This window comes from Rhinolophus sinicus, chromosome 1 (genome assembly GCF_057876585.1).
Source record: "Rhinolophus sinicus isolate RSI-liver-muscle chromosome 1, RSI-T2T, whole genome shotgun sequence".
NCBI classification, from domain to species: domain Eukaryota; kingdom Metazoa; phylum Chordata; class Mammalia; order Chiroptera; family Rhinolophidae; genus Rhinolophus; species Rhinolophus sinicus.
The window spans coordinates 22,420,338-22,564,516 of NC_142501.1; the positions used below are offsets into that span (position 1 = coordinate 22,420,338).

The 144,179-nt window shown below is 37.0% G+C and overlaps 2 long non-coding RNA genes across 2 annotated transcripts; both read right to left on the reverse strand.

Moving 5' to 3' along the window:
• Positions 1–18,991: 18,991 nt before the first annotated feature.
• On the reverse strand, positions 18,992–83,335 carry LOC109447596 (uncharacterized). The gene is made up of 8 exons (XR_002137390.3): positions 83,219–83,335; positions 82,512–82,624; positions 81,810–81,993; positions 80,647–80,774; positions 48,783–48,989; positions 28,962–29,160; positions 20,232–20,395; positions 18,992–20,131 (listed from the first exon to the last, which is right to left on the reverse strand). It is a non-coding gene; the product is annotated as an uncharacterized LOC109447596 (long non-coding RNA).
• Positions 83,336–83,918: 583 nt separating this feature from the next.
• Positions 83,919–112,387, reverse strand: LOC141570154 (uncharacterized). The gene is made up of 3 exons (XR_012494066.1): positions 112,309–112,387; positions 111,902–112,053; positions 83,919–84,063 (listed from the first exon to the last, which is right to left on the reverse strand). It is a non-coding gene; the product is annotated as an uncharacterized LOC141570154 (long non-coding RNA).
• Between the last annotated feature and the right edge of the window lie 31,792 nt (positions 112,388–144,179).

A 144,179-nucleotide genomic window follows, 5' to 3' on the forward strand; every position in this document is an offset into this window, starting at 1 on the left:
TATAAGAAGTATGATGCTAAATTAAGTTTAAAAATTATAGTATTTTTTCCATCAAGATAACCCTGGCTACGTAGATCCTTCTTCAGGAATCTCATCCGTAAGTAATTTCTTCTTCATTGGATTTTTTATGGCTGTCTGAAACCTGCTGCACATAGAACTCTCCTGTTTGCACTTAAGAAATACCAGATGCCCAGGCCAATTGAATCAAAATTTCTGAGGTTATGGTCTGGCATCAACGTTCTATAAAAGCCACCTTGAGAATCACTGACCATAGGTGTGGAACTTAGTATAACAATGTGTTTACTTGTTATTTATCTCCTTCACTAGACTTAAGGTATGCATGTTTGCATCCTCTGTGCTACGAGGCTTTATACATCATAGATCTTCAATAGGAAAAGTTGAAAAGCATTTCCATAAACAGAATTGTAGATAAACTTAATGAGTCCTGTGTCAATTACTGAGTTAGGCACTCAATACCTCATTTATTCCTCACCATCATCTTATCATGTGAGTCATATTATTATCCTCATTTTACTAATGAGAAAATGGGTGCTCGGAAAATTAAATAAAGCACCTGTGACATCCCACTAATCAGTGACAAAGTTAGGATTTGAACACAGATTTAATTGATTGCAAAGCACCAATGGTTAATCACTACTATCCTGAAAAAACAGCATGTATTACTGCTCTCTATGTTGGCTATTACCACAATGAAGCCTGAACAAGAGGGTAAGAAATTGATAAAACAAGACAGGAGAAAAATGTGTCCCTTTGGGACTGGAGTTTACTGGTGGCAGTGAGTGAAGACAAAAGTTTAGCTTGGACTGGAGCACACTGAGGCATAATCAGGGAATACTGGAGAGTCACTGTCACACAGGGTGTCAGGCGGGGTCTCTGCTCCCGCTCCCCACAAGAGAACGCAGGATATGGTGAGGCCAAAAAGGAACGCCCACAGAGCCATAAGTAGGGGAGTCATACCACTATATTCTCGCTGGCGGCTGGGTTGGAGAAACAGGAAGCAGGAGCCACACAATTCTCAACCCTCATTGCTCCGCTTGCAGGCTCAGCCACCATCTTCTTGCTAGCCCCCATTTTCTGCTAGCATAGCCACAGCAGTTATATTAGTGGCCAATGGCTCACTGGTTACAGTTGATAGCCAACTAGCCACAGCTGATGGCCATCCAATCTCAGTTGATGGCCATTTACTACCTGAGCCAGCACCTGTCTATGTGAGGCTGAGAGCCTGGAAACTGCTCTCTGGGGCTCTGTCCCCACAGTCACAACTTGTGTATTACTCATCTGTGAGCTAAAGCAATTCAGACTGACTCTCCAGAGTCAGGCTTCTCAAACCTCACCATGCATATGGATCTCTGGGGCTTTTATTGTGACACAGATTCTGATTCACTAGGTCAGGGCGGGGCCTGAGATTCTGTATGTCTAACAAGCTCCCAGGTGATGGCAAGTTATTGGTCCTCAGACCACATGAGTAGACAAGTTAGTGTAGACAACCTGTCTGCAAAGAACTTAACTGTCATGCAGGGTGTCATATGGGCTCTCAGCTCCTGCTCCCCACATAAGAATGCAGGACATGGTGAGGCCAAAAAGGAACACACACAGAGCCATAGATAGGGGAGTTACTGCGAACTGCAATCCATGCTTGCCATCCACTATCTTCTTGCTAGCTCCCATTTGCTGCTAGCAAAGCCACAGCAGTTACTTTAGTGGCCAATGGCTCACTGGTTACAGCTGATGGCCATCCAATCACAGTTGATGGCCATTTACTACCAGAGCCAGCACCTTTCCACGTGAGGCTGAGAGCCTGGAAACTGCACTCCTGGCTCTGTCCCCTCACTTACATTCTGAGCTTTCTTTACATTAGAGTGAAAATCTTTGAGAAGTAGCGAACTAAAGCATATGCTGAATTCAATTCATCAAACATTTTTGAGGGTCTCCTGTGTGCAGGGTCCTGAGATGCAATGAATGGGTGCTTGACACATAGTAGGTATGATGAATGTTGAGTACATTGTTGAGTGCATGAATGTCTGAGTAATGATTCATAAATTCCTGCTCCAAAGGTGCTCACAGTCTGGTGAGGAAAACAGTTAAGCAAAGGGACAGCTGCAGCACAGTCTGATATGTGTTATTAAAGAGATAAATACAGGGGGGAAAGTGGCATGAGGACATAGTGAAAAGTTTCCAGCTAAGGAATGCTATGGATCCCTTCTACTTAAAGATTCCAGGATCCGGCAGTGTGTCCAGCTATTTTTTATTAGCGGTGTCAACAGGAAGCATGTGGGGACAGAGCCCCAGAGAGTAGTTTACAGGCTCTCGGCCTCACGTGGAGGAGTGCTGGCTCGGGTAGTAGATGGCCGTCAGCTGTGGCTGATTGGCCGTCAGCTGTAGCCAGTTAGCCAATTAGCCGCTAATATAACGGCTGCGGCTACGGAGGAGAGGGGAGGAGAGTGAAAGAGAGTCGCTGGTGGGTTGCAGACAAAACGGACAGCAGGTCGCTCGTCCAGTGAACCCAGCCTCCAGTGAGACCGTAGTGGTATGACTCCCCTGCCTATGGCTCCGTGGGTGTTCCTTTTTGGCCTCACCATATCCTGCGTTCTTGTATGGGGAGCGGGAGCAGAGACCCCGGCAGGCCGCCCTGCATGACAAAGCATATGGTATCCAACACATGATACCAAGGAGCCCCAGGAAACCTAAGCATTGCCCTCAACTTCACTTCTCCTTCCCTACCTTCATTCAGTGGTTGCAAATTCCTGCCTAATATACCACCTAAATAGCTTTCTAACCTGTCCCCTGTGGTCTCCATCTCCATTGCTAGCCTAGGAGTTCTCGGTGAAGTCTCTCCTGGATTACTGCTTCAGCCTCCTAATGGGTCTCCCTGTCTCCAGCGTATCCTTTCCTTTCACCTCTACAACCAGAGAGATCTTCCTAAGAAGCAAAGCTGATGGCAATCTTCCCTGTCTCTGGATCGTAAATGGCTACCTATTGCATACAAAGATAAAATAGAGCCTCTTATTTGACATACACTCAGGTCTCTACTTGAACCCTTGTTTTTTTAGTTACCTTTTTTATAGCCTGTGCTTGGGATGTCTTGTCATGCTGGGTGATGTTTCCAAGCTTAACACATGCTGCTGCTTCATTGTGAATGGTCTCCATCCTCCCTCTACTTCTCTTCACTGGGTTTCCTCATTAGCATTCAAATCTCAGCTGAGATGTTACTTCCTTAACATGCCTTTCCTGCTTGCCAAGTCTGGGTAGAGGATGGTTAAATCCTCCAGTACAGCAGTTATTATACTACATCATAATTATTTTCCTTACTTGAGTCTGAGTATCTTGTGTTAAAGAGAAGTCAATGTCTTTCCAGTGTCTATTTCTAATGCCTGACCTAGTTCAGGTCTTGTCACTTAAAAGGAATTCCATGAATGTTTGTTGGTGGAGCCTTTTTAAGCAATCAACCAAAAACAAATATCCTCTCTCTTTGAGTAGGCATGCATGTGTGGGGACAGAGCCCCAGAGAGCAGTTTCCAGGCTCTCGGTCTCACATAGAAAGGTGCTGACTCAGCTAGTAAATGACCATCAACTGTGATCGAATGGCCATCAGCTGTGGCTAGTTGGCTGTCAGCTGTAACCACTGAGCCATTGGCCACTAAAATAACTTCCGTGGCTATCCTAGCAGAAAATGGGGGCTAGCAAGAAGATGGTGGCTGAGCCTGCAAGCGGCGCAGTGAGGGTTGTGGACAGTGTGGCTCCTGCTTCCTGTGTCTCCAACCCAGCAGCCAGTGTGAATATAGTGATTCCCCTATCTATGGCTCCATGGGTGTTCCTTTTTGGCCTTATCATATCCTTCATTCTTCTGTGGGGAGCGGGAGCATAATACCCTGCATGACAGCATGTGTGGGGACAATCACAGAGAATAGTTTCGAGGCTCTCGGCCTCACGTGGAAAGGTGCTGGCTAGGGTAGTAGTTGGCTATCAGCTGTGACTATTTGGCCATCAGCTGTAACTGGTTAGCCATGGTATAACTGCCATGGCTACGGTGGGGGGTTGGTTGGTTGGCAGAGAAGCAGACGGCGGATTGCAGATCATGTGGTTCCTGCTTCCTGTGTCTCCAATTATGTTATAAATTGGTGTTCTTTTTTGGCCTCACCATATCCTGCATTCAGGTGCGGGGAGTGGGACCAGAGACCCTGCATGACAGCATGAGATCTGATTAGAGAGGCTACTATAAGGAACTTTACACAAGTCGGAGATTGGAAGAATATTGTAAGTGGAGGTCTGTGGTGTCCCAGTAGATTAGGGACAATATCAATATAATCAATACTAACTGAATAAACTAGAGAAAATGAGCTTGGAACCAAAAAGCCCTCCTCTGGCTAGTCTAATCAATGTACACACTGTCCAAACCATCATTGAATCAGCCACCTGGAAATACCTGTCTCCCAAAGGATGAATTGGCAGCCAAAACTGAAGAAATTTTCCATCATCAGTGAGGTGTTTTTTGTTTTGTTTTGTTTTTTATAAAATCCTTTGTTCCAATGACAAGAATATAAAAGTACTGTGGGGACAGAACCCCAAAAAGCAGTTTCCAGGCTCTCAGCCTCACATAGACAGGTGCTGGCTCAGGTAGTAAATGGCCAACTGTGATTGCATGGCCATCAGCTGTGGCTAGTTGGCCGTCAGCTGTAACCAGTGAGCCATTGGCCACTAATATAACTACTATGGCTACGCTAGCAGAAAGGAGGGAGAGAAGAGGAGAAAGAATGGGGGCTAGCAAGAAGATGGCGGCTGGGCTGGCAAGTGTGGATGGCAGTTTGCGGACAGTGTGGATCCAGCCTCCAGTGAGAGTATAGTGCCGCCAGAGAGAATATAGTGGTATGACTCCCCTACCTATGGCTCCGTGGGTGTTCCTTTTTGGCCTCACCATATCCTGCGTTCTTGTATGGGGAGCGGGACCAGAGACCCCGCAGGCTTCCCCGCACGACAAATGGCGCAGCGAGCAGGGTCTCCCGCACGACAAGTACTATCATGCAGGAGACCCTGCTCGCTGCGCCATGTGTCATGCAGGGTGTCAGACGGGGTCTCTGGTCCCGCTCCCCACATAAGAATGCAGGACATGGTGGGGCCAAAAAGCAACACCCATGGAGCCACAGATAGGGGAGTCATACCACTATATTCTCGCTGGTGGCTGGGTTGGAGACACAGGAAGCAGGAGCCACACTATCCACAACCTGCTGTCCACTTCTCTCTGCCAACCAACCCCAATTGCTAACTGTAATCCACGCTTGTTAGCTTAGCCACCATCTTCTTGCCAGCCCCCATTTTTTCTGCTAGCATAGCCACAGCAGTTATATTAGTGGCCAATGGCTCACTGGTTACAGCTGATAGCCAACTAGCCACAGCTGATGGCCATCCAATCACAGTTGATGGCCATTTACTGCCTGAGCCAGCACCTTTCTATGTGAGGCTGAGAGCCTGGAAACTGCACTCCTGGCTCTGTCCCCACGAGTACATAATCTTCTATACAAATGACAAGAATATAGTGAGAATGCGATATGAAGTTCATATCTCATTATGCACTACACTTTAATTAGAGAGGATTCTATCTAAGTTAGTAATGTGAAAATTTTGTGTAGGAACTGCTACTTTTATCAGTAAAAATACTACACTGAAATAAAATTACAGAAAGGGAAATATCACACCTTTGTTTCTAAAGAATTTGCATTAAGCACAAAGAGAGGAAATAATGAGAAATGAAAGAAGTCTTTCATTTGTTATTCAGCCATTTCTGTGTTTGCCAAATTGTCAAATAATCCATTTAATCAATCAGAAAACTAAACAATGTGACAAACCTCAAGGTTGTTTGATATTACAGCTATGCAAAGTATTTCAACTATAGCATGAATCTATGTCACAATAGCAATTACTTAGTGACTCTTTTTTTCTATAACTTTGTTGATTTTACAATTTAGGTTTCAAATTAATTGCAGCTGCACTCCTGTTTGAATCTTGTGTATTTGATTTGAAAATGTTTACACAAATTCTTTCAACATCTGCTTTAATGAATCACACTTTTATAGGGTAACCACACCTACTAAAAAGGAACTCTTGCTATGTTTTAGCCAAAAATTCAATTATAATCTTCAAATCTTTCTTGGACTATGGTAAGATCAAGCTTTGGAGAGGATTTAAGGGTTTTGAGAAGAAACATGAAATATTCCTTTTTTTGGAGGGGGGGAAGTGAACAGGACTTTATTGGGGAACAGTGTGTACTTCCAAGACTTTTTCCAAGTCAAGTTGTTGTCCTTTCAATCTTAGTTTTGGAGGGTGCAGCTCAGCTCCAGGTCCAGTTGCCATTGTTAGTTGCAGGGGGCGCAGCCCACCATCTCTTGCGAGATTCGAGGAGTCAAACAGGCAACCTTGTGGTTGAGAGCCCGTGCTCCACCCAACTGAGCCATCTGGCACTGGCCCATGTGGGAATCGAACCGGCAGCCGTCTGCGTTAGGAGCATGGAGCTCCAACTGCCTGAGCCTTTGGGCTGGCCCCGAAACATGAAATATTCTGATAACATAAGCTAGGACAAGAAAATCATTTATTCTTCAATAAATGTTGAGTTCCTTTTATGTAATAGACCCATTGGTAAATGCTAGAGATAAATAGAGGCAAGACCAGAAGCAACCCTTTCTTTCATGAAGACTAAGTTATATTTTAGAATAAGAACATTAATTAATCACATAATGAATAGTTAATTACAAACTGAGTCAAATCTCTGGAAAAAAGAAACAAACTTTGCTGGGAATATGTAATGGTTGAACCTGATCTAGATTGGGAAACTGGGGAGGTGGCATATGGGAGGAGAGTCTGAAGGTTGAATAGATGTTCCTCCCTAAAAAGATGGGGGTGGCATGGTGAGCTAGGGGAGCCTTCCAGATGGAGGCAGCCAGGAGTGTAAACAGGTGGAAAAGTACAACATGTTGGAAGGACTGAGGGACACTAAGTTGAATACACAGACCAATGGGGATAGAGATGTAGGAGAGGTAGGCATATTTCAGATCCTATAGTACCTCTGTGGGCTTGGTGATGACATTGCCTTTTATTCTAACAACACTAAAAACTCCTTAAAAGACTTTAAGAAGGAGGGAAAGTTGATGTGTCAAACTTGAATTAAAGAGTTATGTCTGGCTGCACTTTAAAACTGGAAGCTCAGAAAGGGTGCAGAAATAATTGGAAATGCCAAGCTCTAGGTTATTGCTGTCATTCTAGTGTATTGACCTTGGGTAATGGCAGTGGAGATAGAAGTGAATGGATTCCATTGATATACATAAGAGATATAAATTGAAATTAGATTAGAAATGGGGTAAGAACTGTATCCAGGATTATTCTTGGATTTCTACTTTATGCTGAGATAGGAAACTATGGAGAAGGCCCCGGTTTAGGGCAGAACATAGCTAATTTATTATGAATGTTTTGCAACTGATATACCTTTGACACATCCTAGTGTAGCTGTCTAGACGTCTAGAAGATAGTTATATATGTGGATTTGGAACTCAGAAGAGACCAAGGAAGTAGTTATTGGAACCATAGGCCTCAAAAGGGTTACCTGGGTGAGAAGAGGAAAAGACCCAGGCCCAAATTTTGAGTAACGCCATATCAAATGTTTGGGCTGAGATGGAAATGCCAGCAAAAGAAATGGAGCTGTGGCCAGAGAGATAAAAAGAAAAATAGAAAATTGTTGTGTCATAGACGTCAACAGAAGAGCATATATATTTTTAACAGGGACTGATCAACAGGGTAGACTGCTGTGGAAAAGTCAGTAATGAGAACTGAAATAGTCCCTTAGATTCAGGTACCTGGAGGTTATTGGTGACCTTAACAAGAACTGTTTATGGCTATGAGTCATGGGTGATAAGCAAATTGGAGTGAACTGAGAGTAAGCAGGAGGTAAGAAAAAGATGATGGCTATAATTATAATAATAATAATATCAGCTTATGCATGTATAACATTTACTAGGTTATACAGGCACTATTTTAAGTCATAACTGATTTAACCCTTACTGCAACCTTATAAGACACGCCCTGTAAAAATAAAGTTTTACTGTTTCTCCATAAAGAGAGTGAACAACTTGTCCAAGGTCATACACAATGACAACTTTCTGAAAAAGTTTTGTGCATAAAGTAGAGGAGACACCTATTTGGAAAGTCACTGGAGGGGTTGACTTCTTCTTAACCCTTAGAAGGAAGCCCTTAGTTTGTGTATGCAAGGATAGGAAATATATTTTTAGCCCCTCAAAAAAATGGAGGTATGGCTCCTATTTGATACCTATCGGGAGAAATGGTGTTGCATCCCCCAATTATGGTTGAGGAGATACTGAGTCCTGCTCAGAGCTAGCCAAGAAGGACCAGAATGGGAAATGCTTTGTGTAAAAAGTTATCATCCTTTGCCTAAGAATTCCTGTTAATTTTACATCTGTGTGACAGTAGAAAGAATGACTTTGAATCTTTACCGAAGGTGTAGAAATCAGAGAATGGGAAAGTATTAGCTCTGTGTACTCTCGTTTTATGATTTTCAGGAAGTTACGGCTTTCCACCTCTGAAACCAGGATTATATTGTCACTTCTCTAGGAGGCCTTCTCTGATCTCCCAAAGGAACCCCACCTATATCCACTGAATCCTGGGCATCCCTTTTCATAACACTCATTCTGCTTTGATCACTTATTCAGTCTGTGTCTTTCCCCCATCCAGTAGCCCCCACTGAGGACTGTGCCTGCCTTATTGTTGGCAACATGTCCAGCCCTGGCACAGGGCTTGGCACATGAACCAGTGAATGAACTTCAAATCTCCACATTAAATTTAAAGTGAAAAAAAATTACATTTTTTGTTAATTCCCAACTTAATAACCCTCTAATACTACATCTCCAAAGTACTGTAGTTCATCAAAGTATTTCTGTTTATGTATTTCTTGAGCCAAACCTGAAAACAACCTGAAATGAGAAGAAAGGATGGAATTTATCCCTAAATGAGCAAATTGGGCTTCAAGAGAGTAATTGACCTTCTCATAGTCACACATCTAACAAGGGGCAGATTTGGGCCTTCTCACTGTAATTCTGCTGTCATGTTTACCACCTGTCATTAGACAATGTGCTCTATTCTGTTATCGAAAGCTTTTGCTGATTGCAAAAGGATGTTTGAGTCACTCTGACTCTCATTCTCCTTTACTCTTTTTTTTTTTTTTTTTTAAGATTTTATTGGGGAAGGGGAACAGGACTTTATTGGGGAACAGTGTGCACTTTCAGGACTTTTCTCCAAGTCAAGTTGTTGTCCTTTCAGTCTTAGTTGTGGAGGGCGCAGCTCAGCTCCAGATCCAGTTGCCATTGCTAGTTGCAGGGGGCACAGCCCACCATCCCTTGCGGGAGTCGAACCGGCAACCTTGTGGTTGAGAGGACATACTCCAACCAACTGAGCCATCCGGGAGCTCGGCGGCAGCTCAGCTCAAGGTGCCATGTTCAATTTTAGTTGCAGGGGGCGCTGCCCACCATCCCTTGTGGGAGTTGAGGAATTGAACTGGCAACCTTGTGGTTGAGAGCCCGTGCTACAACCAACAACTGAGCCATCCGGGAGGCAGCTCAGCTCAAGGTGCCATGTTCAATCTTAGTTGCAGGGGGCAGAACCCACCATCCCTTGCGGGACTCGAGGAGTTGAACTGGCAACCTTGTGGTTGAGAGCCCACTGGCCCATGTGGGAATCGATCCGGCAGCCTTTGGAGTTAGGAGGACGGAGCTCTAACCGCCTGAGCCACCGGGCCGGCCCCTCCTTTACTCTTGATGTCACTTGCCCTAGTAGAGTTAGGAGACAGACTTTCCTCAACCTCACTATCTATACAAGGAAGTGGGAAGGTCTAGAAAGCCTCCCCACAGGGGCCCAGTGACCCTTGACACTTTGCTTTCCTAATGGGAGGCAGGAAGCTCACTGTTCAGGTACTCAGAGGACATTTTGCCCTGATAGGACCATCCCTGCCTTTTCTAGCATAATTCTAACCTTTAGCAAGAATTATGGGGAAAAGATGGCAACAATGCACAGAAAGAAGCTGTGGTGGGGGGCAGTGATTGAGGGTTACAAGTTCTCCCTTTCCTTCAGCCATTAGAGGAAACAAGGAAATAAGGGGGGTGAAGGGGTGGTGTTGGGCACTCACTCCGATCTCAAATCTCTGAGGATAAGTAGGAGTGAAGGGATCCTATTGTATCACCATATACAAAACTTAGGAGGTGGGTCCGGAGCTGAGAGACATTATCTTAATAACTGGCATACCTAGCATGAGTCATGCCCTGGGTTTGAGGAATGACCTCGGGGATATAATGAGAATACTGTGAAAATCAGGCTGATGAATCACCAACTCTCAAACCCTGTTTCCAAATCTGAAAAAATTAATTGTGGACAATGACTTCCTGGTGAGATTGTTGAGAGGATTCATCAAGATGATGTTTGTAAAGGCCATGGTCTGAAATAGGCTATTAGTGTGTTATAGTTTTCTTAGTTCCTATGCACCTTGGTGAGGTAGGGGTTAGGGGGAATAGTACAGAAATGGAGTGAAAGGGGATGAGGCCAAAAATATCTTGAGAGGTTATTTTCTAGACTTGAGAGGGTATAGCTGCTGAGAGATATTGGGAGTCCAGCTGGCTTTAAAGATTTGGATTTGATAAAACTGAGGAAAATATTTACTAAAATTATTTTCTATGTTCTTGATAAAAAGGGACCATAACCAAGAAATACATATTTAAAGTAAAAAACAATTGCAAAATTATGTGTATTATTTGTGCAAAGCCTAGTTTCTTTCAGGTGAGTCTCACAACTTTCTGCCCTTGCATTTAAAATAAATTTGTGGGGTGGCTGGTTAGCTCAGTTGGTTAGAGCGTGGTGCTAAGAACACAAAGGTTGCCAGTTCGATCCCTGCATGGGCCACTGTGAGATGTGCCCTCCTTAAAAATAAATAAATAAATAAATAAATAAATAAATAAATAAATAAATAAATTTGTGCTCCTTAAACAAATGGATATATCCACATGTACACATCTACCCCCATACAACTATTAAATTGATTCATTCTAGTTCCCTTTAGAGGTCTCCTATCAATTTCAGTTATTTATTTTACCTGGGCTCTTACATTTTCTTCAGAGACATTAACAACACCTATCATAAATAACAGTGTATTCTCCATAAACAGTTTGGAATTTCAGACCTTACATTTAAAGTGGGTACCTGAGTTAAGGCATATATTCACATTTTAATGTTTTTTATTAGGACACAGTGTCCTATTTAAGCTATAATTGATTCATCCCTCAAGATCTGAAAATCATCCCTCAAGAGCTCTGTTAATTGTTCTTATTTACCATGGATGTTAACCACTGGTTGATCTTCATTCTTATAACAATTTAATTCATGAATAAGGTAAGAAAACCTTATCTGAAAAGAAATCTTTTGAAGGAATATACATGTGAGAGAAAAACATAAGACCCATTTTGAGAACTTCAATGGAAAGTCAAAATACCAAGTTTCTTACAGTGTACATTTCTCTACAGAGAGATGAGAGATTATGTGTGCTTGCTCATGAAGATAGATATCTTCAAAGGTGTATAGCTATTTCTAAATGTACGTGTTGGTTTGAATAGTAATTCCCACAAAGTCTCCAAGTGGCAATTTTGTGTTAGCTCCAGCGACATAGAAGACATTTTTCTTCTATGAAAAAAGACCAGCTATCTAATAGTCTTACTTGTATTCAAAGAAATGCAATAAATGCTATTAGTTTCTTAGTTGCCTTGTAATTTTATAAAATTCAGAGAGAAGAAAATGTGAAAGAGCCAGATTGTGCAAGAGAGACTAAGATGAACAACTGATTCTAGAACTAGTTAATACAGCAAGTGGAACAGGTAGTTCCACTTCAACGTTATATCCTACACACCATACATATATTTAATCTCTTGACATCAAGAGATACTGTTAGGGGCGTTTTGGCATTAATTTTAAAAGGAACAGGTAGGCACTGATAGTTAAGAGTTAGCATGGTGTACTCTGCTTTCTATTAGCTGATTCATGATTTTAAAACATTTTTAGGTGCTGACTTGAGAGTGAGCAGACCTGAGTCCCTCACTCCTAGCCAGCAGTAGAAACTTAGAACTTGATTTCCTCATATGTAGAATAAGGGAATTGGAAAATATAATTTTGGACTTCCTTCTATTTCTAAAATAATTTATTTTATCTTAGAAATCTAGAATCATATTTGAAAAGGTAAATCAAGATAGCACAACTTGACGCCTTTAGGAAGAATAAAGCAAAAGAACCAAGAGAGCAAGGGAATCTGATCAACTTTGTAGAAAAAACATAATACTGGAAAAAAATATCGGGCAAAATTTTTCTGACATTTACTTTCTGATAGGAATGTGGATTGGTATAACATGCCTGGAAACCAATTTGGTAACATATATAATGAGCCAGAAAAATGCCCATTAACTTTTGATTCAGTAATTCAACAACAAAGAATTTATCCAAAGGAAGAATTGGGATAAAAGTTGATGGACAAAGATACACATCACAGTACTCTTTGTAAGAGGGGAAACTGGAAGAGCAGAACTATCTATGTTACAAGAAGATAATGCTTAAAGCATGGTTAATTCAAATGGTGAGAAACACATTTCGTTGTCATTATAAATAATTCCAGTGTCTTGACACATAGATGCCAGGAAATGCTAGATAAGTATTACTTCATTCAACAAATATTTGAGTGTCTACTATGTGCAGACACGATTCTAGCCTTTGGGAATAAAGCAGTAAACAAGAGACAGAGCCATCTCCGGGAGCTTATGTTCCAGTGAGGAACGACAATCAATTTTTGATTTTCAGGTAAATATCTAGTATATCAGGTAGTTAAAGTGTTATGTATGGAGAAAAATGAATCAGGGTAAGTCTGGGGGAAAGGACTTAACTATCTTACAGAGGATAGTCAGGGCAGATCTCACTGATAAGGAGTTTCTTGAGCAGAGATCTGAGGGAATGAGAGGGTGAGACATGTAGATATCCAGGAAGAGTATTCTAGGTAGAGGGCTCTGAAATTTCAAAGCAATTTCAGAGGTTCTGAAACAGAAGCACATTTGGTGTATTCATGGAATACCGCAGTCAGTGAGGTTGGCCCAGATGAAATAGGGGTAGGAGATGAGGGACGAGAGATGGGGTGAATGCAGGCCACGTGGGGCCTTGTGGGTCACTGTAAGGACTCTGAACTTAATTAAGCAGAAATTAAGTCATCAATATTTAGTGAGCCCTCATTGTGTAACCTAATATTGGGTGACCAGTAGATTGTTTATATATTACTTGCTTAAATTTACTCCCAGAATATTTTTATGTCTCTTGGTTACAAAGTTCTTCTTTTCTTAATGCCCAGTTAAACACATGAAAGATAAAAAAGCTAATAAAATGGATAAATGAACTGTCAGGGCTAATATTGTTACCGTAAACCAACTAAATTATTTTATATTTGTCTTGATAAAGATTAACAGTGAAAAGAAAGGTAAGGAAGCCTGACATCAATGGCCTCCATCTCTGGCTTGTCCTATGTCTGGGAGCCTCTGTTAGGAAAGGCCATGAAGGGAGGAGCCTTCCAGGAGAATTATGAGAGATTTTCTCAACCCTCATCACACTCACCCTTTGACCATCAGTTTTTCAAATTTAAGGATAGTCTAATCCATAAGAACAGGGTCTGGGGCAGATCTGATTTCCAGAATTAACTTAGAGATGGAAAACATGACTCAGAGATGGAGCTCAGGACCAAGAGGGTCATGCTATTTGGTGCTCACTGAGGTTCTGGGCTCTGCTGTCCGGTGTGGACGCCACACTGATTGAGAGTGGCTGGCTAAACATCCCTCTCAGTCACGCCTTACATGTAGAGTGACTTTGGTGATACAGGTGGGCAAGTGAGAGTGTGGGAAAGCATGAGTCCATTTCCACTCGGGCAAAGACCACTCAGAGTACATGCCTACTTGGTGAGGTTCAAGTTGCGACTAAAAATATTAGGCTTTGCTATTTGAACCATGGATTCAGAGTGCCTGGGACCACCCAAAGAATGAGAGACGAATCCTGAACTCTTTATTTCACCTTCTTAGGAAGCCTCACAATTCCATAGTGTCACTTGGGATTGGAATGTGTGGCTTTTCTTAAACTGCCCAAACCCAGATCCGATGAATATTATCCTCCATTGGTTAAGGTATTGTTTTGGTGGTGGTATCTCCGATGAAGTGAAACTTCTGATAGCGACATTGGGGGGAAACACAGTGGGAAAAATTACTTTGCTGCATATTCTATTCTGTCACTCTTTTCTGATGTTGTGTCTCCTGCTTATGCCATGACCACTGGTGAGACAAAGTTTTACTCATTCACATGCTGAGTGAGATCACTTTTATTGCAGCATTCTGTTCCCCTGGCTAACACCTTTATATGAACTGTACATAAGACTACACTGTGAGGTCTTTTACCAACCAATAACTTTGGAAAGGCCAGTCAGTGTCTGGTGACATATTCAATATCCAGAGCTATTGGAAGAGGCTGAGCCCTTCTTGAAGATGACCATTTTTGCACAAGTTGCCTCATAATTACAGCAAGTTTTATAGTTTAAATACAACCATGGAAGAATAAAGGAGGGAGGAAACTGGGCAAATACATGGCCATCCTTGAAATCATGGGCCTGCTGGCAGCTTAGACTTATCCTATCTCACATGGGTGATAGCTAATTGCAGCCCATTGAGACTCAGCAGTAATTAATTAATCTAAGTAAGTGTGTCCATTAAAATCTACTATCTGTTTCTAATGGTACTTGTGAAGATATTTAAAAGTAAATATGTTCTCCAGGGTAGAATACTTTATATGCTAGAAAAATTTGCAAGAACCACTCATTCACTTGAGCTTTTCATAAATTCCTTGATAAATTAATTTTAAATCTTTTACTCTTACCTATGGAAATTTGGCTGGTGTTCTAAATCCTGACATGGATCTTTCCCTGATTCTAGGGACCTTTCCTTGCTCTGGATCCCTATAGTAATTTTGCATGTACCACTCATTACATTTTATCTGGAATGGCCTAGTAACATTAACTTTACAGGATTAAACTCTCCTCATTCTTCCAGTAGACCTTTAACTGTGTATGGTGTGTTTGCCCTACTTCCCTAACCACGTAATATATTTTTATGGTGATATAGCCTTTTACTTCTTCATTTCCCTTCCCGCGTCTTTCTCCTTCCTTCCTTTCCCTTTATTCACAAATATTTGAAAAGCTACACGGTATCAGGGACATTACTAGGATCTGGATATATAGGGGTAAGTATGGGGTTTAAAGAACAAATTTAATTACAATCAAGTAACTCTGGATGCAAATATGGTATCATTAATGTTCACTATGTTCTATTTTTTATAGTAAGACACATATTATTCTGTAATTTTTTAAAGTTTTAGTATTTGTGTATTTCCTAAGTCCTTTTCTTATCCACAATTATTCTATAGACTTTAGTGATAAAGTCAAATTATAATTCCTATATACTTATAAGTTAAACTAGCATCAAAGTTATAATTAAATTGACAAATTTCCCCAAGCATGTTGATATGTAAATTCAGGGAGAATATAGTTCTCTCTGCACTGCCAGGGAGCCATTTCTAAGGAAAAGACATCATTTATCTTACTGGGGCAGCCCAGACCTTTTCAGAACACAGGCTAAAATCCCATTGTGTGGAGGAAATGGAGAGGCAAAAGATAACAAAATAATTTTTATTAGAATTCTCATTGAAAAAAATACAGAAAACCAAGGAAAATAAGTATAGGTCAAAAGTCAATATTAAAACAGTTCAAGGAAAAATATGTATACAGAAAATAGTAAAAGCATTCATTGGTCAATTGTCAACATGAAAACAGCTCAAGTAAAAAAAAAAATAAACAATCCAACCGAGGTATTAAAGCCACATATAGAAAGGCAGTGTGACTAGACATTGTTGAAGTCTTTTCTCTCTCAAAGATGACATTTTTAGACTAACATCTGAAGGGATGGGAGGACATGAGACGGGGAGAGAAGGGAATGGGAGGGGAAAAGAGAGAGAGGAAGGGAGAAAAACTAACATTTAATGAGTTAAAAAAAAAAAAACGTGCTAAATAATTTGTTAGGTACTATATTCATTACTTCATTTAATCCTTACAACAACTTTGCAAGGTGTACTTCTCTCCATTTTAAACATAAAGAGGCTCACAGACTTTAAATGACTTGCCCCAAGTCACGAAGTTGGAGTGGCAGAGATTAGAACCCACCTCAACTCCAAAGCCCTCCTCCTTTCCTCTGACAATAGGAGTTTCTCAACTACACTATACTCGTGAGTGGAAAACAACGCTCAATGGATTTATGGACCTGAGGGGGTGTTGATTTAGCCCATCTAATGTATACCCTTTTTGGAGCTTGGGAGTAAAGCAATCTGGACCACATTTCCAAGAGGGCAAGTCTGATGTGACAATTTCTTCTTTGCTTCAGAAGAAAGACCACAACAGGAAAAAGAAGGCATAGGAGGACAGAATGCTGCCTACCAGACTGGGTGGGCTATTAATAGTTTTCCTAGAGCATGTTTGTCACTAGAAAATGGAGAAAAATGTATGATAAACAGACATGTGCAAACTCAAACGTGCATGTAAATCAATGATTACAAAGATGAATCAACTCTTGTAACCTAGATTCCCTAGCTGTCAAAATCTGAGGATAAAGAAACTCAAAGAAACACCAAGCATGTAGCCAAGCTATACACTAAATCATTTCTCCGTCACGTTCACAGCTCCACAGGCTAACATTTTCTATACTGATGGCCCCTTCTTAGTTGATGATTTTTCACAATGTATTTCATGGCTTCCATCCCTACATGAGACTTTATTACTATCACATAGGAATAAAAAGCCATAAAGCACTAGAGTGAATTTATCTTGGTCGGATGCAAAACTTATTTTCTTCACATGACTTCACAACCATTTCAAAGCTAACCAATCATTTCATGCTACATTAAGGAACATTTTAAACTACACATAAGTGACAGAAAGCACACTTAAATTGTGACATCACAAATTAACACGATGTTATCCTTCAACAACATTCTTAGCTACAAGGACCAGGAAACAAGACCAGGAGACACTCAGCAACACTCAACCATTGAATTCACCAAAAACAAAGGACACTGGGGAGAATTCCTGGAGAAAAGCTCATCACTTTGACATTGGACTTGGAAACACATGAGGAAAGACAGAAGACAGACAAATCACTGATACAAGCTGAAACCAGGGGATTTACTTCAAGCCTCTTATTTCAGCTTCTTTCCAGGAAGCTTTCTTACATGCCCACAGCCAGCTTTCAGGCTTTTCATTTTGGAGCAGGTGGGTAGGGGGGAATCTTAGCATCTGTTTGCACTAAATCAGTGTTAAGCATTCCACACCTAAATAACAGAAAAGTAAGGAAAAAAAAAAGAGAGACAGAGAAAACCCTACAGCATGCTAAGTGACCACAAGTGCTAACTGCTCATCTACAGGCATTCATGGAGGTTGACACCATCCCCCACCCCCTTCTCCTAGGGAAGAAAATATCTACCTCTGCCAGAAACAATACTGTGCACTAAATCCCTCCGTGATCTAAATAACTCAGGTCCAGAGCCCATGGACCTTCTTTATGCTGTATTAAAGTGAAACATTGTTCGTGGAATTATTAATACACTTCTAAGTGGCCACAACAAAACCCAATTCTCCAGGCCTACTGAAAACTCAATGCCATAAGGTCTCATGGATCTCTGGCCTTTCAAAAATAAACTTGGAGTGCCCATTTGCCAACTCCTGAAACAGTGTCCCAGACTATTGAGCACTGCCCTGTGCTTTTGAAAAAATACTGTATTATGCAAATTCAAATAAAAGAAACAGGAACTTGAGTTTCTCATTAGCAGTAAAGTCTAGGCAAGCTATTTCCACCTAGAGGTTACTATAATGAAATCTTGGTTTATGTGAATCACAGGGAGGAGACTGGAAATAGTTAAATGAAAGGAAGTGCATACATAAATTCAATTACCATGTATGAAACATGCAAATGATTTAAGCACTGCATCTGAAACTCTAGTTTATATTCATTAATCTCAGGTTGCACTTTTGAAGGAGAAAGACATGCTAATTGGGTCCAGATTAATGCACTCCCAAACCTCTCCAATTTGTTTTTAGGTGAGGGTTAAATGATATGTATTAAAATAAACACAGCTGCTCATCTGCCTCTATCTTCCACCTCCCCCACTCCACCCGTACCTCCACCTCCAGCTGCCTCACCTCCCCTACTTCATTCCACTACCAGCTGGCTCACCTCCTGCACAGCCTACCCGAGCCGGTCACCTCCAACCACACCTCTCTGTCTTTTAGGGAAGGAATTAAAAAGCCCTAACATTTTCCTTTTGAACATACATAGGAAGATAAACTTGCCTCTTAGTCTTTACAATACTTCCTCCTTCCCCACAAGCCATCAATCTCCAGAAAGAGAACAAGTTGGATATCAAATCCTGATGATGCTTAACTCATGCAAAGATGTGCACACATAGCCTAGCAATTTCATGGACAGCGGGTTCTTCCTACAAGCTTGGGCCTCAGTCCTTTGACCAATAAGTACTGAAGGGTAGTTTCAAACTGTCCTGGCACTTACTTTCTTGAAGCCAAAGTTGCTGCAGGTTGGCATGGCCATCTTGTGACTCATTTATGTGGGACACTAAAGAATTGAGAGAAAACTTGGGTTTCTGGGTTGCTGTTCTTCCTTGTGGCTCATTCAGCCAGCAGACTGGCATAGAGCAGAGGGCACCAAAGAGATCTTTTGAAAGGATCACCTTGTTTTCCCTCTCCCTCTCCCTCCTACCTGGCGAAATTATTCTTAAAATAACTTTCCTTCCTTCCTTCCTTCCTTCCTTCCTTCCTTCCTTCCTTCCTTCCTTCCTTCCTTCCTTTCCTTTCAGACATCAGTTTGGAAACTAAGAAATAACATGTTTTAGGGAGAATCTTATCTTGTGAATAATGAAGCTATCAAAATAGTAAAATATTCAATATTCTATTCTTGGTTTCTTGGACTGGCTCTTTGGAAAAATAAAATAAAGGAAGAGGAACTACAGACGATTGGGAATAGACTGAGGCAAAGAGGCAGGATGGAAGGGATCCTCTCTGTAAGAGCAGCCATGAAGGAGTTAAACCAGGCACAGAAAAAAAAAAAAAAGAAAAAAAAAGAGGCCTTCAAACTAATTTCACACTGAACGTGATGTTTAATTTGAATCATGCTCTTCCCAAAGGGAAAAGGTTAGTCTCATCACTGGGCTCATATCCTCCTCCTCTTTCTCCTTTCATACGAATTGAAAATTCAGATTGACCATTAATCATGATGTGACACATTCGTTTTTTCCTGGTCCAAAAATCAAATGAAAGCCTGGGACCACATCTGAGAACCCATTGGCCAGCCAATCCTCCCAACCTACGTGCACAACAGAGAGAAGACAAGAACAAGGGTGCATACGTACACAGAGACAGAAATTACTGGACGTGCACTCACAAGGATACACACAAATACATACAGCTATTAACAGTCATTGACTCAGAGAGCCCCTCCACCTAAATTGAATTTTGCTTATTTGCAAGTGTAAAATTAGTCATAGTAAATTACAACAGGGATGAGAGACTCATATCAAATCTGTCAACATCCTGACAAATGCTCTGAGCACTCTTTAGTTAGGAAAGACTCTTAGGGTAGTCGTGGCTCCTAAAAGAGAAAATGATTATACGCTAGCCAAACCCTAAGTACAAGCTAAAGATATTCACCTCATGAAGTCATTCCTCAACTAGCCCCTTGGCACTTGCTGGAATTATTCGCAGCACGAGCTCTACTTTCTCATTTTCTGCTGACTCCATGTGGGTAATTTCTTTCTCATGATTAAAAGTGAGCTTGGCAGATCCTTCAAAGCGTGGCTTCAGGTGTGGTGGGGTTCCGAGTGCATCCTTTGTCTAAGGCCGCTTGCTAGTAATTCATCGGTGGACGGGCAGGCCCGGGGAATATTCACACATCTAAAATGATTTTTTAAAAAAGGCAACCTTTATAGATATCTTTATATAAACATATTTTTATACTGAAACATGCAGCTGACAGATGAAATGAACTGTTTACCTTGGAAAAGAATAGGCAGGCTTTTCTCTTCCAAATAATCACTCCGGCCTTTCTGAATGTCATCCAAAAGCGATTCTGCTTCCTTGGACTTATCCAGCATCTGAGGCTGTGAGATAACCCTCGTCGCACTGGCCTCCTTCCCTGGCCCCTTCGTTATTAGCCTCCTGGTGGGTGAGATAGAATACAGTGAATGTAATAACCGTACTCCACACAACAGGCTCGCTCTCTCTTTTAAATTGAAAATCCCCTTATTACAAAACAAGGGGTGTTCTTTTTCTTCTACCTTTAAGTAGGACTGCCACATTCATTGCTTTTTACAAAAACGCAGCTGCTTTTTAAGCTACAGATAAATAGAATCTGCTAGGCGGTAATTCGACTCAGTCTGAATGCATTATTTTCTAAGACACTTTGGCGAAAGGCTTTTTATTATAAACTGGAATGAACAAGGAAAGTCCTTTTCTCTTCTAATTATGAATGTGTTTTGTTCCCTACTATTAACCTACAATGTCAGATTGATCTTCTTCTTTTTCTGCAGCCAGTTCAATAAATCAACATTTTTTTTCCCTAGAAAATTAGAGGGCTGATGATGAAGTCTTCATGAACTCCAATGACAAAAATAAAAATAGCACAACGGAGAAGCAAATACAAATACAGACAATGAAGTGGCCTTTTGATGTCCAAGGTGATGAATCCTGTTTTGACACTGAAAGTTAAGATAAAGGGGATTTCCTTGTTAACTTCATTTTAATGACTGAATTTTAATAAAAGTAAGGTTTTCTAGGCATTTTCATAAGCTTTATCTAACTACATGTATTCACCTAAGAGGGAAAAATATATAATAAATCCGTAACATTTCTAATAGGGTGCCCCAAACTATTGGGTTTGTTTACTCGTTCATGATGTGTAATAGCCAAGTAATTCTATCAGTCATCCCCTCATTTCTCTAAGCAATGCAATGAAGAATTAAAACAGAAGAGGAGACATTGTGAGAAAGCGCATTCAATGTGAATTTCTGCTGGCATGGCTTTAACTCCAAGCATAAACACTAAGAAAAATGGTGAGTTCCTAATAATATCAAAAGGCAGTCTAGAAACTCCATTAGCCTAGGTATTGCTTTAATTTTGATCCCAATGTTTATATTTCTGACTATAACAGTACAGTAGACCATGGCGGTTTTGCTCTATGTCTATATAAACATAGTGCCTTGTTAAGGGGAGGAAATCCCACAGTGGGGTTCCAATTAAGGAAAAATAAATACTGCTGCAACCCTGACAATACGTGGAGATTGCCAGTATATCACAGAAGCACAGGCAGGTGCCCCCTACTAAATCTACAGATTTAAAGCCGACGCTGTCATTTCCTTTCCTTCAGCCGTAATGGAAAGCAAAGTGTTGAAGATGAACTGTGTGTGGCAGATAGTTTCAGAGCAATTTATTCTTGTTTGTTTACATTATTTTGAGTTTATTTCCAATAAGGGTGGTAGTGGGAATCGAGGGGGCCTTGTGCAAAACATAGAGGAAGAACTATGTTCTGAGACCACATGCATATTCAAGAGACCTTAGATTGAGAGGAAGTGAGAGAAAGAGAGTGCTTAAAATCCTATTTCCATCTAAAGCCATGCTGCCTTTCCTATGTAGTCCTGTTTGAAATTTTTAAAAGGGGAGTATTTATTACAAGTGAGATGCTTCCAAATTTTCAGAACACACACTCTAGGAAGAGATATGTTTGCAGTGAGCGGTGGTGACAGAGCTTTTGAGATTCTACCACTTTGCTTAGATAGGAATCAATTTTCTGTCTTCTGATATGCCCGGGAACAAATGATGCCCCACCGGGTTGCTGGCCTCAGCATCAGAGACTAAGTGATGCTATGGCAACACAGGAAGCCAGTTTACCCGGAATAGATAGCCAAGCCCCTTCACTGAGAAACAGACTGAAGTAAACTAAGCATCACTATAAGAGTAAAAATCGAATCCTTATGCATCAATATCTCCATTGAGCTAAGGCCTCAATAATAAGCATGCTTTGGCAATTAAGAATGTTTATTCTTGTAATATTGATATGTGAGGCAAAGAGAAGAAAAAAAATTGTAGTTGTATATTTGAAGGAATTTAATTTCCTAGATACCCTGATTTAGAAACATGATTGTGGAGACAGAGTTCCAGAGAGCAGTTTCCAGGCTCTGGACCTCACGTGGAAAGGTGCTGGCCCGGGTAGTAGATGGCTGTCAGCTGTAATCAGATGGCCATCAGCTGTTACCGGTTAGCCATTAGCCACTGATATAACAGCCATGGCTATGCTAGGGCGTTGGCTGGTTGGCAGAGAAGCGGACTGTGGATTGCGGATCGTGTTGATTCTACTTCCTGTGTGTTGATTCTACTTCCTGTGTCTCGCCCAGCTGCCAGCGAGATGGGGATGCAGGAAAACCCCTCCTTGGGGTACTGGTGGATATTTGCTTCTGTGTCTCAACCAGCTGCCATTGAGAATATAGTGGTATGACTCCCTTATCTATGGCTCCGTGGGTGTTCCTTTTTGGCCTCACCATACTCTGTGTCCACCCGCTGAGAGCGGGAGTGGGACCAGAGACCCTGCATGACAATTATATTTATAGAAATAGGTTTTACTGGGCTACCCACAAAAATACCTTTGAACCCTTGTTTTCCTCAATCCATCTTTTACGCTGGTAAATTAACACAGACAAAAGACAGCACAGAATCTTCTGCCACTTGTATTATTGTTTACAGGTAATAAAAATTACCTTATAATATAAGCCACTAGCCAGAACGGCTTGGCTCTTATTAAACCTTCAAAATAATTAATAAGTAGCTCTCCTAAAAGAAACTCTGTGACAATGGAGAGAAGAATGGCTGTCCCACTGAAGAAGACACAGTGCGATAGTGCTTTAACAACTTGGATTTAATTTATTCTCTCTTTGAGAAAAGAAGAAGAAAGAGAAGCAAGGTAAGAAGGCAGGAAAAGGAGGTGATGGAGGATGAGGAGAAAGGAGGAAAGAGAAGGAAATGTCAAAAACCCATTGAGTACAACAAATAGAATTATTTTTTTCCTTTCCATGTTAAAATAAATTGCTTCACACCATGCCTCTGCCACTTACAAGCAAATCCAGTTTTAACCATTCTAAGCCTCATTCTCTGCCCTTATAAGTGGAGAAGAGTTGTGCCATCTTATCGGACTCCAGTGGAGATTAAATCAGGCCACTATGAGTTATCTGTGCTAAACCAGTAAATAGCAGTTACATCTAATAAGGAACAACTATTAATAGTCACAGCACTGCTAATTAGGCTTCTCCTGCCCCTTGTGCATCTCTACCTGGAACTTCCTGATTAGTTCTCCAACCAACCCCCAAACTCAAAGAACACCCAGCAAAACAAAATAACCCATTACAAATGGATCCCTGCACTGCCTCACTCCTTTCTTTCACCAGATTCAAATCACTTTACACTTGCAGTGGAAAGACTGAACATTGATTTTGTTTTACCTCCAGGACCTAAAGGGCAGGGAAGATGCTATAGCTTAGAAATGGGAAACAGGAGGCACTAAATGTGAAATAATCAGGGTCAGTTAGCTACGCCACTCTCTGTCTGAAAGGGTTCCAACTTACTGAGAGATGACATCCCCAGAGAGAAACTGGACTCCACTGGGTTTTGGAGTTGTCGCCTTCCAATCCCAAGCTCAAGTTAGCATGCATGCCTCACACATGGTTGCACCCATTCACTCAGACAAACACACACCTGCATTAACCTATGAGGTGTACTGCAGCTCCGGTCAAGGAACAGACCTGCTCTAGTCACCTCACCTGAGAGTCTTCACTCTTCCCCAACTGGTGATAAAAACACTACTGCATTGCAAATATTGGGGAAATCTGATGATGCAAAACTGCCAACTTGCCTCATATCTACTAAAAAAAATACCAGCTAACCATACCCAGGCTGTAAGGCGATGTCACTGGGGTTGTGACTCTATGGTCCACATGAATTGAATTGCAAGTGACAAAATAGCAACAACTTCAAAAACCACTGTGGTTGGTTGAAATTGGGGATGTGGGACCATGGATTTGGAGGGCCAACTGTACTCAGTTTCTTTTAAGAAAAAGATATACTGCTGTGAATTCAACAATGTCAGCTCTTCATCCTCTTTTTCTAAACCTATTTTCTGAATCGAGTTGTTTGAAATGATCTCATTTTTATAAAGCCCAATATATGATGATGATCAAACTTGACAATTACTGTACAAGCAAATAAGACTCCTAGAGGGGCAACTTCAAAGAGATTTCATCCTCCTGGTGGCTCTTTTCCCATAAACAGAGAGGCTCCGGAAAGAGGCTCCACACTCCACTGACCACAGGAACTTACAGCCAAGATTCTAATCGGTCCTGCAGAAGGCAGTGCAGAGGTGGTGAAATGGAAGCAACAGCACAGAGTGTGTGTTGAATGTGCTGTGTCCTACAAACAAGGAAACACTGGTATCTTCCCAGAATCACATTCAGCACAGAGATGCTCTAAATATGAAAAGTAAGACAAGCTTTTTAACTCCTTGTCAAGGCTTCCTGACATCCAGCACTTTGGTGAGGTCAAGAAATGTGTCTCCGGCTTCTGTTTTCTGTTCCCCTTCAGAGAACACGGTGAAGAATGGGGCCGTCCAGCTGCCTTTTAGCTCGTCACACTTGGCTGACTCCCGTCCTTACTAGGGAAGTGTGTCCAGGCGTTTGGACTCACAGAAGAAAAACCCAAACCAATTTAACACAAAAGAAATTCCCATATTTTGCCTCTTTCATATTCTACAAAGTGCCTGTGGTAGGGTTAAGTTGAAAACGTTTTATATAAAGAAGATTATTGAGACATAAGTCATACAGGTAAACACTGAGAGGTAAGACAGAGATGTTATCTAAAAGCTAATTTAATTCAATAAAGGCTTCTCTAAAGACAATAAACCTGCTAACCTTCCCATGCTAATATTTTGTTTTTGAAGGGACAGTAAGGGGTTGTAGATTCGTCGTGTGATCCTTTAGCAAAGTCTGAGAAGGTGAAAGAAAGAAAAGAAAAAAAAAGATTAGATGCATGGATTTCTGTGCTGAATGGATGCCAGAGTCAAGATGCAAAGAATAGATAAGTTAGAGATTTGAAGGAACTAAATTTGAAGCCAGCCAGTAAAACCGATTGAACCTTATTACCTCTAGTCACTGAGGAATTCCCGAGACAGTTGGATGCAATTTGAAAAGGTCAGAAAAATATTTCCTGCACAGCATTACTGCTTCATGGTTTAAGGGTGTACATTTGTGAGATGCCAGCTCTAATCATTTTTATTGACTTTGCTTTCCAGAGACAGACAGACAGTCTGGGTAGCAAGACCAGTAGATAAGAGAAAGGCAATCTTATAAATGAAAATCTCTCTTATTTTGTTCTTTCACTTGTGACTGTGAACAATCCCAAATCTCGCCCATTGGAGAAGAAATTACACCAACTTCAGCCAAAGAATGACAGAATAAAAATGAAATCAAGGAAAGTATCACCCTAATTCCAAAAATGCTATCTTCTTTTAAGAGCTATTTATTTAGCCTCTACTATATGCTAGGAATTGTGAAAGGTAAATGACCCTGCATGTTAACCCAAGTGTGGATATTTAAAACGAAACACCATAAAATACACCGGAGATCTTAATTTATTTCCTTTCAGGATGGTTTTATGAAAGAGGGAAATCCATAGGGAAGGGTGAAAATTAAGTGAAACATATAAATATATACTCAAGATAGTGTTTAAATGAAGACTCTATTGTGATTAGAGTCATTCCAAATATAAGAAAAAAAAAGATTGCCCTTTTTACTGTGACTTATATGCAGTAAGAACCTTTGTTAGCAAATCCATTTGTGGATTTTTTTTGTTTGTTTTTGGCATGCAATTAGAAGTCAAAGCTGACTTTTCAAAACAGAATGACCATGATCCATTCTAACCCTGCAAAGGTTTAATGAACATATGACTTTTCCATCTATGAGGAGTCATGTGTTTCCGAGGCAAACACAAGCCTGTTTACTCTTTTCTTGTTTGGTAGCAAGGCTGAAACTTTTTAATGGCCTTCAGACCCAACTGCATGTTTCTCATACAATGTTCAGTCTCCAGGAAGATGGCCTGGCAGTTTTCTAAAGCTTTCCAACCAGCAAGATGGCTTTTCCTATTGAAAGCCTTCATTCAGAGCAATCCCGCACACCGTGAAATTCGGGAATTTCAAATTGTACTTTGTCATCAAGGTCATGACTACCAGCAACACAAAAAGCCAATTATAGAATGGCTTTTATAATATCAGGTATCCAAAAGACAAGTGAAAACACCAGCTCATTAGATAGACATCTGAATACTTGGAAGTGACGGTAAAAGTATCTAGCTTGCGACTTGTTTTCTATCTTACCTGAATATTTGGCATTGGTTAGATATAGGCAATACAATTAAAATTTTCACCATGTGTAGCATCTTAGATTAAACAACATAAAAAGGTGTTTAAGGAAACTTTGTAATGGTGTAGAAGCTTCCAGTGAATCATACTTAAAACTCAAGCTTTTCCACATCTTCATCCATAGGCCCCATGTTGCTGGCAGAAAAAATATCTAATCTAAAAAGTCAACTTTTGATTTGCGCTCCCTAAGTTCTCATAAGAAAAAAATTTTGAATCTTTTACATAGCCATTAATATCATTAAAAAATGATAACAATAATCCTAAAAGGATTATTACGAGTAAAAATAATAATGATACGAAGTAGTGACCATTAGTTGAGCATTTACTAGGTGGGACGCCATGCAAATACATTATTTTATTTAATCCTCACAGCCAATTTAAATAAAGTAAATGTGATTTTTTTTTTCTCTTTCATAATTCCCACGAGGAGAATGAGGGTGAAGGAGGCCAAGAAACTCACCTAGATCAGAAAACTAGTAGGTAGTGATGTTGAACTCAGATGTAGGCTTTTCTGAATCTAGTCCCGATTATGTTATGTCAAAGCCACGTGCCTTTAACAATGTTCCATGAACACAGCAGGACCCAGAAGTACCACCCCTTTCAGATCACATAGCATTTCTGGAACTGTGCTGAACCAAATGTCACTGCTCATACAGATTGAGTCATACACACCAAACGTTTGCTGAACGTCCACCAAAAGCAGCCACCTTCTAGCGCTCTAGGCTAACAGTGGTTGATCGCTTTCCTGTCCTCATGGAATTTACTTCATGAGAGAATAATACACTCGTAGCAGCCTCCTTAATCAGATTGCATGGTTCACCTACACCTAATAAATTTGGAGTCTAATTGTATGTAAATTGCTTTTCTATTTGAATTATCTTTAAATTATGTTCAGAGAAGAGAAAGAAGAGGAAGTTTCTTTTTAGTTGGGGCTTCGTTAAGGTCAAGTGAATCCATCTCCAAACACAACATTAAAAGGGAAAATGTGTAGCTATTTTGTTATTGTCACAGGCAAAAATAAAATAAAATGGAAAGAAAATAATGATGGGTCATAAAGGTTTAGCATATAAACTACTATAGGTGCTGTCTTTCAGTAGAATGTACTAAACATAGCCAGGTTTCAACAAAATTGACAATCATGTATTCCAACCAATTTTACCAAATGTACCCCCAGCAATGATGCTTCCTATTTGTAGTGAGGCGATGACTGTACGTGTTGAAATGCTGGTTGGCAGTTCCCGCACACGTTGTCCAGGTACCTGTCTAAACTAGGAGAGCCTAGTTTACTTGTCAGACCCCTTTTCAGAAGGAGACCTTTCTTCTAGTCCTGAATGTCGGTGAATTCTCCTACTGACAAAGCTGCCTTGGAGCTCAAGGGGCATTAAAATGAGATAAGAGGAGAAATAACAGCATCTGGGCTGCACTTCTTGCAGAGTAAAGCACTGTTGAGGTCTGAAAGTGAGAGTATTTGAAAACTAGAAATGAAATTAGGTGCAGCTACTGAAAGGTGGAGAGAGGAATTGGTAAGGAGGAGGCTGGTGTATACAATGAATTTAGATCTGGAGTATGAATTCCCAGTGCTTCTGAATCCTCACTTTCTTAAGCACAGAACAGGGCAAAGAATGATGATGAGGAGTGTGAAATGGGGGCCTTTTCTTTGCACCCCTGAAATGCTTGGGAACAAAAAGAGTCCAATTCCTAACCAAGGGGAATAAGTAAAATATCCTCTAAAGTGATCTAAGATTTCATATTTCATATGGAGGAATTGGATTTTTAGCCTTGGTTATCTTCAAAAGAAGATGACTGAAAAAACATTTTTAAAACAGGTTAATTGGCTAACTTCTACATTTTTTGTGTTTTTTTTTTAATTGCAACTTACTCTCAAAACAAATTATAACCTCATAAAAAATTATCTGTGATAAAAAAAGCTGGAAGAAAACATCAAGTGAGCTTATTATATGAAGTTCCTCTTTTACTTGATTCTTCCTGTAAGCAGAAACTCAGCTTCAGGCATTAATATCATTAGGAATTAACTTTCTAGAAATGACGCTAAGGAACAATGACATACAATTAAAATAACAGTATTTATAGCAACAGAAGCAGTTAACACACCTCAGAAGCTGTAGAGAATGAAAATAGCAAAATAGGCTTTCCTTTCTCTTCTCTGGATCAAACATTGAAATTTAGCAATTTCTAAAAACCGATTATTAGATTATTATTTTAATTATTCTTCTAACATGTCAATGTCACAATGTTAAATGCTTTGTGTACCTGCCCAAGAGGATTTGGGTAGCGCAAGGACCCAAATGTTATCCCAGTCCATTTTCTTTGAATTACAGGAATCTCCAGAGCATATGTTTTTCCTACATTGGGAGACAGCATGGCTTAAATTTTCTGAATAATTTTCAAAATTAAATTTGAAAGTTTTCATGAGAGATGATCCTCCCTGGTGGGTGATATGAAGCATAACCTAAGGGGAAACATGAAAATAATTAGCATAAACATATTAGCATATAGATGCCTTTGAAATAATAAACAGCAGAAAACCAAAATGCTTATCCCCAAAAGAAAGTTATGAGAAAATATGAAATTAATGTACACTTCTCACATGACAACTCCAGCCTGAAAGCCAAATAGAATATTCTCGTTCAGTGAAGGATGGAATGACCAAGGAGATGGAGAAATTACCCCCAAACCAACTCTCCTTTGCTCATTATCACAGTATTAATATTCTCTATTTTCCCTTCACCTCCTCCGCCACCCCTATTCTCCTTTACAGGAAAACAAGTCTCTTCCTTTTACTTCGTCTAAGAGCTACTATCAAGTAGAAAGATCTAATATCCTTTTCTTATTGTTCCACATTAGCTAACTTTCTATCTTTCCCTAGATGGCACAAGAAACACTGGGCTTGGTAATTCAGTTGCCAAAAGGACTGAGAGCCTTGGTTGAAAAGTGGGACAGGGCTTAGTGTTTGTTAACAAGAACCATGAACATCATTGATTCTTTTTATATTTCAAATTGGTACAGCCTCTCCAGACAGTAAGCCAGCAGGTTGTGGCATGATTGGAAGAATAAGGTCTTGGGAGTCAACACTCATTAAAAAATCTGATTTGTGTAACCTCATATAAGTTCAATAACACAATTAGTTTCAGTTTTCTGTTCTACAAAATAGTGATGGTGTTTTCTACTTTTCTGGGTTGTTGTGACAATTAGTGGTTTTATATATATATATATATATATATATATATATATATACCATCTGGAATATGGTAGATGTTCAATAAAGGTAGCTCAATTCACCTTTTTCATGGCTTCAGTGAAAACTCCATAAATTTGGGAGTCTGGGATTTGGTAAGCCTGCTTTCCACCATCCCCCCACCCAACTTTGCATGGATGTGGATGAATATATGGTCCAAATATATTTATTAAGGAGAGATACCACAAAATATGATGTTTTGCTCTGGATCCATGGTGGCATGGATTAAAATGGCGGTAGTATAAATTGCACTGAAATTAATAAAGTCAAGAAAATAAAGATTCAATGGAAATATTTCATCTCATGAAGCCAAGAGCAGGGGGATAATTTTAACTTTGCAGCAACTAACAGAAAACCATGAAAATTTTATGTGATTCAAAGGAAGTAAGAATTTGCCAAACACACCTTAAATTATCTGACACAGGTGAATTCCTGAACAAGGCCCAAGTTAGAACATCAAAATACACTCAATGTCCCCATATCTGGACACCATCTACATTATTTTAGTTCTTTTAATATTTAGTTATTTTTAATGGCTGTCAGTACAGTATTTAGAACACTAAGAAGGGGTCGTTTGACAATAATACCATTTGATTTTCTCAATTTATCAGTTTTAAACTTTGCTTGATGCTAATTACTTAACAAACATTATGTGTTTTGCTCTCTTGGCATATAAAGTAGGAAAGGAAACATTCATTACAAAATACTGAATTCTATAGAGATTTGAAGCTCCAACTTTATTCTTTCTGTGGATCACAGGTCTTGAACCTATCCTTTAGTATCGAATACCTGCTTTTATGTCAAGAGTTACATTTCCAGTAAATAATGCCCATCAACTTCTTGAATGTTTATATTGCCTCATCAATACTTAGCACACTGCTTACACATAGTTATGAGATTGGGACATGGATGGTGACTAAGAAAGGAAAACCCTCATACGGATGCTTTGCATGACCACAAAATACTGGTCCTATGTTTTCCCTTTCCTGTTTAAACTTAACTCATTGACCATTGTCTTGAGACAGACATCATTTGCAGGTCATTCCTGCTGAATGCCCTTTAATCCTCTCATCCCTTTTATCTGCTAGGCCTAATAGAGACCTAATTTATTACCCTTTAGGGCTAGTTAAAAAAATGTTTAGAAGGACACACACAAGTAAATAAACCCAAAGCTAGTGTTTCTTTGGCTTTTGGAATTTGAAAATATTTTGATTGCCTGCATGCCTTCTGAGAATGATTCCTTCTGGCTATGAAGGGAAAGAGCCTGTTTCACAAATGAAATAAATACATATGTATACAAAAGGTATTCTCAACGCTCTACTGGTCGTTTGGTAAGGTAGAACATGTTCTCTTCTGCAATCCAAAAGGAATTTAAGACTCTATCAATTTGTTCCCATAAGGATACTCTTGACTTGTTACAGGACCTCGTTTTAATGCTAATGACATGCAGATGTTTTCAGAGTTGAAAATCACTGGAGGTGAGTAGCCAGGAAATGGGAGGCCTGTCTTCCTGCACACTCTGAAATCTTTCTTCTGTTTTGTTGATGTTCCCAAATCATACTTCGCGAAGTTTTTGCTTTCAGACCTTGGAGTCTCTTAGAGCTTGATAAAAATAAAAATAAACCTTTCAGGTCAACCTCCATTGGTTATTTTTAAAACTCAGTTGGTAGATTTTTCTTTCTTTGTTTTATATATGATCAAAATATTTTTTCTTTACTTCCACTGCCACAAAATAGTCAAAGTCACAAAAATTTACTTTGACACTAACATTACCTTGATTGAAAGCATAGATGAGAAAGAGTGTCTTCTACACACACACACACACACACACACACACACACACGCATTAGTATTTTTTCAAACATTCTCAATGATTGGAAAATAAGTCAACAAAAACAGCAATTTTATCTACCTCATATATAAGTCCTTCAAGGATGAAAATGGCATCTAAATTTGGGATATATTATATGAAGGGGATCAAAGTTTTGCCACCCCAATATATGCTTTTTGGGATATTGATTTTAAACTGGTTACTAAGTAACAAAAGACTTAGAATCTTTGACCTTCCCTGCCCCTTACCTGTTTAATTCAGAGAGAGAAAAACTGTTTAAAGGGAAGGGAGCGCCACCTTAGCATCATAATATTAACCAAATGTGGCAGACAGGGAGAAATCTAGTCAAAACCTGCTTGTGGACTTCCCTCTGTGTCCCATCGTTCCCCGGTGGCCAGCAAAAACACACTGCTTTTTCTGAATACCTGTGAGTAGCCTGCTGTCCCTTTGAAATCCCAGACCTGTGTCTCCCTCTCTTTTGTCCAGATGGCATATAAACCTCAACTGCCCAATGTGTTCTTGGGTCTCATATCTTATGGTAACCCCACATGTACATCCATAATAAATTTGGGGCATTTTCTCTTGTGAACCTGTCTCATGGTAATGAATTATTAGCCCCGCCAGAAGAACTTAGAAAGGTGGGAAGAAAGTTGTCTTTGGACCCTCACAGATAGAAAAACAACAATAGTTAACTGAAAATAATAATGATTGAGGCACATCTCTTTCAGTTCTACATAAATCATCCTCTTCCAGTTCCCACTTCCTCTTGTGTCTGCAATAACTAAGCACTCAGCACTGTACCCACAGAGAAGTCCTTCCTGTGATCTAGAATGTTTTGTCACCTGGTAAACTGTTGCTTAAATAAGAAACTGGCATATTCTCATTTCTTATCACATCCAAGGACACAAATAATCGGTACAAACCACGCCCCATCCATCTTTTCTTCAGCTCTAAAACTGTTAGACATTCTTATGTGAAATCATAGTGATGTTTTAGAGTTAGAAACATTAATGAGCAGGTTCGTTCTTCCCTAGGAAATTTTCCTCATCAAATTCCATGACCTGAGCCACCAAGATGTCCTTCAGCAGGTAAATGAATAAATAAGCTATGGTACAGCCAAACAATTGAATATTATTCAGTGCCAGAAAGAAATGTGCTATCAAGCCATGAAAAGACATGAAGGAACTTCAAATGAATATTATTAGGTGAAAGAAGCCAAGCTGAAAAGGCTACACACTGTTTGATTCCAACTATCTGACATTCTGGAAAAAGCAAAACTATGGACACAGAAAAAAGATCACTGGTTGCCAGGGGTGGAGTAGCAGGGAGGGATGAATAGGCAGAGCACAGAGGATTTTTAGGGCAGTGAAAACACTCTGTATGCTATTATAACGATGGATATATGTCATTATGCATTTGTCCAAACCCACAGAATGTACACCAAGCAGAGTGAGCCATCATGTCAACTATGGCCTTTGAGTGACTATGATGTGTCAGTGTAGGTTCATCCTTGGTAAAAAAAAAAAAAAAAAAAAAAAAAAGAAGAAAAGAAAAGAAAAGAAAATGTAACATTCTGGTGAATAATGTCGATAATGAGAGAAGATATGTAGATATGAGGTCAGGGGATATATGGAACATCGCTATATCTGCCTCTCAATTTTGTTGTAAATCGAAAACTGGTCTAAAAAATTCATAACCTGGTATATTGCTGGCCTTGCTGTATTACAATTCTGATGTAAAAGCAATTATTCCTAGTCCTATACCTGATCTACCTGCTCGCCTTTCTGTCCGCTGGAAGAAGAGCTTGGGCTCACCTGGAAGCTAAAGTCAGAGAAGCCTTTCCAAAGTTACTAACCGGAGGTGATAGGGGAAGAAACACAGGATAGCATTTCTACATTCCTTATGGCCAGGTTTACTAGCTGATTAGTTTAAAATAATTCTTTCCGAAATTTGTTCTCTGAAGGTAAGACATGCCTGCAGGTATTATTAAAAATTCCCTTCAATGCTAATCATTGCACAAATCTCCCATTTATCATTGTGAAGTACAATCTGAGAATCAGACTCTTAATCTTAGATGGATCCTATATTAGCAACATGATTTGTGTCCTCTGTGCTTGCAATGTCAACTATGGAGGGTTGTGGAAAGAAGAAAACATAAGGCACGTGACTTATATGCTATAAAATACTCTGTAAATATTGTTAGTGTTTTTTTGAGATGCAGTTAGAGTGATGATGATGATGATGATGATGGTGATGATGGTGATGATGATGACGATGGTGATGATGACGATGGTGATGATGATGATGGTGACTGTTAGATGAGAACCACTTGACTTCATAATATACAAAAGAGAAGATACAAGGAAACAGACAAGAGATAGTATGATGATAAAAGTCCAAGAGTATAATTTAAGGTAAACATGATTTTGTTTATCTAGTTCTGAATGGGAAAAATCATAGTCTCATCCAAAAGGTCTTGCACAAAACTGATTTATCCAATTTTCTTCCAATGTATTTGAATATGCTTAAAGGTAATAGATGTCTACGAATAGATACCATTTATTGAGGTTTGTTACCAGGTACTTAGTATTGCTAAGCATTTTGCATGAATTATCTCATTCAGTTAACAGGGGTGGGAATTGATATCCTACCATATTAGTTAATATCAAGATTACTTAACATACAAGTGCATACACTATAAATGGAATCAATAGGATTATGTAAGCCCAAAATTGTGGGATTTGAGTGGGATTTTATGGGAACTTATAAATTCAGAAGAAAGGATGCAGGAAGATTGATTTAGGCACCTGAACTGATTGAAGGAGGCATCACAGAAATGAACTGGTAAAATAATACTGTTGTGTGGATGGAAAATAGGAAAGATTTCACAGAAATGTACAGGTAATGAACATAAGTCCTAATTCCACTGAAGATACATTCCCTCTGGCTATGGAACACTGTTCTCCAGTACACAAATGCATCCCTGAAAACTGCCATTCTTCTGAAGATTTATCAGCCATTACATTCTACATACTGTCCATTCCCTGACTACCTATGTGTCTGGAGGTGATTTTCATTAATTTGCAGGACATTTAAAATTTAATTTTGGCTTCTCCATTTTTTTCTGGCACTCATGTGGGACAAAACCTATACCACTGTGGGAGGTCTGTGCTAAGGTACAGAAACGAATCTCAGCTTAAACTCAAATGGGCAAGCTTGTTTCTTGCTAAAAGTTCCATAATATATTTTGATTTCAAATTTAAATTTGAATCTAAATTAGAATTTGTGTCAATAAGAATGAAACTTGAGCAACCATGAGTAAGCCAAGGTAGAGGCTACAATACCAATTTTTTTCATTCAGCTTGACAGTATGCTTTGGGCTTATTAATACAGCCTTTTAACCAGCACAGAAACCTGAAGGATTTATTTACAGCATTTATCATCTAGTCTCTTCCTCTTTTCCCTTTTCCACAGAAGAGCAAGTAGGTACGCAATCAACGAAGAGAGTAATACAAAGTAGGAAAAGTAATTGCCTCTTCAGATTCCTGCTTCTTAGAGTAAAATGGGAGTAATTGTCTTTGCACCACCGGGTTGAACTGCATGGCATAGTTAAGAATAGCAGAGAACTAACAGATCATTGTTATGTGATGATTTTTGCTAATTGAAAGGGTGGATACATTTGTGAGATGACTTTTCAATCCCTGGAAACAACACATGAGACGTAGAAGAGCAGGCTAGCGGGTGTGAATTTTAGGCTCCATCACATTCAAGTATTTGTGCTTCAGATTCCCCATCCATAAAGGGGGGAGAATAACACCTCTCACACTAAAGGTTTTTGTGAGTGCTCAGAACAGTGCCTGGCAGATAGTAAACATTATATAAGCATTAGGCATGCTCATCATCATTATTCACAACTATATGTTCATGATTTAAGAGACAAAAGAAAAACTCCATGTTATGCTGGCTTTTGCACAAAGGGGAATTAAATACCATTTTATTATCTCAGTGGTAGTCAATTTATTCATTATCACATACAGCACGCTTTCTATGTGCCAAGCACTATTAAACAAGGCAAAAAAATTTACCTGTCCTTATAGAGTTTACATTCTAGCAGGATGACAGACAACAGACAAGTTTATAATATAATATCTGTAGTGATGAGTATGATGGAGAAAACTAAAGGAAGGTTGAGAAATGCAGAGTGACCTGTATTCTGTCCCCATATTCAGCTGTGATTGACAAAAAGGCTCACTGCAGGCCATGCTTTTCCTCTGAAAGGAATTCCCAAGCTGACATTCGAGGTAACTGTTTCACTGAAATCCCAAACATTTGGATGCAACAAAAATAATCCAGCATATGAGCGCATCCAGATAGACATATGTACACTGGTTTTCTGAAATGTAATGTGTATGTAATTTCCCGAATGGCTGGTTGTCACATCCATCTGGTCTTATTTCCATAGCACTTGAATGCACCACGAGGATATAAACCCTAAAAGCTAGAAAACAGAATTTAAATACCCAAACACATACGAGGTGTGTTTTCAAAAGCAGCAGACAAGCGAGTACTGTGGTAACTTCATTAACTTCTCAGCCACAGTTGAGAGTAGCTGAGACTAAGCATAAAGGCCACAGAACATAAAAGACATTCCACCGGCAGACCTCATTAAGTGGGCTTAAGACAAGCTTGACAAGCTAATGACAAAAATCTAATTTGGAATTTCTGGACATAAGCACCCTGAACAAGTCCAAATACACCAAAATTCTACCATGCATGTTATCTGAGCAGGCAACAACCCAGTGTCAATTAGGTCCATGTAGTTCATGACTCGAAGCCCAGGGATGATGATGGCCTATTCAACCACGTTGAATAGGAAATCACATTCCATGTGCTTTTGGGTTTGGGCCCTGGTCCTATTTAAATTGCACAGATGTCATAGGTTCCTAAATTAACAGTGGACTCCAGGGAGATGCTCATCAGGCTAAATACACTGAACAAAGGCAGTGCTAGAATGTAGATAACGTACTGCCCGGAAAGCCTTTTTGCTACTATCTTCCCTTTCTCTACAAGATCTTTCCTATTTCTACATTCTGTTAGCATCTATGGAGTCTAAGCCATGTTAGATTGTATTTATTTACATGCCATGTTAGAATTCCATAGTTGCTCTAGGTATGTGTATTTCCATTCCAACTACTTTGATGTCCCTTGAGTGGAAGAGCATTCACTTTCATGAAGTAATCGCACTTGGGAATGTCCCACACAGCGAGAACTATCTTACAAACATTGTCTATCCCCCTATCAATCTCATTATGGCCGACCCAAGTTTTTAGATAAGCAAGCTGAAGAGTCTAATAATTCGCTCCCCCCTGCTCCCGCCTTTAATGAGTGGAGAACCAATGATCTATACCCCGACCATCTGATTTCAAAGACCACATTTGTATTTCACTATATAATGTAGGGAGGAAGAAATGCTTGCTGAATGGATACATGAATGAATACAGGCATTACTTAACATCCTTAGAATTAAACGGGGGAAGAATTTGCCATTTGAGCTATACTGCTGTTGTTATAAAAGGTATATGATAAGAGAGTTTAAATCCTTGTAGGCATTGCATCTTGTACTTTCTACATCCTGTCAGTATTTTTTTGTAATAGCTCACAAATACAAGGTACTGTTAAACCAGTGAAATATTTTAACCCAATATAACAAATTATAAATGGGCTGAATGGCTTCCTTGGGTCATTTTCCCTCTCCTGTAACAAGCTCCTTATATGAAAGAAGAATAGATTTTTCTGAAATCTGGCTCCAGGTGTTAATTTCTTAAGAAATCCCTAGACATTCACCCAGGTTTAGACCTCTGGGCTTTTGTCCAGGCCTGAGAGAGACCTAGTCCCAGCGTTTCCAAATATGGCCCATCTCTTTTCCACAAAAGCCCTAGTAACCACAGTGGAAATGATAATGGGTAAATGCTGTGAACAATGCAATCAGTCAGAATATCTTAATAAATATTTGTTGAGGAGAAACACATTCTACTCCTCTTATGCAAACCTGAAGAATGTCCTGGATTTCATAATATACTCATTCTTGGGCCTTATATTTAAATGTAGTAATATTCACTTAGGACATTACTCTGTTTGTCAATGCTGCACAGAGAAACATCATTATTAGTTTCTTTTTTTCTAAGTAGTCTAGAAAAAAATTCCAAATATATTCTCCTAGCTTCATGTCTTCCCTGTCCCTTACTGTAGTAAAAGACATTAGGTAAGCCACTTAACATCTCTGCAAACCCCATTTACAAAGAAGAAAGTAATGTCACTTGCCCTATCATGTTGCTGTGAAGATTACATAAGATAATGTGTACAGAATTATTTTTGAGCTATGAAGTGTTATACAGCAGTATGAAATTCTTAGAAAAGAAGGAAACCAGAAGTTTACTTACCATATATCTTGAGAAGACAGGTGTTTAATTTTGTCATGTAAATGATATATGTACGTGTATGTACACACATGCACACATAAACACTTGGGGCAAAATGGGTACACACACACACAGACACACACACACACACTGGGAGGACTCTCAAATAACTTTGCTGCACAAAGTTTTAAGAGTTAATGAACACCACATTTAAAAAAAATGTCTCTGTTGTTTTTTGATGAAAAGCCACCGTATTATATAAAGTAATTATATCTATTATATATTAAGTGCCAACTTAATGATAGGCATTGGGTACATTATGAAATTTATTTATCATAATACTGCACACAGGTATTATTAACTCTTATAATGGGTAACCTGAGGCCCTAAAGAATTAAGAAAATGCCCCCAAGGTCACATTGCTGGCAAATGACAGAGGCAACATCTGCATTTAGGTCTGCCTGTCTGCAAGTCTGTGCAGCGTTTACCCATTCAAATCCCATTCATTTGAAATTTGCATTAATCGAGTGTAGCATGTTATACATTTTAGGGGCAAGTTCAAATGAATCCTATCCTTTGTGAAATGTTAGGTTTCCTTTGACCGGAATCTAAACTGATGAAAAATATACAACTTTTTCAAAATGATCAGAAGCTTTACACTTTTCAAAACGTGTTCAGAGGGTTTACAGCCCTCTGTAATACACAGTATCCTGTAATATAGGTTACTGAGAGTTATAACTGGAGTTAATGGCTGTGATTATTAATCAAGGAGTACCTAGAGAGCACCTACTGTGTGCACAACACTTCTCATATGAGGAAGCTCTGTGAAGGTAGAGGGAAAGGTTTAACAAATCAATAAAAGATATCCCTCAGGGAGCCTACAATCTATCCTCTTGAAAGAAACTGGCATACATGAAGTGAAACAAAGATTCAAATTAATCTTAGAATACATTAGCAGTACTCAGAAGTAATAAAACTGAATCAAAATTTTTTCAAAGGATTAACCCTCAGCCTTTAACTCTATCTGACCCGCTTCCCCCACATGCCAATTAGAGTTCAAAGAACAAATTCATATACTTCATTTATGGATCCATTGAACCTTGGGCATGGTGATAAATCCTTCATAAGTCAGAAAGATAGCTATATTTATTCTTAAAATTAACTAATTTGCACACTGAAGTTAAGTGATTTGCTTAAAGACAATTCATTGGAATGTCTGATAAAAATCCGTAACTCCATTTCACATTTCACATCACTGACTTGTTTTCCCATTTTAAGGTTTAGTGTGTAGAAATGCTCACGTGCCAACAAAGACTATTTTAAAAATTCTGACACAAACAAGTTCACATATCTACAGGGAGACCAAAAAAAAAAAAAAAAATCAATAAAATATTTAGAAAATCTCATGATGAGAAAAGAGTTCCCCAAACATTACTCTGAACAGAATAAATAGCGGAATTTTATAGGGAGGATTTTTCTTCTTTTATGTAGTCTCTGAAAACAGACTTACATTTACTTAACAGTTGTTTTAGTGAACCAAGCAATACAGAAAGTAAACACACCCAACATTCAAACTGGTTGGCTGAATCTAGTGTTTAAATTCAGCTCTTCGCTTAAGTGATTTTATGAATATATGTGTATACACCACACACACACACACACACACACACACACACACACACACATTTTGGTTCTGTAACAGTGAGCTGTTTCAGACTGTCCACAGAACATTCAGCAAGCTACCTATAGCCACTGGGAAATACAATTTTACAAGTTTTTAAAAATAAAGAAATTATAAGAACAAAGGAGTTTTACAGTAAGCATCTTTGAAAGGACTAATGTTAAAATGATAATCAAGGCAAGACAATTCTAAAGGTGACTTTTCCAAGCATATTATGAAATAATCATCATTATAACACACATGAATTTTATTTTTAAAATATTGAGATTGGCTTTATTCATTGGGCAGCAAATAGCAGTAATATGCTACAATTAGTATTAATACAGAAAATAGAACACAAATGGTCTAATTAGGACTTAATGTCCCTTTTATCTACTATGATTTAAACTATTCAAACACTTCATGTTTTCTTGGGCCAGTTAACAGTATTTAATATTTTTGTAGCTAGGATGTAAAAAAGTCATTTTCACAATTCCTTATTTTCAGTATTAGATCCTATTGTAATTTTGCTGGATCTAAAACTATCTTAAGGAACCCAAATAACACAAAACTTTGGGGATAGAAATTAGCATAATTTATAGAATTCAATTTTTGGTAATTATAATTCTCACTTAAACCTAAACTAAATATGCCAGACTATAATTATGTTCAAATTTGCATCATAAAAATTATCCCCATTTTGCTCATGGCATCTTAAAATATCTAATAAGAGATCTTAAACTTTTAAGTTTGAGTCAAGAGGCCTTACTTTCACAGCCTTTGGGAAGAAAAGACTTATGCATTAAGCACAGTTATTCAGTCTCTTGGGAAAGTGAAGATGGGCCCATTATTTCTTCACTACCGTGTTTTCCCGAAAATAAGACCTAGCCGGACCATGAGCTCTAATGCGTCTTTTGGAGCAAAAGTTAATATAAGACCCAGTATTATATTGTATTGTATTGTATTGTATTGTATTGTATTGTATTGTATTGTATTGTATTGTATTGTATTATATTATATTATATTATACCCGGTATTACATTATATTTATTATGTTATATATTATGTTACGTTATGTTATGTTATATAAAACCCTGTCTTATATTAAAATAAGACCAGGTCTTATATTAATTTTTGCTCCAAAAGATGCATTAGAGCTGATGGTCCGTCTAGGTCTTATTTTTGGGGAAACATGGTATATGATGTGAAGGATTTGTACTATAATCTTTGGGTATCCCTAAGTCACATTGCAATTAATGAGTGCTGAGTGAGACAGCAGATATAAAAGATTAATGCTTTCTTTGGAGAGTAACCTTAAGCAAAGCAGGTCATGCTTTAGGACAAAGGTAATGGGAACCAAAGACACAAAAGGCTGAAATGCTTTAAAGCTGGGTCCTTGTAAAGAAGCACTGCTTTGCTACCTATTTTTAAATGATAAAGATGAGACAATCTGAAGGCAATGAGAACTCATCTTTCAGCCCTTTGAGTTGTTAATTGATTCTAAAAAAATCCTATGATCAAATTTTTATTGTTATTCTTATTATTATTAGTTTGGGATGCAAAAAGAAAACATCCAGGAAATACTATTCAGTGTAAGGGGTCTGTTTAACTAAATTTTTTGCTACTTGATATCATTAAATTAGCCAGTTGATGTGAGTAAACTTGCAAAGTGGATTATTTATCTTCATCTTTGGGACAGTAGGTGGATATAATGTGGGATATATATTGGTCATGAAATAGATGAGTCTAGATGTGCAGGGCTGGCACATCGTCAAAGCACACGAGGTGTTTCTTACAAAAAAACATACGAATATATCTCCGGTTGAGTAAAATATTCACGTTAATACTGGAATAAGGCAGAAGAACTCTGGCTGACATCCCATCTGTTCTTATGAATTAAATTTAGAAATCATATGTAATATAGACATTTCTGTCTGAATATCATAAAACCCTGACATATCCAGGCTTTCATTAGAAAGCTCCACGATGTGACTTGAATAACAATCTGTCTTAGCTAATTAGTATTTTCAGTTTAGCATATTCACTTCCAGACATATTGCTGTTTGCACATGGTAATTTAGGTAAACAGATACCATCCACAGCTGCATCAATTAACACTGCTAATCAAAACTGAATTCAGGTAATTAGGCACATTTATGCAAAAAATGTATAATTTTGGAGAAAGCTAGATTCTTCAGTAATATGTCAATAAGTAAAAAATCTCCTTTTGCTTATGAAGATGAAGAATAAGGGGAGAGAAATCATCATTAATATATACATCATGCAGAGTGAAAATTCCTAAATTAAATCTCAAACTTTAATTGGCCTGTATTTTCAGAAATTGGATCATATTTTCATAAATGTTTTCCTCAATGTTTCCACATAGTAAAGTTGATTCACATCTGTCTAAGGGTTTAATCATCCTCAAGCGGGACTCAAATGGTTAATGAATTCTTAAGTATTTATATAATTAGAAGAGATGTTGGTCAAACTTGCTCTTCCATCTTGTCTAGCATCTCTTAGGGAAAACGCTCTCAGTGTGTCATGTTTTATTACACATTTTAATTTTCTCGGCTGCAAAGTACTTTCATTTGCAGTTAGACTCACAATAGTAATTTCTTATTTTCCTACAAATACTCATAAGTTTCCCTGATTCTATACAATGCCCTGTAGTTGCTTTTACATTTATTTCAAAATGAATACTGTGAATTATTTTTCATGTTTCCTACTAATATAAAGCAATCTGACACTTTTGATTAAATATTTTTATCAATGCATAACTAGTTTAAATGTTAAGTTATAAGTGACTAACTAGTGACTAACAATTCCGGGTGCGGAGAGATTGCGAGGCCTAGAGTTCAAGCTAAAGTAGAAGAAAATATTGGGCCATTTTTAAAAGCATTCTGATGTAGATATGGGAGTGTATCTATATTCGCATATCTACATCTGCATATCTATATCTATGTTTATCTATCTATCATCTATATTTTAACTTCTTTTGGTCGTCAGACTTTGAAGTTTAGATTTATTTCTTAGTGCAAACACCAGACCTTTATAATGAAGGGATGAGTCCAGTGTCCTAGCTTTATATTAATGGTAATAGTACCTTTCAAAACAATTTAACAAACATTTCCTCAGTATCCACCATGTATCGGGCACTCTTTTAGGCTGTGTGGGTAAATACAAAGATGGATTTAGACTTATCACACTCTCTGATACAAGCCCAGAGAGTCTACAGACCAAAAGAATCAACTTTCAAAAGGTGGACCCAGTCTCCAAGTGAGAATGTATCTATCAATTCCAAACTTTTGGAACCTCCTAGGCTAATTTTGCAGAGGTTTACTTTTTGTCTAACCTTGGTTAATTCTTTCATTCTCATAAAAGTCAGGAAATGGGAATGAAGATTATTTTGCTAAGTCGAATATCTTTTTTGCATGTTGCAGTAATTACATACAACTTGTAGGTTTATTTTTTACATTTATCAAAAAACATTTTTTCCACATATTCCTTAAACACATTTGTACAAACAATTGGACAATTCCCTATGGAATATAAATCTAACTCTGTGCTCATATCTAGTTTCAAAGCAGGAATCATAAAATATGGAGGCACATTTATCAGTGGGTTGTCAAACCACTCAACCAATGAAAAGTGTATGAGGTGAGATGGAGATACCTCTGATTTTGTCTCTGTGAAACAGATTTATGGATTTTAAATGACAGGGAGGTAAACACAAACATTTCAAAGACAATTTTTAAAAGATCCTAATGACTGGTTTTCAAAGACCTAAATGATAACTATTTGGAGAGGACAATTTCTAATGTCCATGAAATGAGCCAACTAAGTAAAGTTTACTGGCTGGATGTGCCAGTGAGTAATGTTTGACTTTCTAAATCGCATCTTCTCTTAGTCCCTCAGAAGTCAATCAGGGGAGAATTAATTCTTTCATTTTACTTCCTGCATTTTAGTAAATTGCTTTGTATAGAGAAAAGTGTTTTAATTCATCAAAAATCCTGTGCAAATAGTCCCCGAGTTTGAGCAAAGTGGAATGCTATGTACGTCACAATGATTTGTCTGATAAAGAAGGTCTTGAAATATGGCACCAGCTTCCAACCCAGGTGGGGCCACTGACTAGCTGTCTGACTTCTGGCAAATCACTCTATACCCTGAGTCTCACTTTCTGGTCCATAAGACGTGGCTCACAGAACCAACTCACAGGGTTGGAAAGAATACCTGAAACACAGGAGGTGCTCAATAAATACTAGTTGAAAGTGAACAAAGATCAATCAGCAATGGCTCCAGAAATACTAATGCTGAAGGCATTTAAGTCAAAGTTATCTTATAAAACAGTTCTCCAGATTCCAAAGTAATATGTAGAGGTGATGTGATCATTTTAATACAGTTAGCATGAAATGCCACACATCACTACATTACATTACGTAGGCTTCCAATTCAATTGAAGACTAATGCTAGGGAACCGGTCTTCACAATTAGCTGGAAAGATAACATCAGAGCATTTATTGTCTCAAGTATTTTTATTATTTGTCAAACAAATTACAAGAAATAATTCATTTGACCGATATTAACCAAACAATTTTATTCTAGAATTATTAGCTGTTAAAGAGAATAATATCTTGAGAAATTCATAGGGGACTACTTTTTGACTATTAATGATTTGTAAAACCCTAAAAATCCTTGAATTTGCCGGTTGTTATCTCTCTTTAGCTCAGCACAATAAAATTGCTCATGGTAGGCCTACTCTAAAATTTAGTGGAATTAAATTCAATTGTTGACTCACAAATAATATGCAATGAATAAAATGACACCACTGGTCACTTTTTAAGCAGCCTGCTTTTTTGAACAGAAGGACTCCAACTAAACTGTGTGGTCCATAAAAATATCAAACAGATTAAATTGGGCTTGTTAAAGGCAAAGAATGTTATTTCACAAATATAAGAGACAATGTCAGGTCTGGGACTGGATGGATTAGAGGATAGATTGCCAGAAACAAAGGTAACAAAGAAATGAAAATGTCTTCTAAGCACACTAAAGCAAAACAAATGATTGGATTTGGGATTTAACAAAATATAATCTTATTTGTCTTTGTTCTTTCACCAGTTCTTTTTTTCTAAACTAAGACAATATGAATTTCCCCTTCTTGAGCCAAGATTTTCTGTTATGGAAGTGATTGCTGATAATTAATAGCAATACAGAGAAGGATGTTATCAGTAGTTTGGCACATTAGCTTTTTATCCTTAGAGAATATTGTATTTACAATAAATTTTAATGCCAAAATTATTTTCATTTCTTTCTGGTAAAAGTAAATCAAATTAGAGAAAATTATTGAATTATATCTGAATAATTAATACTGCTTATTTTAGGGATTTAATTTAGCAGTAGTGTCTATTTTTGAGTGAAAATTATCTTTAATAAGACAACAAGTATTATCCAAGAACAACTGGATTTTTTTTTCAAGTTTGATAATTCAATGTACCAAAACTAAAGCTAATAATTTATACTGTCTCAGAACAACATATTTGTTTACAATTTGTAGTTAAACACTAGTCCCAAAATTAAAAATTAGGAAATTATCCTGATATCAAACAGATCTTAGTTAAATTAAACATATTATTAATCAATGCTGGAAGCTATTATCCAGCTCTCTGGACAATGTCGCTGTCACTTTGCTAGCTGAATAATCTGTCACTCTATCAAAAGTTTCTCATCTTTGACTTTCTTCATACGTCTGGAGTAGAAACCTATCTTTCAAAAGAATGTTAAAAGAGCACATGAAAAGCTTGTGCAAAAATAAACTCTAGTACCTCGGGCTTCTTAATTTTTATACTGTAATACCTTCGACTTTTCTACCTTGACACATTCAGCATGAATTCTTTGATGAAAAGAGAGAGAAATAAATTACACATGGAATGAAGAGAACCTTTATTATCATTTTAATAGCCCGCAGACACATAAAAGGCAGCTGTGTTCACTACATGGTGGGACCTAAATCTAAAAATATTCACCGACTTAGCAATAAAAAAATGTAATATGATATGAAAAATAGAAACCATTTTTTTGAAGCGATGTGAATATGCAACTTTTCGAGGCTTCAAGAAAATTTAATGAAGAAAAATAAAATGAAACCATTAAACGACTTTGTAAATAACTAGAGTTTGCTCTTCCTATGACATTTTTTAACTTAATGGAAATACTGAATATATCCATAAACTATCAGAGATCATAGGGAATGAAACACCAGCCATCAGAAATAATCAACTTTTACGAACAGCTTCATAAGCAATCGTACAAAACAGCTTTCCCCCACACACCATTTTTAGGAAAAGGCATACAGATTAAACCTGGATAAAATATGCAGCTTTGGTGGTTGGCATTGGATTGGAATGTTATTTATTTCTAACCTTTTTCAGGATATTCCTAGATTGCTTTCTATTGAGATCATGCATTTTCAGTGTGTGGAGATTGACTTCAGGCTCCCTGCTTTTGTTGGGTGGTGGTTTTGATGTTTTGAATGGGGGGAGGGAGTGATGCCTGGGACTCTTCCCACGTGCTCCCAATTATCTGTACATTATTCTATATTCTCTGCCACCGAGATGCTCTTGCCAGAGCTATGATCTTTCCAAAGCAGCATCCCATTCAGACGTGCACGAATGAAAATTAAAATAGGAGGGTTTTTTATTATTATTATTTGAATGACATACGACCTGTTCAATGTTTGCATTTAAATTGCCCAGAATAATTCAGCTCTGGCTTTTAATTTCAGAAGGGTTAATCACCCTAACAAAGGTCAATCAAACTTTAATCTTCAATAAAATTGCTACAGCCCCAATCACTTGCAGGACATTTATTACATTCCTATTTCCATGAGAAAGAATGCATTGCTTTCATTATGCACCACTAATCTTCTAACTCTTTACATTAGCACATTTTACCAAAAAATATTAATTCCTTTGAAACTCTGACAAGAGTTAATTTCTACACATATCAGGAGATAATCCTGTCTAAAAGAATGGGTGCATCAGCTGTGAACCACTTTACCCACCCGTTCTAATCCTCATAGACCTTTGCTACTCCAACTGAGTTCTTACAATAGCAAATCTCAATTACACAAAATATTATGGAGGTTTAGAGTAAAACAACATTATATTAATTTGGAACTTAATCTTCCCTATTGTCTGTGATTATGCCATTCATCTATGTGTTTCTGTCCATAATGTTTACTGCGTACAAAACTTATTGATTCAGAGGAAGCAAATGTTAAGCATATTTGAATAGCAGTAGGAAGACTTAAATTCATTAATTCATTCACTCGATAAATATATATTGAGTGCCTATTATGTGCCAGATACCAGGAGGGGAGAGAGATGCAAAGTCCAAGAATAAAAAAGGTCTCTGTCATGAAAATGAAATTCTTTTCTGCAAATGATGTCCAGAATATAATAAAATAATGATTTAAACCTTCACTTTCAGCTTGTCGTATCACCGTCATTAAATTTTAGAGAAGATTAAAGCAATGTAAGCAAAATTTAAGCAAAATTTCAATAAGCAGTTTTTAAAAAATTATCTGGATACTTAAAGGCTTAAATATTCATAACAGCTATATACAATGTCAGAGAGGTAGCAGATTGGTGGAGGGGGGTTACCACTTTGTGAGGGGTGTAAATGTCTAATTATTACATTGTTTTGTACACCTGAAACTAATACAAAAATAAAATTCATAATCCCATAAAATGATTCACTGTTTTTATAATTTGAGAATAGGAAATTTGATTGTCAAATTTTAAAATGAGTATACTCAGAATATCTAACCTCCCGTGGTTAGGAATAAAACCACGAGAAAGCTTAAATGGCCTTATTAAAAATATACATGCTGTGAATTAATTTGTTTCGAAAATGTTATTTCACGATGTTTAAAAACTGCTATTAACACAAAAGACAAACAGCAATGGGCAGAAAACAAATTACTGCTTTTTTTTTCCTATTATACAGTGGCCTGGATGACCATATAGGGAAAATAAAAGAACCTTACCGTATGTCTCCAATTACATAGAAAATTGATTGCCTTGGTATTATAGCTCTGGTGTGACACAGCATAAATAACCCAAACTTTGCCTTCTGCATATTTTTTGAGATGCCTTCCTCTCTCTGTACTCAGAGGAAACGCACAAGCGTATACACACAGGCACATGTCTCTCTCCACCCACCCCCCCATCAATATTCTCATTCATTCATTAGCAATATGTGATGACTATAATTGGGGAAACTCCCCAGAGCTTGGATATTCAATCAAGCAAAGCAAATCACAGTGAAAACAAAGTACAGGTATAACAATCAATGGCCAGAATGACACTGGGGAATAGCACATAATTTCAAGAAATACCGGTCTTCTTAAATGTTGTTAAAAGCCCCAATTACTGTGTTTAATTAAAATCAAGACTTCAGCCATCACTTCCCCTACTCTGAGCATTTCTTGAAACTAAAATAGAACCTCTATCTTTTCTATAACTATGCTTGCTTTTTTCACTCCTATAACTAGGTTGACACAATAGAATAAAGCAGAGCAATGGCTTTTACATTGTTGAGCAAAATAAACCCAACGCTACACAATATAAGTGTTCAACTGACATTTGTTACCAAATAGTTATTCTGAAACCTGATAAAGATTAGCTAGACACAACAGACAAAACATTGCTTTATATTTCATCTCGGAACCGAAAGCTACTCCATTATATTTCTGAATTTCCAGATTTGGAAAAAAAAAAAAAACTTTCAGAAAATATGCTTGAACAAGAAACATACAGATCTTTCTATAAATCATTTTGGTCACGAAACAAAAAAGAATCCACCAACCATCAAACAAAAACCTTAATAAGAAAACCCAGGATGTGGAATTATGAAAGAAACATACCTTTGGCCGAACAAGTTCACGATTTCTCATCTTGCCTTATACAGTTTTGCCGTTCCACCTTGAGCAAAAGTCGACTCCGTGTCCCTTGTGATCTTTGTGACAATGCCATCATATCATTGGCAAATTTTTTTTATTAAACTTTGCGAATGTAGTAGCAACTTTGTTAATTATGATATTAGCCAGCTGGTGGGTACAATCAGTCAACCGCTGTAAGGAAGCCAGACAAAAAGACATCTAATCATTGCAACCAGAGCAGATAAATTTTGTTCCTTTCTTATACGTGTCACGGATTCTATCCCTTCTGACCCTCTCCTCAGCCATCGACTGTCAAATTTAGATTCTTCAAGCTCCCAGCTTCCCTTTATCCCTGCCTTAGATCTGAAACTCCTGGTTATCAGGAAGACACGCGTCACCAGCTGTCTCAGAGCAGGAAAGCAATCAGGTGAATACTACTTATTATCTTGCATTGCTTTGTGAGCAGTGACAAGATTGATTTGGGACCAAGAATACATTCAGCTCTCAGACATGTAGTTCCTAGGGTCTGAGTTCAAACGGTAGGGTATGTGCAAAGTTGTAATAGGGAGGACTTCAATCCCGGTGCTACGGCTGTGGGATATTAAAAATTTAAGGAGACTTTAAAAAAAATCTATCAGAGTTCCTTTCTCAGATGCCTTTGCATTTTCTTTTCCACCTCTGTGCTCCCTTAGTAACGTACAAGGGCAGACTGTTACCCAAAGGAGCAAGCTTTATGGCTAAGTAGCCTTACATCAACCCACGGAAGTGATATTATGACATTATTAAGTTGTCTCCACCTATCCCTTTCTCAGCAAGAACAGTACTCTATAAATTCCAATTCTATAAATTCCAATTTCTGGAACGTATCCTCACATAAAAGTTCAAATCACATTTATACAGAATAATATGAGAAACTAATTTGGGCGTCTCAGTTAAGAATCGCTCAGACAACTTTGTATTGAGAGAAAGACATCCATCTTTACATCCTAAAACAAATTTTCCCTTCAAAAAAAAAAAAATCAGTCCATTGAAATCATATAAAAGTGTGTTATCTATCAATCAATCCATAGGTAGATACACACACATACATATGATCAATTTACTGAAACTTAAATCCATATCAGATAACATGCATAACATTCCTATAAAATGATATAATATTTCTGAAACATTCAGTTAATCAGTTAAAAGCTTGATCTGCATGGAAAGACATTAAATCAACAGATTATTTACTGACGAATATTTTTCCCCATTGAAACGTTTAAGCACCAGTGAAGTAAAAATTGAGCACTGCAGAGTTTAAAAAAGAGTAATATACAATATGATAATAAAGTTATATCCATCAGCAAATGAGTAGGTCTTTCTGGGGTGGAAGAGTTTAGGGAAAAGTTAAAATGCAATTTTGAAGTGCATTTTACATAAGAAATCTATATATTTGGCACCCTAACGGGACCCAAATGGTTATCTCTACCTGTGAAATTTGCAGTTATAGTTCAGTGTGTGAATACATCGTGGTATATACCCTAAATTCACATTTTATTTTCACATGAGGATGTTCCTGTAATGAGGGTCCCAAGTCCCTGCACTTGGTTTATTTAGCCTAACGTGAGAAAAACATAAACATGTTTAGATGCAATGTAAGACATGTAATAGGGTTAAGATGATTTAGGGATTCCCAAAACTATAGAGCAAAATACTTTCATCCTAGGAAGATAAAAAGGTTTCTTAAATCCCACCAGCACAGAGACGGGAGGGGAAAAATAGTTTCAAGAATTCTTAGAAATTATATATACACATATCGCGTGCTGAAAGTAAGATATTCTTTATCCTTTATGTCTTGGGCTAATAGTAGGGATTGAACCAGATTCCATAAAAGCAAAAGAAGAAAGAAGTTAGAAATGTTTGAGGACAAGAGTGCGTTGTAGCACAATGACAAACACAAAAAATCTTAGCTGTGACTCAGTAATGTTCTGCTGGAAAATGAGCTGTGTCCATCACATTCACAATCATAAACTAGGTGACAACCATGGGGCAAAACGCATAGTAGTTTCTCAAGAAATACATGTTGATGAAGAATGATACTTTTGTTGTATGCACCGGTCTCCTAAAATCCCAATTCACATACTTTTAAAATTAAATCATGCAATAAAAAAATCACGCTTTAGGCCTATGCTAATTACTATGTATTAATTACCATATAATCATTCAAACTACACCTTTAAAATACTGAAAAACAATTCATAACTAAAAATGACAAGAGTTCAAAAAAGACATTTACGATTACAAAATAAGTGTGTAAATCATGCTCACTATTTGCTCCTATAAAAATAATTCAAACTCAAAGTTAGAATGAATTTAAAAAGCTGTTTACTCTTGGACATAAGGACTTTTTTCCTAGGAAATTCAAAGAGAATATATTACTTACACAAAATTTTTCATTGTAGTAGTATCTAAAGAGAAAATGGAAACAAGCTAATAAGTCCTCAGTGAGGGAAATTATTAAATAAATTATAGCAATTACTCATATGCAGTCATTATGTGATAATGAGGATGATTGAGAAAAGCAACTTCTTATGACTATACTGAATGAAAAAAGCAGAATACAGAATTGTAGATATATTGTTTACTGAGTAATTACATTTGAACAAAGTTTGGAAGGGGAAATGCAAAATAGAAAATATGTGCTGTGGGATTAGAAAGTTCTTTTACAAAAGCATATCTTAGCGCCATTATAATTTTTAATTTCAAAAAACTTAGGAATAAAAGACCCCCATCTGTAAAATGGGAACAACACCAATAATAACACTATCTTCCTAAGAGGGTTTTGTATTAAACCTAATAATGCATATAAACCTTTCGCATGTTTCCTGACTTGCAGTAAATACTCATTATGTACCTTAGTTATTATCTTTACTATAATGACCAAATAAATAGTTCTGACATGTCTGTTTATACTAACTACATCTTTTACTTTTTCTATGAAACGTTACCCAAAAGTCACTGAATTAAACGAGCCAATATAGAACAAAGAAAACTCAGTATTTCGAACATAAAAGATAGGCACAGAAATATGGCCTAGATAATAAAATTGATTTACAAAATAAAACAACCAAAACAATCAACAGATACATGTGACTTCAGTTACAAATTATACTTTGCATAAGACTGATAATCCTTTATAATTTTATAAGACCTCTTAAAGAGACCTTATAAGGTCTTATAAAGAGAGCTCCAGTTTCAACTTGCCCATAAAGCAGGACTGCTGGAAACTGAAGCTGAGACAGGAGAAATTGACCTGGAAGAACTGACACCTTGAAGTAGCTCAGTGCTCTTCCTTTTATTTTCCTGCTGATTTCTGCTCCCAGTGGGCACAAATTCCAACTCAGAACAGAATCACCTAAGGCTGCTCTTTTTCTAGAACATGCATGCCAGTGCCACACATCACAATGGGTTGTTTATTATACGTATAAATACAAAGTATAGGTGTGGAATTTCGTAAAGGTGGAAGCAATCAGCAAGATCAAAGCATTCTAGGCTTGGAAACCATGTCCATGGAGAACCGCATGGAAGTACCCATTGTGGATCCATACAGACCACTAAGCCATACTCTGCTACAGATGCTTTAATAGATGTGCCACCAGTGGTCTTCCATTGGCTGTCGCAATAGCCCTTCCTAATCCTTCTGATCACTTGAGTGTGTTTCATTAAGTTTCACACATGTATTTATTTCATCTCTGCCTTTCAGCCTGCTGGATGTAAATTCAAATGCCTAAATTCCTGTCCTTGTTTTGCTGTGGTCTCTGGGGTCTGACATCCTGCTTCCATGCCATCCCTGACTCCCTGTTTACTAGCTCCTGCACTTTGGGCAAGTTATTAAACCTCTTTAAGACTCTGCTGGTAAAAAAACAACAACAGCTTGTAGTGCTATTGTAAAGATTAAACAATGCATGTGAGTTGCTCAGTGCGTAGTAGGTATCCAATCAATGCTCTGTCATTGCTGAAGTAGCTATAGAATCACTGGGAAGCAGCCCGGCCCAGCAGTCAGGAACCAGGGATCCAGAATCGATCTTCTTGGGTCAATTCAGATCCTCGCTTTCTCATTTAAATAATTAACAATAATGGTAGCAATAACTTCCTCATAAGAATTAAACGACGACTGTAACATACTTACCACATAGTAAATAATGTTTACAATTATTAGTATTACTCTGCCTACTATGCTAATTGCTTATTTGTTCCTCATGGCTTAACTATTAGATAGTAACAATAAGTCAGGACTTTGTGAAGACCTGAGAATACATGTTTGACAATAGATGGACAGGCATCCTCCTTGCTGTACTGCTTATAATAGCAAGAGACTGAGAATGATCTAAAAAGTCACCAAAGGTAACTGGTTAAATAAGGTGTTTTATATCCATAGTGTGTATTTTTTATCCATGTAGCCATAAAATGAATGACATAGAGACATGCAACTAATTCAATGACACATTTTAAGGGAAGGAAGAATGGTGCAGAACCATGTGTGTTATCATTTTGTTTAATAAGAATTTTGTATATAATATTTAGAGAAGCTCTCTGAAAAATACTCAAAAAACTGCCAAAAACGGTTTATCAGAGAACCTGAGGCTTGGGGGACAAGAGTAGAGGGAGAACTATTCTTCACAGTATTTTCTTTGCTATTGCATGACTTTATGTGATTTCATGTATATATATATTTTTTTCTTTAAAAACACTAACAAATATAACAACTTAACATTTTTTTCATTATCCCTACTTGAATGTGCTATTGCTTATATTATATTATATTTCAGTTTCTTTATAAGAAAGCCCAGACACCCTCTACTTTCCCATGCTAGTGGAGATGATTCACCATCTTATGTCCCCAGCTGATCCACAGGACACACTGCACTGTTTTTCTGCACCAAACATGACCTTGATACCTTCTGCTTCCAACTCTCATTGCAATGTTATTTTCAATTGCATTTGTTTCATGAGTTGATTTTCCTCACCCAACAAATGCCAAAATGTTGCTATTCCTACCTCATCTCCTTTCTCAAAGGATGTCTTCCTTAGAAAGGATTTAATTCGGCACATGAGAGACAAACTGTATTCTTAGATTCTGCACAATTCTAGAATCATTTCAAGGAAGGAGTCCTCTCTTCCTGTTCCAAATGTACAAATGTCGGTCCTCAGACAAGCAGTTCATTCTCAAGGCTAAGTTCCCTAGATGCCAGCAGGATGACCAAAGCCAAGGGCTTCTAATGGGCACAAGATATTACATAGCACACACTCCTAGTACATAATATAATAAATATGATACATTTTGAAGTGATAACCTTAAAGTTTGATGTGGGATTCAAACTTAAGATTTTCCTTATCTTTTCAAATATGCAAACTTTAGAACTCACTGCCAGTTGCAAATAATACCTAAACAAATGTCAATGGGTACCTTCATAGGAATTTTTCAAGTGTTACATTGTCTCCCTATTTGAAACAAATAGTCTTTTCTACTTTTAGAAGCTACAGCTACTGTTTCCCCGAAAATAAGACCTAGCCGGACAATTAGCTCTAAATGTGTCTTTTGGAGCAAAAATTAACGTAAGATCTGGTATTATTTTATATTATATTATATCATATTATATTATATTATATTATACCGGGTCTTATAGTAAAATAAGACAGGGTATTATATTATATTATATTATATTATATTATATTATATTATATCATATCATATTATACCCGGTCTTATAGTAAGTTAAGACAGGGTATTATATATATTATATTATATTATATTATATTATATTATATTATATTATATTATATTATGCCCAGTCTTATAGTAAAATAATACCAGGTCTTACATTAAGTTTTGCTCCAAAAGATGCATTAGAACTGATTGTCCGGCTAGGTCTTATTTTCAGGGAAACACGGCACCTGCCAGTCACAACTAGTATACATCAGAATGCTTGGCTTTACCATAGGTTGATCTTAGGCAACCTGTGGCTTCTGTTGCCTCGCCTGTAAAACAGCATTGAACTCACAGAGGAAAGATGATGATTAACTGGGTTAGCTAACATACTGCACACATGGCCAACACACGGGAGCACTTGGCAATGGGTGCTCTCATAAGCAGCAGCATCGCAGTCATCATTCTTAATTTTGAACACCATCAGGTGGTCGGTCAGTCGCAGCTCTAGGGTATAAAAAAATGCTGGTTCTTTCCACTTGTTAATTTTTCTTTTCCAGAGAAAATGCTATCCATGAAATGAATACAAGTTCACACAGCTACTGGTAATACTAATCCTATATACCAGCACTCCTCAAACTTTCATGAGCATGTAAATCACTTTGGGGTCTTGCGAAAATGCAGATTTTTGATTCAATAGGTCTGGGGTGGCACCTGGCTGACTCTCCACATTTCTAACAAGCTCTGAAGTGAGGCTTTTGTTGCTGGAAGTGGAGTTTCAAGCTTATACACCACCATGGACCTTAGAGGGTAAGAACAACATGCTTGTTCATGACACAATAAACATTAAACTACATGCTTATGTGAACAACTAAATTATAATTATTTTCTTCTCTCTATTATGCTTACCTTGCTGAATTGCACTTACTTTTCTCAGTCCTAAAATAAAATGCAAGTACACAATGAAAGTACAACTACAATTTCCTCTCTATCTTAAGTCTTGGTGGATACAAAAGCAAGGGGGGAAAAAGAAATCCAATTATATCATTCATAATATAAGGGTCACATTTATGAAGACTTTTTAAGTGAAAAGGCAAAGATTTTAGCCTTGAGATATTTTAAAAGACTGGTAACTGCTTTTCTTTTTCTTTTTTCCCCCTCTCCTTTTATAACACAAGCATCTAGTCATAGTTCATAGTCATCCTGTTTGGCTCAACAACAAAATAGGGTATTAACAAAATCCTTTTTCTGTGATCTGTGTATTTCTCATGTGTAACTAAATATTCATATCTGTTTCTAAAACAACTACTTAAAGCTAACCGGTTTAATCATTAAGAATATTGTTACCCTCAGTAAGCTAATACGTATATCCTAACTCTTAACAATTCTGGAAGTATTTGTTAAGCTTCCATTATTATTTCTATTGCTATGAGCTAATTCCTTTGATTTATTTGAGGATAACTGGTGAAAAAAAATAATAGAATTTGAATATAGCAAAATAATACTCTAAATTCTAAAACCCAGCAGCCAGGCAAAAGCTTACTAGACGCTATATGGTCCAACTCAGTTTTGTTTTGTTTTTCAGGCTTCATTTGTTTATTTTTTTACTGGATTCAAGGTAAGAAAATATTTACAACACCACCACGTACCAAACACACACTCAAAATATTTTTGGGAAAAAAAATGTATTCATCAAACGACACTTACTATGTGCAATGAATGCACTTTGATATTCTTTCTCTTACCTTTTTCTTTTGTTTGTTTTTTTAACGCTGATTATGATCTACTAAGTGGATTTCATCATCCACTAATGGGTCATTCAGACTTTTGAGTTTGAAAATAACAGCTTTGGGTAACTTTTGGGAGCTGACGCTGGTTTGATGGAAGTTTGTGGATGCAAGAGGTGTTTAAGAATTGAAGCTAAGTCTTGACAGTCATAGACCAAAGGCATGGTCAGAGAGCCCATAAAGGTTAATAGTTAGGAACCATATCTCCACCAAGACACACAATATAAATGATTTCTCTCCTCCCTTCTCTTAGGATAATATAAGAAAATTACCTTTCACATTTAGGTAGAATAATGGAGTTCAAGTGAATTACTCAATTACTATTAGGAGGTAATAAGCAAGCAAGTTAAGAATGATTATGAGGCCCACCCCACCCCCTTCTCTCCCCCTGCTCTCAGTGGGAGCCCTGCTCAACCACCTACAGGAATGGAGCATGAGGAGGGGTATTCTCGCAAGTCTTCCCTCCAACCCCCTCTTCCCCCCACTCCCCACCCCCGCAAAAAAATGATTATGGCTCAGAATTGATGAGCACAGGGAACTGTGCAGGTAGCAATTCAGCATATTTTAAATAAACTCTAATATGGTAAGCTGCACTGACCTAGGAGTTAGTTATATTAGTGAACCAAACAGGCATTATTCTAACTTAAACCAGAACTTTTAAGGACTTGAAAATCACAAAAAAACCATGGAAATAAAATGAGATTTGGGTTTATGCTGTGGATGCAAGCATAAACCTATCATGAGGCAAAATCGTACCTTTCAGAAGTTCAAGCAGCACAGAATCATTCGAGACTAAGGGTATAGGCATTTTTGTTGCCATTTTATAGAAGGGGCATAGCGATCAGGTAGGTATATGAGATAAGAAACTAAAGCAAAGTCAGGGAACCTAAATGAAGTGCATCGAAACTACATACCGTGTTTTCCCCAAAATAAGACCCAACCAGAAAATAAGCCCTAGCATGATTTTTCAGGATGACATCCCCTGAACATAAGCCCCAGTGCGTCTTTTGGAGCAAACCTTAATATAAACCCGGTCTTATTTTCGGGGAAACACGGTATCTTAGCTTGTCTGTTTGTTAGGTCTTTTCTTTGCAATTGCAACATTAACAAACAAACAAACAGAAAGCACATCCCAGTGGTAGCAAGACACACAGACGGCTTGGAGGGGACTAATGCCATCTTTAGTGGGTCTCAGAGTAGTTGTGCCTGAAGGAGGATTGAATAACCTTTCATATTTCCTTCCTGCACAGTTATTCTCGGATTCCATATGGGAAGTACAAAAATAGTGAAAACAATCTCCCCAGTTCAGAGTAGGGTACATGCGGGTGCCTTTGAGAGATGCTTTTGAGTGAAAAGAAAGTTAGTTGGATATTTTCACAGCAGCAATATTTTACAGTTATGAATAAGGATCAAACTCCTTACATATTTTATCTCTAAAGGTTTTTAAGAAAAATGTTTATTCTGACAATTCACTGATAGTTATTAATATATTTAGTGTCTATATGTTGGCACAAAGATATGTTTAATAGACTAGAAGGTCATATCACAGTATTCCTCCCCTTAAAGAAAGACCTTTCCAGAACTCTCTCAAAGGCCTCTGGCTCTTATAAGACATCAGTGTTTTGCTCAGTGGAAATTATTCTGACAGCTTTGACATTACATTATCATCACAAGATCATGGTACACTTCAAGATAAACCGGGATTCATGGGGAATTAAAAATAAAAAGAATTAATACAGGTCTCCAAAATACCAGATTAGACTATCAAAGGTTACTCAGATAAAAACTTGATATTTCCCAGGTGAATTAATCAAAACTTTATATGCTTCCATGTGGGTAAAGCAAACAATTCATGCTGTTCTCTCAACATCCCTCTACTCCTACCTCGCACAGGAACCTACACACTTCAATTTAAAGACTTGTTTAAAAAGAAATGATGTTATTTTAGCATCTTATGACCCAGAATGATTTCTCCATATGGATTAGTTCTGATTCTAACTGATTTTCTTGGCAATTCAGTCTTCCTCACTCCCATCAAAAAGAGGAATATTGTCCAGCAGTATCTCAATCGTTCTATGGTAAATTTTTCTAAGCAGGTTGTATACCTTTTGCTCTGATATGGCCTATTAATAAGATATTAAGCTACCATATAACTTACTAAATTGCAAAGGCTGATCCTTCCTATTTTCTCTGCAACTCTGATCCTACAAAGCACATACACATTCACACTCATACACACAGATTTAAATACTTTCAAGTGTGGGGGTCCCTCACAGAGTAACATAATTAGATTGCTTTGCGATTGTTTTTCAAGAAAGTTTACTATCACCGAAAAAAAAAAAAGTCCAAAATAAAAAGTTTGTACCTGAGTTTTAAATAGCAATTTTTATTTGCTTGTATAGTCATCCATTTATTTTAAGAGCAGCATCTAGAATGGGAGTTTGGAAGACTATGCGTTAAGAGGAAAGATGAAACAGATGCAATACACAGTTAAGATCAAAGAGCCCCATCAATTCATTCTGAGTCAAAATCCAGCTGAGCCTCAGAACCCTGTCTGCATAATAAGAAAGGTTGACTAAAACATAAGGATTAAACAGATGAGCTGTCTCCTGTGGAGGCGTGGGAGAGAAGCCCCACTGAGACACTTGTAAAGACACTTTGGAAGTGCACACCTGCTCCTCCATAGTCAAACCTACAGGAGACGAGTCTGGCCAAAGACGTGCCACTAATGTACTAAATTGCTAGTTTTAAGAGAATGGAATATATGTCCAATGGACGTCTTTTTTATTTGTCACGATGTTTTCAGTCCAAGAAAATGACAAGTTAATAAATCACCTCCTTTTTTCCAAGGTGACTTGCCAAGTGCTTGCTGTTCAAAATTGAGAAAAAAATATAATGCTAATTTTCCTATGTCGTGAAACAATATTAGAGACATGCCTACCTTATGATCAAAATGTTTTTCCCAATGAAGAATGCTTTTCTTGAGACAATCTTGAATACATTGGGAAATACATGCGGGTTTCATTTTCCATTCTCAGGAAATTATTATTTTTAGTAGCATGAAGTATATACCAATTTTTATGAACACCATGCCATCTTATAGTCATAGCCATGCTAAATTATATAATTTCGTTCTATATAGCAAGAATATAGAACAGGAATCAAATGCACTTAAAGTTCTGTGCCTGTGACAAATGTTACATTTATTCTACTGATCTCACCACCATGTTATGTTGTAGCTACTGATAAGAAATTATTCTGAACATAAAAACAATTTTCTTTTAAGAAAGCTAAGCAAGCTGGGCCTTTAGCAACATAGACCTACCGGGAAAAAATTGTATGGAGTTATAACACTAGATTTCAAATAAAATTTTAAAACTTTACCTTTTTTATGGATTCACTTTCTCAATCACTGCATGTAGGGTGGTTAAACTATGTGATAAATAGACCCAAGTATAAGGTAAGCATTAGGGTTTTTTTTGTTGTTTGTTTTGTTTTGTTTTTTTGTTTAATTCACCAAAACAAGCAATCCAATTTGAAGTAAGAGCAATGGAGCCTCTCAGGAGTAGATCAAGTTGTAAAATGTCATGAAGTGGATTCATGGGGTTGAAGTGCAGTCTTTGACCTGCTCCCCAGCAGTCTAATTACATTATAACTCACTCACTCAACCAACACATTTCTATGGTGTTGATTAGGTGTACCGCACTATGCAAGATAGAGAGTTTCATGCAAACCACAAGGAGCAATACTAAACCCTACGTGTCAAACGTTTGATGTGAATAAATGCTGTAGAACTGGAGGAAAAAATGGAAGTCTTCATTGAAGAGGTAAAATTTTTTGATTTAGGACATGAGGGATAAGGTACAGACAGAGGTGAAGAGGAGGGAAGTGGTTTTCTTGGGGGAAAATACAGAGCTGGAGGAACCTATAAGCCAGTGTGAGAGACGGCATGTCATTCCATTTGGCTAGAACGCACAGAAACATGTGTGAAGTTAAAAATGTAAGAAAGTTCATTATGAGGAGTCTTTATCATACATTCATATTTCCCCCCCTAGTCTTTCTCAGGATGGAGTCAGGAGAAGCACCTGGCATTCCTACTGAAAACTCGGCTGATTCTACCCACAGCAGACATTGTGAATCAGAATCTTGAGGGGTGAGAACTGCGAAACAGGATTTTTGAACAAACTCACTAATTATGAAATGATATTTAGTCTTTTAGACACAACAGGGAACCTTTACAGTATTCAGGAAGAAGTAAACTGAAGGGTATGTTAGAAGGACTTTGGGAAGGGAGGGTTGGGGAGCAAGAAGAAAAAGTGGGCAGGAAGTCCAAATAAGAATTTCTTGTTGTAATCTGGGTGTGTGCTAATAATAATTACCTTTGCTCCAAATAAATATCAATATTTGCATTTCTCTCAAAAGCCGAAGCCCCAAATCTCATCAGAATTTCCTGTATATCAATATTCTATATGTTTTTAAGAACAACTTTGAAGTGCAACTTATTTCTGTAGGAAATTACTGTTACCTTAAAAAAAAAACACCTCTTTAAAGTACAATGTTCAACTTCAGATAACTCTAAGTACCCATTTTCAGAAGGTCTCACTTGATTCTAATCCTTCAGATAAATAAACATTAGTTTGGTTAATCCTTAGAGATATTAGCTAATCACCCATAAATACTATCATATTGGTTAAAAATTAAGAGAATAAGTAAGTCAGTGCTAGTGAAGGTACTGGGAAAAGAGGACTATTAATATCTATGTCTGAGAGTTCAAACTGATATACCACACTCTTTAACAACAACAACAAAAAAGTGCTTCTAAAAGTCTGGCTGAGAGAAATAACTGCAGAAGAGCGTGAGAATAAATAGATTGCATGAACACAACTGTGCATACGTGCACTCACACATACACATAGATGTTCATATAATCATTAATTTATAGAAGAAAGGCGGGGACAAGGGCGGCCAGATGGCTCAGTTGGTTAGAGCACGAGCCCTCAACAAGATTGCATGTTCAATTCCCACATGGCATGGTGGGCTGCACCCCCTGCAACTAAGATTGAAAACGGCGACTGGACTTGGAGCTGAGCTGCGCCCTCCACAACTAGATTGAAGGACAATGACTTGGAGCTGATGGGCCCTGGAGAAACACACCGTTCCCCAATATCCAATATTCCCCAATTAAAAACAAAAAACTTAGTTTTTTTTCTTTTTTTAAAAAAAGGTGGGGACAGTAAGGGAATAATTACATCAAGGTACACAGATCACAGAAAACTATGCAGTTATGGTCACAAATTCTGAAAATCTATGTGTTATTATGGAATAATACTCAAGATAATTTAAAAATCAAATTATAGAAAAATATGTATAGAATACTCCAATTTTATTGAAAAAAGCTATTTTTATATGTGTATTTATGTATATGTTTCTTTGTTTATAGAAGAAGCTCACTTAATAGTAGAAGATTTGAACAACAGAACAAGAAATGAGGGATCGGGCTTTCACATTTCAATTTACACATGTCTGTATCACTTACCTTTTTTAACAATGAGCAAAAACTTCTCTGTAACTTAAAAAAACTTAAAATTTTAACTTTGAAGTAGATATAAATTGTATTTACTGTTTTCGAAATCTATTAAATGTTTGCCATGTATTTTAATTTAACCTGTGAAAACAGTGTCACTTTACAAGATGGTGTGGAGGGGAAGCTGGCTTCCTTTCATTCTGATTCATGAATTCTTAAAATTAATGGTATTGCAGCCTTTAAAAATTATTCAGAAAAGTTAAAGATGTACATCTTGACTTCTACTTTACAAAAACATTTCTAGTGTAATTAATCTATTTTTCCATTTGATGAATGAAACTTTATATTTACGTCTTTAAAGAGCGGAGTCTGAAATAAATACTTATGTATAATATTAGAGTTTAAAGACTAAACTATGTAATTATGCTACTTGATTATTCATTAGATACCTTTCATGAGCCCACTTTCACTCGTTATCTGATTTAATACGATTAAATACTTGGTTTCCATAAAATATCGTAACTTATAATATATGGGAATGCTACATATGAATACTTATTTTACATTAAAGTTTAATAGCAATTCATTTTCAAAATGACATCCAACAGATGCTATTTTAGTCACTAACTTGATACTAGGTAAAAGATTTTTTTTTCTACACCAACAGAGCAATTTTATAAAATTAACATAAAACTACTTTGTGTTTTTTAAAAGTCAGAACATTTCTTTTAACTTTTAAGCATTATAGAAAAAAACACATAACTTCAACATATAGTTAGGTAGATTTATGTATTTCCCTAGTTTCAGTATTCAATAGCAATTGGCTCTAATCTAAGTTCTAGCTTTACTCCAACTTTTAAAAATATGAAGGGAAAAGTAAAATATAAAATAGTTATGGTGTAAATTAAATCACATTTTCATATATTTAATAGCACCAATGGAACATATGTATCCTCCGCTGGCTGTATATGTTACAGTGAAAGGAACAGTATTACCAAGCCTATTCACATAGGAAATAGTAAGGAGAAAATGATTCGCTGTAGTTTCATAGTGTTTGATAGCAACTAGCAAGTCCTACGGCTCTTATTTTATTTAACTAACTTTTAAGATCATGTTTTATAACTGTGAGACTACTTAAGCAAACATTAAATTCTGAGCAATACATTCTTTCCATAAATGTAAAATTCGAAATTTCAATAAAGTTAGAAAAAATAAGATAAAAAATTTTCTCTAAATATACGATCAAAGGAAATAGTCAAGCAAAGGTATGTTAAAAGTGGAGATTTCGTTTCTCCAATATGGATCAATGAGGTAGGACTTTTAGAAGCACTTTGAATCCAAAGCTGTAGTCAGGTTGATACAGAGAATATTGAGGAAGGACCAAAAATAATTTGCCAATAAGGATCTTATAGAAGAGACAAGGCACATACCTGTGAAACAATTAGAAAATATCATAAAATAACTGAATGTTACTATGTGGAGTACAATCATAGAACGGAAGAGTGGGCCACAAAAATAAGCATAATAATTTCTCTGGTATTTCCCAAATCCTTAGGTATGGTCATTCCCCCCCCCCCCATAATTATAACCAACATGTAAGCACATATTTCAGAACACGTAAATATTTTCAACTTCATCACTGCTAGTTTTTTTCCCTCTCCCCGACCACACCCAGGATTTATCACCTGTAGCCATGTAAGAATTGCAAAAATTAGAAGTAAAAATGGTCAAGTTCCACGGCACATATTAGTACCTTAACAACATTGTTTGGAATGATGATTTTTATTTCTTTCTGCTATCAGGGAAACTTGTTTATTTATTTAACAAATACTATTACGTCCCTATGCTGTGCTAGGTACTATAATTGGCACAATGTTAGGTGATGGGATAGAAGATGAACAAATGGAAAAGGTCTCTAAACAGATATAAGCTGCTTTTAAAGTTGTTGCTTTTTTCCGAGAAAGTAATTCTATAATTTTCCCTAGTAATGTTTTCCGGGTCCACCGTAGCTATTTTAATACCTTAAAATACTTACATTTTGTTTCTTATTTCAATTTGCTCTCAAAAAAAAAAAAAAAATAGCGTACACCCTTTATATACATGAAGCTTATGACATGTATGCATGTTTTGTGTTTGTTTAACACCTTTTAGGTTATAAAGTTAAAGCTACTGGACAACAAGGAAGAATGATAAAACAACATACTAACATTTGTTCTAGGTAAGGCCTTATTGTAAAAAGCTTAGAATGACGCAGTGTTTGTGCAGCTGCAGAATACAACTTTTCATTTTTTCTCAAAATGCTTCTACTTCATCAGCAACAGGAGAGTTTACTACATTATTAATTCAAATGATTTTTTAAAATTTTTGTTAAGTCCCAATGTTGTCTCAGTAAGATGAGCTTACTCTCTCCGTGTTCCATAAAATATAATCAATCTCTATTATAGTCATGAAAATGATATTTGTCACTTGCTGAGAAGAAAAAAAAAATCAATATATCTTCCAAGGCTGGACAGGCATTTAATGCAATGAATTGAAGTCTGTTAGAGAAATTTAGCTTGCCAGGGGTTTCGGAGAAGCTAATCAAAATCCAGAAAATTCACAGAATGTTGGCCAATAAAATGTATAGTTAGGCCATAGAAATTAATATTTGGGCATCAGAATAACCTGTCATCTTCAATCCTGGCAAGTAAATGGATTTAGACAGGCAAATCTCCAAGGGGTTACCATTTTAAAAACCAGAAGTGAAATCCATACACCAAGAAAAACACTTCTTGAATATGGCTGATAAATAAGAAAAACTTCATTCTCTTTTTCTATAAAATTTACTAGGTAGAGATCTGCTTGTAGAGTTGCAAAATTGTAAGAAACTTTAAAGGTGAGACACCTAAAGGGATATTGTCACTGGAACTATGTTGGCTCTGAGATTTTTTGTGGCTATAAATTATTGCAGTGGTTAACTATGGAGCAAAAATGGTCTCATAGAGTTGGAGACTCCAAGGCACAACTCGTCAGTCTCTCACTCAGAGAAGACGTCCCCTCCCCCTCCCCCACCCTGTTCTTCCAGCTTCTGGGAAGTTACCTTCAGCAAAGAAGAAGCTTGCCCCCACACAACCTCTTGTCTACAGAATAACTCTTCCAAAGAGAAAATTCTGTCTTGAGCTGGATTCTACTTTAAAAAAAAATGCTACTCTTTGATTCTAGTTCAACACTTGTAACAATACATAGTCACTCTGTTGCCTTTCCTTTGAATCAGCCGCTTCAGTGCTTGAAGTCAGCTATCATTTCCTCCAGGCCTTTTCTTTTCTAGACATAACCTACCTCATTCCTTCACCCATTTCTTCTAGCACACCATTTACAGTGCATGTGGTTTCAGAAAATCCATGGTGTTGTCTTCTCAAGACACTCCAATTTATCAATATCCCTTTTAATTTATATCACCAAAAAAAAAATAAACATAATAAAACACACATGTGCAATAAGCACAAACTCCATTAAGAGTCCTGGTTTACTGTAGTTGGAAACTGAAATATAAAAGTGAACTTCCTTTTTCTTTCTCTCTCACAGAAGCTTCAATGGATTTGTTATGGGTTGAGTTTATGATTAATTATTAGGATGGGGCAAAAGTAATTGCGGTTTTTGCAAATTTTAACCTTTTAAACCACAATTTCTTTTGCACCAACCTAATACAACAGAAGCTCTATGAAGGTAGGAATTCTTGTCTGTTTTGCTTACTGCTCCATCTTTATTTATTTTTATTGACTTTTTTTAGCAAGAGAAAATAACTAAATTTAATACATATATATATATGCGTAGGAACCCCACATAGTTGAGAGAATCAGAGGCCCCACATGCATGAGAGCACACAGTATGCGTTCAATATACATATTTGGTGAACCAATGTAAGAATAAAGCAGTCATATACTAAAGCTGTTAGATCTTTGCTTATTTGCACTGTTGACAAGCCAGGTTCCTTCCATTCTGTACTCATGAAACCGATATTTTAAAAATCTAAGTATAGGGCTTTGTATCTGCTGAATATGATCTTGGTTTATACCAAATGTTTGCAATAGCTAAAACTATATCCAAATGCATACACATGAACAAAAATTAACTGTAAAGCAATGGTTCTGGTTAGCCCAGGAGGATTAATGGATCTGAAGTGATTTTTTCACAGTCACATCCCATAGTTTTCAACTACAAAGTAAACATTCTATAAGTTAATTCATCCACTTATAATTCTATTGTAATTAGTTATCCCATTTACTTTTCAAAATGACACCTATCATTTCCTACTCGAGACAACTGAGGCATAGCAAAATTAATAACTTGTCCTGGGTCACACCATAAGTAAATTCCAGAGTCAGGATTCAAATTCATGTACAATAGGACCAAATCCTATATGTGTTTCACTGTCCCATGCTCTCCTTTCTAGAAAATCGAAAGATACTGTGAAAGGGAGAATAACGGCAAGGAATTCCTAAAGAGAGTCACTTTTAAATAATTTGTGTCTCACTGATAAAGTACGATTTCCCAGAGAGTTTATCCTAAGTTCCCAGAAACCATTCTCCTTAAGATAGTTTCCCTTCTATACTCTCCAGTTTCAAACAATTAGAGATCAAAATATTAAAAGAAATTTCAACTTTAAAATTTATGTCAAATTTTGAATTTTCATTTCTATAATCGAAGAAGCTGGTTGAGGTAGAAAACAATAACAGAGTTTAGTAGAGGAGAAACAAGGTCCCAGGTATGGACCCCATGTGAATACACTGACAAATCAACAACTACATTCAATTTCCAAAAATTGTGCATGAAAAAACAAACAAAGAAACAAACTCCAGTACATCCCCTGTTTAGTGGGAATGAGCCAAGATAGACTAGGGATAAACTGATTTTTTTTTTTTTTTCAAATGACCATTTTCATGGGTGTCACATAGAGGGAACATGCATGACAATTGTTTGTATCACCCACCGGGTTTCTGGAAGTAACTCTTTATGTGATAAAAAGATCAAGGCAAATTTGACAAATAAATTCAAGCAACTGCCAATTTAGTGAAAATATTCCCCTCAAATAGGCTAACATTCTATTGAGAAAAATTGGATAATCACAATGTACCAATCTATTTAACTATCTTGAAAATTCAATTTCTTATTAAATAAAAGCACATGATAGTTCATCTTCATTTGCAGCAAAATCTGTGGATGCTCAATTCATTTCATGACTTGCTCAATTACAAAGTAAATAAGTGACTCATGGAAATTGTTTATTAGCTGGCAACAATGAAAACCAAAGATCTTATTTTCTCTCCAGCTTAACCTGCCTCTGTCTGGTTTCCATGAATAGGATTATTTAATGCTTCCATCTATTGCTGGCATTGGTAGGAAATGTTTCTCATAGAAGTTTAACTGTAACTCACCAAAATTACAAAATTGCTTCATTTCTGAAGTCACCAGACAGAGCAAGTTAATTAAATGTATTTCTTTGGATCTAACATGGCAGACCACTACATCTTAAGAGAGCGCTATACCAAGTCTTCTGTGTATATGTTTCCTCCATTATAAATCTCAAAATGTAAGCATGCATATGTTAACTGATCTATTTACTAATTAACTTACTCAACAAACCTTTATTGATCACCCACTATGTGTGAAATACTATATTACATCGTGGGGATTTGAAGAAATAAGGCACAACTCCTTTTCTTTAGGTGGGTACAGTCTAGTGGGTAAGACATAAACATGAGCATAAAATTTCAACACAGTGGAGTAAAAATAGCATTACAGAGATCATTTAAGCTCACAGATGTCACCAGTACCTGGAAATGTGAATATATTTATTCTAGAATATTCTGACCTTATTCGGTCTGTCTGTGTGTGTGTGTGTGTGTGTGTGTGTGTGTAGGGGTGGGTAGCAGTAAAAAAAAAAAAAAAAAAGGGAAAGGAAGCCACAGAAGGTATACCATCTTAACTGTTTATCTAAGAGGATTTTATTATAAAGTGATATAAGGTGGTTTCTCTTACATGGTAGGCTCTCAGCCTGAACCTTAGAGGAAAGTACAGTGATTTTTTTTATATTGAAGCCCTAAGTTATACAGTGACATATTTAAATGGTTGAGAGCAGAATCAGGCCAGCAAGTTCAGTATAGAGTCCACTATGTCACACCTCAGAGAATGTATTAATGAAAAAGCTTTTTATACTTGAAGGCAGACTTCAACAAATTTCTGTGACAGTAAATTAAAGGTTTGACTTAAGACAAATTCTATTCTGCTGGTGTCTTACAAGGGAGTCTTTATAAATAAATTTATAATTATCCCTTCTCAAAGGTCTATCTTTATCATCCCTCACTAACTAGAACGCAAGTGAGAATTCAAGCAATTACAAAGATAGCTGCTGAGACAAAGTAATGATGGTCTCCTGGTTAAAATTCTATTCGAAGGATGAACTTCCTGAGAATTCATTTTACTACAAAAACTCAATATAATTAAGCCAATGAGTCTGTGTTTCCTCTATTTATGCTGCCTTACACAAGGAAGAATTAAGTAGAGTACCTGATTCCTGTCTAAATATTTGTCTTCTTTTAAAGTTGACTTAGAATAAAGTCTTTCTACCAAAACCTCCAAAATTGTAGCAAAAAAAATAAAAGCATTAAGTCTTGGTTATTTAATGTCGGCCACCCTATATCACTACATTACCACTTTTACATTTGCCCCCACTGTCCTGTCATAGCTCTAGATCAATTTCTAACTCTGGGTAATTTAATAGATCTCTATTCCTGCTCCAAAGCTATTCAATGATGCTGAAGAAACTTTCACCACTGGCCAGATGATGCCTTACAAAAGAATGACTTCAGAAAAATCCTTCACTTTCACTTATGTCTCTGTTCTACCGTGTTTCCCCAAAAATAAGACCAGGTCTTATATTAATTTTTGCTCCAAAAGACACATTAGAGCTTATGTTCAGGGGATGTCATCCTGAAAAATCATGCTAGGGCTTATTTTCTGGTTAGGTCTTATTTTCAGGGAAACACGGTAGTCCTCGGGGCAGCCGTTACAAATCTTTGCTCCTCTTCTCTTGTCAACTCTCAGCTGACTACCTTGCATCCTTCTTCCTAAAGAATAAGAGCTCAAGAAGTGGAAATCTCTTCATTTTACCAGTTGACAATTGCCCTTAGCTTCTTTCCCTCTCTCGGAGGAGAAAGTTATCCAGTTTTCATTCCCAGGTCTCGGTGCATGTTGTCCTTTTCCCCTCCACTGGGAGTTACTCCATTAGGTAATGTTTCTCTCTTTCGTTAGAAACATCTTTCCCTACAAATGTGCTCAACTCTCTTGCTTTCTCAAAATCCTCCCTTCAATCCTACCACTGATTGTGGCTACCATTCTATTCCCCTCCTTTCCTTCAGCACCAAATGCATAGAAAATGGAGGCTGCCTACTATTACTGACTCTGTTTCCCCAACTCATATTCATTATTCCATAAACTATAACATGGTTTACATTGTCAATATTTCAGTATTTCTGAGATGACCGTAAAATTCCTTATTTCTGACCAAAGGCTGGTGTTTATTCTTCGTACTGCTTAGTGAAATTTGGGACCAGTAGGATTCTCTTCTGTTCAAAATTCATTTTTGCCTTGGTTTCCATGGTGTCACTCTTCCCTAAGTCTCCCTTGCTTCATTCTCTCCCCTTTGACAGACTCTTCCATTATACTCGTCCTTTAAATGTGAGCTATTATCGTTTTCCAAGTTTCCGTCTGTGGTACTTTTCTATGTTTTCATTCATTCTCCTAGATTAGAAGTTGAAAGGAAAGATGTTGTACTGCTCCATAAATACTATCTCCTCTATTCAACCTTCATACATTAAATTTATTGTGCATTTATCCTCTTGTTAAGGTGTAAGAAAATAAACGCTTTTCAAGAACCTAGATCTGACCATATTTTCTTTTCATCCTATTCAAAAATTTACAAGTCAAATTTTGAATTTTTTTTTTTTTTTTGCAGTAAGAACTATATAAGTAGAAGTTTTCTTAAATTCATTTTAAATACTCTATCATGGCACTAATATCAAAACTTAAATCTAGCTCTGAAAATTTTCTGTGGATTACGTTGAAAACTCTAGAATAAAATTAAAAGTAATCTTAGTGAAACAGAAGCCACCTGTGCATTGTCCATTCCATTATCAAAATGCAGCAGTTGCTGCATACATCTTCTTTGTTAATGGGTAAGAAGAATGACAGAGTTAGTAATACATGTTATTGTCACCACATATATTTATGGTTTTCATGAAAGAAACCATTTGCAATTCACAGTAAGAAACTTGAAGTATTTATTACTGCTGAGGATAAGTGTTAATCTCAGTTAATATTCACTGTAAACCTTTTTAGTCTTTGTTGTTGTATCTGAGCATCTGTTCCCCAACAGTTGAAGAAATCTAAACACAGCCCTATGAAGCTTTCAATTTTTGTTTAAACTGTTGTGAAAACCCAAATTCTTTGCAAGCATTCATTCATTTAAGAAGATTTGCATTCATCACTGATTACCTCATTACTAAGTCATATTCTTAACTCAGAATTGCTTCCATGCTCACTTGTGATTCTGTAAGCATAATAGTAGAAGTATGTATATTTTTCTGATTGCTTTGTGAGTACCTTAAGGGAAACCATTACACTGATTTTGACTTAGACACCTCTAAATAATTTGTACACATCTGACAACTAAATTTCACTTATATCAAAGTATAAATCCCAGAGAGAAAAATGAGAACCTAGTATTTTCTAATTAAAATATTTGATAAGTCATCAACAGCAAGGTGAAATAAAAGTGAACATAGCAGGAAGATTAAAAGGAGAGGCTCTCAAACAGGGATGACCAAGATTTCCAGGAAGATAATCCTTCTTATATTACTTCCTTTACCATTCCCTCCTCTAATCATAGAAAGTCCAAGCCTCATTTTCTATGTTTCCAAAGGGTAGAACTCAGTATAGCAATAAGTGAAGAAAAATCATTCATTTTCCTTATCCTCACATCCTTGATATAAATCAAATTGAAGTCTGAAACCATATGTATTAGGATAACCAAGATATGGTGAAAATAAATATAAAAATAAATGTGACCCCTTTTAACCAATGAAATTTTTTCTAAGCCCTTCTTTTTGTTCATGTTTCTAAAAACAAAAACAAACAAAAAACAAGAATACAATACTTAGAGTCCTCCTTTACTGGTAACACAAAAGGCAAAGATAAAAGCTGAGGTTTTATAATATCATACCCCTTACACATGCAGGTTATTGTGCTAATAATACTTTTAGGGCCATATTTTATTATGAGAAAATGCTAACATAAAATAAGTGTATTTTAGGAAACAGTCATTAAAATTTGGATTAAACCTAGTTATTAAAGTGAGTGTGTCTGTGCATTCTTAATCAGGTATTTACATCTATTTTCAGTTGGCTTGAGATTTAATATAGTTTAGTAAGACAGAGTCATAATAATAAATGATTAACAAGATTCACATTTCTTGCTCTGCTGAAATAAATTTCTGGGAGTCCATTAAAAATAACTACAAGCTGTGCAATTGCATATCTATGGTATTAAAGACCTAAGAGGTGATAGCCAATAAAATTGGTTCAGAAGAGGCTCAGTTTGCATTGAGAAAAGCACAGAGCTGGCTCTTAGTAAGACCTAGAGAATAAAGAGTAGCACAGAAAGAAGGGATCAGGTGGAATGAGTGAAGAGAAAGACGATGCAAAGGCTAAGACTTCGAGTTTGATGCAAGTGATGGGAGCTACCGAAGTTCTTGAACAAGGGAATGACGTATTCAATACAGAAGTCAGTAAATATGTCTCTGAGGATTGCAATGGGTTTTATAGAAGGGAAAAATGATGAAAGAGTAAGAAGAATGACTTAGCAGCCTTGTGACAATGAACTTTAAGACTGCTATTTACATCATTCAGTATGCTAGCCTAGTATTCTGTCATCGTGCACCAAAGAATATGGCTTGCTTATGTGACAAATTGGCACTAATTTCAAATGATTAGGGATGCATTTACTCTCCCTTATTCATCTGAACCTAATACCACAATCCATAGGTTAGAGTTCACAGAAAGTTAGGGGTGTGTGGGGGGGGAGTTGTTTCACATTGACCCAGTCTCACTGTTGAATATTGGAACTAGTTACCGACCAGCTTCACATAAACATCTGAACTTGCAGCTTTAAAATTAGAAGCTCTTTAAAAATTTAGGAGCTAAAATTAGAAGACCTGGCATTGCTATGTCTATATTCTTATATATCAACACACTGTCTTTATCCTCAGACAGTGTGTGCCTTCTGCAGTTTGCCACAGTTCCCATTTCTCCATATCCTCGCATTGATTGAGCCCCTTTCACTATTACGGTGACCTGCCTGGCTCATTGGAGTTCACAATCTCAGATCTATATCTTTCTCCAAAACGGATTTACATTTTGAGATTTTCCCCAAATAGTTTCTCTAGCCATGTAAAGTACTAATACACAAAACCTATCTTCATATAAGCTGTATTGTTTACCAGGATTTTTCACACTTAACACAATCCACACAGTCACCCTACGTATATATCATTTCTGCAGTCTTACAGATATGAGAAAAGAAGTTGTGACAAACCAAGAGGCACACACAAGCTGACCTCTGGTAAATGTCTGAGTTGGCAATAGGCCTTAGGTCTGTTGTCTACTGGCAATTGGTCTTTCTGCTCCTCTGGGCTCCCAGGGCTATATACCCCCATTCTTGTATTCTGGGATTTAAGCAACAGGTCTATCCTATTATGACATCCAATCCTATCACTCACGTATGCTCAGCATTTTCTCCCACCCCACCCTATCTCTGGACTCCAAACTCTGCCCAATCTCAGCCTCTATTCCCTCCCAGCCAGCTTCAATTGATCCTTTAGTTCCCAATTGAAACCTCACTTCCTGAGGAAACTTTCTCAGACACACTCCAAGACTTTGACAAGATCTCCTTGTTAGTTACACGCATGCTGCCCCCTACTTACTCTGTTGTCACATACTTAACCCTACATGAACCAGACATGGGCCAGAAGGGTGACAGAATAGGAAACAAGTGTTTCTCATTCACTGTAGTGTCTCCAATCCCTAGTAGAACTGTGCTGGCACATGTAAAGTCATGATGCCAAGTTTGTGGTTTTGTTTTTAAAAATAGTGTTTTAAAAATGTATCAGTCCATCTTTAAGAAGTGAACAGCGACTGACATTTTTTGAGGACTTCCTATCAGCTTCTTCAGATGTCCAGATATCTTTATTCCTATTCAGAACTACAGGATTCTGGCTAGGAATAGAGTATGTGTCTGTACAAATATAGGACACTGGGATTCACTCTTGCCACTTTTTTGACATGTATAAGAATGTCACACTTCAGCTGACATTTACTGTAGTTTTGGTATTTATCAATGATACTTCTGTGTGGTCCCACCCAACGTCTAGTTTGCAGCCAAGGGTTGGGAGGCAGCCTATTTGGCTCACTTGGGCAATTTTTCTTGTTGTTCAACATTATCTTTTTTCTTTGTTGGCCTTTTTCAGTTTGTCAGTTAGCAATGCATAGTTACAGCCTTTATTCTTTAATGTGCTTATTTATTATTTAATTTTTATAAGCACCACACTTGTCTGCTGTTTAAAAATATCTTCTAATCTCTCTACGATTACTTACTAATTTTTATCATTTTTTTTAACAAAACCCTTCATTTTGTCAAGGTTCCCATAGCTAAAACTAAGTAAGCATTTGCTTATTGTTTTAAATTAAATGTTACCTTAGGTATGTCTTGTCTTGTATATTACAAGGCAAGGTTAAAGTCCTATTTAATAGTTAGTATCTCCTTAACTACTGATGGATTTTATCATAAGAAAAGAAGGAAACAAAAATCACCAGCAGATGCTGCGTTTTTTAAGCTAGAAGGAACCCATGGCAATCAATATGGCAAAAATAGTCCGTAGGGAGGTACTGAAAGCACTCATAAAATTTTGCTTTTAACCACTCTAACTTTTAGCCTTTGTCCAGACACAAGGAATATGTTGTGGAGAAGCAGAGAAACAATATGAAATATTCCATAAAAACAGTAATTCCACTGAGACTGAATAGGAGTCCCAAGACAACAGGTCATGAATGAAGAGTCCCAGGAAAGTCACATTGTACAAAATATTTCTACAAGCATTTACCATTACAGCTAAATTTAAAGCTCTTATTTTTCTAGATGTAGGCTGCATATCACCTATTTGGTGAAGCACTTCCTGACTCCACAGCCCAAGTTTGTCACTTCCTCTACATTCATAGTCCAGTCAGTCCCTTTGTTTATTATGGCAAATGCTACAAGGTTCTAAATCTGTATCTCTATCCCTGCACCTCCCTACACAGGTTGGAAACTCTGAAGGTGGAATCAAGTTGCCACAATTGTTTTTCCAAGATCTAGCAGTCCCCACAGGACCTACCACATAGTAGGTACACCATAAATGAATGACCAATGGATGCATGATTTCATGAAATTTGAACAATGGATTAGATACCAAGGTGGTGCATTGTGAATAACAAAACTGGAGCTACATGTGAATTTTAGGGTACTAAGGTCACCAATGGAATGGTCAGTGAAGGGCTCCTTTAAAAGGACAAATATGGATCCTGTGCATTTTCTGCCTTTTTATTTATTTTTTTTTACCTCTACTGAATGCAGAGTAACTTTCACATTAATGTAACTAACATTTGTGATGCAATGATTGGCCCACATAGATCCTCTAATCTAGCCCCTCTTCTCCTAAACCAAATGAAGATTAACCATAACTAACATGAATCCCCTGTAAACACAGCATTCCAAACAGCAGTGATTGGCTTGGAGGGCTGGGCCAGGAATCAGGCAAACACTAGTTTTGTCTTGAGATCTGGGTATGATGTTGCTAAATAAATATCAAAAATAGCGACTCTGACATTTTCTGGTTAAACACTTTTCTCTCATTTATTTCCTGCAGACACTTCTACAGATGGATACAGAGATGGACACCTGTCACAGACCTTGTTCTCCTCCAGGAAACGTGTTTGCTGTTTTTCATGGCCATTCTATTTTAAGATTTGCTTTCAGGAATATTGAAAGAGGGACCGCTGCTGAGCTAACTTGCTCTGCCCAGCAAGGGGAAGGAGGTGACACGCATTTCTCTAGTCACTGTGGGAACTAACTAGAAATGTTTGCTTTGTGGGTTTTATCATGTTTCTTTTCATTTCTTTAACCTACTTGGATCCAGCAGGAGAGAACATTAATTAATCAACACAACAATGAACCTGTCCTCTGGAGAGAGAGAGAGATATACTTGCAATACATGTAGTGGTACATCTATTATATCAAATAAGCTGATTTACTGAGGTCTACATTTCTTGCTTATGTAGGTTATGTGAGGATAGGCCCTTTCAAATAATAGACATATTCCATAAAAATTAATTTAATTCCTGTTGGTATATAAAGACATTCTATTTAACTTTCGTGAGATTAAAAAAAAAATAGAGGCCGTGACTTTTAATATGTAACTGTGTTTTAGTATATTTCTGACCTGGGTATTATTCAAGGTGTTCCTGGTAAAATTGAAATTGAATCTGTGGCTATAAGACTTCTGTTAATGAGCGAAGTAACTGCCTTATCTTCGTCTCCCACAGCAGTGCTCCTCCTGCAAGCATTGCCCATGCTTTGGAGCTGGTGCAAGGAGGTTTGTTATCGGTCCATCATAAGATCAGCCAGGAATTGAGAGCAAGTATTTAGAAGCATCTACAGCAATGTGACAGGGCAATTCTATGTTTGTTGAATCTAATAATAAAGAATTGAGTTTGTGTTTTGAATGTCTTTTGTTAATTTTATTTTTCCAGTTAATTCAATGGTAGTCTATTTTACAAAAATATCAACCCACAACAGCGTATCAATTAAGAGGGGAAAAGGGTACTTTTTGAGAATTAGAGTACTCAGAACAGCAGGGTGCCTACTGTGCCAGGTCAGGCCAACCTGGACAGGATTTCAGCTCTTCCACATAGAGCTATGGGGACAAGTTACTTAAGCCTAATCTGCAAAGCTCACACGATGCTATCTGTATCTCAGGATCCTTGGGAAAAATCCGGGAAACACTGGCTTTCCTGTCAGAGAGCGCTTGGTTTCCCCAACTGTACAATGGACATCAGAATACCTGTGTCACAAACTTGTTGTAAGGATTAGAGCTCAGCACCTATTTGATGTCTGGCAAAAACACATAGTTGGCAGTTATTATTGAGAATTTCTTGCACATAGTAGGTACTTGAAAAATATTAGTTTTTGTTTTTTTCCTCACTTGTGTACAGGATCCTGAAAATGTTATGCCTAATGATCCTAGTCCAAACTCCCGAGTGACCTGGGGGCATCTCAGTTTGCCCACACCACATACAGACGCTGTACAGAATAATTTGGATCCTTTGAGAAACACTTTGCATACCTAGCCCATCAGTAGGGGCCCCTTGTGTACCAGTGGACGTTTCTCCTGTTATATTTTCATCTGAAAATATTCTCCTCGGGGTCGTCTCTGCATTAAATGAGATCAGACTGGCAGTGACACCGACAGTAATATCATAAGAATGCACACAATAGCCATTTTAGGTAATGAGGGAAAAAGTCAAAGAGATAATTCTCTTCTTTCACAAACTCCTAAACATGATGTGCTTTTCCACGCCATCCCTCAGGAAAAAAAAAAATTGCTTGAGGAAGTAGTTATGATGGATAAAAAGAAGACCAAAAATGTTCTAATCATTTTTGAGTTTACAAAACACTGATTTGATTCTTACAACACCACGACAGACCCTTCATTCCCACTTCATTGACAAATGCAGGTTGAGAAACTAAATGGTTTCCCAAGCATATATTGCTGGTGAAGGCATAACTTTAATTCAAACCCATTCCTTCTAACCCTCAAATCTACGCACAGAAAATACAGGTGAAGTAGTTATGTAAGAAAAAAAGAAGAGTATTTCAAGAGAATGTCCCAGCATAATAGTTTGATGTATAAAAAACTTTAAATCATGAATATAGGCCTTTGTGAAAGAAATACAATGGCAACCAAGAATGAATATATGGATGAGATGTGGGTAGAAAAAACACAGATGTCTATCCAAAAATAAAGAAGAGTATTAGGAAAAAATGTTCAAAGGACTATAGCTGTGGTCTAAGGCATAACTAGTTTCAAAAACCCACAGACACAAATGAAAAAAAAAAAAAAAAAAAAGCTGACAGACATTCCTAAATGACCCCAGGCTTAGAGAGAGAGGCAGGCTTTGAGGAAGCCAGACAACCCCCAGTAGAGCCCCAGCAAGCACCTTTAGCTGCAGAACTAACTTCACCCCTTGGCCTAGTTAACCATTCCGACTCAGGGGAGATTTCCAAAAAGCAAGGGAGAGATCACACTGGCAAAGAAATTTCTCCAGCTGCTGCCAGATGCCTGCAATCTCATCAGCCCAGTATTTGATCTTTCATAAGAGGTCAGTGACCTTTACAAGGGCAATACCTCAAACATTCTCAGACATCTGGACCTTTGTGTGGATAAATTTCAGGTCCTTGCTTGAAAGGAGGTTTTACAAGTAAAGGGAAGAAGAGAGGCGAGGCACACGGCATTAAAGGGAGTAAGGAAAGAATGAACCTTCTCAACAAAAGCTAGTGGTGGTGAAGGCAGATGTTGCCTTTTCACAATTTTGCCTAAGATTAACCCTCACTCTGTGAATAATGCATCCTCTAGAATACTTGTGTAGAAGGGGTATGTGTGTATCTGCACACACATGCAATAAGTAATAGTAACACTCAAGATCATTGCTAACATGTTTTGACTTTTTACCATATGCCAAGCACTGTGCTTTATACTCATTACTGCATTTAATCTTTACAGTAAGCCAATGGGGGTGGGTATGTTACTTTTCTTATTTAATAACTGAAGAAGCAGGTTTAGAAACTGATTTTCATACAGCTAGTAAATGGTACAGTAAGAATTCAAATGAGTCAATTCAATTCCAATTTAGTTACTACATTTGTGTACTAGACTTAAGCAATAATGTTTTCATCATAACACATACACACACAGCCAATATTTTAGACCCTGCAGCCAAAAAGCCAGAAACTCCAACCATTGAGTTTTTAATCTCCTGCTTTAACACAGACCAAGTGCACAAAAATGGACTAAGAAGGAAAAAATTCAGCAACGCATCTTCTGAAAAGACGGGAAACAAGGAGGGAAGAGTGAAAATGGAAGGATATAAACTTTAAGGGTAGAGTGTTTCCCAAAAGTAGAAATGAAACATAAGCACTTTCTGTATCTCTGAAAAAAATCAAAATGTAACCTTCTAAACTTTGAAGGAATTGTTTTAGGCTTAACAAAAATATACAACTTTGTTGTGGCTTTCTCCTAAATTCTGACAATACTCATATAAAATCCCTGGGCAGAAAAATGTGCACAGTATCAAGTTTTTATGGTTATTTACAATTCACCTATCTACTGCCAATTTGTCTGTCTCACAACCTTGTATATCTGTATTCTGTGCTTTTCAAACTTGAATAGGAGTGTCTTGTATATGTGAGAGTGCTGGGGGAGAGAGATAAAATAGTGCCTGGTACACAGTAGGAGCTCAATAAATGTTCTCTGAATGAGTCATTAAAGGACAAACATGGCAGCTCCATCTCAAATATCAGATTTACTCAAAGGTAAGCAAGTTAAAAAATTTTTTAAATAATAAAACCGTCACGATACATAATGGAACAGAATGTAAAATGTGAGTGAATTTCTAAGCTAAAACTCAAAGCTTCGTATTAAAAATGGACTTGCTTTGGTACGTGCTTAAGGTTACTCCACCCCCACCCCCCAGACTCTTAGGGAGTCCTTGTTCTCTCCTTCCCACCATTTTTATTACTTAGCTGAAAAATTTGGACAAGTATATGCGTATGAATGTGTGTATACATGTATTTATTCTGGATCATGGACCACTGACCTTCCTATTTTAAAGGCACTTTTAAAGGGAACTTTTTGTTTAACGTCATTTTAGAGAGAAATGATGCATCCTTCCTTTTAGCTTATTAGCAGATACAACAGTGGGCACCTAAGAACCACAGTAGCTAAAGGGTAATTGCCTGCTTCCTTTTCTCCTCTCTAAAACAATCATGCTGTGATTCACATTTCATGCAATTATTTGAACCAAAAACAAAAGAAAGACATTTTATTTTCCACCGCTTTTCATTTAACAAATTAGAAAAAGAAATGCAAAAATATCATCCTTTCAAACTCTTGCCCCCAACCATGACTCTCACCGGAAAGGGTTCTGAACACCAGACAGCACTAACTAAACAAATGTGGGCTCTATTGCTACTAGATAGCCAGGAGGCCATTTAGTGCACTAAAGTGCAGCGGAGGTTAGCCGTGTCGAGTGTCTGAAAGAATCTGGATACGTCGATGGCAGTGCTGAGTTAGTCAAGCAGAGAAGGAAGTACATGGTAACTGGAATATTTTGAACTTATTGATCCTGAACATTTCTTTAGAAAATAAATGAGTATCACAGATTCTTCATGGACCCCAACGGACATTTAGAAATAAAAAATCTTTGTCAACTTGAGGCCAAAGTGGTTAAAGAATTTGTCTGATGGCTAAAACACTCTTGAAATGATTCCAGGTACAGCCGTGGTGCAGGCATCCATTGGGACTTTAATAATGTCTACATTTTTTTTTTGCTAAAATTTCAAAGAAAAAGTTATTTTATTGTTCCACTGCACCCTCTGTTAACTTTTGATCCAACCTGGTAAGATATATCCATAGGATGGTGATAGAACATAAAACAAAATAAACTAGGGTTACACTCCAGGGTAAGATGGTGAGTGTTAAGGCTCTAACTCCAGTAAAGGAGAGGCTTTGTAAAATTTATTTCACTGTACGGCATGCAGGCACTAGCTGAGGAATATTTAGATTTATTCATAAAGTATGCTATGACATCATCACAATAATCTAACACATCTCAGCAATTTGGTTTTCCCACCTTAAACGTATATTACATTTATCGCTCCTAGGTGATTCTTGTATCGCTCTCTTAAGCGTCCTAAAAACATATTCAGTATGAATGCAAACTGATATTATTCATCCCAATTTCACCATTTGCATGGAAATACCCCTGAGGAGAAAATTCCACAACCCCCTGCTACTCACGGGAAAGGCTAACGCCTTTTTACTCACTCTTTCTGCTCCTTCATCGCAAGAAGGTGAGAAAATGGCATCTGACATGGCAGGGTGACAGGTCGAAAGGTCAAGGATCAATATAGTGATGTGCTTTAGGATGGTCGCTTGATTAAGTGAGCTTCATAAAATATTTAAGGAGGTTTATACTTACCACTTAGGAAATAGTAATCAAGTTAACAGAACACATCAATTCTCAACGTCTCCTTTTAATGTAAGCAAACACTACCATGTAAAATGTACTGTTTGAGGAACTCCACAAATACCTACATTTAATAGGAATTTTCACCCCGCATATTCAGTTTCTGCTGACCCAGAAATTATTATTAAAACTACTTGGAATTCTCCCACTGCATCATATTTAGGCAATGGTAGGAAGTAGCCCAATAACATGCTGGGTAGAAGAAGACACACATTTAGGTTGACAAAATCCACCACAGTTAATCCTCAAAAGTGAAATTTCTGCATCCTATAATCAAGAGTCGCTGGGCATTTGATTAAATACCCCAGGCATTTGGTCCCCAACCTATTTTCATTTCCCCCGCAACAGGCAAACAAGAGAAATTAGACCAAGAACCTGAAGAAACAAAGTGTGTACTTTAATACAGAAATGCTTTTACCTGCCATGCCTGCTGTGATCGAAATGGGCTGGGTTTTCAAATGTTAGTCAGCGTAACTCCCAGTTGGTGGCACTGGGAAAATGTAGCCATGCAGTCTTGCTGCTCTGTTTCTGTTCTTTAACTGTCAACTGGAATACAATAGAGAGTCAAAAGGAAACAAAAGAGAGACAGACCCAGAAAGAACCTGAAGGGTGACAACAAAGCATGCAAAGAAAACGATAACGAGTCAGACATTATGCTGGCCATATATGGCAACCCAGACTATTTTCACACTGAAGATAATTATGCTTCAATTAATTGTCACTTTTCCCCTCAGAAATTCATGATATTTTACAGACCACAACTTATCTAGTAGATATTCATCTTTGTAACGTTTTAGGAAAAATCATATGATGTGCTTAACCCAAAGAGAGAACAGCTACTATCATGTTACTAAGATGTGGATGAGATATATTTTACATATTGTGGGAGATTTTGGTATAAACATAAACGATGTTGAAAACAATAATATTTTTGGACTACAAAGACAGCACCTGATCACTGTGATGGATGATAGTGTATGTACCAAATAAAGAGGGCTAGATATTTAAGTATCTTCATATTGTATCTACAGGCCCTAGAACATTCCATAAATACAGCTCTTCCATTATCTCTTCATCGTCTTTTGTAATTTTTCTTTCTCATGTAGATGTTATATTTTCACAACAGTAAACACAAGGCTGCCACTTACCACAAAATCTTTATTTCTCATTTTAACTTCAGAACACTTCAAAGTATGCCATTGTTTTCGGTTTGCTCACATTTAAGAATTCACATGTCAAAAGTTAAACCTCATCAAAAGTTAGAGAATAGTATGCCTTTCCCCCCATAAAAATCATAATGTACATAATTTATCTTTTATTTAAATATGTTACATGCTTAATGAGTCATGCTTATCTAAGCTGCAACTGATGAAAAATAGTAAAATAATGTCATTAATACATAAAAGACATTAAGTAGCTTGGCTTTAAATGTCTCAAATTGGTCACAGTTTAGACAATGTATCTGAAGCTTTATATTATACGTTTGTGTGTCAAATTAATAAATGAAAACTTTCTTGGGGCTGGGAAATTGATAAATAAAATAAAATATAATCTAATCTACAGGACATGATAAAATCTTACCTCATCAGATGGAACATCCAGAATGTTGTATTTTTCATGTTATTTTATTAATAATACAGTATCAGACTTCTAATAGCCTTTCTTATTGAACTTTGTCCTTCACAATAATCAGTCAGGATATTAACAGGATGATCTAAAGTTAGAGTACAAATTGTAAACAATTGTTGTCGTTGGTTTGGCCAATCTGAAAATTTAGGAAAAAAGAATAAGAATTTTCCATTGGCCAGCAAAAAACACACAAATTAATATTAAGGCATTTCTATATGTTACCATGAACTTGCTAGCACTTTATATTTTAACTTTCTTATAATCAATTTTTGATCCCACAAAATATTAAAACTCAAATTATATTTACACCCAGATATAGCAAAATGGTAATTTGGTAATTTTCTACATTGAGACCTGAATTATCTTCCTTGATCAAATTCATTATAAAAATGACCAATTTACCATCTCACTTCACATGAAGAAGACAACACTGCAGAATGTGGGTCCCAGGGTAGAACAACCAAATGTTACCTGGGGACTGATGAATGTGCCAGAGCGTGGGTGAGTAACTTAAATTGTTCCAATTATTCTTTTGCTTACAAAACGATTCCTATACTCCCCATTATGAGTTCCAAAAACATACACTTGGAAGTAAGAACCATTAGCATACGTCATTTTATACTGCCAGACACCAACTCACAATAAATCTTTTACCTTGTAGAGAGATGGAACATCAGAGGGCTCATAATAGAATGAGTGATGCATAAAATGTTCTTCAGTTTACTTCCCCTGGGATTTATACTTCCAAACCTAGGAACACCGTCTGCCTGCATGGACGGAATGCTAAGCAATGCAGCAAAACAACCAATGCATTATGTATAGCTTTTTCACTTTGCAAAATCTAGAAGAAACTGCAAAATAAGTAAACAAATAAGCAAGTATATGTCTAACTATTCTGGCACAAGTTAGCTGGAAAAATACACTGTTTAAATAAGGAATATTAGAGATGGGCTCATATTTTTAAGTATGATTATGAAAGTAATGCTTTTTCTTAGAAGGTGAAGAACTACTGCATTCTTGGTTATAAGTTTAAGAGACTGTTTTATATTGTATAACACAAGTATTCCACAAGGAAATCACTAGATCTGAATTACAAGTAAAAGGTTGGTCAAATAGTCCTTTTTTTTTTTTCCAAAAGTACCCAAAGGAATAAAGAAAAGAAATGAATCTAAGAGAAATATATGAGAAAAATTTATATGCTCAAATTCTCATTCAATTTCATTTATTTTCTTGAAAAAATTGTCACTAATTTTTTAAAGGCATAGTTTTAAATCAAAATTGTTTCCAAACCTAAATTTAGCCTCCATTCCTTGTGTCATATTTCTTCAGGCATGAGAAGGAAAATCAATGCCCCTACTCACCTTTAGAAGAATTTCACTGCCAAGTCTCCATAGTGCTATGGAATCCAGTAACCCGTGGCTCAGTATTGATGTTTCTATGACACCTGTAGAAACAGCCTCTCCTTCCTTTCTAATAAAATATAGCAACAAAAATCGTGTAGTTTCTGAATGAATTAAACAGAGGCTATTAAACACAACTTCATCCTGTAAGGAAATGTGGTTACATTTCCTTAAAAAAAGATACTTTTGCCCGATTTTCCTGAGCCATTTAACAAATTTTTAAAAGTAATGTGAGCATGTATTTTTAAAGATAATTTGAATGTAGTTCTCTTTAGTACCTTGCAGCTAACTCATATATTACAGGCAGCATTTTTTTTAAGGAAATTGACAAATGGTAAATAAAGCCTATGAAACTTCGATTCCCAATTTAAAAATATCTCAAAACCGTTTTTGACTATGAAAAAACAAAATCATGCCTTTAAAGTCTAAAGTTTTGAAGAAATAGAGGACTTTTCGAGACAGTGGAGTAGAGTATATCAAATCCTAGGAGAGAGGGTAGGTTAACCTTTGGGTGTATTTTATTACATTCAAAGAGTTGGGAGAACCCGCAAAAGCCACCGACCTTCCACCTTTCCTTTGACAAATACAAGTGCAAACAAAAAATAAATAAATAAAGAAGAAGAAGAAGAAAGAAGTCATGTTTCCAGCATTCTTCACACACCTGATTTAAACCTGAAACATATTTGTTTCACCCTGGGCAGATTTCTTTGGGCATGTCTGAATTTATTCCCTGCAGCCATTCTGCACTGAGTGGAGTAACTATAGTTGGCAACCCACTCCATCACTCACTTCATCAGCCTGAGAATCTGCAAAATAAAAAAAAGCAGTGTTAAAAAGATTCCTTTTACATTTGCTTCTCCTGGTAGAATCCTAGAGAAGAAAACACAAAGCAGATTGTTTCCTATAACATATGTGACATCTTGGTTAAAAGTGACAAGGCCATGTTGCACTCTGACAGGTTTAGTGTTAAGACCTGACAGATATAAACCTGCAAGAACAACCTCCCTGCCACAGATATTTAAGCTCATGGCAAAACTTTGATTTGATAGTCCCTTGATTAGCTTGTGCAACAGAGTGCTACTGTCTTTCAAGTTCATTATAAATCATGCTGTTCTTCACATTACTGTCAATTTAAGCTCTCGTTTCACTAAAAGGGAGGCATTTTAACCGCTCATCAAACCTGTGCACATTTTTGAGTTAAAGATTTGGATCAATCCAAACTCCAGCTCTCAAGGGAGACGTTCCATTGTTTATCAGGCCATGTCTACACTGGCTGAGCAAAGCGCTCTGTTCAGAAGGAGAAGCGCCTTTGGCAGCTAGAGTCCACATAGCTGACCCATGGATGCTCGGGCAGGCTGTCTTCACCTAATCACACAATGAAATAACTAGGCATTTGATGAAAATGACCCATGACGACCAAAACACATGGCGTGATTGTTGTTGTTCTAATTTATTTACATGGTAGTCATTTAGAACGTAATTCAAAGAACCTATTAAAAATAATAAGACTGCTTACATTTTACAGGCAATGATGAATATGGGTATCAAAATAGCTGATAACTCAACATTTGTTTAACCCAAGTCATTATTTTTTTCTAAACAAGACGGTGGTGGCACAATTTTAAAGCTCAATATTCTTTCCTAACTTGTCTAAGTTAAGCTTACACCTCTGATCTTATATTTATGAGAGAAAAATTCTCAGAGTTCAAATAACTGAAAAGATGATTTGGATCTCACCAAAACATAGGTCAAAATGATAATTGATATTTTGGAGGAAATATTTACACTCTTCCCACTTGTACAATTAAGATTTAGTAACACTGTGGGTGCATTCTATTCTGGGGACAGTACGATGCCCTCAAATCATCCTGAGCATTGAGATCCTTTTGCCAAATTTTATAATAAAGAGTTTAGCAAAAATGTTCTCCTAAGAGGTATGAAATTATAGGCTTCCCCCTTCTTCCACCCAAACGTACTCATACTGTGAAATAATAGATACAACACTAATCACCTTTGGAATTTTGCCAGGCTTCCTCTATCTATGAGCTGGCAGAATTGGACCAAATTTCCATGAAGGAAGAAAGCTTCTCTCACCCCCATGGATACCCTCAGAGGGTGTCAGAGAGCACTCATTCCAACTCTTTGAAGAAAGCAGGGGTGAAGACTTAAATGTGTCAGAGTCTATCAGAATTGTGCTTTACGTGCTACACTTTACCAATCTCACCCCTAAATAAATTTGCTACGTTCAACTCCAAAAACCCCAGTTTCCCTAATCACTTGGACTTTGCAGTCTGGATTATCTCCCATTTTTTTGCCACTTCCACCTTCAGATTTTCAGGATAGTGGTCAGTCTGCTTCTATTGAACAAGGGTTCAATTTAGATGCTAAATTTTCTTTTGCTAGGAGCAAAATTCCACCTTCAGACTGAGTCACGGCAATACATTAGTTGAATAACTTTTAAATTACCACTCGAACTCTAAAACTGAAATAAATCTAGGTGACCAAAGAATTGCTCTGTTTAGCAAAGTCCAACGAAAATAAACCTCATCTATTATTTTCCTCTTCCTTTACGAGGCCCTAAGAATGTCTACATATAAAACCACTGTCTATTTTTGCCACATAATGTTTGAGCACCTCACGATGACGATGATGACGACGATGAGACAGCAAATACCCTTATGGTCCTTACTATGTGCTGTTCTCAATGCTTTATGTGCGTGACCTCATTCGATCCCCATGACAACCCTATTAGGTAAATACTATTATTTCTCTTTTACAGATAAGGAAATAGAGCCACAGAGGCAGCAAAGAACTTGCCCCAGATCACACGGTGAGAAAGGGGTAGAGCTAGGATTTGAATTCAGGCAGTTTAGCGCCGGAGTCTATCCTTTCCCATTGCTTCTCTTCCTCTTCCCCGGCTATAACAACCAAACTGATGTCATCAGGAATGGAGATTTACATTGGCTCTTTCTTTCCTATATGAGTAGAATTAATATGCCTGGAACTGAAATTTTACTCTATGAACTATTCTGGCACTTGCGCTCATGTTTTTCTGCTACTTACAGGCATCTTCGTCCAGAGTAAGCCAGCATCTCCATCTTTCAGAATAAGTTAGATGCACTCAGAAGCAAAATGGATTCTCGCTGATGATCATTGCAAGATACCATTTCATCTTTAAAACTTAAATTCTCAAAGATATTCACTGAATATGGAAAATATCAAATAAGACAGGAACTGCAAGAATAAAAATGATTAAATAGGGCCTCTGAGTAGAGCACGTACGTCACTGTTGACTCATAAAACCAGGCCTCCTGACGTCAAATCCTGACACTACCTTTTGCAAACTGGGCCAGTTAGTTTATCTCTCTGTGACTTAGTTTCCTCATCTATAAAATAGGAATAAAAAAAGTACGACCACATAGGGTTGTGAGGATCAAATACACAAATCCATTTAAAGTGCTTAACCTAATGCCTGGCACATAGTGAGCACTCAACAAATATATATGCTTTTGTTATTATTACGTGCAGTTTCTATAAGACTCGCCTCCAGCTGCAACTAAGCACTAACAATCAAAATGTTGCCATTTTGGTATGAAAATATTAATGGAGTTTAGGAAAATTGGTTGTGGTCACAGGAAAATCTTTCAGTCCAGGGAAAATGTGGCTTTAAAAATTCACTGTGACAATGTCACCACATATAATTTCATCCCCCTTTATTTTGCAAGCACACAGGCAAATCACAGAATATGTCAGAACTACCTAAAACATCATCAGAGCGTACAATGTTGTCAGACATTCCCCTCAAGAGCCAGGAGTAGATTTTTCTATAAGGTTAGATTTAAAGCAACACAAAAGGATTGCTTGCTTAATTGCTTTTTTTTTAAAATATCATAATCCAGATGTCTGCACAGAGTTACTGAAGTGAAATTGACCTGGACGGCAGGGATGCAATTTTAACAACTGTGCAATTCAACTGTAGTAAAACTGTCCATGCATTCAGCTTATCTGTTTTTTTCCTTTGCTCCCTTCCCTTCTCTATTTTCTAAAAGCTTAGGCTTATGTTTAAGTGCCAACTCTTTCAGGCCACATGGGTGACTTAGAAATGGCTGCTTAGGAATCTGAAATAGAAATTTCCATCGCAAAAAGAAAGTAATGCAAGTACTAAAAGAAAATTACTCGCTGAATGCCCACTTTGCACTGAGCTATTCGGTAAGTGTTATATAAAGAGAAAGAAACATATTGAAACCGTCTTTCCTTTCCATTTGAAAATGGACACACGATTATGAGACCGAGGAGTCTAGAAGCCCAGCAGGAGAACTACGAAGAAGCTATTCGAGGCAAAGCTCACACTTTTGCCTGGATAGTCCCAGGATGCACTGAACTGCCTTTTTGTGGTCCAGGGTCCATGGGTCTTAAGAACCACCTTGTCCCCAAAGCATCTGGCACTGAGTAGGGGAACCTTTGCCTCATTCCCAGTGCCTCGAGGGGGCATATTCTTTGGCAATCCTGAGGGTAAGGAAGCTTTGATATATAAAGTAGCACCTTAATCAAGAATTAAAATTTTGAATAGAAGGGTCAGTGTGTAGCCTCATTTGGTATAAAGAGAATAGACAGAAAATGGAACGGTGAGACAAAGCGCACAATCCTACATCTGTACCTGTGAAAGCTCACCACTGTCAACATTCAGAAGGCACAACTTACAAACTCACAGACCAGCAGACTGCCATTTTGGAATAAGCTTTTAGCAATAATCAGCCTCGGCTTCTCTAGATGAGCATGGTACATTCCAGAAATACTCATCTGCCTCAAATATCATCGAATGAGGAGCGGTTCTAGGATTAGAACTCATGGAGGTAGAAGAAGTTAGTTGATGTGTTAGAAAAGAAATACATTTCCTGATAGCAACTAAATTATTAGGAGGAAAATGGAAGGGCCAGAAAACACACAGACTTCTACTGGCAAGCGAATGTCAACATCATCAACTGGGAATTACCTACCCAGACGATAAGAGTCATGAAGAGGAGATGCTGTACGGGTTCTCACGGCCCCTGTTCAACCAAGAAGATGTGGAGAACAGGGCCCGTGAGAACCCAGACAGCATATCTGGTTTCTTACTTGAGATGATGAGCCATTGTAGCAAAAGAAATGGGCCGTTTCATCAACATTGTGGGAAAGTTAGCCCATGCGCAGGCTTTCTACCTGCAAGTACCGTTAAGTCCACTGAGCACAGTGCCAGGCACAAAACTGTCCTGACAAGCAATGTTCTTATTTTCTTATGGCAGTCTTATTTTTTCTCATTGCCACATGTTTGTGTCTCACTTAAGGCTGCTTACATCCTTTAACCTGAGTGATTTAAAAAAGAATTATACTTATTTCGTATCCTATATAAGTGCCAACAAATGCCTTTGGCTCCTCAATACCAAATAATCTCCAAACACCAAATGGAAAGTAAAAAAAAAAAGAAAGAAAAAGAAAAAGATCAGATGTATGAGTGGTCCTCACTGGCCACTCCGCAAACCTGCTGTCATTTGTCATTATCCTTTCTTTATAATTCCCCTCACAAATTCAACCCAGGTGACTTGGTTCTTAACAAAAAGAATGTGAATTAATTCTGATCATAAATTTTAATGAGGCAACACTTCAGATACTCTCAGATGCTCCAAATGCAAAATTTATTTTCTTCTGTGGTGAAACTGGAAATGCCTTTCGTAGGAAACCTTGGTTGTTTCATCACTGCTGTTGTCGACAAAATGAAACAATTTGCATATCAGTAATGTCAGAGGGGACAGAACTGGAATCTCAACCTTCCCATAGTCTTACCACCATTCCTCCATTACCCATTTCTCATTCCCTTTTGTTCGCAAGTTTCATAATTTCACAGCATTACTGGTTGTGTCGCATGACATCAAGCTTGATCGTGCCATTATGCCTGATTGTTCAAAATTACGCTCGTCCCAGAATGTTGACAGCATTCCTTTCAACCTTTTCTCTTGGTTTTGTAAATGGCAGTGTCATACGTAAAGCATGATTATTTCTAGGGCCACTCATTCAATTCTTTGAAGACTGGACTCCACATTAAAAAAATGTTCTCCCAATTTTCTGCTGTTCTCTCTGTCCTCAGTATATGTGACATATCAGAAATAATTATAAGGGGCTTAATAAATATAGGAGACATTTCTCTTTAATATTCCAGAATGGATGAGTGCTGGATGGCTTTGTTGTCAGCTTTATTCTAGTGGGAAGTTAGCATTCAGCATCAGCAATATCTCATGAAAAAGCAGAGGCTTGCCCTAGTGTTTTCAATTTCTATTTCTGTGAATCCAGCCTGACTTTTCGGGCACTGTTTGTTCCTTACAGATAATTATTAATGGCAAAGGCTCTTCTTCCTTGGAGGTGTCCCTCACCTTCTTGTGCCCCTTTTCATATGAGCATATTCTAGGCAGTGACTTTTCTATGTCACTTATTAATATCAGGGCAGCTTGTTTAAAAACAGGTTTCTGGTTAGAATGTAACTAAAGCTAGAGGTGATGATAAAACCTTGCGTTCAGAGCTCTCTTTCATTTCACACTCTCTTCTGAGAATGGGCACTGCCTGTTCTTTTCATCAAAGGCAGAAAATCTGTTTTGTATCCAAGGTAGATGGAAAATGCCCACACCTATAGTTCCTTTCAAAGCCTACTATTCTCAAATACGGTAAAAAGCTATTACAAAGGGTCCTGCTCTCTCACAGTCTTGGCTGTATTGTAGGATAAATAAAGTCATCTCTCTACAAAACGATGCATTCTATGCACCTCTCCCGGTGGATGGAATGCAATCTGATATTGGGGACATTATCCATGTTCACTTATAATCAGGATGGCAACACACTTTCTGAATCTCTGATTTGTTGGTTGGTATTTGCTCCTCTGCAAGCTCTAGAAAGAAACTCCGCCAGATGGACTTACAAGTGAAGAAGCCCAAGGACCTCTGAAACCTCCTGACACAAAGTCTGGGGGACAAGTTTCTGAGATGGCTGTCACTTGATGGAAAAAGTTCTTGACTTGGACAGATGGAATGGGGTTTCTTCTCTATCACTTATTAGCCATGTGGCTTTGAGCCACTTACGCTCCCTGAGGCTTATTTTAGAAAATGCTGGTAATAATATCTTTTGAGGCTTATATAATAAATTGGACAATGTATGTTGACAATGAAAGCATTGGTTCATAATAAAGCATCATACAAATGCTTGGCATAATTTTTCTCAAATAACGACCTATGGCTAATGAACAATAAAGGCAAGACCTTGGATACCACACAGAAATCCAGCGGGGAGAAAAACCCATGCACAGTATAATGTTCATTCAGCACTTGGAATAGGGAATTTCTTCTAAAGAAAAATTGCCATTACTGAAATTTAATCTTATGTATATATCATCTATAAAGGTGACCAATTTCCAATGAATGATAATACAGTAAAATACTTAGAACTAAATACAGAGTAGACATAAATGAGTAGACACTTCTTAATAATTCAGGAAGCATTTCATTGTCTTATCGTACTTACAGGTCGTAATTATGATTATCAGCGGCTAATTTACTAGAAAAATGGATGGAATCCAAATGACTCCATGATGTAACTGAGAATAAATTTTAGGAATTAGTCCATGCATGTATTTTTAATACAGTCACACGTCTCTATTTCAAAAATGTCGTATCACCTCAATAATTCTAAGTTATCTGACCTGTGCTTTTCAGTGATTTGTATTCTCTCTGAGGGGATGGTAGGCACAGCAGAAAATTCCATATTCTAACATAGCACCAAGTATGATGCCCAAACATAATGACTTTTGGGTGGTACTCAAGGCTGGGAGTTCTCCTTGTCCGGTTCTGACACTCCAGGTTTGGAAAGAGCTGCAGAGGTGGGAAATAGGGAGGAAATAGTAAGCTCCGTCCTCACTAATTGATGGGACTGTCAAAAAGGATGAAATGAACTAAAATTTGAGGAAGACTTTGTAACATATGGCACTAGAGAAATCTAAAGTGTTGCTATAATTATTACTATTAATAGTCATACTCAGTTCGCAATGGATATGTTATATATAGCTTGAAAGAAGAGTTCTTTTTCAAATGATAGTACATTTATTCCTCTATCATCCAATTCTTGCTTTCTCAGCTTATCTCTCAGCCAACATGAGTGACATGTATAGTCTATTCTTGTTTTCCTCTGTTTTTGTCACAGTTTGACACAGTTGGAATAGATGGAAAGATCATGCAGAGAATAGAGCTGCCAGTGAATTTGGAAATTTTTAAAATAGCTGTCTCTGAATAGTAAGGTACAAAGTTTTCTGCACATAGAAGGTTAAAGATGCTCTTTGTTAATATGACTAAAAGTGTGTTGTAATTATTGTAGAATGGTAGAATATTCTGAAAGCTCAACATGAGACTACTATATCTGCTAGGATGCCATTGTCACAAAAGGCAGATACATGTCATAATGATCTCCAGTCTGAGCCTGGCCATCTGAATTGTCTCTTTGAAATAAATAAATCTGTGTATGTGTATGTGCATACATGGGCCCTTATGGTTTCATAATTACAAACACACAGAGTTATACAAAAATTATGCCGCAGTAAGAACCAAGGATACATTTGGCAGAGTGCTACAGAACTCGACCAGGTTATCAACAATCATTTGTTAACCAACTAAAAGTAAAACTAGATTAATAAAAGTAGATATTCATTTCCCCACCATGGGAAAGGCTGTTTTCATCTCCTTAATTAACAAATACAAACATCTTTGGAATATGTATTTCTATAAGCACAATGCAGTGCTTAAAGTGGGGAGGGGACAAAAGTATAAAGTGGTTATATAATGAGTAGTACTTTAAATGAATGAGGGAGATTTACATCTGCTAGCATGGAAGGAGGATCTCTCTCTCTCTCTCTCCCTCTCTCTCTCTCTCTCTCTCTCTCTCTCTCTCTCTCTCTCCTCTCTCCTCTCTCCTCTCTCTCTGGTCTCAGTCAGGTTTCACACACACAGAGCCAAGTACATGTGTAGAAGATGTATACAAAGACAAGGATCAATCTGGTAACAGATGTTCTATGTGGGAATGGAAATAGAAATGGGAAGGGAGGGGGAGGAGGTGGGGACTCTTTAAATTTCAGTAGGATTGCTATTACTTTTGCAATTCATTTTAAAAGATAAGAAACATAAGTTACGACACCTATATTCAGGGAATATTGAAGGTAATTACAGGGCGTCCTTTGTTGGTCACACAGCTCTATAGAAAAGGTACTTTTTAATTTACATCGAGAGCACCTTTTCTGGCATATGGCCACTGACCCATCACAAGTACCTCCAAAGCTTCATCCAGAAAACGATGCCTACGATAACCTCAAATCTAAGGAGTCGAAAATATTAGTAAATCCATCCTGCTCCTTAGCCCACAGTCACAGCTGAGGGTTATCCTTCGTGTTTTTAATAGGACAGTTTTAAAGCACTAGAGAAAAAAATCGCACCCTACATATGAAAAACCTATCCATACCTGCTTACCATATAAAACCCCCACAGGCAGCAGTTTCAGAACATGGGCTCAGGTGGGAGCACGCACCGCTTTCCCCGCTGTCCAAGGCACCGATCTTTATCCCAATATCAGTGCAGCTAATCTGGGATCCTTTAAAATAACAGAGCACAGGGAACTAAGAATCTTAAAAATTGGGTCTGATATTGTGTCCACGGTGTAATAGACTTATCTGTTGGTGTACAGGGTCCTTCCTGTTTGTTCAAAAATATGTCTCTGCATGAACCAGGCAGTTTGGTCAGGGTAAGAGCATAAGATGAGTCATCATCTACTCACTCGTCTCAAGAAACAATTGTACAAGCAGTAACTTCAAATATGAAAAGATCTTAAACATTATTCATATTTTCTACCTTTTGAAGAACTCATGCATTTGCCTTTGATTTAACCTAAACTTTTACTCACTATGGGAGCATTAATCTTTATGTACACCACTTTAAAAATCAAGAGTTACTAGTAAAAGTAATGAGTTAAATGGGGAGTTGGCTGACTATGACCAGTGGGACAAATCCAGCCTGCCGCCTATTTGTGTAAATAAAGTTTCAATAGAACACGGTCATGCTGATCTATGTTTTATCTTAGACTGCTTTTGAGCTACAACAGAAGAGGTGAACAGACACAATAGAGAATATGTTAATTAAAATTGGATGATATACTTAAAAAAACAGAATGAGCCTATTTGCCTATTTTCCATTTTGGTGTGTTCCTTTTGGAAATCTATTTCTGTAGGATATTCTAAGAGTGACTTCTTAAGGAATGTGTGTTTGTTCTCTCTTTGATACCAGGAAGAACAAAAAGAGATAGTGAATAAATAGTATTGTGAAACATAGGTAGCGGGAATATAAATTAGAAATGGAGTGACTCTACAAGTAATGGTTTTTATTCTGAACTTTGCTACTTCCTGCACACCCATCCGGGCCAGGTGCTGAAGTGTTGGTGTGTGTGTTGGTGGTAGGAAGAAAGGCTTGAACTGAATGATTAGGATAATAATGGAGTTTATTTAACCAGTCTTTGGGAATGTTCGTAATGTGAGAACTGCCCCAATTCCTGAATTCCCAATTTTATCCTGGAAAGAATTTGCCCTCCCGCCAAAAAAAAATTGCTTAAGCTAAGTTTTTGCAAAATATTTGCATGGAGGGTGATACTGTGTAGCCTACTGCCAAAGATGCTCCAAAATAATTATGTGAGGCAAGTTGGCTGGGCTTATTTGGCATTTTATTAACAAAAAATAAACCTCACTCTTCTTTCTGAGAAAAGAGCATTGAAGTATTTTTGAGGACAGCAAAGTTCAGTGTGCTACTTCTTGGTATGAAATATATATATATATATATATATATATATATATATATATATATATATATATATGATAAATAATGCGTTAAAAATCTTTTCTCTGGCATGGTAACTGACCACCCTGGAAAAGCCATGTTTTAGGCATGTGACTGAATATATATCACGTCCAATATACCTTTAATTTTAAAAATCAGAGAGAAATAATGTCATAAAATATTATCCTAAGAGGATTGATCTGGAAATTGAGAAAACAGATTCTTGTGATGCTTCTAAACTAATTATGGTGTAATTATGGTGCAATCCAATCACTTAGTCTTTTTTGAATTTCAGCTCCTTTGTTGGGTAAAGTATAAAGTATAGATGTTGGGGGAGAAAGTAAAATAAAGATACTTGTATATTTGTGACTGAGTTACTGTTCAGAAGGAATGAAAGGTAAAATTGAATTAAAGCCAAAGGCTATAGATAGATATCGATATCTATTAATGTATCTATCTATCTCCTTAAATGAACAGTTTCCTGACTCAGTCGTCAGCGGTGGAACTGACAAAGATCTTTTCTGTTCTGTACTAAGTTCTCATACAAATTAGAGCAGTCTATAGTTAATGCAATTACAGGAATAAGCACAGGGTTTGATAAGGATAGTTGGGATGTGGAAATATATAAAGGAAAGGTTCATGGAGGAGGTGATACGCTTGTGTTGACTGACCTAGGGAAGATTAGAAGCGAGCCAGGGAAGAGAAGGGGGAATGATTTAGAGGCAAAGGAGAGATAAAAGCAAAGACATGATACGGTATATATGCACAATTCCCAGCTGCCATGTATTGTTGGAAAGCGCAGCTTAAAACAGGAAGTAGTTAGGGATAAAATCAGAGAGAGGCAGGAAGTAGCTAGCATATTTAAGGCTAGAATTTAAGTTGGGACTATTTTGAATTTTATCCAGCAGGGTGGGAAAACAAAAAGGGGTTGTTGTTTTTTTAATTGTTTTCTTCTTTCTTTCTTTCTTTCTTTCTTTCTTTCTTTTTTTTTTACAAGAGGGTTTTAAGCTTGCAAGGCAGGTTTACTCTGGGTTGTATGTACGGTGTGTATTTGACAGTGACAAGGCTGGTAGCAGAAAGATTATTTCTGTGGTGCAGACGCCCAAATAAGAGATAAATCAGTGTCTGGCAGAAGTTCTGAACTATAATAGTGGCAGTAATCATGGGCATTATAGATTGGTTCAAGAAGTATTTAGGATGGAAGATTAGCAGGTCCTGGTAATGGGACTGATGTGGAAAACAACAAAAGTAGGATAAGAGAAGCCCAAAATGACCCTTAGAGTTCTATTAGGTTTGTGCAAAGATAATTACAGTTTTTGCAATTATTTTTAACCTTTTAAACCGCAATTACTTTTGCACCGATCTAATAATTTGGGTGAATGACTGGCCAGTGGATTCACAAAATGACATAGAGAGCACAGATGGAGAAGCCAGGTTAAGGGGAGGTTGGTTTACACGTGTCGGGTTGAAGGGTACTCAGTAGACATGACAGGCAGTTGGATATTGAAGTCAGATTTGCAGAAAGAGGATTTGTTCTACATATAAAGTTTATGAGTAACTGTAAATCATGACAGCGGATGAGAGTTCAGAAGGAGAGTGTGGAGGTGAGAAGAGCAATGGGCTGAGTAGAAGCCCTGGGGAGGAGGAAGAAAAGGTGATAAAAGAGACAGAGAAGGAATGATTAGAGGATGATCTGGTGAGTATTGTGCCAGGGAAGCCTGGGGAGCAGAGAACTTTAAGAAGAAAGGAGTGATCAATGGGGCCAAATGTGCAGAGAGATACAGGAAACACCCCAACGCCCTCAATTCAAGAACCATCAGTTCAGTTGTGAACTGAAAGCAGGTGCCATAAGCTGGGAATTGTAAAGTGGAGACAAGGAAATAAGCAAAGTGCATGTAGATCAAATTTTCAAGAGGTTTGAATGAGATGGGGAAGAGAGAGATCGGCTGGGACCAGAACAAGGGACAGGAGTTTTAGGACAGGAGCAACACAGGGACATCCACTGGAACAGATGGCCATCTGTGCCTGAGTGCCAGCCCAGACCATAGCCAACTCTGCTATGGCTCCATCGGTGGCTGTTCCACCATTCCTTTCCCATTTTTCATTTCTGTTGTTCTACCACATTCACATTTGGCAAACTTTATGGGCACTTTGCCCTGGTCCTAGCCAGGTTGGTTCTTTAGCAAGGAAACATGGAATATGACAGAGTTAGATTCATAACTTTCTTATTATATCTGTGGAAATCAGAGACAGGATAGCTTTTTTCTTAAATAATTACTGTCTTTTAAAAATCTCTTCAACTCCTATATAAGTCCTGTTGGTCGTTACCAGAGTGCTTATACTTTATCTTATAATAATGCTTTTACAATAGATGTGGAGGCACATTACGAGACATCAAACCTGAGATCTGATTTACTGGAAGCTGGCAATTATATGTGCAGTGGGTTTTCTACAGTTTAGAATCTCCTACACTAGGAAGGGACGGCACAGCACAGTTAAAAGAGGTTGGATATGTACAGATTTGAGATTTTCCTGGCTCTGTCACTACCTAGCCCTGTGACCTTAAACTAGTCCCTTCTCCAAGTTCTGCTTTCATTATAACTTTGAAATAAAGTGCTTCCCTTTGATGGTTTCCTCTTCTAGAATTTCTAGCTAAAGGAAAAAACAAGATTGAAACTGCAGCTACATTTTCTAAGATGTAGAACATTACATCAAACTACATTTTGTGGATATTGAAGCAAATATTGAGCAGTTCCAAAGTCATAAAATTATTGCATATATCTTGAGAAATGCCTACTGGTCATAAGTAGAAAAGATAGCTATACACACAGTCTTTTCTTTTTTCAAATCAAAAGCTCATTTGAATCACACAATATTTTTCTTCCCTTTCAAAGTCCAATACCAGGTGTTTGATGACAAATCAAAGCAGGATTGTTCCAGCCATAGTACACATGCCAGTGTCTCCAAAAGCAAAGTCAGAACGATAATTTCTGGAGACAAATGATTCATTTCTGTTTCCGCTCGATTCACTGGAAGAACATAACCACAGTTGTGACAATCTGAGGTGCAGTAAAACATAGTATATGGCTCTGCTTACCACACAGACAGCAGTTTCTCTCTGTAGTGTCTCCCTAGACAACATGGAATGAAATGATCTCAGAGAACTCTGGTGTGTGTGGTGGGGCAGGGGGGAGAGTTAGGACACTAAAAAGTGCTTTTTAGCTTTATGTAACTATAACTAACATATACTTTGTGATCCTGGAAATAAAATGAAATAAATCAAAGTGCAAAGAAATAACCTCATTCTCTTTCTTCTTCATTACAGAGACATAAGGAAAAACATGCCATGTTTGGTCCTTCTAGGATTTCCTATATACCCTCACTGAGTCTTGCTCTACCTATAATTTTTCCACCAAAGAAGCAAAATCTTCAAGCAATTTTTAATTCATTTCTATCCTTTACTGTTTCTGAACTCTCCTTCTATACTGCTGAATTTTGTTGATGTTATTTTGTTTGATTATTTCCTTCACAACTAGTCAATTTACCACCTTTTTTACATCACAGCCACAGTTTCAGTCCAGGATCTAGAAATCACTCACTTGGATTACTGTGGCTTCTTTTATCTGGCCCTCTGATTTCTGCCTTTATATGGCTTTCAGATTTCATAAATAAGCCAATTGTCAATACTCAGAAATGCTAAGATTGTTTCCCTACTTTTCCATGGACTTCATTCCTTCCACTTCCTCCTTAGGTTTCCACGTTGACATGTTATTTTGTAGGCTCTCCTATCTTCACAGTTCAGGGGGATATCTCACCCTGCCCTATCTGCTTTGTCTTTTAACCCTTTTGAGTATGCCATATTCTTCTCTGGCAAGGCATCTCAATGCCCACATAATTCAACCATTCTTCTTTCATCACCAAGCCTCCTCTCAAAGCGTGCCCCAGGTTTATAATGATGACTTCCGCTCACTCAGTCTTCTCCCTTCCTTCCCTCAGCAATGCCTGGCTCCGGCTTTCTGTAAGATGTTTAACTTTGCTCGCAATATTGGAAAGCAAACACCCCTTAGTTGAAACTTCTCAAGCACACACCATTCTTTACCCCACCCTTTTTTTTCTGAATACTTAAAATTACCCTATGATTTGCATCATGCCTTCCTGACTTCAGTGGTATTTTCTCACTCCAAATTTATTATATCTGTATCTCCTTTATTAGGCTTTAAACTCCCCAAGTGCAGGAATTACATAGCTACCAATGAACCTTTTAAAGTACTGTCCAGTTATCATCTTAAAAATTATTTTCATAGTGACAATAAAATTGGAAGTATTATGCAAATGTTCCTGTTCTTCCATGAGGACATGAATGAACAGGTCTTGGTAACCACATAGCTTGGCTCTATCAGCTCCCCAGTGGGTCCTGAAAGCACTAAGCTTGTTTCTTACCTTGCTCCCTGTCCTGTGGCGCTAATGCAACTGCAGACTTGCCTTTGAAGTCAACTAGAACATCACGCATGGGTGAGCTCCAGAGAGCACACAAAATCAAGAAAGAAAACTGACATGTTATTCTTAACCAATGGGACTGTGCTATTTCCGTGTTTCTATACCCACTTGGGGTTCCCACAGACTTCAAGAGGCTGCAGATGAAGTAGGAGAAGATCTGAAGTTAGTCTTCCAAATGGAGAATGGACAGCAGATGAAGTTACAATAGATTAAAGTTTTAAATTTCTAGTAAATGATTCTCGTCTTTTTTTTCTTTACCAAAAGTCATACAAATCACAAATATAAAATTCTTTAAGGTTATAAACTCCTCCCTGAGAATGTCAAGCTCTTCTGAAAATGGCATCCACTCTTCATCTAAAGCATTACAATTGCCTTGTAGACTAGCATTCAACTCCATGCAACAGCCATTTATCCAGAATCTTTACTGAAAAGTTGTGCTCATCAAGATGAGAGTACCATCACCATCTTCAAGAAGAAAAGCATAAAGCAGCTCTCAGAGCATATGGCTCTCCACGGCCACTTACAAAGCACACTCTCAAATAGTACCAGTCTGCAATGCAGCAACATGGTGAAATATAAATCATAGCTTTAATACTCCTTCTTATAGCCAAGGGTTTAAAACTAAATGACCTTTTGGAAACTAAATTTAGCATGTACATACCTTTTGACCCTGCAAGTACTTTCCTAAAAACAAATTCTATGGGAATAAAAGAACCAACAAAAAGCCCCACGACTTAAGTAAGAACTATGTGTGCTTTGGGTGGTGTTTTTTTGTTTTTTGTTTACTTCCTCTTTAAGGCTCAGTATCGTAATTTGTAAACTGTGGATAATAATAGTACTTGCTTTAGAGCTCATGTGGGTATGATGCCTGGCATGTGGGAAATGTCCAAGAAATGTTAACAAGGTGGGTATTACTATCTTTTTCTTACAGAGAAAGAAACTGTGTTTCAAAGATGCTAGACAATTGGTCCAAGATAATAGCAGGTCTGGGATTTGAATGTAATTTGGTTTGATTTCAAAGACTATACCCCGCAGGTCTCAAGGTCTGCTGCTTAACTTAAAGCCCCAAAGTAAATAAGAAAAGGAGGCATCAGCTGAAAAGATTCTGCAAACACCAACCCAATGCTCATTTAAGGTTGCCTGCGTTCTAGAACCATGTCTACAAAGTGTGTGCTCAAATATTAGTACATCAGACTTTCAAAAAACATTCAAGGCCTTCAAATAACAGGGCACTAAAATCAAATGTAAAAATAACTGAAACCGTGACTACTCAATATAGCCTAAAAAGTGAACATGAACCTGAAAAGCTGATACTCGTTGATTACTGACTGGGTAGGTATGGATTCACCAAAGTACAAGAAAAAGGCTCTCTGCTCCTGGACATTGAAGTAGCTCTATAATTTCGACTTCACGTTGAAATATTTCAAGATAAAGCATAAGAGGTTATATTTGCCATCAGAAATACCATTAATCAAAATACTTTGGATACTTTATTGGGGGAAAGACCAGCCCGAAAATGAGCAAGTTATGCCAAAGTTAAATTGTTATGAATAAGCATGCTAGAGATGTACCAAAGAGGTGTGCCATCCCCCGAAAGAACGAACAAGGTAAGGATGCCCACACTAAAACTTATTTACTTTTAGAGGTGAGTCATTAAAATGAAATTTGAAGAAGACAATGGACATCATGATCTAGCAAGTGAAAGTGAAACTGAGATTAGGTCAATCTGTAATTCAACAACTTGATCTCTCTTCTTCTAAATGTTTTCTTTTATCTCTTCTGATTCACAAATTTAACCAACTGCCATATTCCCCAATGTATTTTGACATTCTCAAAAAAAAGTTTTTTGGATTTGTTTCAGTTTTCTTCAAATGATGTGAGCCTACATGTATAGTTTTAGAGATAAACTAGAGAGAATTCCTCTAAGTCTCTAATCTTCATGTTTCAGATCACACACGGGGTAGTGGGCATAGCGAGAAATCCCATTACAAAATTTCTCAGCCATATCTTTTATTTTGCATGGAGTTCAAAAGTGCCTATTGCAAATGGCTATCAAAATGAAATGCAACTCAAAGCAGACAGCAGTGAGAGGGGTTCCTTACTTGGGGACACCAAAGGCTTTCACAAGTCACAGGGAGAAAGTGTGTAGTGTCTCTGCTATCATTGATTTAGAACGGTGTATGGTGAATCCTGCTACCCAAAGACACTGAGATTCAAGAGTGGCCACATTCTAGAGAAAATGCTGCCATCTCTTCTACAAGTGGGGTTTATTATGTGTCCTTCCATCTGATTCTCCCCATGATGTGTCTAGTATAAGTCCATTCACATAATAGGATATACAGGAGAATTAGTTCCTTGCTATTCCCTCCCCCTGGCCCCTTAATAATAGGACATCTGTCCACCCTCGCTTAGTAGATGTCATAGGTGATGTCTGGTAAGAATGAGGTTTGCATTTTTCTATCCAATTCTTCCCTTCCCTGAGCAGAGAAAGAGGAAAATGGCCAAAAATTAGCCAACACTCTTCTTTCTTTCTATGTCTACAAAATTCAAACTCCCTAATATAAAATAAGAGAATAATTGATTACTGGTCTTTTCAGCACACAGTTCTTAATGTAACTAAGAGCAAAAATGTCAAGGCTTTACGTAAAGTTTTAAAATTTTTTGGCTGGCTAATCTTTGGCTTTGGAAATGATAAAATGCATACAAAGTTGTTTTTCCTTAAAATCTTAACATTTTATATTTGAGATATATTTGAGGTGGAAACAGAATTAAACCAATCCCAAAGCTTTTTGCTTAATGTTGGGTTTTATTTGGAACAATGTTTTCATCCACCTGGGTGAATGGTGTAATATTTCTGCCAGAGAGTGAAACTATGGGCAGGGCTTTACACATTCAGAGATGTTCTCAGACAGCTTTGAGAAGTTTTCTATTGTGTTGAATGTGTTAGCCTGTCTTCTCAAGATACCAAGGAAGTTGAAATATTTCAAAAAGCATTTCAATTTACATTGGTGTTCAAATTTTGGAAGAATGTCGTGAAGTACAATTAAGGCAATACTCATACATATTTTATCATAAATCATCAATAAAGGAAGATATTTGTAAGTTTTGTACTGCTGAATTAATTTCTAACCATGCAACTCAGATCATTATTTTTAATTCCTTATGAAATGAAAATCTTCTTTTTGCTGATGAAATCAATTGTAAATTGTAAAATCCATTTTCAAGAACTGGTCTTTATTCTGAGTTCTCATTACTGTTCTCACAACAAATAATCTGAAACAATATTCTAGGCCAAAAAGTTATATTTGATTGTTAATACTTCTTTCCACCCGTGAGGAAATAGTTTCTCCCCTCACAGTACTAAAGTATTATTGCTAAGAGTAATTTTATTATATTATCCAATTAGTTCTTTAGAGTTGTTTTTCTCTCTCCAATTATACTAAAGTTGATGAGGAAAAGATCACATTTTCTTCTCCTTTTATAAAATCTTCCACAGTGACTTTAACAACATTGGTCAGACAAGGTAATTAAAGGAAAAAGCCAACTGAATAATTGAGTAAATAAATGACTTTAAGTCTTCCCAAATTTATGACAACCATCATGATTTATTGAGTAAAAGAGATACCATTTTACTTAGAAATATAATATACTGTACCAAGTTTTACTCACCTTGGAATGGAAAAACTAAAATGCCCCAAACCACATACAAATTCTGAACTTTTGAAAAGATTTTGTTTTGTGGTAAAGAATTTGCCATGTGTACCAACATTTCCAATTGTCTTCACCCAACTAAAAAATCAAATAAAATAATGCCATTACAGAGGTAGGTGACTGGATGAGCTTAAAGTGTTCATAAATATTAGAAATCCATTAAGTAATTGGGTGAATTGAAATAGATTGTAGTGCATTGAGATAGAAGGATTAAAGCAAAATGAAAACTAAACTGGATTAAATCTTTCTAGCACTTTGAAAGCACCAGGCTTAAAAAAAGAATAGATCTGTCTTTAAGATGATATGCTGCCCGTTTATACAGATTATTCTATTCTTATGTCATTTTCCTACTTGTCAAATTATTTCCCTGAACTGAATATAAACACAACATTTGATGGGAGGCAAGATATGTTTCATGTTTCCATTACGTAAACATACACCTCAGGTGACTTCCTAGTCACTTGAAAGTTACACTATTCTCGTTCTTTTTTTAAATTAAAATTGAAAGCTGCTAATGTGAAACTATTTTTGTAAATGTCACCAAAAGAAATTTCTTCTAAAGATCAACAGCATCATCATAAGTTGTACCTAAAAAAGGAATGAAATTATTCATGCATCACTTACAGCCTTTTACATATTAAGTCCAAAGCCAACCAACACGGCATAGTACTCAAGGGACTTTAAAAAACAAACAAAAAAAAACTTTTGACCAAAATGAGTTAATACCTTAGCATATTTTAAAATATCTTCTTTTTGTCTGTACATTCAAATTGTTATGCAATGTCCTCAAATTTACAGGATATGAATTCGAGAGGGAGCCAAAGGTTTTATCTTCGCAGTGACAAAACAACCAGTAAATCCAGAGAAAATAAAATCTTCAAATGACCCAACTGATTGGAACTGTATGGAGAAAACTGGCTGATTAAATATTTCCCTTTCCAACTTCATGTGGTGTGTTCTTATGGCAAATCACAGAGGCTAAATATTGTTCTCCATTGTGCACCCAGGTGGCACTGAGATACCAACAATTACACGCTGTAGTTAAGTGCCAAGGTTCACGCCTGAAATTAGTGTCAAAATGAAAGGACCATAGGAAGTTAGGGTTAAAGGGGAGACAAACTCATCCTCTGCATTTTACTGACTTCAGCACAGCATGAAATAAGCATTTGGAGCACAGTTTCATTTTTGGAACTCTCATGGACTGTTCAACTGCTACTATAACAACACAGATTGAAGAAATATTCCTTCTTTCTTAAAAGCAGGACATTGCTCAAAGCCCCAGGGCTAAAACTTCATCTTCACTTATCTCAACTAGAAGGTAGAGATTCCCAAGGAAGGGGGCTGCTTCAGCAGAACACTCCCATGTAAATTAGAGGGTACGCATAGACTATCACGTTCGCTGCTTCAAGGTACAATTGTTCTCGCTCCAGCCATGAAAATTCGTACGTTACATATATTATGTATTAGTAGTACCTTCTTGAAGTAAGCCCTATGTTCATATCTACAGATACAAGTCATGGCTCTCACAGTCAGTGACATAGCTCCATAGTAGTTGTTTTAAGAAATCTCCCTGTATATTTTCCTACAAAGTAAAATTCCTATCTTAAGCACTGGGCTTAAGAATCTACATATATATATATATATATATATATATATATATATATACACACATATATATGTATGTATATATACACACACGCATATATACACACACAGACATACATATATACACACAAACATGTATATATGTGTGTATGTATATACATATATATGTATACATATATACATGTATGTGTATACATGTTTGTTATGAGATTTCAAGGCTACACTTTTGAATACAATTTAGTAAAAACATAAATAAAATTAACCACAAGAACTGCTTATTGAAAAAGAGATTTGCATGAGGATTTTGAATGTTGAATTTGGCTTTTATTGAAAAAAAGTCCAACGTGAAGTGTTAACTAAACTTTATGATGGTTAAGAGAATGGATCTTTTGAGGGGAGGGGTGGTCTGCAACTTCTATGATACTGAAAAATATCCCAAGGGACAGAGAACTATATACAGCATAAAACAATAAAACTAACTTAGAGTCAGCTATTCCATACACCCAAATAGTGATGGAAAACATATACCAATGTAACATAACTGCATTTTTTCTTAGAAACACCAGAAAGTTCATTTTGTATGTAATGCATTAATATTGATGAGTGACAATTTATTCCCAAAAGCAAAAACATATTTCAAAGTAAAGATTATTGTGTATACCTATACATTCAATGATGCCTGCAGGAAATCATGTTAAAACCCTTGAGATCCTGATAAACAATGATACACCATATGTACAGTATCCTTAATAGGATCTCTGACCCTAAATAAATATCTAAAGGTCTTTGAAGGTCTTGGGCTATAAATTTAGGAATATTATTTTTTCTTTCTCTGTTCACTTTCCTCCCATTGCCATTCTTTGTTCCCCTCTTCCCAGCCTCAAATGCATATTAACTGCATACTCTATGCCAGACACCATGCCAGACAGTGGGGCTCTTGCTTCTTAACCTTCCAGTTTTACTTTTTTCTCTTATTTTACTACTAGTTCCCTGAACTCTTTGCCAACATGTCAGTTGGGCACGTCTACAAACACTGAAACAGCCGGCACACAGGAAATAGGCGAAACGTTACCTAGCCTCAAATCACATTAGTCGTTGCAGATGCCATGTGTCAACTGATTGATGCAGATAAAAGAATTTTAGGATTTCATTTCCAAGACAGGCTTTGTGGAAGCCATGAGCTTGACCCAGACACTGAAGGATGGGAGGTGTTGAGAAAGCAGTGGCAAAGGTGTTTCAGGTGCAGGAATGATCAGAGAAAACACAAGGCAAAATCCGTGGTGGGGGGGTGGGTGGGGGGGTGGGAAGGGGCGATGAGCAGATCAGCCTTCTTGTCTAGAAAATTCTTATTTAAAAATAGATAATAATGCAGTTGGAAGAAGGAAGCCAAATTGTGAGAAGTCCAAAAAAGTTTTGAAATTTAAAAAAAAGAAAATTTCCTATTGGCTCTGGGGAATCCATAGATGCAAATGGGATAATATAGTGCAAGTATCAAGGTGTCCGTGAGCTAAGGACAGAGACTTGCCTATTATAGCCACTGCTTTATTCTAAAGACCTTGAGCAGGCCTAGGATGTCACACCTAGGACGTAGAGAAGCTCGATATTTGTTGAAAGACCAGAAGAATGAATAGAGCCTGAAAGATCCGTGTATTAAGTCATCTCAGATGCTAACCAGCTCTGTGACCTCAAGAGAGGTACTTAACTTCTTAAAGCCTCAGTTCCCTCATCCACAAGCAGGGATAGGGAAAGGACTTTTCTCATAATGTAATTTAAGGGATTACATTAGAAAACAAAAGAGAAAGGGGTTAGCACATTGAGTGGCACATAGAAAATAAATGTTAGCCATTAATAAATAGAATTAGAGGCTCCTTAAAATAGTTTTAGAAGCATTGGAAGGTAGTGTAAAAGCAATGAAACCAACTTAGTTTCCACTGCATCGTGAGCCTGAATAATGAGGGAAAAGGTATGATGCATTTAGACAGCAGTTTAAAATACATACCAATAAGACAATTTCGTAAAATGCACTCTGACTGGTTTAACAATATACCCTTCTACATTAGTATATATGCCTAGAATATATTTTAAGCCATTTAAAGAACAGACAAGAGAAATACAAGTTCCAAAATGATATGAACTGTGATGTGACTAGCTGATGGTGTATGAATAACAGGTGAGACTCCTATAATCTGCAAAAGCAGGCAAAAAAATGAATACTGAATTAATGGTGACTATTAAATTCAGAGTCTAGCGCAGGGCAGGCCCTGAATAAATGTTCGTCGAATGAATGAATCAATGAATGAATGAATACTTTCTAAATCCATATGTGAAGACATTTTTATAATAATTTACTTGATTTCCATGTTTCAAATTTCTAGCAAATTGAATTCTTCAAATATTTCCTGAAAACAATCCAGTATTTTCAAGGATGCCTGCAGGAAACTGTGTTAAAACTCTTGAGATCATGATAAACAATGATACACCATATGTTACTGACCACAGTATGCTATCCTGCTTTCCTTTCTCTAAGGAAACTCCTAGCCTTTTGGTATATTTTACTCTTTGCATTTGGACTGTGAATTCAACTGTCAGAAAAATACAGGAAATTCAAGGATTTAGGAATCACAAGTACATGTGCTTAAATGACGCCAAGCAACGTGAAGAACAGAAATGATGGCTTAGAGATCCTATTGAGAATGTAAAAGGGTCCTGTTCACTATGTGGTATAGATCATAAAGTCTAGCAACTTTAGGAGGACCTGGGTCATTAGGAGTCCACACAGGCCAACCCTTGATTTAAAAAACAAACAAACAAACAAACAAAAAAACATAAACACCATTAAGCAAACTACAGTTTTCACATTTTAAAATCTGAACCAATTTTTAAATATTCCAATTAATTATTAGTGAGTGCTAGAGTACATAATTAAGCTTTTTAATGTAACTTATTTTCTTAAATCATTCTGATATTTAAACAAAAGCGTCCTACTGATGGCAATGCAAATTAAAATCTGCTGTTGGATCACAGAGGTGATTAAACACAAAACAGTGGATAAAACTTTACCATGTGTCCTGACAACGTGCTAAGTAACACCTTCACTACCTATTGAAGTGGGTGCCCCAACCCTGCCACTTCTTTCTCCATATTAAATTGTCTAGATGATGTTCACTGTGAATCTAAGGTTTTCCACTTGGCAAACTATTTTGTGGAATATAAACTAAGACAGCTGACGGAAAGACTTTATTGAATTATGCACACAACTTGCTACTACTGGGAAAAATACTATATCCTAATATCAACCCTTTGAAAAGCGACCCAAGGGCAACTCAAATCTTTCAGTACTTTATACACAATTTCTACTGAAACAAGTTTTGGGTTTTTTTCCCCAAGAAACTCAAACAAATAGGTCGTACACATAGCTTCAAAGTCAAGACAACTTTCTAGGTGACAGATAAGAATATTGGCACACCAAAAGGACAAAAGCCAAAATTATAGTAGGGAGAAAGAAATTAAGAGTAACCAATTGTTCTGCAACACTACTCGTACTTGGAAAGAAATATAATTACAAAAAGAAAGCAAACTTGGGGAAATTTAGGAAACGGATTAGGAGAGGAGAACAATCTGATACTAAAGCTAAATTTTACTGTCACAAAAGAATTGCACTGCTGGCGTGTTAATTCAGCAATAATATTATATCCTAACTTTAAATATTCATTACAATCAAGTTAAATTGCATTAAAATTTTTTCTAATTAGCTTTGAGAACAACACAGTGTGGAAGCTAATGGCTTTGTGTAACTTGCACAGAAAAACTGATTTAAGGATTTCATTTTGACTAACATAAATTGATCTAATATGTCACAACTCTAATTCCCAAAAGATTTGATTCTTTAAAAGCTATGTGATTAACGTTACATGTGTCTACAGCTGGAAGAATTGAAGTGAAAAGATGTTTCTGGTATTATTAGCTGTAATCACATTATGTTTATATATCTGCACTTACCTATTCCATAAAGGTAGATATAATAACTGCATATTTACATACAGATGCATGATTTCCTAGCCCATTTTTAAATTAAAAAAAAAATACATGACATCTGGAAGCACAATTTTGTAATAGTATTTATTCCTTCTGTTTTTCTCAGCCTTCCCGACTTGCATGCCTCTTTGTTTTTCCTCTTTAAACCATAAACTATCATATTTAATATTCCTCCCTGTAAGATATACCTAATTCTTATAACGAAGTACCAAATTAAAATAGGAGGAATCTGGAAGAACTCACTGTTTTATCTCAAGAAGTCAATGCAATTGCTTCAGCTGAGATAAATGCATGAAGTCCTTTCTAAAATAACTTTTACATAAGGCTAAAATGATTTCCATGTAAGAAACAATTACCAGCCAACATCATTATCATCCGAAAATTGTAAGCTAGAATGAGCAATAAAAACACTGTATTTGAAATGAGATATGAGAGAATAGCTATTAAAATATTTTACTCAATTTCTATTACACCTTAAAATGAAAGTCATCAAAATGTCATTACAGGCCTTTTCCCCAGATTCTTCAGAGACCGAATTTAATCATTTCAGGAAATTGAGCACAATCCAACATTCGCTTAAATCCTTTGAAATAACAGCAAAGCAAAACACAATGTGAAATTTATAAGACATTTTATATTAAAATATGTCCATATACATACATAGATACATACCACATGCCAGGGAATAGTTGTCTTCTTCGGAAACCTAGAATTAAATACTTCTTGTGAAATTCACCACTCACATAAAGTATTACCTTTAAGAAGACTTGAAGTAAGAAATCCAAGTTAAGGAGCCACAACTGAGCTTTGCAAAACACCAGTCTTAATAAAGCGCTAACGTAGCAGTTTAAAAAAATACCTTCAAAAATCAATTTTTTGGAAATTACTTCCAGCCCCAATTACTACCTCTACAACAGAGCATAGAACTTTTAACTGCTGCTCAACTAAAGAGGGCTAAACATTAGTCGAATAAGTGCAATTACCCTAATAAAGGCATCTTTATGCGTTCTTTCAGAAAACTAGTACACGGAAGAATTTTTAAGCTAAAAGAGAGACCTTTTAAGCTAGAAGAGAGACCGCCCATATCACCTAATCCTGTTTCATGTTTCCAGTTCTAGGAATAAAATCTACATAAAATAGATACAGATCATTTTCATTGATCCCCAAAATGATCATTTTCTCTAAAATACAAAAATCTGCTTATTTTCAAGGCTGAAAGTAAACAAAGTACCTGGTTGTATTTTGTTAATAAAAGCTAGGCAATTTTAGCAAATGACTAACAATACAATTCCCGAAGATAGTCTCTTCCTGAAACCTTCTACATTAAAAAGAATGATTTAAATTTTAAATCGTTTTATTTAGAAAGCAGTTTTCTAACGCTGCTGGCGAGAAGTAGATGCAATGGCTTGTAAATGGCACTTTAAAACATGTTTAATTTTTACCTTTCAATTCGAGGAGGATGCCCCATCTTATGGAACCCATCTTTTCCGTGCTGGCCGATTTAGAATAAAAGTCATTAGCATATTACTATTAAAAGCAAAAAAACTACACTACGAAGCTGCAGTCTCTCTTGGAAGGAAACTAGTGGTGCTTATAAGCAATAAATGCCTTCCCTGATACCTATTCTGTCACCATCATCTTATTAGCAAAATGTATGCTCCCTGCAGCATATATTAAGCAGTTTTTAAGCGAACGGGGAAATTGTATGAGGGCTCATCTGCTAAGCACGGCTGTGTACTCCACAGCCTGTTAATCACCAGGGCTCCTTTCTAACAAGGTTCTAGAATGCAAGGACGTCCAGGGACCATTAAGTAGCACACAAGCAGAACATTCCTGGGAGTCTCCGATATTGACTACAACTTTCCCTCAAAGAATCAGCGTGAGACTGAAAGCGACAGCGCCGCAGCACATCTGCCTGTTTGTGCCTTAGCACTTGGCACTTGCGAATCCGGGACCGACCCCAACACAGAAACTAGTCCTGACTTCTTAGCGCCCCGGCAGAATCCAAGCATTCGGAGAGGACCTGTTTCCTAGGCAGCCCCAACTGGAGAGAAAGTAAGGAAATGGAAGGTTTACCCTCTCATCCTCAATCCACCTAAAGCTGCATCACCGAATCACAAATAAAATGCTAATGCACAAGAAAATGAATGCCAATTTCCTCCACTTTGCTCCAAGTTTCAGAGGCCCCTCCACAATAAAAGATAGCTGTTTGTGGAGGCTGTCTTGTTCCATACCATTAACTCCGAACAAAACATATTTTTAGTGGGACAGCCGTGTTTACTTGTAAGAACTGATAAATTGTTCGGCACCATTTATCACATGCAGACAAAGACGTTCGGCCACAATTTTGGACATAAATCAAGGTACATGCTCCTCATAAAAGAGAGAGAGAGAAACAGAGAGAAAGAGAGAGAGAGAGAGAGAGAGAGAGAGAGAGAGAGAGAGAGAGAGAGAGAGAGAGCTAGAGCTAAGTCCCCAAAACCACAGAGACTGAGGAGGTCAGACTGGCCATAGCAACCAAGAACAGGACTTGGGTCTCCAGAAGGACCTAGCAACCGATAAATGAGTTTAGATCTCTTTTCATCTCCACTGGTGTGAAAGCCAAAATTAAAAAGATTAGATCACCCTGCACCCATTACAAAAGGCGCCACAATGAAAAAGTCATTTCCAGCCTTTGAATCACATCAAATAAATAACATTCATCCCTGCTATAATGAACAACTTTCAAAGTAAATTGAATCTCCATAGTACTGCTTTCCCTGGCTGCACAGTATTTACATAACAATATATCACAGGAAGCTCAGAATGGGTCTTGTAAATGGGGAACTCGGGATAAAAAGCATCTTTAGCCCCGATTACTGTATACTCAGACTGCTTTTCAATCCCTCTCATTTAAACAATGTGTTGTATCGGGAACATAAACAATGTTTTTAAATTGTGGGAAATGAAAGTTTCTGGTACATTTTTCAATATCTGGACTCACCCCTTTTGAGGGGCTCTGAGAATGTAGAAACCACTTAACCTTCTAAATCCATGCCCTGGAATCATTTTGGTGACAAACAATTCTCATCTATGTGCACACTTGCTTCTTTGTTCATGCCAGCAATTTTTTATCCTAAATATCCCCTGAATTTTTATATATCTCTTATGATGAAAGCACATTTGCAGATTTTTTGAGCATGTGGATCATTCATTATTTGTCATTTCCTCGAAAGTATAAGGTATTCTCCATTGTCATAACAATAATGTCTATTAAGTTTTAGCAATATCGCCCTACAAAATAAACATTTTTCTACGGTCTAATTTTGACAAAATTTCTCCAGGCCATTAAAAACATATTTTAAGGACTAATACTCCAAAATTCTTAGACTTTCATTAACTACTGTACAATACATGTATTTCAAATGGAGTATGTTAAATCTATGTTAAAAATATACCAGCATAGTCTTATCTTTCTGTGGGCAGTTCACATAGACATTAGTATTTGAACTCCACAGGGAATCCCATTAATTTTTAAAACTCTGACCTCAGTACAGTTGAGTGTAAAAATAATTACAAATTAAGAATGAAAGAGCATCGCTTGTATTCCACACGGCCATATGCTGTACGCTGCACAAAACATTGCTAACTATAATCAAACAGAATTTTTTTTCCAGATATAAATTTCAACAGCCTGATAAATGTCACCAGACAGACATAAAAAGCAGCTCAGCCTTTCACCCAGCCCGTTCACACCTCACCTCCAGCAATTCTAGTAACACAAAGCCCTGAGAACACAGGTTTGCAGGCAAGTGACAGCACAGATGATAGCCTCACGAAAAGATTTCCCTGCTGAAACTCGCTTTATACTCAATGTCTCTCTCAGCCACACGGATGCAAAAATACAAGAATCCAGGCATAAATATGTTCTTACCTAAAACTTGGCAGAAGGACTGTCCTGGAGTTGAATCCTTGTCATTGTTGTCACCTCTGGTGGCCCCTCTCACCATCGTGGAAAGTGGCTCCACTATGTTTATTGCTCTGTGCCTCAGTTACAGCTGTGACACTCATCTGCCTGCATAGAACCTACGAGGGGAAATGAGAGAGAGAGAAATGGAGAGGGAGGAGGTGTGTGTGTATGTGAGAGAGAGAGAGAGAGAGAGAGAGAGAGAGAGAGAGAGAGAGAGAGAGAGAGATTGCTGACTTGAGACTAAGAACCTAAAACCTCCAGCCAAGACAAGCCTGAATAAAAATGATCAAAGCTCTGTCCTGCATCAAGAGAGTAGACAGATATTTTTTTCCCCTCCACTGAAAAGTGGAGCTGTCATTGGGGATTCTCACCAGGAAAGCGCAGACAGAGGCAGACCTTCTCCAGAGTGTCAGCGCTGCCCAGCAGTCCGTGCAGAATACAGGTACCTATTGTTCCAGAGACAGATATGTAGCCAGCCAGTCAGACGCTGACAGATCTCAGCAAACCAGTGAGCCTGCCTTCCGTTTAACTCCTTATTTACTAGTGCTTTTTGGTCAAATGCAAAGGTCTCATCACCCAGGAGAAATAAATGGAGCTCATGGGAGGAACTAATCCTGCATCTCTCATAAAGAAGGACTTTTCACTAGTGTTATTGAAATGCTAAGTTTAATGCAAATATCTTATTTTTCTGGGAAGAAATGAAACATTAGAATACCCGGGGAAGACTTAACGAGTGAAAGAAAACCTTGACATCCAAGATGAACATTGCAGCCAATTTTAAAGGAAAGACTGAGTGTATTCTGGGTGTAGTCAAAGCATCCTGAATGTAAACATATATACTCTAGAACATAAATGAGTTTACCTAAACCAAAGGAGTCCCAACCTTTTGCGTAGGGGTGTGGCACATTCAATCCACACAAAAAGCCACCCCCTGAAGACCTCTGTTTTCCTAGTGTCTGGAGTCTTTTTGGTCTCTCTCTTTCTAGAACCCACTGCTTTCTCAAGTATCCCCAGAACATCGTGCTTCCCCAAAACCGCATCAGTGTTTAAATTTGCCTAAGGCAGGAAAACATAATTAAGGAAGCTAAGAGAAAACTAACTTGATCTATAATCTGATGGATCCCGAGATCCAGAGGGTACATTTGAGTCTTTATTTACATTCTTGGACCTTTCTAGAGTACAGTGGTTTTCTAACTTTCACCTTTGTGTATTAATTGAATGATTTTCTTCTAAGGAGTGAAAGCAGACAAAATGCCTTGCATTTGATTGTTTAGTACTATTAGAAGGCAGGGAATAGAAAAACAAAAGAAAAAGTAGCTTCTCATTGAGTTAAAATAAGAGATGGACTTATACCCCTCCCGAAGACTTGATATACAAGTACATTGGACTCATTTCTAGACCACACACCAATTTCATTAATTGTTACCATTTACCCAAAAAACACTGCATATTCTGATATAGTAGGTGTGTTGTAGAGTCTCTGGTTATGAAATTCCTTTGTAAAACCCACACTCAAGCATCACTTTACAAAGCCAAAGAATAAACACTCGGTGCAATAGTGGGAGGTTTAACCCCGCCTGGCTGTTAATGGTAACGAGATGTGCAGTATATGTCTGTGCACTGACCCAACAGCTTCTTCTAAAGATCTAGAGTTTGTTTTATTTATCTATTTTTGAGAACCTAATAAGAGATCATAATCTTTCAAAAGTTCATAAATTAAAAGAAAAGAAAAAAGGCCTAGAAAATACAGTTCCCTTCTTTCACACTGTTTCTTGTCTGCAATCCCAGCATTTAAAAAAACTGTTCAAGTCATGCTAAGTTAACTAGAACTCTTTCCAATTAAGGCAGGCTTTGAAAACTCTTTTAGAAGTTAAAATGCTGAATCAGTGACTTCTGAAAGTCTACCTTCTGTTTTATACTCAGGGAGAGCTCCCATTATGCACTGAAGAGAAAGGATATCAAAAGACACTATCTAAAACAGGTGGAAAACTATACAAGGTTTCTTACTAGATTCATCTTAACCTATGAGCCAGCAACAAAACAAGAGAATCTTGTAGCCTGTTTTATCAAAGTGGGATAAGCTGATTGTTTTTTCCAAACCCATTTCAAAGAACACGCATATCTTTGTAAGCTGTGGGGATAACCTAATTTATCATAACTATCCTAATAGCAGAAGCCCATTCAATGAAAGAAAGTAGAGGTTAGATGATAGGTACACATGCAAAACAGAGCTGGATCACAGCGGAGGTGACAGCTGCCATGGAAAGTTCTCATGACTGCCTCTAATACTGCAGTTTGAAAGGGGCACCTAAGTGCTCACTCCTGAGCATGTGATAAGACTTAGGTGTAAGTACAATTAATTAGAGCATTATCCAGGCCCCCTCCAGATGTCATTATCATTTACAGTGCTTTTGCTTTTTTCTTTTTCCTTTGATCTTTCTGTCCAACTTCTGTTGTCTTCAGAAAACCAAGCTTGGTGTGCCAAACAGATTTTAAATATTCAGCTCTTACTATATTTGAATACAGACAGTTCTCACAGTTGGGGTCCATTATTATTGGAGGCATGTGCAGAGGGTTATCAACATTAATGAGAGTCATGTGCGCATGTCAATAAAAACAGAGGACACACTCCTGCAAAGTGTGTATGTGTGTGTACAGATGGGTATCGGTATTTGTTCAAGGTATACATTTTTTAGTTGTTGTTTCATGAGCAGGGGGAAAATATCATTATTTTTCTCAATAAACTTTTCTGTGGAATCCCTACTAGGATAATTTTGTCTAAAAACATTCCTAAAGCCTATTATACAGCCCTAAGTTTATAATTCACACTTCTATCCCCAATTTGCCAAATAATTCACGTCAAGCAGAAGTCCAACATAAAGTGCCAACTGTTTCTTGAAAGAAAGAAAAAAAATCACTGTTTCATGTGCTGGGTTTTTAAGGAATAAACACATGAGGTTAGGGGCTCATTAACAAGGGGCAGGCAAATTCCCCCGGCATTCTGCTGGGTATGGATCTCTTTTCATCCACATTGGTTAAACTGAGAGACATGAAATTAGGTTTCCTAGAAGAAATGTGAAAGGAAAACAGAATCTCTTCTTTATATTACAGAATATTCCAATTTTTATAATTCCCTCCCCACCCACAGGACTTGCTACAGACACATTCAGTTACTCATTCACACAATAAACCTCAGGCTGATATAACTTCTAAGAGACTCTCCGGGAGCATTGTAGGTAACCCGACTCCAGGAAAGTTAAAAATAGTCTCTCCACCAAATTAAACATTATCTAAGTTCTCCACACAGTTATTAAATACATAGAAAATCACCTCTGTGCATAATCTATAAATGGCTTGGATTACGTATTAAAATTCTAATTAAAAGTTTTTGTCATATCTCAGTTTTGAGATTTGAGATTAGAAAGTAAATTCTGCTTCAGAGTGAAAGCTCATGTGGAATCGAGATTTCGATGGTTGCAAATTGGAAATTAATGGCAGTATTACAATGTAATTCTAATAGAAAGAAAATAATACACAACTTTGAACTACTTCTGAGACCCCCTTTAGATTGTGGGTATTTAGTGCCATGAAGAGATTTCCTGGTGACTTATTCCACAGAACTTTACTTTTTTGAAAGTTGGAGATAGAAATGAGAGATGAAATTTCTATGGAGTGTGAAAGGAAAGTATTACCATGATTACATTCAAAACTGAAATCTTAAAAATCTGATAATGCATCTTGGCTGATAGGATAATACTTCATGAAATATATACACTAAAGCTCTTTAATATTTAAGATCCAGGATGAGGTAAATGCTACTTAGGTTTTTGTTTAATCACCAAGTAAGTGAAAACGCTACTTCTGAGAGCCCTGTTCAGAAAAGTCTGTGAAAATTTAATGAAAAATATCAGGGGCTATTTTACACCATCCAAACACCTGCAACATTTAATAGTTTGGCCACTTGATAATTAATAGAAAGAAAATATGCATTTTCCCTAATAATCCCCTCATTGCAGCACAGTAACATATATTTTATAGAGTTTACCTGATCAACTTTCTGACATATAGTTTAAATTAGATAAATATTTGGTTTCAGAAATACTCAATGAAATATTTTACTCACCAATTTGTAAGCAATCAGATATTTTGAGGTAATGTAGAATATTTTGCCTTCCTTATGATACAATACTGCTGGAAGTCAATTCTGAGAACATACATATAGAGGACAAAATGTTAATATTTTGAATAGTAACAAAGGGAAAGTTTTTGCATTGTTGCATGTGTAAATGAAATAATGTTTTCCATGTTTCCATAAATGTCTTTTAAGTGATCTCAGACTTATAGCACAATGAAAAAAATTAACGTGGAGCTGATTGATGACAATTGATAATTCAATACAAAAGCATCTCATTGAAGTTGAGCAACTCCCAGAAGGGAATTAGGCAGAAAACTTGGTAAAGCTTTCCCTATGTTTATTTTGCACAGCATTTTTTTAAAAATCACAGAATATTCCAGAACATGACTATTACCTTCAAGAATTACAATTTGGAAGTTTTCGTTAGTAGACATTTATTACCCCGTATCCTGTTCTTTGAGTAAATTAGCACCTACCTGACTTTTCCAACAGCTGTTTCCAGAGCTTCACAGGGATTGGGAGAGTGGTCTGCTATGTGCCAAGCTTCAGCTAAAAGTGCCCTTCTTTCTCCCTTCCTTCTGTCATGTGCAGTCTTCCCCATCCAAATCTTTTGATGAAAGTCAGGATAAAGCATGATTTATTAATATAGCAAAGTCATTACAATCCTGAGCTAAAATGTTATTGGAGCTTTCCCTAGCTACTGCCGTTTAAGGAAGTCTTTAAAAACCAATTTAATTTCCTTCCACCCAGTCAAGTTTTCTCCACAGATAATTGGTTTTCATTATATACACAAAAAGCATCAGTGAAGTCCGTATGGATGAGGCATTTAAATATTTTCAAATGAAAGGATGCATGTACTTATGTTTGGGTGCCCAGACAAACACCTCCATTTGACTCTGTATTACTGGCCATGAACACTCTTCTAACATGAGAGAAAGCACTGTGGAAATTGTAAAGGCTGCACAAACAGCCAAGTTAATTTGTAGTAGTAGTTCAATAAACTTAGTATGGTGGATATCATATTCTTTTATTTTAAACAAGTATATTATTGTAAAGCAAAGTATTCTCCCTGCTAATTGTGCTGAATTTTTGCAAGCACACAACCAGAATACGAGTGTTTTTAGTTTCATAGCCTTCGTCATTTCACTGGGGAAAAGAAACTAAAATTTTTTTCTAATCATCATTTACACAACAACCCTTTTAGGATTTATAGGACCTATCTCAGTATATTATTATCATTAAAAGTGTGTTAGAGATGCTAGTACAGAATTGCTAATTGTTCATAAGTACCTTGAAACATTAGATTAGCAATGTTTATAATTGTCTAATACAGCATGACGATATGAAATCAATTACCATGCACATCAATCTTTGACATTTCAATATATTATAATTGTGGTAAAGTTGTCATAAACTTAAAAGAAAGTCACAGTTTCTATGGCCTGAAAATCTAACTAATGAAGTAGTCAGTATTCAATTGTAATCATTGTAGAAGTAGGCATAGTAGCATAAGCAATGCTGAAACTGGTCTACTTACTTGAATATTCATCTTCCTTTGAATTAAGACTATTCTTGAATTTGTAGAATTTCACATTTGAGAATTTTCCAGTGTCCTCTTGACCTCACAAACCCTCCTTCACAGGTGAACTGTTATCAGATAAAAAGCTCTCTATTTCAACGACCATACAAAGATCTTTTAAAAGTCACTTAACTTCTGAGAACTGATGAAATATTCGGAAATTTCTTCTGTGACACAGGTGTCTGTTGCTGTGTGTTGTCTAACCAGATTTGTCACAGTTTGTATAGTCACCACCGCCTTCATTTTTTTTTACCTCCTGGGGGTCCAGGGTGCTGAAGTGAGAATAGCTTCTTCCTGGTATTCATTTGCTTTTTGATCGAAAGGAGAGGGTGAGCTTTTTCTGTTTGTTTGTTTTTGATTTTGTCTTTCAATTCAAATCAAAGACAGACATAGTTTCCTAAGTTGAATTTAGGTCTGAGATTTGCTCCATAAAACAAACCAAAACAAAACACAGAGCAGAACAACTCGGTGTGCCTGATTCCATCAAGTCACCGTGATTTAAAAGAAAAAGACAATCAAATGAGAAAAGAAAGGAAACAGTCTAAGCCAATGAGTTTCTTCGCTCAGTCCCACACTACTAGCCCCTTAAACCCCCGACCTCTCTGCAGACCACGTCTTCCTCCTGTTGAATAGTAACTCTTTCTGAAGAGCGTACTTAATGAAGCTAAGGTCAGCCTGCTTCCAGTTGGCATTTGCAGTGATAACAAATCAGAAATGATAGCATCATACAGACTTATGAATTTTTTACCCCTGCAGTCACAAACATCAGACGTTTACTTTATAAAGAGAGCTTTTAGATCCTTCCTGCAGTTTCCATAGTGATTTCATTTTTTCCCTTTTATCACAGATTGGCTGAAGAGCTGCTACCCTTTGTGCGTTAAAAGGCTTGTGCTACCAACTGTCGATATAAAAGGTAGCTGAAGCAGAGACGCAATATATACTGCCAAAAATAATTGAAACAGAGACATGTTGGTGAAAGGTTCCAGAAGAATTTTTTTTTTTTCTGTATCAATGTGATAGTACAGGAGAAAATAATTTTGCCTGAATTCTCATAATTACTTTGAGTTAAATGTAGTTGTATTTTACACTATGTACCATACTTATATTAAAACACTCATCGTACAAAACATAATCCTTTCATAAAAGGGTTTAATATAGCTTACACCGTTCCAAGTGTCTGGGCTTGTTAAACATAAAAGTTCATTATGAAAACATTTTCACTTCAGTTACTTTAGTTTAGGCTGCAATGTTTATTTCAGTGTTTATTCTTCTCTTCTTATGTCTCAGTGAATTCAATTTTATTTTATTATTCTTTTTCTGTGAGGAAAAAGTGAGCTGTACTTTTAAATTAATCTAGACTGTCCATACCAAAAAAGTAAAAACTTGTAGAAGAAATCCATACATTTCTATGTAGTACTAAAGTGAGGGCTCAGCCTAGCACATAATTTACTTCTGCATTGTTTTCTATACATCTTTGCTCTATCAAAATTGGGCATTTAAATGAATTTTAAATGTTATACTGATTTTTCTTTCAACTGTGGTATTATTTAATAAGGCTAGCACCTGAATAATCCTAGTCATAGGTTGCTATAATCTTAAGAGAAATGTCTCCTAACTACTTATTAAATATATTGAATTCTTGTCATGATGCTGTAGTTTGTTTTACAGGTAAACTTTTAGCTCTGAATATGTTTTTTAAGGTTGTGAGGAAGGTAACACCACTGTCAAATACCATGAAAGTTCATGTTCTATTTATATTTATTAAACTATTGAAATGGTAATAGATATAAAAAATTATCATTTTAAAAAAATCTACAGAAGTACTTAAGATATAATATATTCTTATATAGTTCATAGTAAAATCTTTGAATTTCTATAAGATGTAGAAATCTATGGGTTCTGCCCTATGGTTATCACAACATGCTTTAATTCTATCTCATACTTTTATTTTAATGTCCAAAAATCATACAAACCAAATAGGCCAGCTATTTCTGAATTTTTATTCAATTTTTATTCAATTTTTATAACAAAGTTATATACCATAAGTTATATACCATAAGTTATAATAAGATTTCTTCTTCTCCTTTTCATCACACTTTCATCAGAGAAAATAAGATGTAAAGTGGATTTTGAAAGAGAAAAACATAAATTGACTTACATTATGGGAATTCCAAGAGACGATTAGTTAAGCTTTTTGAGGGTCAAGGAATAGGAATTCCCTTAACATACCTTGGCTAATGGCATAGTTAAGTGTAAGAAGACACAAAGTAACAATTAGGATGGAGATCTCAAACCAACCTACAGAATCATACTTCTGAACATCACAGAGACTAAAATGGGAGTCAAAGGAGCATTAGCGACCTTATCAGCTAAAACTTTCGGATTCAATCATTGAACAAATTCTTATTAAACATGCCACATCCTACTTTGGTAGATGTTGGGTCTATCTCCATCTGTGAACAAGAGACATTATCCTTGCATTCATCGAGTTTCTAGTGTGGGGAGGAGATGGGGGGGGGGGGGGGGAGAAGTACCAAACAAATAAAATATATAATTGTAGTAAAGAAAATAATAGTACCTCTGAGACCTGAAGAATGAAGCTGCCACAGGCTGTGTGGGAGGAGTGTTACAGACACTGCAAGGTTATTCTGCATTTGAGGAAGTAAAAAGAAGAACAGCGTGAATGCAGCAAGGTGAGCAAGAGTGATGACAGGTCAGGAGCTGGTTAAAGAAGGCAAACACTGTGATTGGAGGTCAATTTAATTCTAAGCATAGGGAATAGTATTGTAGGGTTATAAGAAAGGAAGGGATATGATCAAATTTTATTTAAGATCATTTTGGATGCTATGTATAAAAGATTGGAAGAAGAAGGATGTAGAAACAAGGAAATAAATTAGGAGATTACGATAGAGACCCGGTAAAGAGATGCTAATTACCTGGATGATGGGGGTGGAGGTGGGGGGAAGGTTGTTGTTAATATGAGAAGATGAAGATGGATTTGAGCAGACAGTGGAAGTAGAATTGTCAGCATGTGGAGAGGGGAGGCTGTGGGTGGTGAATCAGAAGCAGGAGCCAACAATTTCATGGTTGTTGTGAATGGGAAAATGGATGGGGAATACAGAGGAAGGGTAATACTTGATGGAGTGGAAAGAGCAAAAGTTCAGTTCCAGACATGGTAGATTTTAAATATCTCTGGATATCTCAGAGATATGGTCTGGGTAGGAAACATACATTTGTCAGTTTGCAGCGTATAGTTAGGATTAAAAGACATTTCTTTCTTTTCCAAGAGAAAAAATCTGTACAGAGAGAATAAAATTAGTTCTAAGCTAGAGATATGAGAAATATCAACATTTAAAGTTATAACAAAAAGAGAAACTGAAAAATAACAAAAGAGATAGGGGAAATTCAAAGAGGTGACTCAGAAACTGAGGGAAGAGTCTATTTCAGAAAAGAGGGAATGGTCAACTGTGCAGAATATTGCTAAGAAGTCAAATAATGTAGAAACAGAAAAGAGTATTTTGGATTAAATGTTCATTGGTGGCGTTTTGAAATGCTGGAGATAGAAGTTACACCAGAATGGGTTTAAGGATGATTGGTTGGGAGGTAAGAAAGTGAAGATCTCATGTTTAGACAAATTTTTAAGAAGTTTAGTCATGAAAGTATATGATACAGTAGCTTTTGGGGGAGAAGATGAAGTCAAGGGAAAGTTCTTTCTTTTTTCCAATATGGAAGATTCTGGAGCATGTTAACAGTGATGGGATTAATCCATTCATAAAGATGGGTTTACTGATTGAGAAGACAGACAGAAATGAGGGAAGAACTGAAGTATTTGACAAGGCAACAAGGGATGGGATTTCTAGAAGGGATATTCCCACCATTGTAACAGAAGAGAAGAAAGAGAAGACAGATGAAGAAGCAGGGAGATGTGTAGATTTGGTGGTGAAAAGGGGAGTGAGTTCTTGAGTGACCAAGGGCTTCTTTATTCTAAATGAAATGTGAATCAAGGTGATCAGCTAAAAGCAAGGGGAAGAAGAGATGTGGAAGTTTGGAAAAAAAAAAAAGCATAAAATATGTCACTTTGTGTTGAAAATTAGTCATAACACTTGTTAATGACAGTAAGGAAGACTTTATTTGAGAGAGACTAATGCAATGGTGGTTTTGCAGTAGGGGAAAGCGATCAGCTCCTCTCAGAATGCAATAAGGACAAGTGGGCATTTATAGCTAAGCAGGAGGTTGGTGGCCAATGGATGGAAAATTACTAAGAGGAAACACCAAGGGTAAGAAGGATTCTGGCTAAACTAACTCAACAGGATTCTTGTTGAAGGCAGACCAGGATGATAAGATATCAAGAGTGGGGGGGAGGGGAGGATGAGGGATTTCATCAAATATGGAGGGTGATCATATACCAAGGGTGGTGAATTTTCACTAAATCTACCAAGCAAGATTCTTGCAAAAACTGGACTAAGTGGGCCAAGAAGACAGCCAAAAGTCAGAGCCTAGTCACAAAAGGTCTCAAAGGAGCTTGTCCTGAGTTTGGTCATTGGAGAGTGCCTTTGCCATTTGTGGATAGGAATATGCTTAGTAGATAAATATAGAAGGGTTGTCAGGCATATTTGAGATTTATGAATTTGAATTTGAAGTGAAACCAAATTCTGCGTGCACATTTGATTCTCCCCCCCTCCCCAACAATGAAATTCAACTGCTTGATTTGAGAAGGTACCAGCCTTAGGCTTTGCCAAGAAAAATACCAAAGAGAATTAAATAAAATGAATTTGGAGCATTTTCTAGACCATGGCTATATTAATGGATTATGAAATCCTGTCTTGAAAAGGAGGGAGGAGAAGCATTTCTCACTCTCCTCAAGAGTTAGAATGGTTAGAGCCCATGAATTCTAGGTCTTGACAAAGTTGAAGATGGTATGAATAATTGAGATGGAAGGATAGGAGATGGCAGTCTGAAAATGAGATACTTGAAACTGAGATATGAGGTAGTATAGCTTTCATCAAGACTAAGAGTGATGTCCATGAGAGTAAATAACTGAGAATGAGTAGAGTAATAGGCCACTGGCAACAAGGAAGTTAAGCACCTGGGATGTCTATGGGGAAAAGGAACAGGGTTGCATTCCTGGAACATGATGAACATTTCCTGAATAAAGGACTGTTGGAAAAGAATAATGTGTTCTACAAACAGTGTTCTTATGGACACTTTCCAACCAGATCATAAGGGTGATAACATGACATTTGGGAGGGAGGAAAAGGCCCAAAAGTGTAGAGAAGAAGCTATGTATGTCTGATAGTGAACAGAGGGAAAGAGGTACTTGAGTTCTCAAGTAACAGGAAATGTGTCACAAATAATGAATGTACCTTCCAATACATAGCTACCAATGAGCAGTGTTTGGGCAATACATGGAAATGGAGCACTCAATGAAGGAAGCAAGTATGATCCTGAGGTATTCCTGATGTTTGACATGTTAACAGTCATGATTAGACTATGACAATGAGAAGGTATACTTTGCTCAAAATCAGCACATTTAATGGAAGTGGTGAAAGTAAAACACAGTATGTCAAGAAAGAGGTTACCAGTAGAGAGCTGCATCTACCTGCAAGTAGAAAAGACTCAGCTGAAAATCCGAGAGGCAAGGAAGAGGAAGAATAATGCCATTGGGACAGCCTACAGATTTCCCTGCTGGAAAACACAATTTATAAAATAACTACAGAGGCAAGACACAGTGATGATGAGTACATCCAATGACTTGGATTTGTTCAGAAAGTGTCCTTCTATTCCAAGCAGAACAATCTGATAACCCCTGGTCAGTCCTTACAACATTTTTACCTCTCAGGTGATGGACTAAGCAATGACTGGGGTGAATTCCTTGAATTTCATTCTTACCCATAAGGAAGCACCGAATTCTTTAAAAACAAAAAATGTATTGAGACGTTATGTGTTTAGTGGAAACCAACGTGGACCCTAAGTGTCAAAGGTAATGTTTTGGGGAGTTAAAATGATGGTAGCCTAGTAAGAATATCCCTATTTCTTGTGGTTTGTAGTAGCCACAGAAGGGAAATGTGTAATCTATGTATGCAGGTTTCAGAATGCTTCAAGGAAATACAGATGGAAGTCCGTGTGTTCCAGAAGAAACACAAGAGGCAAGATGTCTCAAGGATGATGAGAAACTCTTAGAACCTCAATTCTGGCAAAAAGAAGACGAAGAAGGAGGAGGAGGAGGGGGGAGGGGGAAAAGGAAAGGGAGAGGGAGGGGGAGGGGAGGGGAAAGGGGAAGGGGGAGAGGGAGGGAGACAGGAAGGGGGAGGGGGAGGAGGGGGTAAGGGAAGAGAAGGAGAAGGAGAAGGAGAAGAAATAGTTATGGTAAATTTATCATTAGCTTTGTAGTGAAACGTATTAGTTTAATACTAAATGGGACAATAAATAAAGATGAACTACCCCACACAACAGTTCAGGTTAAGATTTGTGTCCCAATGAATTTTAGTATAACATTAAAGAAAGGAGGAAGAAAGGAAGGAAGGAAGGAAGGAAGGAAGGAAGGAAGGAAGGAAGGAAGGAAGGAAGGAAGAGGGAAAGAAAAGTTGGTTTTCAGTTCTTTTCTGATTGTGGAATCATGGATAAAGGACTGTGGACTTATATTCTACATAACTCACATAGGGATTAAACAGTGGTGAAATTTAATATATTTAAGAACATTATAGCTGGATCACAAGCCTGTCAGTATCAGAGCATGGAAACTAGCATTGGGTGGGATCCTAAAGACCCCCTGATGTCAATAATTAATCTTCTTATATTTTAAGAAACTCTGAAAAATACTACAGATGATCTGGGGGCTGCCAAGAACACAGTGGAAGAACTAGGTGGACAGGTGACCTTGAGACAATAGGTTTTTTAAACACATAAGAAAGACTTCAAACCAGTATCTTGGAGAGAGACCATTACATTATATTATTTCAGCGTTGGCTGTTATAAATATATGCACAAAGTGGAATAGCAAAGAGAAGGAACATCTAATGTATTGGAGTAATCACAGGGGGCAGGAAGGAGGGAAGATAGTGTTTTGTTATTATTACACATATTTTAATATTAATAAAAATGAATTGAGATCTTATATGTGCCAGGTACTATTCTAAATACTTTATATGCAGTGACTCATTTAATCTTCACATCAGGTGTATAAGGCGGTACTACTATTATCCTCAGTTCCTAAAGACCCCCTGATGTCAATAGATGAGGAAACTGAGGCCCAGAGCAATTAAAAAACCTTCTGTGTGCTAAATGGTCACTGGGTATTGGGTCACTAGGTGTTGGATTTGAACCTAGGTAGTCTGGCTTCTGAGCCTGTGTGCAAAACTGCCACAGTACTTACCATATTGTAAGTGCAGCTTTCCATATCACTCCCTCACACTGCATGAAGGATCTGAGTTTGGGACCAGGGTCTCATTCATCTCCATATCCCTGCACAGTGCCTGGGTCATAGTAGGTGCACAATAAATAGTTGTTACTGCTGCTATTATATGAGATAATGCTGGAAAGATTCTCAACAGTTAGGAGAAGAGGATTCTAGACAGACAATGCAGTTGAATAAAGGTAGGGGAGTCTTTGGCAGCAACTCCTTTTGTGATTCCTTCTTCACTACCAAGGACAATAACGTTCAAGTTGAAAGGGGTAGAACTAACAGGAGTTGCAAATTCAAAACACTTCATGGACAAGTTCAACAGCATAAATGTGTGAAAATGTTAGGTTAAGAAGGTAGAAAGCTTCATAAAATCCTGTCTAAGACCAAGATTAATAAACTTAATACCTATGTCTTCTTCTATGTATTTTATTGTTTCGGGTCTTACATTTAGGTGTTTGATCCATTTAGAGTTAAATTTTGTGTTTGGTGACAGATAGCAGTCTAGTTTCATTCATGTGGCTCTACAATTTTCCCGCACCATTTATTAAAGAAGCTTTCTTTTCTCCATTGTATGTTTTTTGCTCATTTGTCGAAAATTATTTGCATATATATATATATATATATATATATATATATATATATATATACACACACATATATATATGTATGTATGTATGTATTTATTTATTTATTTATTTCTGGGCTCTCAATTCTGTTCCATTGGTCTCTGTGTTATTTTCTGTTTTGCTTATTTTGATTACCATGCCATTTTGATCATTGTCGCATTGTAGTATAATTTGAAGTCAGGAAGTGTGATACGTCCAGATTTGTTCTTTTCTCTCAGGTTTGCTTTGGCTATTTGAGGTATTCTGTGGTTCCATACAAATCTGATGATTTTTTTTTTGTTCTATTTCTTTAAAAAATGCCATTGGGATTTTCATGGGGATTGCATTAAATCTCTATATTGCTTTGGGTAATATGGCCATTTTAACTATGTTGATTCTTCCAATCCATGAACACAGAACATCTTTCCATTTCCTTGTGTCTTCTTCAATTTCTTTTAATAATGTCTTATAGTTTTCAGTGTATAGTTCCTTCACATCTTTTGTTAAGTTTATTCCTCAGTATGTTATTCTTTTTCTTGTAATTGCAAATTTTTTTTTCCATTTCTTTTTCTGAAATTTCATTGTTGGTATATAGGAACACAATGATTTTATGAATTTAACCTCAAAGGCAAGGGAAGTAAAAACAAATATAAATGAATGGGACTCTATTAAACTAAAAACCTTCTGCACAGCAGAAGAAACCATCAACAAACTGGCCACCAAACAAAATAGGAAAATATATTTGTAAACAACACGTCCAACAAGGGGCTAATACCCAAAATATATAAAGAACTCATATAACTCAACAAGAAAACAAACAATCCAAATGAGAAATGGGCAGAGAACCTGAACAGACACTTCTCCAAAGAAGACATACAAATGGCCGCCAACAGATATATGAAAAGATGCCCAACTTCACTAGCTATTAGGGAAATGCAAATCAAAACCACAATGAGGTATCACCTCACATTGTTAGAATGGCAATTATCAACAAGATAAGTGATAACAAGCATTGGAGAGATTGTGAAGAAAAAGGAACCCTCATACACTGCTGGTGGGAATGTAAATTGGTACAGCCACTACGGAAAACAGTATAGGGGTCCCTCAAAAAATTAAGAATAGAATTACCATATGACCGGAAATCCTTCTTCTGGGTAACAACCCCCAAAATTTGAAAACCTTTATTTGCAAAGATATATGTATCCCTATGTTCACTGCAGCATTATTTATGGTGGCTAAGATATGAAAACAACAAAAGATCCTTCGATAGATGATTGGATAAAGAAGATATGGTACATATACAATGGAATATTACTCAGCCACAAAAAAGATAAAATTCTGCTGTTTGCAACAACATGGATGGATCTTGAGAATATCATGCTAAGTGAAATAAGTCAGACAGAGAAAGTCGAGAACCATATGATTTCACAGATATGTGGGATATCAAATGAAAACAACAGTGAATAAGACAAACACACACACAAAAACTGATAGACACAGACAACAGTATAATGGTTGCCAGAGGGAAGGGGGGTGGGTTGGGAAGTTAGACAAAGGTAAGGGCGTCAAATATATGGTGATGGAAGAACTGACTCTGGGTGGTAAACACACAATGCAATATACAGATGATTATTATAGAATTGTACACTTGAAACCTATGTAATTTTATTAACCAATGTCACCCCAATAAGTTTAATAAAATTTTTAAAAGTAAATAAAAAAATAAAGTAGAAAGTTTAGTGAGGACTGGATGGATTGGAGAGTGGATGCCTACCCAAAGTCATTCAAATTCAGACATCCTGAAGGATTAGTTTTGTATCGTTTGGCATAGAGGGATTTATAGGTGAGATAATTTTAAAAAGAGCACTTAGGGACTTTGAAAAAAATTCGCCAGGAAAATGATGAATAGGACCATTTTTGTCCCCTTATTATGAATAGACGAATGAAGGAAAAAATCCAGACTATGGAACATGGGTAAATAGTGTACTTGTACGCAAGAAAAAGGAGAAAAATTAGGTTTCTGAGTCTACAAATCAATGAGTCTGACATTAGTTTTTGGGGAAAACTCTAGTAGAGATGATTGAATAGATAAGTTATAAGAAATTAGCAAAGGAAATATAAATAATTGGGAACCCCCCTGGATTCTTTAAAAAATTAGTTATCCTGAATAAAATGTATTTTCTTTTTTGATAAGAGCTTTCCAAACTAGCAGATCATTGTCTTAAGACCTCTTGTGGACAAGATGGAGAATGCTGAGATGGATCTATAGCTAAGAAACCTTGGCGTCTGTTCTCTGCCCTAGGGAAGTTCTACAAAGAGAATCATGTTGAAATCAAGGAACCTAGGCTAAGAGGGGACCATGAGTAATGGGAGCTCATCCAGAGGACACAACCAGTTTGGTAAAATAACTTGAAGACACATTATATGTACAGAAATAAGGATATTTGGTCTAGGAGACACAAGAGTGGGAGGGGGGACAAAATGGTGTCTTTAAAAGCTTTCAGTGTGTTATTGGAAGAAGAATAATGTGTAAACAAACATATTATAGACTACCTTATCAGACAATGAGATCCCAGGTGCTGGATCACCATGGCTATTGGGAAAGTATCTTTCTGGTAAAGGAGGCAGACGCAGCATTTTATTCCTTTAGTGAGGTCTACTCCAGGTCTATGATTTTATTAATAAGGAAACTGAAAACTGAAGGTAGTAGGTGATTTTGTCCAGTGCCATATAGTGCTAGGAGAAAACCCTAGCTTCTAGTTCAATGGTTTTTCAACAACAGTGTGGAACGTGGCAGCTAATTCAGCTCTTTCTCCATGGGTCTGGGAACTAGAGGAAGGTAGTGCTAATTATTCCACTAAATTCTACTGTCTTTCCCCATGGCTGTAGAGTTCTAAGTGGGAAAAGCCAGAATCTGCTGCTTTGAAATAATATTTCAGCCTGAAGTACTAAATTCTTCAAGTGTCATGTAGCAATTGCCCCCTTCTGAAGAATTTAATCTACTCTATGAGGCAAAGTGAATTTGACTTGCTGGTTTGTACTGAAAATCTGTGATTTTCTGGTTGATAGTCAAATCTATCAAAGTGACAGAACTTTCAACCTAGTATGCAAATACTCTCCATCAATACATTAACAAAAGTTTGGTGTGCCAGCAAGCAGCAATTTTCAATCACAAGAGCTTACACGTTTCCTTGTCATTTACAGCAGCAATCACTATAGGGGTCATTTTATAAATACTCAGTACAGAAAAATTTCTCAGTACATGTTCCATGTCAGGTAACATTGACATGAAATATTTCCGATGGTGCCTTCCTAAGAGATCTCAAATAGCCTGCCTCTGTAGAATGAAAAGCAAAACTTCACCCAAGCTGACTTGAGCAGCTCCACCAATTTTAGTAAAGGAAGGGGAAATTAAGATTTAGCAAACACGTTTTATGTGCCGGTCACTGTCATAGCATTTATTCCTCATAGCGATCTGTGAAGTGTTTTACTATTCAAAACATTTTTACCTACGTATTAACTTATCAAAAATGTTTCAGGTAATCTATGAAATAGTACTAATATTTTAATTTTACAGATTAAGTTACCAAGATTCTAAGGGTAAGTAGTTTGCTCAAGGTTTCAACAAATGAGTGGAGGGGCTTGAAATTGAATGTAGATATGTTTATGCAGAAGCTCTGTGGGCTCTTTTGGCTGCACAGGTACCATATGCATCAAAAGTGCAACCTGATATATGATATAAAAAGTCAAATTTAAGGAGAATAGACCTAAAAGTTGAAATGCTTTTTGTTATTATTATAGTGTCTATATAAAATCCACTCATTTTCAAGATGTGACTTTTTTCATCATTCTATCTTTAAGTCAAGTCAATGAGAAAACTAGTTTTAATACACAAGTAAGGTTCAACACTGGGTCTAACTTACCCTTGTGTTCTCCATGACCAAGTGTGGTTGGGAATGGACTTTGCAAAGGAGGTGTGGAAAGTAGAGTTCTCACCATTGTTCCAACACATATGCTCTGTGGGTAGCAGTTTCTTCATCTGTAAAATGAGAGGCATTGAACAATCATTTCTGCAGCACTTTCTATCTCTAAACTTTTATAATTCTTTTAAAAAAATTATTTCTTTTTTTTAGTTACAGTTGACATTCAATATTATTTTATATTAGCTTCAGGTGTACAGCATAGTGGTTAGACATTTATATAACTTATTCAGTGATCCCCCTGATGAGCCTAGTACCCACCTTGCACTATACATAGTTGTTGCAACATTACTGACTCTATTCTCTATGCTGTACTTTACATCCCTGTGACTATTTTGTAACTACCCGTTTGTACTTCTTAATCCCTTTACCTTTTTCACCCAGCTCCTCAACCCCCTCCTCTCTGGCATCCATTAGTTTGTTCTCTGTATCTGCGAGTCTGTTTCTGCTTTGTTTGTTTGTTTGTTTATTTATTTTTTTAGATTCCACATATAAGTGAGATCATATGGTGTTTGTCTTTCTCAGTCTGACTTATTTCACTCATACGCTCTAGGTCCACTCATGTTGTTGCAAATGGTAAGATTGCATTCTTTTTTATGGCATGGTAATATTCCATCACACACACACGTCATCTCTTCTTTATCCAATTGTCTATTGATGGGCACTTGGGTTGCTTCCATATCTTGGTTATTGTGAATAGTGCTGCAATGAACATAGGAGTACATATATCTTTTCAAATTAGTGTTTTGGATTTCTTTGGGTAAATACCCAGAAGTGGAACTGCTGGGTCATAAGGCAGTTCTATTTTTAATTTTTTGAGGAATATCCAAACTATTTTCCATAGTGGCTGCACCAATTTGCAATTGCACTAACAGTGTACGAGGGTTCCCTTTTCTCCGCGTACCTTCTGTAATTCTTAATTTCCTCACTTTGTTCTCTCAAAATTCAAAGTAGTATGGGGGCATATCCGGCAGGCACTGCAAAGTGCCATAAATATAATAAATTAAAAATCAAAACCCAAAGAGAGTTTCTCATTAGGTTCCAGAAGACAAAGGCCTAAATTATAATACATTAAAAAAAAAAAAGTATCCCCTCCTTGCAACCGCAGCCTTTCTGATTTAGTCTAGGATCAAGGGTGGAAATAAGAAATGTGTGGAAAAATTTGATCTGCTTGTAATTCTAATCCAATTACAAGCAGAAAATGCCAAATATATCTTCTAAAAACCCATGATTAGAATCCTTGCTCATTTTTATAAGCTTAAAGAAGAAAGAGCTTAAATAGTTTTGATGCAAATTCTAGACTCCTGGGTACCTTTCATATTCAACCAATGTAAGGAGCAAATATGCAAAACTTTGCAAGATCAAAAATTCTTCCTCAAAGACACTTAATTAGATTCATTTCTTTTCTTTTCTTTGCTTTACTTCATATTTTTGAAAGGAAGGTCTTTTTTTGTGATGAGGAAACACAGATGCCTGATACAAAGTTATCACTCAATAAATGCTAAGTATCGTTATTCTTTCAACAAATATTTATAAAATGCATGCAATGTGACAGGAACTGTGATAAGCACTGGGAATAAAATACTGTGCAAAAACAGGCCTGCTGATGGACCTTAGAGCTAGTGAAGGAGACGTGAAAACTGCAAAGGATAGGAATAGATTCTGGGAGAAGATATAACAGGGCAGCTAGTCAAAGAGCCCTGGGAAAGCTTCCTGGAAGAGGAGACATTGGAGCTGAAATCTAAAGGGTAAATATTTGTTACATAGGCAAAGATGAAGGTCAAGTTTCTGCAGGAATTGGGAAAAGCAGATGCAGAGACACTGGAGTGAGGAAGAGAGCACATGCCAAGAATGAGGTAAGGAAAGATTTTCTGCTCCAGGAAAAGCGGTGTAGAGGCATGATGTAAGACGAAGCTGAATGGTGCAGGTAGAGCCCAAACACAAAATTGGTTGTCTATGTGAAGGTGTCTTGATTTTTATTCTAAAAGGGATGGGAAACGCTTCAATTGTTTTAAAAAAAATAGGGTGGGTGGAGGAGGGAATGTGTTAAATGGTCTTTTCTGAATTTATTATAATTTTCATATTTTTGAGAAGTCCTTTAAAGTTCCCCTCCCTCTTACTTCCAATTCATATAATGTAAGGGGGTGGGGGTTCTGTTAGAGTCTCTCCAATTAGACATGACTTTCCAAATAAAATTAATCACTACAGTGGGCTTGGATTTAATTTCATACATCGATGGTGCTGATCTCACCATATGCTCATATTATGCAGCCATAAACACTATTTGACTAACAGACTCAGAAATCAGGTAGGGTTATCCAACACTGATAATTCTAAGGTACTATATTTATAGTTATGTTATTTCACTAACAAAAAAACACAATATAAAATTAGGTATTTAATCTTTTTGATCATGGAGACCATTAGTTCCTATTTTTCTGTTAAAGTAAAGGCTGAAATATTAATTTTATAAGGTAAAAGTGTATTTTATTTATTTAATCATTATTGAAAAAAGTCATAGATAATGTATTGACAATGAAAATTGGTTGAAAGAAAAAGGATCCTAATAACTGGTCAGTAGATGAAGACATTGTTGTCAAAATGGGTTATGTGAGACATGTTATTTTTTATTAAAACATAAAGGTATGGTTGAAATACTTTAAACAAGTGTTTGGGTTAAAACTCTCAATATAGAAAATGTTCTGCCTCTAATATGTTGGTATAAAGTTAATATTTTCCCTTTATCTTGTTGGAAATCCCCCTTCCCCCAAGAAAGTAGGTGACTAAGACATTTAAGCTCTATGATCAAAAAATGGATAGCCTGGCTGCCAACAGCAATATATAATAGATCACAGGGAGGTATGTGCAGAGAGTAAAGAGGAGGGGTCCTTCAGCTGCAGAAACCAAAAAACTATCAAATTTTCTTTCCCACACATCAGGTAAAAACCTAAATACTTCCTCTATTACCACAACAGTGATATGTACCAGTCAGAGACAGGAGTTTCACTGGATCTGATTTGATTCTGAAAAGCAAAAGAATCCCAGACAAAGAAGAATCCCAGAGAAAAGCCACATTTTGCAAAAAGGAGCCTGTGGCAGTGCGAAAACAAGAGAGTTTGCATCATGAACTACCCCACAGTTGGCTCTCTCTCTTAGCTGGGGAGATTTAAAGTTAAAACAAAGTCCCATAACAATCTGCTGGATTAAACAAACAAACAAACACTAAATAAATAATCACCATGATTCAGTTCTTACTGAACTAAAGCGTGGTCTTGGGTCTACCGTGCCCACACATAGAAACCTCCTGCAAATGGTGGGTTCAGGAAAAGAAAGTTTTCTACTTCAAGATGAATAATAAAAAATGAACAGATAAGGATAGTTTTTACAGACACTACAATTGGGAGAAGATATTCACAAAGGATATATCTGATAAAGGTTTAATATCCAAAATTTATTAAGAACTCATACAACATCAAAAATAAATAAACAATTCAATTGAAAACTAGGCAGAGGACCTGAATAGGTGTTTTTTAACACAGAAGATGTACAGATGGCCAATAGAAAAGATTCTTAAGGGCACTAAACATCAGAGAAATGCAAATTAAAACCACAAGGAGATATCACCTCACACCTGTCAGTGTTGTGTGATTCTAATCTCAGGCAAATGTTAGTTCAGTACACAAAGTATTAACTAACATATATAAGGGCATGTATAATACTGAAGGGTACAATCCACAAAGAAGTTCTCAATATATATTTACCAAATAATATATTAACATCCTTGATGCTAAAATTACAGGTGATACAATAACTAATAGACAGGACCACATTAGCAGATGGAAATTTATTTCACTTTAGGCCATAACATATATAAAGTACGAAAAATATACATAAAGATATAGGAGGCCTAAAAGACAAATGTCTAGCCCGATAATCTGAAAACAGGGAATATCTCTATTATCAGGTATCAAATTAATAGTCATTAAAAAATGACATTTTAAGCCACCAAAAAAAAAGAATAAAAAAATTCTAAGAAGTTGAAGTAACACTGAAAATATTACTTGATCCCAATGCAACATAACAAGACCAGAAAACAAAAATCAACCACAACCTCTCCAACAAATCACAGGTCAAAGAGGATATTCAGAAATCAAAATTGCAGAATACCTAAAAACTGACAATAAAAACCCTACATATAAGAGCTGTACGATTCAGTTAAAGCAATAGTCATTAGTGAAGTCATACTTAAATACTCATATTAATAAACAAGAAGAAATTAAAATAAATGAATTGAGTATCCAGCTCATGAAATTAGAAACAGGTTAATAAAATAAACAAAAAATCAGAAGTTCAGAAAATATTAAAGCAAAAATTAGTAAATTAGAATAAAGAATATATGGAGATCTGATAAATAAATCCAAAAGATCATTTTAAGAACAATGCAACATGCCCATATACAGTAAAATAGATAAACTTAATATAATCCAGAAAGGAGGGGACGTAAACACAGATAATAAGAAATAATTGCAGATATAGAGGAAATTTAAGTAATCATATCAGATAACTTTGATCAACCACTTTGAAAATTAATTTGGAAATCTGGTTGAAATGGATAATTTTCTAGGAAATTGTAAGTTATTAAAACTGACTTCAGAAGAGAGAGGAAATCTAAACTAATCAATTACTATAAAAGAAATAAAGACATTTGTTAAATAGCTTCATCTCCCCACCCCGTCCAAGAAAAGCCCAGGGCTTACTTGGTTCACAAGGGAAGTTCTAACAAAATTTTTTTAATTAGCTTTTAAAAAAAGGCTAATTCTCATGCTATTTTAAATTACTCCAGACCATTGAAAGAGAAGAAAGCTTCTATTTTTTAAAATGTAGTCATAAAAACACTAATTCAGAATACCCAAAAGAGGTTGCATAGAAAGAAAACTACAAACCAATCAGATTTATGAACATAAATAAACAAATCCCATATATAATATTATTATGGAGAACTGGTAAGCATACAAAAACAATATACCATGACCAAGTGTTGTCTGTTTTAGGAATGCAAGATTGATTCTTTATTTAGAAATCCACTATTATAATTCACTATATTAGTAAGACCTAAGAAGAAAACCATAACTGTCATCAAACATGCTAAAATCACTGTATGATAAAATTTAACATACATTCCTGGGAGACACTCTTGGCAAAATATAAACATATGGAAAAATACATTAATATAGCCTCCTTGCTTGCATCTTTGCCCCTCTCTTCTGATAGTCTATTCTTCACTTGTTGACCACAGTAATTGTTTTCAAATGGAAGTAAAATCACTATCCCACTGCTAAAGACCCTCTAAGGTTTCCTCATCTCATGCAGAGTAAAAATCAAGTCATCACAATTTGTTGTCACACAGCAGCCTAGCCGCTTGTCCCTACCATCCTTTCCTTAGGGAAAGAGGGTTGCGGGTTGTCCCTCTTAGGGGTTGAGTTTTATAGGTCTCCTCTCTTGGTCCCAGTATGCTGGGTCTGCGGTCAAAGACGAGTAAGTTTCCTCAAGGGAGGGACGACTTAAGCCAGACGGGACCCCAGGGACCCCCATGAGTTAGCCTTTGAAACTAGGAGGGATGCCCCTCCTTCAATGTTTCCTGGGAGCTGCTGACTCCTGCTTCAAGTGACCAGCACTCTATTGTGCTAAGGAATGATTAATTGAGTGAAACCATCTCACTCCCCGCTTGGCTCATGGGATGATTGCCATGAGAGACCTGCTCCCCCAGGGATTGTATACACCGCACCTTGTTCACATGGGGACAGCATGCACAGGTTGCTTTGGGACAATATGATTGGATATTGGGAACATGCTGATTGTATTAGTGGTGTAAGAGTTTTACAGACCCTGCCCAGAATCATGTGATGCCTATTGTAAAAAAGCAATAAATACCCACGACGACCCGATTCGGGGCTCCAGTCTCTTGAGGCTGTGAGTCCCTTGGTCCTCTGTGGTTTCTTTGCATTCAGTGTCTCTGGTCTCTTTATTTCTATAATAGAATTTAGCCCCTGCCGCCTCCCTCGCTTTCCCACTGCTTGTGTTGTGCAGGACGCAACAACAATTGAGACTGTCCTGCCTCTCAGGAATCTCCTGTCACTGTCCCTCATTCACTGCTCAATCCATGCTGGCTTCTGTTTTTTTCTTGGACATACTAATAGGGATGCCTCTGCCCCAGGCCCTTTGTACCTGCCACTTCCACTGCCTGGGAAATTCTTAGCTCACATAACTGAATGGTTCAGTTCCTCAATGTCTTAAATTATTATTATCTTTTCAAATGTTTTCAGTAAGACCTTTCCTGATCTAAACATGTGTATTCTCATACTCCATGCCCCTTGATTGCTTTGTTTTTCTCCATAGTATTTATCATCTTCTATCATTCCATTATAATTTGCTTACTTTCTTGTTTTTTATTGTCTCCTACCATTAGAATATACGTTTCATAAGGTCAGATATTTTGCAATTTTTGTGTTTTGTTTTGTTCACTGATGGCCTAGCATACAACAAACACCTACTGTGTATCTGCTGAACAAGTGAATTAATGGTACATTATGCAAAACTGTGAAATAGTCCTCTCTATATAGTTATGGATGCATTTCTAAGATACATTTTTAAGTGAAAAATGTCAAAGCCAGCAGGGTATGTAAAATATGCTATTATTTTGTGTAGAAGAAGGAAGAGTGAGGGAGGAGCAAAAGGAGGAGAGTATTGACAAAGGTGGGAGAAATACAATCCTTTCTATAGGCATAAACTCTTTCTAGAAGGCTATGTAAGAAACTGGTAAGACTTGATGCCTTTGGGGAGGACAACTAGGTGGGTGAGGAACAGAGATAGGAGGGAGACTGTTCATAATACAACCTTTTGTGTCTTTTGAATATGACATATGAGACTATTTCAAAAATACCTTTTTCAAAAATGAATATGTAAATAATTAAAATGACCAAACAGACATTATAGAGAGAGTTTAATGCCGGTTAAATACACACATATGACATACAGAAATATATTACAATGAGTGAAATAACATCTTGGTTTTCCAAATTCTAAAGAAGCTGAAAACTACTCCAAAAGATACTTGTATATGATATAATTTTATATATATATATTTCAGTATTTCACAGTAGCTTCAGTGTACATACAAGTTTTGGGTTATTTTGTTTTACTTTTTGTTTTGTTTTATTTGATCTTATTTCTCTGCTCAGTATCTAGTCCCTTTCATATGGTCTGCCCTTGATTTGGACTTTGAGGAACCACCCTTTTCAGCTTTTTCACCATGTGCTTCAGGCTGAGAGATAAGAGTACGTGATGCAATCTAGACCAATTAGCACATTCCAACTCTCATCACAGTTACTAGGTTCAGATCTGGACTCTTGACCAACTGGGGCTAATCAATGACAAGACTCAAGCCAGAACTTTAGGTTGATCTGTTGAGGAAGCAGACTCTCTTATACTTGTTCTGTGTTGAAGTAGATATAGACCAGGGTCACTATGTGACCTGAGAATATATTTAATCACGGGGGAAAGCACACTGAAAAATGAATCTTTATGACAACAGTTGAGACCTTGATCAAATCCTGCCTGAAGGTAGACAGTATTACTCACAGACCTTTTAGCTCATCTTATCTACCACGTTTCCTTTTTCCTTATGTCAGCTTGAGTTAGGTTATACGTCACTCATAACTGAGGAGTCTTGCCATATAGTGTAGCCATTTTTCTCCTGACCCACAAACTCTAGAATACTGAAATATTGATAAGCTAGAAATCCTGCCCAACGTCACAATGACAGAACTGTTGAAACCAAGATTTGAATCAGGATTAAATGGCTCCAAAGCCCCCCTTCTTTCTACAACATCTTGATGCTGATATTCCAGATACAATTGAGAAAAAGATAGAGAGAGAATGGGGGGGGGGGGGGGAGAGAGAGAGAGAGAGAGAGAGAGAGAGAGAGAGAGAGAGAGAGACAGTATTGTTGAACAACATCACATCTGAGAAAAAGAAAAAAAAAAAAACATCAATAACCGAAGGAGCAAAACTGCTCTGAAAAAAGCTGATACAACCATTAAATGGAACAGTCACACAATGTTAAAGACCTAAAGGTTATTTCATGCACCCAGCACCACTCTAACTGCTGAATGTATTTAAACCACCTTTTAGGTTTTCTCTTATAGAACGTGACTAAAGACTTACGAGAATCTAGGAAAGGGTGGGATTTCATTGACTGTTTCCTTCATGCTTTTCCCCAAGTCCCTGAAGAATAGGAACATAAGAGATAAACTAATAAAATATGGTTAATAATTTAAGTTGTGACTTATTCTTTACAGCAAGTATTTCTTTTGACATTTTCTAAACGGAAAAGAAAGTGAACAAAAAACTTGCCCCAGGATTCCAAGCTGCAGGTGGCATCAAAGGAACTAAAACCATGAGGAAAGTTCCATTCATCAGCTTCCTGCTGGCCAACAATTTCCTCTGATAAGAGCTCGTGGAAGAGCACTGTACGACACGGCCATCCACTTTTTCATACTGCTTTCCCTGGTGGCAACAAAATTGATTTTCTGAAACATATTCTTAGGGCTTTGTATACTATGAACTGCTAGACCAACGAAGGTGTAATAATAACTGCTCTCATTATTAGAAAAATGTGGTTTAGAGCAACGATTCTCAACCAGGGGGTGATTCTGGCCTCCAGGAGACATCTGGCACTGTCTGGAGACATTTTTGGTTGTCACAATTGGAAGTGGTGGTAGTCCTACTGGCAGCTAGTGGGTAGACCTCAAGGATGCTGCTAAACATCCTGCGAACGCACAGGACAGCCCTACATCAAAGAATTTCTGGCCTCAAAAGTCAGTAGAACTGAGGTCGAGAAACCCAGATATAGAGGGAGTGCAGCATTTGGTTTAAGCAGCCACAGTGATATGTCTGTGTGTGTGTATGTTGTGTGCACATGTGTGTGTGTGTGTGGGGGGGTGTACACGCACACTGCCAGTGATGTTTGTAGAGTGAATGTGTTCTCTTCTGTCACCCAGGCACCTACTCGGCATCTAGATTTCTGCAGCTGAATCTTGTCCTTATCAGTGGGTCTGAGCTAAGCATTTTTCCAATCAAGTCATCATTGCCCAGTGGCAATTTCAGGCTGACCTTAGGGAAGGAACAGCAGATGTTTATGTGGAAAAAATGGTTTCAATAGTACATATAAAATTAGCCTCAAATCTAAGTCATTAAAATATCTCCAGGTTGGCTTTTCGGTTGCTGCAGTTTGGGGTAGCCTCTTGTCATTTTCGGAACACCAATTAAGTTTTTGTCCTGTCCCCAATTTCAGCACCTGTTCATCTGACAAGGATGAAAATTACTCTCTCTTTAAGCCTATGCTGCCATGTACTAATTTCCTAAGGCTTTCTATCTCCCCATGCATTATGTGTTCACTCATCACCATTAATAGGTAAATAATCTTCCAACCACCTGTGGCCATACTTGAACGCAAGAGAAGCTCTTAGAAAGTGCATTTTAAATAAACTCATTAGGGTAATACATATAACCAAATAATGTGCTTCACGGAAACAGAAATCTCACATAAAGAGTGGGTCCTTTAGCAAGAATTTCACCCTCTTTTACAAACCTGAAAGGTCCTTCCTATGGAAGTGGAGGGTGATGATGTGAAAACTTCTCGCTGTTGCTGTCCCCCACTCTAACTCCACTGAGAAAGACAGTCATGGCAAAGATAAATTAGCGAACAGTCATTCCTTCCTAGTCACATCTGAGTGTTTTGGCATAGTTCTATATTTTAGTGATAAACAGGATTCAGACTATTTTTAAAAACCAACTAGTCAGAAGATAGAGTGAAAAATAAAAACTCCTTTTACCCAGTTCCTGTAGTTTCTCCCCTCTTTACAAGAAACCACTGGAAACGGTTTATCGTGAATCCTTCCATATCAATTTTATATTCCTTCACTCAGAAAATATTTGTTGAATACCTACTAAGTGTTTGGCTGCTGGGGTTTTAATGGTGAAGAGAAGAGACATGGACCCTGTTGTTAGGTATTTTATATTTTAGTGAAAGAAGGAAATAGAGAAAAGCAACAACTTTAGATTAATATACAAACAATAGAATTATAAATGGTTATCAGCCCAAGAAAGGAAACAAACACAGAGCTGGAATAGAGAGGACTGAGGGGGCTTGTATTAAGTAAAGGGATAAAAAAAACACTCAGAGGAGCTAAAATCTGAAAGATAAGAAAAGGCAAGTGAAGAATGGGGAGGAAAGTTATGTAACTTGCTTTTTTCTCTTACTATACAGTAGATATGTGTCCATGTTTATTTTTTCTTTTAATGAATATTTACCGAGAGCTTATGTGCCACTCTTGTTCCCTAAGGATAAAACAATGAGCAATATCTTTGTCTTCACTGACCTTATAATCTAATGGAAGAATTTCAATACATCTGACTAACTTTAATGGCTACACAACATTCCATAGTGTAATACACTCATATTTAATTAGTTATGCCCCTATGGATGTACATTTTGGATGTTTCCAATTTTTCACTATTACAATCAATGCTTCTTTGCTCATATATGATGGTGCATATTTTTTGTAGGATTCTTTCTAACAGTAAGTGTTTACTATGTGATAGCATAATTATTGAAGTGTCATTCATAGAATCCTCACAATCATACATTAAACTATGTGAAGTTCTTATCCCCATTTGATAAATGTGGACACCACGGTACAGATACATTGAGAAACTTATCAATGGCTATGAAACGTTAACTGGCAGAGCCCTGACATAAAGCAAGATGGTCTGACTCCAGGATCTGTACCGCTGCTCTCAAGGGACAGAGTAATAGATTTTGTTTTCTGGTTATAAAATTAATATGCATTTATTATTTAAAATTTGAGAAATACAAATTAAGTTTTTTTTAATCTTTTAAAAACTTAAACAGTAATTTATCATATAAGTATCATTTGTCACTGAATCCATTTAAGAAGTAAAAAGCAACTAAAAACAATGTCTTTGTGAAAGAGTCTGCTTAGGGATTCTACAAAAAAAAGAAGTCCTATAAAATAGTTCTTAAAAAAATGTGTGTGTATGTGTGCGTGTGTGTGTGTGTGTTGTGTGTGTGTGTGTATTGACCATCTTGACCATTCCCTGGGGAGACACTGGTAGACCAGTTGAACGTGGAACTCCACAAGCTCCTTGCAGTGAATGAGCAGCCAGGGTTCTGGAATATCTGCTCTCACTACAACTGGTTTTCCAGCTGCTCCACTTGGAGACTGCAAGCTTGTTTAACACTCTGTGGGAAGCAAAACAAGCCAAAAGATGGTCCAAAGAATGTTTCCAGGATATAGGTCAGCGTCGCAAATCATCAGATTCTAGGGCACGCCATGGAATTTCTGGTGTAGTACAGGGCAGCAGAACGGAACAGAGACGAAAGACGCAGGCTCTGGAGCCAGGTGGCCTGAATCCAAAGATATACGGCTTTGAACAAACGACTTAATATTTCTGAGTGTTGGTTTCCTCATATATAAAATGGGGACAATATTAGAACTTACGTAAGTTGTTAGCAATTATTCTGAGCAGTATATTTAATATCTTTAAAGCACTTAAGATAATGTTGTCAGAGTTAGCACTTAGTGATTGTTACTAGCTATTGTGTAACAGAGTCACCTCTAGGTGTCTCTAAGATTTCTCCCTTAGTTTCTTAGTACTATAAAAAGATAAACATACGTAGACATAGAAAAAAAATCTCGAAGGCCCTGGTACTATTGATGCTCTATACCTAGCAGAATTAGAGCCATAGTTTTCTTCTTGCTTTTCTTCTATGTATTCCTTTACTGAATATGGGTTACTTTTTAAAAATTAGAATAAAAACCCAATAATGATTTTAAAACAATTTTACCAGGTCAACTGGATGAGAGAAAAAGTGAATGATTAAGCCCAGTTTTTAAAAATAGACGCTACAAATGTTATTTGTGGTGACTTAATTCATAGTTACGTAGCCTCTCTTGACTGTTAGGTATTACCATCGTGATTGTCATCATCGTCATCACCATCATCATTTTCATCACCAAACGCTTTTACTGGTGATGATTTCTTAAATAAACAGAGTAATTCTAATGTTGGTCATATCATTCTGACACAGTTCTCTCATATGTCACACGGGGTTAATAACATCTGCTCCATCGATCCTAACACTTCACAAAAGGGTAAAATAATACAAAATATGACAACAAAATAATGAGGATGACATTGAGAAATATATTAGGAAATCATTTAATTATGACACTCATAGTTACACTTCATATTATCTTACTCTGACAAGGTAGACAAGAGTTCTTAGCCTAACTGAGGAATAAGGAAATGGAGGTAAGTGCATTTGCAATGGTTTCTTCACTCACACATGGGATAGCGGTAGAGGCTACACTAAAACTCAGTGTCCTTGTGCCTAAACAGTTCTCGGTGGTCTCCTAGGTCAGTATTTCTCTGCCTGAATCCAAAGAAGCCCTCTTCCAGCAAATGACAGCTTCTATAGCGCTACTGACTATGATTCTACTCCACAGCAAGATTTGGAACCTCGGGGAAATTTTAGAACTATTTAGAGATGAGGTAAAGTCTCAATGAAATTTTTAGCCCAATAATGCTAAAAGACAAACTGAAAAAGTTTAGAAAACATGATGAAAACAAGGCATTGCCTGTGGCTATTTATTGTGTTCCCCAATAATTCTGCTTGTCAAATATCTTTGAAAAAAATCAAGGTCCTAAATGTTACGGGGAAAGGCTTCCAGTAGTGATAGGTTGAAGTGTAAAATAGGATCTAAAACTGAAGACAGATGTATAAATAGCTAAACAGACTGACACACAGATATAGTACAATTTTAATATTGCATCTTTTAAAAAGATTAAGAGAAGATACATCAAATGTTCATGGTTACTGTGTTTCCCCGAAAATAATACCTAGCCGGACGATCAGCTCTAACGTGTCTTTTGGAGCAAAACTTAATATAAGACCCAGTCTTATTTTACTATAGTAAATACAGTAAATATAGTAAAACTTATTTTACTATAGTAAAATAAGACTGGGTCTTTAACATAATAAATATAATATAATATAATATGATATAATATAATATAATACCAGGTCTTATATTAATTTTTGCTCCAAAAGACTCATTAGAGCTGATTGTCTGGCTAGGTCTTATTTTCGGGGAAATATGGTAGTTAACATTTGGCTAGCCGTAGTCTCTAAAAGTAAAATTGAGTGATTCATTTTTTTATTACACTTGAGGAATTTTTCAAATTTCCCACATAAGCATAAATTACTTTTATGGTTACTAACAGCAAAAGATGCATGGATAATAGAAGTTGTGGTTGTTTGCCCTATAGATATGGGGCAGTGGAGGGGGTTAGGGGTGAGCACAGGGCTTAACCCAGTCAGTTTAACTGGTAGTTAAACCTATGGTTTTACCCACCTTCCTGGCTACTTGTCAAATAAGCCCAAGCCTAAGCAATTCAACCTGTGGTGTGATTCTGGCCAGAGGTATTGGTCCAATTTAAACATGAGAGGGAGTTTTCTGGGGGTTTCTGGGGAAGAAGGTGATCTGTTCATCTGAGAAAGCCAATTTTCTCTTTTGAGGTGGTTGGTATAATATGTAGATATAAAGTCTAAAACTGCCAAAGCATTCTACCACCATGGGAGAAGTCAGCCTCAGGATGAAGTTGACAATAAGGAAAGATAGGAAAGAAACGAGGATCTCTATGACGTCGGTGAACCACTGAATCAAACCAACCTTGAAACTGGGCATGTCTTTAGGCTGCCCAGTTACAGAACCAACAGAGTTTCTTCATCATTAAAGCCAGTGTACATTTTCTGTGACTTATTCTACAGTCAGACATGAGGGTGCATGCCATATACATGAATTTCTATGAAGCACATTCTTTTCCCAAGGACCCCATGTTTTTAAAGAAATACTTTACGAAGAGTCACTTGCCAAATGAATTTTTTCTTCAATATTTTCTTTTGAAGAAATAAACAGGAATTGGATTAGATAACCTCTATATTTACCTTCCAGATCTAGAAACCTATGCTTCTTTGAAAATTCAAACTAGAATTTTATGAAATTTTTGAATTTTAGATGTTTCAAACTTAAACCAGCTGTTTTATGAAGCTATTTGCTTTATGACAAACTCTCCCAATTTAGAGAAAATTATGCCAGTTGTGGTTTTACACACATTTATAGTCTTCAAAAGTGGATAGAATAAACTATAATTCTAGTAAGAGGGATGGAAACGTAGACAAAGCTCATTAGCCTTGTCAGACATTTGATAAATAATTATAAACCAACTGTACTAAGATATATGCATAAAGCTAACCTTTGATCTCTTTGAAAACAACTATTCCTGTAACAATTTACAATTCTCATCACGTGTAATGTATCTTCAAGTAGAGAACACAGAAATGTTCTTTCAGTTCTGCCTGAATCTGGATTTTTTCCCCACATGATTATTAGTTAA